Source organism: Coptis chinensis, chromosome 2 (assembly GCF_015680905.1).
Source record: "Coptis chinensis isolate HL-2020 chromosome 2, ASM1568090v1, whole genome shotgun sequence".
Taxonomy (NCBI): Eukaryota; Viridiplantae; Streptophyta; class Magnoliopsida; order Ranunculales; family Ranunculaceae; genus Coptis; species Coptis chinensis.
The window spans coordinates 79704021-79848199 of NC_141457.1; the positions used below are offsets into that span (position 1 = coordinate 79704021).

The window sequence follows — 144179 nt, forward strand, 5'->3', positions numbered from 1 at the left end:
TGAAGGGAATTATGTGAGACTGCTGATTGCTGTTTAGAATTAGGAAAACGTTTTGTAATAACTCCTTTATAAAAAGTGTTTTGTCTTAAGTTTATTGAAAAGTTGAGCTATTTTTTGGGCTTTATACTTGACATTTGCAAATTAATTGCCAAAATAATAATTAAGGTCGGAAGTTTGAGAGAGATACTTGATTTCAAAGTGAAACCGTTTATTTTGGTAATAAGAGTTTAATAAGAGCTTATAAATTCCATTGAGAATAAGCCTAAAAGAGGTTTCAAAATGCTCTAGACCGTACACGTGTCCCCCATCCAATGCAGATCCCTAGAAAATCCCGACCACCCTTTGTCTTGTCATTTTGTTTTATTATAATAGACTAGGTATCACCCGTGCCTACGGCACAATTTGTTATGAAGTGTTCATTATGTTATTTGTGGAATTAACGTTGGTGCACCCATAGTTTGTGATTTTGAACGGAATCACGGATGAATTCCAACAGTTATTTCAGTTTTCCAAATAACCGAAACGGAATCAAAACCAAACATCATACAATAACCGAAACAGAATCGAAACGAAACATCATACCACCAGTGGTATTTTGAGTAAATATATGGAATACCGACGAAATTATGGATAATCAACTATCTAACAAAACTGCAACGAAACTACAGTGGAATTGGAACACAAAAAAATTAAATAGTATTTGAATTTTTTTGTAGCAGCCATTAATGGCTTTTTCAGCTTCTTCTTCATCAATTTGTAACTCAATAACTTTAGAGAAGATGAAAGAAAATAGGATTTGCATAAGAAAATAAATAAATAAATGAGTAGAGGAGAATTGGTAAGAGAGTTGCAAAGATTGGGAGAGATGAATGAAGATGTGTTGACGAAGATGAGTGGAGGTGAAAACAGATGTGTTGACGAAGATGAGTGAAGGTGAAAACAGCCAGATGAATAACCAATTATTTCAAATGTGTTTACTCAAAATAAAAGACTACATGCCATAATAATAATATTGCAAACATGCAAAATAAAAAATAAAAAAACATTCTCAAATTGACCATGGATAAAAATAATTATGAAGATCCATCGTGTCTTAACTTTCTTTGGTAGCTGAGATAACAAAGCCTCTTTTCCAAGCAAATGCTTCAACGTAACAAAAACAGACTACGACATCGAGCACATGAGTTTGCTTCTTAACTCAGTTATCACGCAAAGCCTTTGGTAGATATATCTACTAAAGCTTTGACTCGTAACCCTAAAAATTTAACACCAAAATTAATAACATTACAAGATCATTCCACCATTATTAACGGGTTAATCCCCACTAAAACATGTTTTCTTTTACATAAAGGCTTGACTAAAATATTATGTTAAGTTGGTATTTCTTCAGCACCATTGCAGATCTGGCATGATGTCCATTTGCTCACATAGAACTGGAGCACATGTCTCAACTATCACACCCTCTCTTTGATAATTGAAATATTTTCACCAAAGAAAAGATCAAGATTAAGCATCAGTAACATATAATATGTGAAAGTGAGTTGGGACCACTTTCCAACATACTTGCCTTTGAATTTTCTAGTTGTTAATTAGGAAGTCTAATGAGGACTTGAAACACCAAGTCCATACAGTCCTTCACAACACTCCTTATAAGCGTCACTTGTACCTGGAGTCAATATACAAAACGGCATGCAAGTATATCAAAATAAGGAAAAATCAAATCAATGCATATCAACTTGGTGGGGGTGGGGGGGGATCACCTACCTTTCTTGGTTTTCACTAAAGCATCTAACATTGCATATACATGTCGGTTGGCATAAGTATAACCTCCAATGAATTTGAAGCAACAAAAAAGCTAAACTTAGTTATTATTTCTTCCAATATACTCACAAACCGAGTATATTTAACACCTTGATGACATGTGGTTTATAAAAGTAAGATGGAGCACACAGACTGCATCAACAGTTCTCAATATTGTACTCACAGTCGAGAACACCAAAAAAACAATAAATCTACGAAAACCATTAATTCCCATAATGGTCTTTACGAAATGTATGTAAGCAGAAAACACAAAACAATCTGCATCAGTTTATTAATTAGTTATCCAAGTTTAACGATGCAATCTAAAACCATTTCACAACCTGAAATAAGGCTTGCATAGTTTCATTCAAACTAAAATAGTTGAATTCGAAATGAAATGAAAATGAAAACTTACCAAACATGATCAGATTCATTAAACTTGTTCAATTATAGAAATCAGAAAATAGAAAACCTACCAAGTGAATTGGAACTATATAATTGTATCATTAATAAAAAGAAAAAGAAGGAGTTTATTAATTAGTTATCCAAGTTGAACGATGCAATCTAAAACCATTTCGCAACCTGAAATAAGGCTTGCATAGTTTCATTCAAACTAAAATAGCTGAATTCAAAATTAAATGAAAATGAAAACTTACCAAACATGATCGGATTCATTAAACTTGTTCAATTATAAAAATCAGAAAATAGAAAACCTACCAAGTGAATAGGAACTATATAATTGTATCATTAATAAAAAGAAAAAGAATGAAAAACTCTTCAAGTACCAAATTGAATTCTGAAATTGGAATTAAGATTTGCCCAATGAACAATGATTGAAAAAAGTTAGTTATAAGAAATTGACGAAGACAGGAAGACTTAGACAATGATGTTGGAAATTGCAGTTGTTTTATACCTTATAGAACCCTTCTAGAGTTATGGGGGATGGTTACAACAAGTGAGTTTGAGCAAGTTCGGAAACCACCGATCTTGGGAGAGAGAGAGTGGGGAGTTGGGGTTTTATACGTGAATTGTGGTTCTATTGAATAATTGAATTGAATAGGAAAGGAAAATGGAGAAACAAAAGAGGCTAGGGTGTAACGGCTATACTAATGGTAGTTTTGAATAATCCAATTAATTTTCTGGTGAAGAAAAAGAAAATTTTGGATTTAGTAATGGGACGGGGAGAGGGAGCCGAAGAGGGAGTTAAGTAACGATTGCCACTAATGGGAGTCTTGAAAAATCAAATAATTTTTCTGGTAAAGAAAAAGGAAACTTCAATGATTCCATTTGGAATACAAACCGCCACATGTTTGCTAGGCTTTCTAAAGAATTGAGTGCATGGTCTTTCTAAAGTACTCTACCGCTTCAAATTTCATTATTGTAAATTTAGTGGATGCTATATCGTTTTTATATTTAGATTTTGGTAACTCTTCATGTGATGTAATTTTAACTTTCAATATATTACCCTTTCATGCTAAATTGTATTTTTGTGTTACATATTTTTTTACCAACAACTTCAAGACAATCTTCTCATCAGCAAAATAAGATCAAGTATTAAGAAAAAGGACCTTGAAGATGAGGTCATTGCGAGGCAACTTTTCAAGAAAATAAACACAAACTCTCAACACAAACGATAAATATATAACCAAGCTAGTTGAATGCTCCTAGCCTTCTAATAGATCGTATAATTGTATTATGCTCTTGAAATTTAACAATTGTGTCGGGTATTAAAAGCAGTAATGCTACACCGACCCACTTATTTGACCTACTATTTGAACCTACCGATGTGTTAAAAGTCCTAATCATATCATTGATTTACATAGAGATATGTGTCCATGTGTATTACAATGCAAACTAATGTTATCCAAATATAGTGAGTCGCAATAGTAGGTCTAAAATTAAAGTAGGTCCGTGTAGTACCACTCTGTTAAAAGTCACAAAACAATGCAATCAACATAAACGTTAAATATTTTGTACGTTCCGCCCTGTAAATTTATATATATTAATTGATTCTCCACGAACTTGATTAGTTTTGGGTAGAACAAATTAGACATAATAGTAGGTGGGGGAATTATTGTTAATAAACTAATAAGCAAATTAATTTATGATAAAATATCAATAACATAGGAATACCATAGAAAATCAAAATTTAAGAAATGGGGTTGAAAAAGATGTACAAATCTACCCAAGCACCCAACGATCTTACTTGATACAAAAGAAACTCGCTACTGATGTGGTCAAGAAATAATAATATTATTACCAATAGAGATTGCAGCAAGGTTTCGCGAAAAGAATGAATGATAGTCACAACGGTGCTCAATAGGAAAAGGCATATATTTTTAACAACGACATAAACACAAATTTCAAACTGAAATGAAAACAAATTGAACTCAAAACCAATATTGTACTCATTGCCACATTGGAGAACATTAATCATTCATCTTCCGTGAATAACATTGTGTTAGACTTATGGGCTATGGCTAGCTTCTACCAGCATACTAACTACCTCGAGTTGTTTATCAAAGAAAAAAAAAAAAAAAAAAAAAAAAAAAAAAAAAAGCTATATTGTCTTGCACCTAGACACCTTCATCATCAACAAATTGAAACTACAAAATAAATCAATTCAAACATGCTAAAAAGTTGAAAGCAAATAAAGAAATCGTTGATGTTTAATTGCTACTATTAATGTTAAAATTGCACGACAAAAAAATATACACAAATATATTGTGTTAGACTTATGGGCTATGGCTAGCTTCTACCAGGATACTAACTACCTCGAGTTGTTTATCAAAGAAAAAAAAAAAAAAAAAAAAAAAAAAGAAAAGAAAAGAAAAAACGTACCTCAAGCGATATTGTCTTGCACCTAGACACCTTCATCATCAACAAATTGAAACTACAAAATAAATCAATTCAAACATGCTAAAAAGTTGAAAGCAAATAAAGAAATCGTTGATGTTTAATTGCTACTATTAATGTTAAAATTGCACGACAAAAAAATATACACAAATATTTGTGGGTTGCATGGTTAGCAACTCTGAGAACATCATGAAGCCATAGTTTCTTGAATCTCAAGATAGATTAAAATTGACGAAGAAACATGTACGTACTGCTCTTAAAGCAACAACAACATAGTTAATTAGTGTTATATATAATTCGTATCAAGACAAATATGTCTTAAACATTGGTAATACCATATATGCAACATGGAGTGAACAGAGTAACAACGTACGTAACAAACTAACAATGGAATTTACGTTATATTGTTGAAATTGTCCTTGGTTTTTAGAAATGCATTAAACCTGCCAATAGTATTCATTAGCTTCACAAAAATATGTAAAAGTACCAAAATCAAAGTTACACACCATAAAAAAAAAAAAAAAAAAAGGCTAACATGACTAAAACAAATTAGTTAGAATTAAATAGAAATAATTTAAAACTTAATCAGAAGCAATAAACGAAGAAAACACATAAAATGTTGATGAGAAAATAAAATGAAAAATAAAAAATAGAGAAGAAAAGCAATGGCAAAAACAAATAAAACTAAGAGCTAGTCAAAGAGAAATTGTCATTTTTATTGACTATTGAGTAGTGGTTACATTTTAGAGGTGCCTTTTAATGGTGCTAATTAATGTGAGAATACTAATTAACCTCATATCATAGCTTGGGTACCGTTTTAATTAAGAAGAACAACAATTGTGGAAAAATTAAGATAATTCCAAAGACTAAAATGTAACGTAGGTACATTGATGGGTAAATTGATGATTCATAATTATGAGAATGTTACAAATTGATTATGAGTATAATATTGTGTAAAAGGTCATTACAAAAGACTACGGGCGTTTCAAAATTTCAAAAATGGTGTAGAAAATTTCTTGGATGGTGTATTAATCCTTACTATTAATACAGCCGTTTTTTTTTTTGTAATTGATTAATTGAATTTTTTTTGGATGGTGTATTAATCCTTACTATTAATACAACCATTTTTTTTTTTTTTTTTTTGTAATTGATTAATTTCTTTTAATACAATCTTTAAAAACACTTAATAAGTTTAATATAGGTAAGGAATCGACTTAAATGTCATTGAGAATTAGCATCAAAGGGGTTTCAAAATGCTCTAGATCGTACATCTGCCCCAATCTAACTCAGAACCCACGCGATCCCGACTTCTTTTTATCTTGCCATTGTGTTTTATTATAATAGATATATACAGCCCGACTCCTTAAAGGACCTTAAATAAGTACCAAATCTAAAACACCCACAACTTCACCTACAAAATGATCTAAAACCTAATCTTTTGTGCATATGATCTACTAACCACAAAGAACATCTCTACAAAAATTCAACTCGTTTGATATCCTCTAACTTAGATAAAAATTGTTGTCCACTTTTGAAAAAATATCTAATAGTCCAGAAATATCTAGTTTTTGCTATCATCTTTTGCCAATGTTAAAAATTGTCAAACAAGTTGAATTTTTGTAGAGATGTTCTTTATGGTTAGTAGATCATATGCACAAAAAATTAGGTTTTAAATCATTTTGTAGGTAAAGTTATGAGCATTTTAGATTTGGTACTTATTTAAGGTCCTTTTAGGAGCCGGGCTGTGTGTGTATATATATATATATATATATATTAGTTTATTTTTTTTATGTTCTTTTGGATAAATTTTGATTTTTTTTAAGGAAATATGTTTTTTCATTCCATTTTTTAATTAATATATATTTTTTGGATAAATAATTATTTTATTTAAATAATATTTTTTCATTCATTTTTTTAAAATATATATTTGTAGGATAAATATTTCTTTTAGTGATTTTATTATTATTATTAATAGATAATGGAGAATTTGAGACGGCAGGTAGACAGATTTCCCTTATTAATCAATTATATAAGTTAGTTACCCTAATTGTCAAAAATAAAACACCACAATTGAAATTTAGGAGTTAGTTTGTTACCCTATTTGGATATTTTTTTTCTTTAACAAATGTTCAATCTAACTTTTAACTTTTGCATGCGACTTATAAACTACATTTCAATTTTGCTTATATAACCCAAAACACATGCAACAACAAAACAATGACCAAAAGATCTTGTGATTGACTCATCTCGTATTATAAAACTATTTCATACTCTTTTGTAAAAACATGTTTCATGGTAAAAACAATATTCTCAACATATATTATTCTCGTTCTCTTGTAATATGAGCTATAATGTTTTACCCTCTCATTTACGATTCACAAAATAAAATGGGCTATATGTAGAAATCCATTAGAATCATTTAGATGTGAATCGTTCTAAAAAGGAGTGTATAAGGTTGTTGTTAATGATTGTTGTTAATACTCGCCAAGGCGCTTCCACATAATCTCAGTTGAACCTATAATTGTGAGGCACATGATGTAATCTCACTTACTATTATAAAAAGAATTCATCCACGTCAAGCATTTTCGTCAAGGATTTTCTTTTTCCTAATTTAATATCATTGTTGTCATCATATTACCATTATTCAACCATAATCAAAGCAACTAGTAAATTGTAATATAAGAAAATGGTACAATTGTAGTTTAATTTGACTTCTTTAACACAAATGATGTCACACATTTATTGGTTTTCTAGAACTGGCATGTCTTGGTGAAAGTTGGTTTACAAGGGACCCAAAGTTTGAGAAAAAAATGCTCATAATCCCAAATAGGGAGGGGTTCTATCCCAGAGACATATTTTATAAAAACACGTAAACAAACTCAAAATCGTTAGGGCTTTTATAAGTTTTAGATTACACTAATTTTTAGTAGATATGATCTCATAATTATTCTAAACATTGTCACAAATAATCAAAATAATTAAAAATTTCTAAACTTGCCAATTATAGCATATATAAAAAATGGTGAAAATGAACGGTCAACAATTAGCCATAAATTTTAATTTGTTGACTACATTTGATGGGGTTACAAGTTTCGAATTTGAATAATTTTTTTTTTTGACAATATTTAAAGTAGTTGGAAAATCATATGTACACAAAATTAGCCAAATCTAAACCTTAAAAATGATGTAACAATCATGAGTTTGTTTACGTGTCTTTGTAAATAATATATGTCCCTGGAACCCCTATAATATAGGAAAAATACCCAAAAAAGTACGTATATAAACTATTCCTGAAAATTCAATTGAGGTAACCAATATTTTTTTTCGTTAATTAGGGTAACATACTTAGTGAATTGGTCAATAAGGGTAATCCGTCATTCTTCCGTCCAAAATCATCGTTTACCAAATTTAGATGAATCTATTTATCTAACATCATACTAATATTAAATCGAATTCTTTGCACACCCTTACCAAAAAATAAACAAATAATAAATAATAATCATTACACATAACATTCATAAATAAGTATTGATGAATTCGTTCATTTATTTGAACCTGATGTCACTTGACTCAATTTTAATTACTTATTTTAATCATACAATATACTGTATATGAATAAGTTTGTGTGAAATATTAACAAATAACATGAATGTAGAAAGAAAAAGAAAAAATCTTACGAAAACACTTTCATTTTCTAAAAAAAGAAGGGTTTGATTTTAAAATGTACGTAGAAATAAGACGCTCATCGAGCACGCATATAGGCTATTATATGTAATATTTTTGCCAACTACTAAATTGTTGAATTAATGAAAATAAATACATTATTGGGTAAAGCAATATTAAAATATTGCAAATGGGTTATTTGTGATTTTGTGAAGCTCATATATCAATTAGTAGAGTATACCATAATTAACATGGACATTTAAATTGGACCAACCTTTTTTCTACCATGAAATACCCTTGATAAAATATTAAAATCAATTATTCAATGCCTTTAAAAAAGACTACTTCGTCATTTCAAAATTTACTACCATCTATACCCTTAAGATTACATAGTAATTTAAGAACGTATGTGTAAATTCAGGTCGGAAATCAACTACACGAATAATTGCCACTATTCAATTGTTCGCGAATTACCCTTCATTAATTGCCAAACAATTACCTTTTATACCAAAATTAAATGCAAGAAACCAGCGGTCTCTTTTCTTCTTCTCTCTCCCAAATCTCTCATAATTTGCTCTCCATTATAAAAACTTAAACTAAAAGCCACAAAAAAAAAAAAAAAAAAAAAAAAAATACCTGATTGTCTCTCTACTGCCGATACTACCAATTATTATTAGAAATCAAGCGAACAAAAGGTAAGATATTTCCTCATGTAGTATCTAAAAGTGGTTTTCTCAAAAAACAAAAAAGCCCAACTTTTTCCTCTTGTAGAGTTGTTTCATTTGATGTTCTTTTCTGCTATATATTTGATTTTCTACTTTCAATTTTCTTAAATCGATTTTGAATGATTTTTGTTTTGAATTGGTTTGTGGTTTTGATGTTTCAAATTCGTAAAGGAGCTTACAAATCTGCTACATTGCCTTTTATTCCTGGTGCGTTATATGTGTTTCTAGAGCGTGATAATCATTATATGAATTGTGACTTCAAGTCTCTAAGTTTTAAAACTTGATAAACTTTACATGTGTCGCTTCTGAATTTGGTTTAGCATAACATAACAATCTGCTTTAGCATAACATAACAACATTTTCATATTTTCGGATGATAAGTATGGTAGTAGAATATGAATCAATTTGGTTTTGCATTTGGGTGAGGAGGGACGATAGAGCTTCCCTCCATACTCAAACGATATAGGAGAGGCAGAAATTGTCTGCATTTCTCGACTTTATTTTATTATATCTGTCTTGGTATAAGTGGTTGAAGTTGTATTTTTGAAATGAAAAAAGGCTAAACTATAGAGTGGATACTATGTGTCTGCTGCAAAAACAATAAAAAACAAATGAAAGTGTAGGGTGAGATTAAATTGTTGACAGGTCTTTCTCTTCCCTTAATCAGGCAGAGAAGCAGTTGAGACGATGACAACAGTTGATCCTGGATTAACTGAAAGGAGCGTTGGAGATGTTGTTGCTTATGGGGGAAATTCAATGGGTTCATACACTGAAGAACAGATCCTTCCTGCAAGTGCTGTGGTGTCTGTCCCATCTTCTATATATCCTATTGTTGGCTTGCTTCATGCTAAAGGGAATGACAGCTTGGTTCTTACTTCGCCGATGCTTCAAGGTTTGTTTATAATTTCAGTCATTTGGTACCTTAAACTTTATTTTAACTTCAATTGCAGGAGCTCATTGGAAAATCATGAAGTTTAATAGCACTAGGACATGTCCACCTAAGGTTTTAAGATCTCAAATGTTTTCGAAAGAGATAGATGTCAGATGGGGAACATAATGTATGAATTCTTTAATGTACACATTCCCAAAAGAACCATGTAATAAATATTTTATGTTTCTATTTTACCAATTGTTTCATTTTCCCTGTTTGGAAATTCTGTACTATAAATGAATAGTGAATTTTCTTCACAATTTTTACACAAAACATACTAATGAGTAATGTTTGATGTTTATCTCAAGGAAATGAATTGTTTCTGCTTGTAGTGCTCTCCTCCTAAATGTTTTCCCCAGATTGTTTAGTTAGTGGTCTTTTTGTTCTGAGATATGTGGTTTATGTTTATGAAGGTAGAAGCTGGACACACGGGCTTATTCATGCAGTAGCTGGAGGAGTCAACTTTCCATCTCCTTTTGCTCTCTCTCTCAGAAACAATAGAATTTTGTTGATCTTTGGGTTTATTATTTATTATTTTTTATTCTTGGTATCCGACAAACCCACAAGCAGTTCATATTTGTATGAGTGAAATGGAACGAAAGTTGCACGATTCTGAAGAATCTTTAGAGCAGTCACAAAACTAGGTGGCAGAGATTAGGATGCAATGTAATAATTCCCAGTAGACCTTACTCGCTTTTGGTGGGCAAGAACCAAGTCGGTCAGTCGTTACATTCATTTGATGATCATTACTTAGTACTAATACTTGCGATTAATAAAGAAGTTTTTAGTTTCTTATTTACTTTATTAATGCATAATGATGACAGGAAATAATAGCAAGGATGCAGATGTTTCAGAAATAATAGCCATATGGTTTTGCTATTTTTTTGGATCAACCATCTGCTGTTGCGGCCATGCAGGCATTGAATGTAATAATTACTCATGTTAACTTCACATGCTTATTATTATTAGTATAGGTGTCAACATTTTCTTAATATTGTTATAGTCACTGTAGGCAGGGGCTGGTTTTTTACCTTGAGTAGAAGTCGATTTTGTACATTAGTCTTGCGAAATCCAATTCCAAGTCAAAGAGATCGAGAACAGGTTGTTATTTACATTACTTATTTATTTTTCTATCTGTTTGTTTCAGTTGTTTAGAACTTTATAAACTGAAATCCATTCTTTTTTGAGTGTCAGATGATGGGGCGTCTGGTTCTTCTGATAAGAAGTTTAGAGGATCTGCTTCTTTTGGCCTGAGCTTTTTCTTTTCTTTTGCTGGCATTGATGAAGGCGCCCTGTGGCCATCAGTAGAGGGTTGAGGATAACAGACTCCGTCCGTTCTTCTTCTCTCATCTTCGAGCTTTGCAGGGTACTTTCCGCATTGTAACCAGGTGGGCGAACGTTGTTCACTAAGTTTGGCCAAAAGAACATGTTACAACCCACACCTTGTTACTGTCACTATTCACTAAATCTTAAAGCACTATTCCCCCTCTCTTCTCTGACGGCCGCTCTCTCCCTCTTCCTCCCTTTTCTCCTTTTCTTTTTTCCTCTTCTCTTCTCTCTTCCTCTTTCTCTTTATATCGGTTTCTTACTCCATCCAGGCCCTCCACCTGTCCCTCCATCTCGCGGTCTCCTTCTCTCCGCGTGTAGGGTTTCCATACTGCGATCATGTGACTTAGCACTGATCCAGTACGCCGCGGCTCGATACCTTTCGTCGACTCGGGCGCATCCTCCTTTTGATACTTCGGGCCCCCATGCTACCACTACAGATGCCCCCTCTCGAGTCCGCGACCATTTGGTGATCGGGGAGTCGAGAGTCCACAACGTCACGTTTCCATCCGCGGTCCCCAAAGATTCTTTTTCACCGCTGGACTCACGAGTCCCATCGCAATTATAACTTGTGCCCCCTCATTTCTTGTGCATCCACGCGTCACACCCTGACTGATCCCTTTTAGTGTCGCCTCGATTTCAGCCCCCTCCAATTACTCTTTTGCCCCTTCCTCTTATAAAAAGCCCGCTCGATTCTTTCTCTCCTCCATTCAGTCTTTCATTTTCTTCCCAGTTGCTCTCCCTCTCTCTCTACTCTTCCCCCTGGTTAACTACTCCGGTCACGCGCCGCTGTCCCTTCCCGTTTTCTTTTCTTTGGGGTTTTGTTCCCGCTCCCCCTTCCCCTCGGGTTGGTCCCTTTTCCTCTTTAATCCATTTATTGCTATATTGCGTGTTTCTCTCTTGAGTTTGAGACTGCTTCGATTTCTCTCTCTCCAACCTGTCTTGATCGTGTGACTTCTTCCCCGACCTCGATGTCGGCTTCCAGATCCGACACCTCATCCTCCTCCCCGTCCCATGGTGTCGCCTCCCCACCCGACCGGATCGGGCTCCTTCCACCTCACGGCTTTGCCTTTGCCCTTCTGCCGCCCCCACCCCGCAGCCACAGACCTAATCTCAAAGCTGTTAAGGCGGCTTACGGCATACCCGCTGACGTCATCTTAGAGCATGTCCCTGCTTTAACCTACTACCCCCACTTGGTTCCCTACAAGCCGGGCTGTCTAGTTGCCACGATAGGGCAGATTGTAGCCGGCCTCCGTTTGCCCCTCACCCGTCTTTACATCGAGGTGTGCAATCACTTCAATATCCCTCCTTGCCAAGGCATCGGCAATTTCTGGAGGATTATGTATGCTGCGAACTACTATAACCGGTCCGAAGTCCCCAAAATAACAATCCGCGACATGACTGCTCATTTTTACATAAAAAAGATCACCAAGGATGTCAGCATGGGATACCACTCTTTCAGCGTTCAACCTAGGAAGCAGCACTTTATACTCCGTGTCACCTCCTCGGACAAGTTATGGCACCATTACCCTCTTTACATCTCTGGAAACTTCCTCTCCGCGGATCTTCCTCCCGACTTGAACCTTAATCACCTGGCTTTTCTCCCCAGCGGTGAGTCTACCTCTCTACTAATCCCCTCGGTGTAGGTCTTTTGTTCCCCCTTCTGACTTGACCGTTTTCTTTTACAGGTTGGCGTCCGGACTCGAAGTCGCAGCCCTACGATAATTTTTCCACCACCACCTTCGAAGATTCGCGACTGGGGCGAGGCACAATCCAGCGTTTCTAGGATTGATCCCGCCACCACTCCTCCTTTCCGATCCTCAATCAAGCTTATTGGAAAATATTGTTTCCCTTTTTATCGCCCCCCACCGCCCAAAGAGAGAAAGCCTCGGGATACACCCCCTCCCAAGAAGAAGCGCCACCCCAAGAAAGCTTCCCCCCGCCATAGACCAGTCCGCTGTCCCCCACCTTCATCCTCCGCTTCTCCACCTCATTCCGTTGACCCTCATCCTTACCGGTCCCTGACCACTTGGGAAGACCAATACTCTTCTCCTCATTCGCTCTCCACAACTTCTCCCTATCCCGACATGGGCGCCCACAAGCGTAAGCTCTTCGACAGCGACTCAGATGATGAGGAGGTCTCCGTTGTTGTCCCTACAGCCGCGGCTCAATCCTCTCCTCCCCCGGCGTCTAAACGTCCGCGGATTTCTGCGTCCGAAGAGGACCCCGCCCATCAGTCCACCAACCCCCCTGCTGCTCCTTCTCCGTGCGAGCGGCCGAAGGAGGTGGCCCCCGCCCGAAAAGAGGGGCACTGAGCCCATTCCTACTTTCTGCCCCACCTTCAAGGTTCGAAATCGCACTCTCAACATCCGCGATTCGCCTTGACAACGCCGCCGTGGCCTCTTCTCTGTTCTACGGGTCTCATCTTCCTAGAGACATGGCATATGCTGACGGGGGAACGTTTGACTCTCACCGGACCTCCTTTTACACTGGTTGGGAGAAGGTACTCTCTCTTTCGTACTGGGTGTCTTTCCCTTCCTCCCTCTGAATACTCTAACTACAGCTATTTCTTTTCAGATGAGCTTGGACATCTCTTATATGATCCGAGGCCTTTTTGGTGCAAGGGCTAGGATCGACCAGTTGGATGGTGACGTTGCCCGCCTGGAGCAAAAGAGCGCGGCCACGGACTTAGAGAAGCTCAGGGCACAGGACGAAGCTGAAGACTGCTGAGGCCGCCCACCTCGCTTACATGGATAAGGTTAATGACCGCCGAGTAATCAGCGGAAAACCCTCCTAGCTCGGCATACCGCCGCTCTGGCCTCCCTCTCTGAGAAGCACCAGGCTGAAATGACAGCCCTCCATAAGCAGCACGACTCCGACATGGACGAGCTCTAGGATCACTTCCGTGCCCAGGCAGACAAGAGAGTGGCCAAGAAGATCAAGGAGGAGCATGAGCGGCTTATCAAAGAAGGACGGCTTCTTCCTGAAGCCCCGGCCGCTGCCCCCCCTTCTGAGGTTGCTGTACCACCTCCGGCATCTGCTCCCGTGGTCGATGAGGCCGCTGTCTTAGTGGCCGGGGTGATAGACGTTGCTGCGGATACCGTCATCGAGGAAGCCGCCGAGTCAGTGATCCATAAAAATGCTTAAGTGTGTTTTGCTTGAAATGGCCTGTTTTGTGCCCTGGCCAGGCTTCTTTTGTTGCAATTTGTAGTACTTCTGATACATTTCGTTTTATTTTTGCTCCCTCTGATTGTGGTATTTATCTTATATTTTGTCTTTGTGAATTCCAAGTGCTCTTGTCGGTACCCGATACCTGCGTGACTTTAGCAATAGTGAACCTCTATCATCGTCTTCACCTGTTTGGTCGGGAGCACTCGCTCCATCTGCCCCATGTTAAGGTCGGGGCCCCGCCCTTCCTCTCTACACATGTCGGACCCCTTGTCCGCGGCGAGAGGAAGCCTTTTCGCTTCCTCTTGCCGGCATCTCATATCTTGTCCGGGGCGACTCCTCTCGCCCCGGCTCGCGTGAGATCTCGCACCCATCGTGGACAACTCTTTTTGCCCCGACTGAGTTTTAGAACTCTCGTCCTCGGAAGGCTCCCCCCTTCCATTCCCTTTACTCTAAAGGCAGTAAAAATTCATGTGACATTACTCATCTCAAAAGTACTAAGGTTTTATATATCTACAACTAACTCATGCAGTTTACAGCCATTCCCATTACATTTACTCATGAAATTTTTTTAGCAGCCTTACATTCCACGGTTTTTCAACCGTTTTCCCTTCCAAGGTCCGCAACCTGTAGGTGCCCGATCCTCCCACCTCAACCACCACATAAGGCCCCTCCCATGTTGGACCCAGCTTTCCCTCGCTCACTTTCTTGGTGTTGGGGGTCACCCGCCGAAGTACCTTGTCTCCCACCTTAAAGCTCCTTAGCTTCACCTTCTTATTGTACTGTCGTTGGAGGCGGCGATGGTACTCTTCTAGTCTGATGTGCGCGGTGTCTCTTCTTTCTTCAGCTAGATTCATATCTCTGGCCAGGATGCCCCAGTTTGATCCATCCTCGACGGCTAAGGTTCTAGTGGTCGCTGCCACCAGTTCTGTTGGTATCACGGCCTCCACACTATATGCTAACGAAAAAGGGGTCTCCATTGTAGTGGTCCGCGGAGTTGTCTGATATGCCCATAGTACATGATTGAGCTCGTCGGCCCAGGACCCCTTCTTGCTCTCCAGTTTTCTCTTGAGATTGTTTAGTATGGTCTTGTTGGAGGATTCCGCCTGCCCATTGCCCTCGGGGTTGTACGGGGCCGAGAATCCCTGCTTCACATGATAGGCCTGCAGAAAGCTCTTAACTCTTGATCCCGTGAACTACGTTCCATTATCTGCAATGATAGCATACGGCAACCCGAAACGGCAAATAATATTCTCCCACAAGAACTTGATTACTTGGACCTCCTTTACCAATTGCAGAGGCACGGCCTCGATCCACTTTGTAAAGTAGTCCGTCGCGACCAACAGAAACCTCCTCTTACCTCTGGCCGTTGGCAGCGGCCCCACTATGTCGAGGGCCCACATTGCAAATGGCCATGGGCTAGATACACAAGCATCTGGCTCTCTGCTGGGGCCCATATCAGTTGAGAGAATCTTTGACATTTCTCACACTTTCTGGCGAATTCCACAGCGTCTCTTTTCATGTGCGGCCAAAAGTAACCTTGTGTTAACAACCTGTGTACCGTTGTCCGGCCCACTGAATGGCTCCCGCAGTCTCCTTCGTGCAGCTCACTGAGCACCTCTTGAGCCAGCTTCGGCCCCAAACATTTCAACAAAGGCCCGTTGAAGTTCCTTCAATATAATTCTCCTCGAATCAGTGTGTATCTCCGAGACGCCTATTCCAATCTCCGCCTTTCTCTAGGGTCGGTCACATCAACCCCTTCCAAGAACTGCTTGAAAGGTCCCATCCATCCATCATCTCCCTCCGCCGTGATCATTACCTCTAATCTTTCCTCGGTACTCGGTCTACTCAATTTCCTTATCTCAATTGTCCTTTTTTCAGACCCTGGAATGGCGGCGGCCACGTAGGCCAGAGCATCGGCGTGGCGGTTCTCCCCACGGTTTAGATGGATGAATCGGATTTGGTCGAACTTCGAGGCCCAAGCCCACAGGATTCCCAAATACCTTGCCATTCTAGGACATCTAGCCGCGAACCCTCCATTCGCCTGGCATACCACCAAATTGGAGTCGGAGTATACAGTGAGTTCCTTCACGCCCAGGTCTATTGCCATTCTCATGCCCGCGATCACAGCCTCATATTCCGCCTCGTTATTTGATGCTGCGAAGCCCAATTTCATCGTCTGCTCTAACCTATTATTCTCTAGAGTGACCAGTACCACGCCTATTCCGCTGCCTGCATCCATTGCCGATCCATCGGCAAACACCCTCCAACCGTTCCGTACATCCCATGGGTTCAGACAATCCAGTTCCTCCTCTCTCTCGGGCTCCAAAACCATCTCCTCCCCCTAGGTAGGATCCTCTGCAGGGAACTCCGCCAAGAATTCCGCCACTGCCTGAGCCTTCTCCGCCGTCCTAACTTGATACTGAATCTCATATGAACTAAGCATCACGGCCCATTTCAGCATTCTCCCTGATTTTTTAGCCCTCAGAGCCTGCTTGAGGGGCAAGTTGGTTACCACAATTACTACGTGGGCTTCGAAATAGGGCTTCAGCTTCAAGGCAGAGAACACCAAGGCCAGGGCTTACTTCTCTACTCGACTGTATCTAGTCTCCGCGTCTAATAAGGTCTTGCTCTGGAAGTACACTGGTCTTTCTACTTTATCCACTACCCGGACGAAGACCGAGCTGATCGCATAATCTGTGACACCTAGGTACAAAAATAATTTTTCTTCCACTTCGGGCCGCGACAACAACGGTGTTTCCTCTAGATACCTCTTAAGCCCCTGGAATGCATCTTCGCACTCCGCTGTCCATTTGAAATCCGTGGTGTTCCTCAACAGTCGATACAGCGGCCTACATTTTTCGGATGACTTTGAGATGAATCTATTGAGAGCCGCGACTCTACCTGCCAACCGCTGCACCTCCTTCACTGTCTGTGGTGACGGCATCTCCACTAGCGATCTTATCTGTTCGGGGTTTGCCTCTATTCCCCGCTGTGTCACAATGTACCCCAGAAATTTCCCTGTGGTGACTCCAAATGTGCATTTCTCTGGGTTGAGTTTCAAATTGTGGACCCGCAGTATCTGGAACGTCTCCTTCAACCCCTCCAGGTGCTCTAGTTCTGACATGCTTTTCTCCACTATATCATCGATGTATATCTCGATGCCCCTTCGGATCTTGCCCTCAAACATTTTCTCTCCCAACCGCTGGAACGTAGCCCCTGCATTCTTCAACCCAAATGGCATCCTCGTATAGCAGTATGTGCCTCCTTCCACCACGAATGAGGTCTTCTCCTGATCAGGTCCATACATCGCAACCTGGTTGTACCCCATGGACGCATCCATAAATGAGAATATGCTGAATCCCACCGTCCTGTCTACCAATTCGTCCACTCGCGGCATAGGATAACTGTCCTTCGGACACTCCAGGTTTACGTCCGTGAAGTCAACACACATTCGCACCTTCCCATTTTTCTTTGGAACCGCGACTATATTGGATAGCCACTCCGTGAATTCCACCTCTTATATGATCCCTCGCAGACTTTTAGCCGGCAACCTCTTCCCGGATTCCTTCCGCGTATTTAGTTCTCATTCCCTCATCTTCTATCTCACCGCTTCCCGGCCTCCCCTCATATATGTAGGCGATGACATGCGAATCCCGGATCCAAGCCTGTAACATCCTCTATCCCCCAGGCGAATACGTCCTTGTTCTCCACCAAACATTGCACCAACTTATCTTTCCATTCGCTCGTCAGCCTCGATCCAATCGACGTCAACTTCTCCTCTCCGCCCTCTCCCAGGTTTACTATTTCTGTTTCATCTAAAGTCTTTGGAACCATCGCGGCCTCTTCCACCCCTTCCACAGCCCCGCACTATAATTGTTATGCTGACCTCTTCCTAGGGTTCACCGGTCCACATCCCGGCTTGCGAGACATCCTCTTAATTGTGTTCTGGTGACTGTTCTTGGAGGCCACCTGATCTCCGCGGACCTCGTATGTTCCCGTAGGGGTAGGGAAGCGTATGACTTGATAATAGGTCGAGGGTACCGCTCTCATCTCATGTATCCATCTCCTCCCCAGGATCGCGTTGCATTGGGAATGGGAGTCGACCACCATAAATCTCGAGAACACCGTCACCGATCCCGTTGTTACCGACAGCAAAAGTTCACCCATAGGCTCCGTGACGCTCCCATTGAACCCATACAAACTGGTCCGCGGGGGTCTTAGTTGCCCCGGGTCTATCCCCATCTCCTCAAGAGCTCCCTTGAACAGCAAATCCACGGCGCTACCACAGTCAATCAGGACTCTTTTGACCACATAATTACCCATTGCTACCGTGATGACTAACGCATCTTCATGTGGAGTATCCACGGTTCGGAGATCTGCACTGGAGAATGCAATCCTCTCTTCCCCGCTCGTTAGCTCCGTGTCGTATCTCTGCCCTCGGTGGGACTCATTGACTTGTTGAATGCTCGCGGTCCTCCTGACCTTATCCCGGTGGGCATTGTGACTCAGTGCTTCCCCACTGAAGATAACGTTTATGGTTCCCAATATTCTTCCTGCGTTGGGCACCGGCTCCCTATTTTGCGGTTCCGCTACGAACTCCTTCATCACTCCCTTCTCAACTAATCTCTGAACCAACCATTTTAAGGCATAGCAATCATTTGTTCCATGATTGTGCACCTGGTGATATTCGCAGTATGGCTTGTTAGGCATTTCGGCAGGAAATGTTCGCGGCCCTTCATATCCCGGCACGTTTTTTATCAATGGCAGTATCTCGCTCAACGGTCTCGCCAAGGGCACTTGTTCCACCTCACGGTATGGCTTTTTCTCCCTCTACTCCCTGCGCGCCATTTCTCTTCCCTTCCCCGGCCGTGATGACTGACCACGGTACCTCTCCCCACCTCTATCTTCTCCCTCCGCCTTTTTCAAGGCCCCCTTCCTTTTTCTACCAATCAATCGCCTTGGCTCCCCTCTTTGAGTCCTTCTGCATAGTGGCCTCGTATCTGATATACTTTTCTACCCGCGGATATAGCTCGTGCAATGTTGCAATCTCAATCTTCGCCACAGACTGATGTACCGCCGTCCCTGGTCGCAGCCCCCTCTCGAACGCTATTACCGCCGTCCTCTCATCCAAATTTTCCACTTCAAGTGTTTCCGCCTTGAAGCGACATAGATACTCCCTGACTGATTCGGCGGACCTTTGTCTGACATTAAATAAGGCCGCGATGTCTACCACCCTCCTCTTCTGATGTATAAAGTGATCAACAAATGCTTGCTCCAACTCTTGGAAATTGGTTATGCTCCTTGACGGCAACCGATAGTACCAGTCGGAAGCCCCCCCTTTAAGACTGGCCGGGAACATCATACACCGCAGACCATCTTACCTTGCCTCTTGTCAGAGAAGCATCTGTTGCCGAAAGTGATGGATGTGATCTGCCGGGTCTCCCGTTCCGTCGTATCTCTTGAATCTTGGCTGATTGAAGCGTTTTGGCACCTCAGAAGTCCATATCGCATCTGCCAGCGGGTTGCGGTTCAGTCCCGCCACCACCTGACTGCCCATGCCCGTTTGAACTTTCGTTTGCAGAAGATTCGCCTCCCGGTCGTTGTTTATCATTTGTTGGACTTGCTCCATCGTTAATCCTGTCACCGGGTTGTCCACCAGAGTCGGTCCCTGTTCCTCCTCCTCTTCCGCCTTTTCGTTCTCCGATTCCTCCCCTGTCTCTTCCCCGGACTCCTCCTTACTCCTCTCTTCTCTTCTCAGCTCCTCATTTTCTTCCCTCAGCCTTTCAATCTCTTCCCGCATAAGCCGAGCTTCTTCTTCTCCCCTTCCCTCCCCTCGCTCTTCCCCTTCCTCCACCCCCGCTTCTGGCATTTGTTCTAGGACTCTTACCTTCCGAGGTCTACCCGCCACCTTCTTTGGTGCCATTTCCACGTTCCCCACAGACGGCGCCAAATGTTACAACCCACACCTTGTTACTATCACTATTCACTAAATCTTAAAGCACTATTCCCCCTCTCTTCTCTGACGGCCGCTCTCTTCCTCTTCCTCCCTTTTCTCCTTTTCTTTTTTTCTCTTCTCTTCTCTCTTCCTCTTTCTCTTTATATCGGTTTCTTACTCCATCCAGGCCCTCCACCTGTCCCTCCATCTCGCGATCTCCTTCTCTCCGCGTGTAGGGTTTCCGTACTGCGACCATGTGACTTAGCACTGATCCAGTACGCCGCGGCTCGATACCTTTCGTCGACTCGGGCGCATCCTCCTTTTGATACTTCGGGCCCCCATACTACCACTACAGAACACTTAATATCTGTAAACAAAAGGGGAATACTGCACCATCTTACCTTTGCAGGTGAAATCGGTGATGAGGACAATCATTGTTGCTCAGCTGATGAGGTATTTCATCAAGCTGAGCAAAATGATTTGATCAATAATGGGCAATGGTTATGTGCAACTTGATTGGAAATATTTTGAAATAATGATTTACCAATAGTTTGATATTGATTTTTTTCTTTGTTTGGATCTAGATTTTAATGTATTGTTGTGTGTCTCTTCATTTGCAGAAGATGACATGCCATGGAAGTGTGGAACTCATTGCTTTACACCTGCCTATGTTGTATTCCTTATTGGAGAATTCATTATGTGAAGATGAAAGCTTGTGTATATCAGCAGAAGGTGCTCTGTCTCATTTTGAAAATAGGCTCACATAACATTCATCGTTTTTCTGGACACGGATAAAAAAAATGGGTATATTGTGGTACACTACTTAGCTTTTGGTGATGTGTATGTATACCTTTATTCGTAGTGTACTCTTAATTTACTGTAAGATTCAGATCAGTGTTACCAGATTCACTACTTCCATTTTAAGGTGTTCCAGTTTGTACCTACCCTTTTAGGTTCTGTAGGTGATGAGTGTTGGCTTGAATATTTTATGGGTTCAGGATACAATGGACATCGATAACACTTCAAAACCAGTGTCTGGTTTGCAAGGAGTCCCATGGAAGGGTTTCTCTAGAGGAAGCTTTAGTCCCAGGAAGAAGGGGTCTTCGAAAAACAAGATGCCTGGAGATGGTGTAGCTGGGAAGAAAACAGACAAGTCGAAGCTTTGTTAAGAAGAGCAGCGCGTCCCCAAGCGGCGTGTATTAGATGAACAATTTGATGATGGTGTTAATGATGAGGAGATTCGCTATCTTAAGAAACTCAGGAGTCTTAAGGTTACTTCTGATTGTGACTTCAATTATGCAGATAGTGAGGATAAACATCAAAGGAAGGTTTTAAGAGATGGTAAGAAGTCAAGTCAGAAAGACTCTAAGAATAAGGATCTTGTGGAAGAAGAACTTATATCAGACGTTTTACAAAAGGATTCTATTTATTCATCAGTTGAGGCAAAAAACGAAATGTCTCTTACAAGACATCAACGAGCGCTTCAGTCGGGCAAAGATGCATCGACAAGTTTGATTGAATTCCCAAATGGGTTGCCTCCTGCTCCACCTACAAGTAACAATTTTTAACCTTTTTTTTGTCGTCCTTTGAATTTTCTTAGATGAACCTGTTGGTTTCTCATTAAGCTTCTCTATTTTATTTTATTTTTTGGTTATTGGGTGAGCAGAGCATAAAGAAAAGCTTACTGAAGTGGAGCAACAGCTGAAAAAGGCAGAGGCTGCTCAAAGACGTAGAGTGCAAGTAGTGAAGGCGGCTAAGGAGTCTGAGGCTTGTCTATTATTTATGTATAACATCTTCTATAATTTGTATTTCCCTATATTTCCTTAAGTGTAAACCTCTAGAATTCTAAGTGAACAAATGATTAACTGGGGGTTTTTTCGGATGAGGCTATTAGGAAAATACTGGGTCAAGATTCGAATAAGAAGAAGCGAGAAAATAAGCTAAAGAAGCGTCGAGATGAGTTAGCACAGGTACAGATGCCTACTGAAAATTTTAATCTTTGTGTTAAAAATTATTGTCGAGTATCTACAGCCCTTTGTTTATACCATCAATATTTTTCTGCTGACAGGAGAAGGCTGCCAATGCATGGACACTTCCACCAAATACTATTAGATGGGTCATTCGTCCTACTGGGACAGTCATTACATTCTCAGAAGATGTTGGCTTACCAAGTACTTATCTCGAAGCCTTGTAGGTGAAAATCCCTCTAGGCTTCATTCTCGTGGGATCAAAATTGAGACATGATATGCCTATCCCCATCTCTAGACTATATACACATTACATTCTTTTACAAAATTGACAAGGTATTTGGTTTGGACTTTCAATTACCCACCTCCTCGTGAAAAATGTACTGGTTCTTCCTGCACCAATCCATATGTATATCGAGATTCCAAGTCAGAGCTTCCATTGTGCAGTCTCAAGTGCTACAAAGCAATTCATGAAAGCCAACACCTTGACGTGAGGGATTAATTTATGCTATTTAAAACTTCATCAAGGAAAAGCAGTTAACTGGAGCCTCTACAAGTGATAGTATGTAGTAAGTCGGTCTTTACCAATATAGTAATTGTAGTGTTCAAGTCTCACAGGACGCACTGGATGGGCATGCTGGGCAGTGATGCAAAGGGTCTTATCGGTTTCGTGCATTCACTGATGTACCTGATTTGGGTGTCATTCCCGTATCTAAAGTTGCTCTATAAGATTTGGGTGTCATTCAAGGATGTACCTTGCATATGCATATTGCCATTTCAGCATGTATATTTAGAAGGTGGGGAAAAAAATCCTTTGTAATACTGGTCAAATTGTGAACATTAGGAAAACATTAATGATTAGTATTCACCTCATTTGTATTTTAATTATAGTCAATGACCCTTTAAGGTGTCTGTTGTAGTTAAGGAAGTCCACACTTTACAGATTGTTTATTTAGTAGAAGTTTTATTATTATTTTATGTCTATGGAACGGAGGGGGCAATTACTATCTTCTTTCGTCAAATTTAGAGGAAACAATTATTCTTCGTGCGCGTGGTCGTGCCTATGTTTACCATGTCGTCAGGACTTCAATTCAACTTAGAACTTATGATGGACAATTGCATTTTTTACTTTTTATGAACTTACACAATATTATCTAATTGTGTTCCACACTTTCAAGTTCCACCACGTAACATTTTTTCTAAGATTATATATCTCGCCACTCTGTGAACACATGATCATATTTGAATTTTTTTTGTATGTACAGGCAGATATATGGTATGACGGTATTTAACAGCTTCCATCTTTCATATTCTTTTAGCATGTCAGTTTCAGAAGCTAATGAATTGAGTATGCTAATATAATTTCATAAAACTGAAATGTAGACACCGATATTATATTCAAATACAAATACCTGTTAACATTATCTATTTGCCATCCATGTGCAGAGAGCACGTGTATTTTGCTAGTCCTATTAATTGGTTGAGTGTCACCAAATAACTGTAGTGGTCTTGATTCTTGAAGCTATTTATTAACCGACGTGAGGAGGTCTTTTGGGGATTAGGGAGCTAAAAACCAGCCACCAAAAAATGTCTCTCATACTTTATATTTTCCTTTTGTCCATCTCCTTCCTCTTCCTCCTCCAAATTCAGCAAAACAAATCCTAGATAACGAAATTCTTTTTGAAATCATCTCATGCCAATCCTTTTGTAGAGGCCATATTCTTGACATAGAAGGTTATAGGTGGTAAGTGGGTCGTAAGTAAGTTAAGATGGAGGAGACCTGATGCTGTTGATCAGGTCCGCGGAATGCCAACCGCTGGGAACCTGCTAGAAACTACCGCGACAGGTGGGAGGACAGATGACGCAGGATCAAGGAGGGATCAACGAAGGATAAGAGGCAGTTGAGAAGAGACAGAATTCCAACTGCTCGAAACGGCCTTGACAGGTGGAGTGACCGAGGACGCTGGATGGAGGAGAGATGAACGACGGACATGAGGCAGTTGAGAAGAGGGGGGGAGTGAAGGATAAAAAGAGGGAGAAGAAGAAGAGAAAGAAAAAAAAAAGGTTTGAGAAAGAGAAAACACATTTTATTAGTGAGAAGACATTGAATTAGAGAACACATTTTATTTGATAACACATTTGGCGCCGTCTGTGGGGACCGAGTGAAAATGGCCACCATAGCGAAAAGAGCGGTAGGGAGACCTAGAAAAGAAGCAGTTCGAGAGGCAGAAGAAGAAGAAGCGAGCGCAGAGATAGAAGGAGTGGAGGAAGCAGAGACATCTGAGGTGGCGGCGGATACCACCAGACTATTGCAAGAGGAGATAGTCAGGTTACGCAATGAGAATGACGGTCTGAGAAAAGAAAAGGAGGCCACCCAGGTGGAAACAGAGCGGAGGGAACTACAAGATAGTGGAATGGAGGGAGAGAATGAAGAATTTCCATCCATAGGGGAGGAACAAATAGCGGGAATCACGATAGAGGTGGTGCAGGCGATGATTGAGAAAGATAGGGAAGCGAACAAAGGGGTGGAGAAAGTGAACCAGAGCGCAGCGCAGAAAGAGGTGGCGAGTCTCAATAAGAAACCACTGGCAGATTTGGTATGGAATTCTGAAGTGCCAAAGAGGTTCAACCAACCTAGGTTTGAAAGATATGATGGGAAAGGAGACCTGACAAATCATCTACATCACTTCCGGCAACAGATGCCGTTATGGCAGGAAAGCAAGTATGATGGACTTCGATGCATGATGTTCCCGGCTAGCCTTAAGGGGGGCAGCATCGACCGTATTACAGATTAGCCGAGGAGCATCAACAGTTCGAAGAATTAGAGCGCGCTTTTGTCGATCATTTCATACATCAGAAGCGGAGAGTGGTAGATATCGCGGCCCTATTCAATGTCAAGCAAAGGTCAGTGGAATCGTTAAGGGAGTTTTTGTGTAGGTTTAAGGAAGAGATGCTGAGGGTGGAAAATTTGGAAGAACATACAGCAGTAATAGCATTCCAGCATGGTTTGAGACAGGGAACTAGAGTCCACGAGTCGGTGTCCAAGATTGAAATCACCACGTTACACGCTCTGTATCCGAAGGTGGAGAAGTACATACGATATGAGGACATAATGCAGAGGAACGCAAAGGAACAGAGGAGATCAGGGAAGGCGATACAGGCAGTGGACAAAGATGACCGAAAGGGTAAGAGCAGTAGAGAAGAAAGGGATAAGATATCATACAGTGGGCAGAATCGCGGACCAGAGAGGACTGGAGATTGTGGTAGGAGGGACGTTCGGGAAAGGAAGCCGTACCGCGGAATAGAGCAAACTCCCCTTAACAGACCTTTAGAGGAGATCTTTCCACTGATTAAGGGGCTCCCGTACTATGAAGGTCCGCGAAACACACCAGGAGAAATAGAGGGGAAGCCATTCTGCGCCTATCATCAGATCCAGAACCACGCAACCAATGAATGTTATGCCTTGAAGTGGTTGGTGGAGAGGATGATTGAAAAAGGAATGCTTAGAGAATTTTTCACTAAGGGGCGCCAAGCTGAAAGATTGCCGGCACCAACTAGAATCTTAAGAACTATCAACATTATTTTTAGCGGGGAAACACTTGGGAGAAATGTACACCGCGATAAGATCAGAAAGACAGCAAGTTTGTGACAGGTCAACGAAGTGGTGAGCATGCCGCGATTAGTTAGTGGAACCGCGAAGGGAGAGGAAACCATAACGTTCACTCCAAAGGACCTGGAATCAGTAATTTCACCACATGAGGATGCATTGGTAATCACCATTGCAATGGAAAATTATTTGGTAAAGAGGGTTTTGATAGATTGCGGAAGTTCGGTGGATCTGCTGTTTAAAGGAGCCGTGGAAGAAATGAATATCGATAGAGACCAGATCAAAGCGCCGCGAACCAATTTGTTTGGATTCAACGGCAGTATGACCGAACCCGTGGGCGAACTAGTATTACCAATGAATCTTGGTCCGGACGAAATCGTATTCACAAGGTTCATGGTGGTGGACACTAACTCCCAGTACAATGCAATCCTAGGGAGACGGTGGATTCATGAAATGAGGGCAATTTCATCGACCTATTATCAGGTAATCCGTTTCCCCACAAATGGAGGTACGTATGAAATAAAAGGAGATCAAGTAGCCGCGCAGAATATTCAACAGGTGACAGTAAGAAATATGGTCCGCGGCATGAAAGGAGAGATTGCAGAGCAGGACCCGGGGGCGGCATAGCAATTACAAGAGGCGGCTTTGACGGTAATATACGAGCCACCACTTGGACCGAAAACCTTAGATGAGATTGAGATAGTAAACCTGGGGGCAGGAGACGAGGAGAAATTTACTTCGGTGGGTTCGGAATTGCCAGATGAATGGAAGAGTAAGCTAGTACAGTTTTTGGCAGAGAATAAAGATATATTTGCTTGGGCAATAGAGGATATTACGGGGTTAGATCCTGAGTTTGCATGTCATCGCTTGCATATGAATGAAAATGCGAAGCCAGTAAGACAAAAGATGAGAAGCGTGAGGCCGGCGTATCGAGGGTATACTGCCAAGAGGTGACCGACCGGGCGGGGCCGGATAATTAGGGAGATTGAGTTCACGGAATGGTTGTCAAATGTAGTCGCAGTTCCAAAGAAGAATGGCAAGGTTAGGATGTGCGTGGATTTTACAGACGTGAACAAAGAATGTCCTAAAGATTGTTATCCAATGCCACGGGATGGATGAGCCGGTGGACCGAACGGCGGGTTCAAATTATTTTCTTTTATGGACGCCTTCCATGGGATATAATCAGTCGCGATGTACGGACGGATCGAGGAAAAAAGACAACCTTCGGTGGTGGAAGGTGGGACTTACCGCTATAATGAGAATGCCATTTGGATTAAAGAATGCTGGGGCCACATTTCAGAGGTTAGGAGAAAAAATGTTTGAGGGCAAGATTCGGAAAGGGATGGAAATATATATTGACGACATGGTGGAAAAGAGCATGTCAGAGCGAGAACACTTGGTGGGTCTCCAAGAGACTTTCCTCATACTGCAGAGGTACAAACTGAAGCTCAACCCTGAGAAATGCACCTTTGAAGTAACTTCGGGCAAATTCTTGGGATACATAGTAACCCATCGCGGAATAGAAGCTAACCCCGAACAGATAAGGTCACTGATAGAGATGTCGTCCCCTCAAAATGTAAAAGAAGTACAAAGGTTGGCTGGAAGAGTCGCGGCATTGAACATATTTATTTCAAAATCTTTGGATAAATGCCGACCGCTATATCGTTTGTTGAGAAAAACGCCGGATTTCCAATGGACAGAGGAATGTGAAGGGGCCTTTCAAGAATTAAAGAGTTACTTGGGAAAAGCACCTTTGCTATCGCGCCGAATCGGGGAAAAGTCACTTGTATCTTGGAGTGTCGAATACCGTGAGCTCAGTTCTAGTTCGGGTGGTGGAAAGAGTAGAAAAGCCAGTTTACTTCCAAAGTAAAACCATGTTAGACGCGGAAACCCGATACAGCAGAATTGAAAAGTACGCTTTGGCATTAATATTTTCAACACTGAAGCTGAAGCCTTACTTCGAGTCACATTCAGTGGTGGTAATAACTAATTTGCCATTAAAGCAAGCATTGAAGGCGCATAAATCGAGGCGTAAATCTTTGAAGGCGGTGATGCTGCTCGGTTGTTATGAGATCCAATATCAGATTCGAACTGCTAAAAAGGCACAAGCCATGGCCGACTTCCTGGCCGAATTTCCGGCCGAGGACCCAACATGGGGAGAAGAAATGGTCATGGAACCAGAAGGGGAATCGAGTCAAGATCCATTGGATCCTTGGGATCCGCGGAATGGGTGGAGAGTATTCACAGATGGATCCGCGACAGACACAGGGAATGGAATTGGAGTCGTCCTGGTGACGCCTGAGAACAATAGGCTAGAGTTGTCGATGAAATTGGGATTTGCGGCTTCAAACAATGAGTCTGAATATAAGGCGGTAATAGCAGGTTTGGATCTTGCAAAGGATTTGGGGGTGAGAGAATTGTCTATTTTTTCTGATTTAAACTTAGTAATTTGTCAGATGAATGGAGGATTTATGGCCCGTTGCCCAAGGATGGCGAGGTACTTGGAGGTCCTGCAACAGAGAGCAAGCAAGGTCGAGAAAATTAGCTTTGCACATCTAGGCCGTGGTGAAAATAGACACGCCGACGCTTTGGCCTATGTGGCGGCAGTGCTGCCGGGGACAGAGGGACGGACAATTGAGGTGAGAGTCCTAAGCAGACCCAGCACATCAGAAGAGAAAAGCATTTGGCTTACAACTGAGCATGAGCAGGGTTGGATGATGCCCATTAAAACCTTCCTGATGGGTGAGGAAATAGAAGACAAACAAGAGAGACGAAGGATGGAACAAACTAGTCGAAGATACACGTTGCTCGAAGGGGATTTGTATAAAAGAAATTTCAACGGACCGATGCTGAAATGCATAGGGCCGCAGCAGATACAAGAAATTCTGGTGGAGATACACGAAGGGGATTGCGGCAGTCACTCGGCAGGGTGCACGACAACCCACAGATTGATATCACAGGGGTACTTTTGGCCACATATGAAGAGAGACGCCACAGCGTATGCCAAGAAATGTGAGAAGTGCCAGAGATTTGCGCTACTAATACATGCTCCAGGGGAGCCGCTACATAACGTGTTCAGCCCGTGGCCATTCGCCATGTGGGGGTTGGACATTGTTGGGCCGCTGCCCACGGCAAGCGGCAAAAGACGATTTATGTTGGCAGCTACCGATTATTTTACCAAATGGGTAGAAGGAGTGGCGTTGCAGCAAGTGAAAGAAGACAATGTGAAGAAGTTTATATGGGAGAACATCATATGTAGGTTCGGTTTGCCACATACGATCATCGCGGATAATGGAACACAGTTTACAGGAAGAAAGGTCCGAGAGTTCCTTCAGGCATTTAAGGTGAAACAGGGGTTCTCAGCACCATATAATCCAGAAGGAAATGGGCAAGCAGAGTCTTCAAACAAAATCATAATGGATAATTTATCTTTTAAATCACCGTACCCGTGTCCAAACCGAACACTCGTACCCGTATCCATGCAATACAGCCCAAAAGCCTTAATCGCAATCGAGGAATCAGACTCTATTAAGATATTTACCCATTCGCGTTCCAAGACTACTTCCAAAGCTTCCAAAATTGGAAGCACTTCAACCAAATAATTGGTATTTACACCAATTTTTTTCCACATGACTAATCGGAAGTCTCCTCTGTCATCTCTAAAGGTTGCACCTATCCCAGCAGGACCAGGATTGCCTTTTGCCGCTCTGTCACAATTTGCTTTCATATAACCAGGGAGGGAGGCACCATTTGCATTCTTTGATCAACGGAGCATTATTGGACTTACAAGAAACATTCCAGTTTTTAATCACTACAAGGTCTCAAACAGAGTTCTTCATAGTACCTTTCGATAAAAAAATTAGATTGTTGCACTGAATTTATAATTTGCTTCTGACACCACCTGAAGTTGTTCTTCTTGTCCTAAAAAACAATTAGGTTCCTATGCTTCCATAGAGTAACCATGCCTCTAACTACTGCGGACAACCAAAGGTGCTTAACATAAGAACTACATCATATTGCTTTCCCAGATCCACTGCCTTTTGCATATTCCGAAAGTTGCAACTGAAGGAGAAATGCCTAGCCACCCATTTCCATAAGTTTTTTGCAAAAATACAATGCCAGAGAAGATGTTCCAGGTCCTCACCATGCGAGTGACAGACATAACACCTAGAAACAAGCTTAACCCTTTTTTTTTAGCTATGTCATCAGTTGCAGCACATTTCTGAACTAACTTCCAACCAACAGCCAAGGTCCTAGGGTGAATGAACTTGTTCCAAATAGCTTTGTACCAACCAACCTTTGGCATTTTCCGTCTTATCTCATCAAAAGCAAACAAAATTGAGAATTCTCCCTTGAGGTCTGGTTTCCAAATTCTATAATATGCTCTATGCAAGTTTAGAGTTGGTAGTTGGATCTTATGCATCCCCACCTGCATAAAAATATTATGAACTGATTGTGGAATAGACCACTGGCCATTTATGATGAGATCACCAACCTTTACTTTGAGACCTTTCAAAGCCCCAGGATGTGGGTGTAACTAATGTTGTAGTGAGTGGGTGCCCAACCATTTGTCCCGCCACAAACTGACCGATCTCCCATCACCAAGGATCCATTCGGTTCTCTCCAACACCTCACCCAAAGCCCATTTAATTCCACCACCAATAGTAGTGTTGACATGATACCTTATAAAATCACCAGCACGACTGAAGTACTTTTGCCGCATGATGTAAGCAAACTCATCTTTGCCTATGAGGACTTGCCAAGCAAGCTTCATTAAGAGTGACAAATTCACCTCTCTCAGCTTTTTAATTCCTAGCCCTCCCTCATCATAAGGTTTGCAGACTTTTTCCCAAATAACTGTGATTTTCTTACTTTCCATAGGATTTCCTGACCAGAGAAAGTTTCTCATTAAAGTTTCACATTATTTTATTATTCCCATGGGCCATTTGAAAACACTCATATTGTAGACCGGAATACTGCCAAGAACCGACTTGATCAACACTGTTCTACCTTGAAAGGACAACAATCTACCCCTCCAGCTGGCAAGTTTGTGTTTAATCTTATCGGTGATACAAGAAAGGTGTGCTTTGGTTGCCCGACCTTGAATTAATGGAACACCCAGGTATCTATCAGGTAATACTCCCACTTGAATCCCCAGAACATCTTTGATTCTTTGTAGCCTTGTAGCACTAATATGCCCCGAGAACATCTTGCTCTTGTTTTTGTTCATGTATTGACCCGAAGACTTCTGATAAGACTCCAACAGTTTGGCGATTGCTTTAATGCCATTCAGCTCCCCTTTGAGGAAAACAAAGATATCATCTACGAAAAGGATATGCGTTGGAGCAGGAAACCTTTTAACAGTGACAAGAGGTTTAGAAATGCCTAGAGTTCTCAATGAGTTTAGCCCTCTACTCAAAGTATCCTCAGCCACCCCACCCCTTCCAACATTCAAGAAGCCACAAGGACCGCCATTTATTAAAATATATATCTTTGCGCTTTTAATAATCGCAAAGATTCTACTGCACCACCAGTCACAAAGATTCTACTACACCACCAGTCATAAGGACCGCCATATGGTTGTTCGCTGAATAGAAGATATCTTTGTTGTTCTTATCTATTCCCTAAGACTAGTTCTAGCGAACTAATTTATTTACCAAGCCTGCATTTACAGACCTCATAAGGCATCAATTCCCTAATTGTGTTAAGCATTGACATGGGGGGTCTCTGTCTTATAGCTTCCAAATAACAGATTGGTACTTTCTGAATAGAAGTGGTTGTTCATCACCATTTACATGATCTGCTGCATCGTACGGTGAGCATTTGTGAACTAAAATCTTTAGGAAATTTTTAGATTACCGTTTTGAGCTTCTTGTAGTTGGGTGGGATCAATTGTTTTTGTTGGATATAGGATGGTGCAACCGTCACTACTACACAAAAGGCCATAGATAGCATTGGTAAAATGCTATTAAAAAACATTGATAGCATTTTCCCAAACGCTATTAATAGCCATGCTATGCTTTTGTTAATAACGGTTTTACAAAAATGCTATAAATACAATAACGTTTTGAGTCAAACGCAATAAAAACAGATAGTGTTTTGTGTGACCCGCAATAAAAAAACAATAGCATTTATAGTCAAATGCTATGAAGTTGGATAGCGTTTTGTTTGCTTGCAATAAATTAAGATAGCACTAAACAACAAATGCTATGCTTTTTTCAATATGGACAAGGCTCGTCAGATTTAATTTTCAATTTTGTAAATTCTAAAAACTATGATATGAGACCCAGATGGATTCGAACCATCAACCTCTCAACATGTGAGCACTCTTTCCATTTTGAACTTATAGATCCACTTCCACTAATAGCAAACACAATGAAACAAACATTTATTTTGATGAAATAAATAAAAACCATCCACAGTCATGCAAGTTCTAACTGACACAATATATAGCTACCAATCCACTATCACTTGTGAAAATACAACTACAACAAGAAATCAACAAGTACGCTGAGATATAATAATACATAAATGTGGACAAAAAGTATTGTACCAATAATGTTTCTAAAAATATGTGAAAGTAAGTCTATCTCTGTTTAGACTTAGGTATTGTCCTTTGCTACAATCATTTCTAGTTTATATGATCGACATCCGGAAGGCGATGCTAACTTAAAAGCACAATATGAAGACCGGTAAAAACAAAACAAAACACGCTATTGGAGCTAATTCAATGAGATTGATACTTACTGCCTCAATTAGCTTTGCGAGAATAACCTTTAAGATCGATGCACAAGTAAGAACTATGAACTTGCTGAGGAAAAGTAGAATGAAAAACATCTTATAAATCGTCTTTTTCCCTTTTGCCCATATGTAGACGTAGAAGAGAAAAAGAACACAACAAGAAAAAAAAAATATATGACTGGTATGGTTTAATGTAAAAACTTCCAAATAAGAAGAAAATCTACTTCCTGCTTCTAATAGGAAAGGCGGAAATTATGATTACAGTAAGCTTTCAATAACGAAAGAAAAACAATGACTGAAAGGTTACTTAGTAAGCATGCATATCATGTCATACACGAGTAGGAATTCATAACAAGCACACCTCATCATGACTAGAACTGGGTGAGCCGGTGAGGTGGTTCTCTTAGAGAAAAATCACCTCTCTTTGCCATTCGAGCAACATATATAAAATCTATCAGATCTATAATTAAGGTCTCATGACCTGCAAGTCACAAAAAATTGTGACAGAGAGGAAGCGATTATATAGCTGCAATAGTTACTATTAAAACTTGGTTAAGTGACAGTCCAACAATGAAACTATATCACACAGTTCACAGATATGGGAAATAACCGAAATATCATATATTTTTTTTACATGTACATGTGATGCACGTGTTCAGTAGGCTAAGTCAAACTCCTTGCACGTGTTGCGGAAGCATAGAAGAAAGCCTACAAACTGGTGATACATAATAGAGTGTTTGTACTTTTTTTTTTGTTTTCTTAAAATACTAGAGACATGCTAAAGCAATAAGATCCCTAACTAATGCTTAGGTATATATGTCACCTAATCGGATCTCCATTGATAGAAAGGCAAGTAACTTATCTGCTTGTAAGCTCCCATTACTGCCACTTTTGGCTATGTGAAACAACTATTAAAACCTGTGAAATGATGAAGCTCACTAGCTTTATGATTTCACTTAAACAGTAAAAAAAAAAAAGACTACTTAACATCATACAATTCCATATTCATAGCAAATCAACATATTCATCAATCACTAACATAAACCTTCTAAAAAACACAAAAACTCATGAAAATCTCCTTCTCGAATCATAGTATGAAGTATTCATTGCAATTACCCAAGTACAACTATAGCAATACCTACTCTTATCTCATTCAATGGACTTACCTTAGTCATACCTTGCTGAAAATAAGGCTCTACTTCTCAATAGATTGAATATGCTAATAAAAATAAGTTTAGACAACTAGAAGGATAAGTCCAGCAAAACGCTTGAATTACTTGATGAGATTCACATTCTTAAAAGATCTACCACATGGTCCTGTAATGCAAAGATTCAAATGGTTGGTCTTGGTGAAGTACCAAGAATATAGATTACTGTGTAAACAACGGGAATGCCCAATCAGGCCAACCATATCAAATAATCCTAATAACTTAACAAATATAGATGATGATAAACAAGCATATATTTGTACAACAACAGAAATAATCATCCCTAAAGTTGCACACATGATGACGCTAGTAAGCAATCTGACTTTTCAAAAAACAATATGAAATAGTCATCGAAGGGTAGTATCCATACCATTAAGAGTCGAAGACACTGAATCAACCTCTTTTACAACCAATCCTGCAAAAGAATGGTACAGGTACTACATCACAGTGCCTTCATAAATACAGGTAGTTTAAAAGTTTTTGGGACTTCTTAATGTATGGTAACTAATTAATCAGTTCATTAACAAACAATAGAAAAATTGCACTTACACAAACATGAGTTGAACTCAAATTCAAGAGGGCTAATCGCAGATCAATTGGAAAATTACTCACCAACCTTAATAAATTAACCCACTAGAGATAGGATTTTCAAACATGCTTCGCATATCAAACATAAAAAGATAACATTGTTTTTTGAAGTGAAATTGCACATCAAAGTAATGGAATCAGATATGGTGGCTATTTTTCACTGGTGTCGCCAAAATTCCACTAGTGTCTTGGTCCAGCCTCTCTGAGAATTGAACAAGTAAATAAACAAACTTTCCTTAGCTGGAGTCAACAAAATTTCACTTTAACACACATACTGGAAAGTGACTACGTACCGAGGCAAACAGGACAAGTGGTAATCCAGTAAACCCCAAAAGAGTACTAGCAGTCTCTGCCAATTCTGTATATTCCACAGATACTGCAAACAGTATTTGACAAACCTCAATCTAGACATATTATTTCAAACAAATGAGAAGAAACAATAATATTTTCTTCTAATTTGTCTTAAATAAAAAATCACAGCAAAATCGCAAGTCTTGTTTATCTCAATAGACAAAAACCTCCGTCCATTAAAATTGCAAAAAATCATTAGCTCTCTTTTCATCAACAAGTCTTATCAACACACGGTACCGATCCTCCATTCCATTATTTCTGCACATCTCAAACCAAATAAATAAAAGTTGTATATAATAAAAATAATAATATGTACACAAATTAAATTCAAACCTGATGAGGAGAATTTCGGAGACGCGTTTAAAGTATGAACCATGAAATGGAAGAAAATCATCAGAAGAAAACTAACTAGGAACAACAATAAAAAAAAAAGAAAAGAAAAAAGAATAAGACTAGATAATTTCTCTTCTTCTTGATTTTGATTTCTAACGTGATTCTTAGAAATATTCCGATAAAGATGGACAATTACTCTAGATTCTTGAATTTTAGCGTTAGGGATTGTAAAAGTGTTGGAAGTGAAGATGGTGAGAAGGTTGTGTGTATCAATTGAGTGGATTCGGAGACCGAACATTTTATAGATTGGTGGTGCTGTTTTTTTTATGGTGTTTTTTTTTTGGGGAAAAAGGGAAAATATTAAAACAAGAAATGGGGCTCAGCCCCTTGGTTTTAATCTGGATGAGTATAAACCCCTTCCTATCGGCCCATACCACATAATCTCCCTATTTATCGGCCAATATCACATAAACTCCCTGCTTTCCAATAATAGCGAAAATACAGTCCGATTTTTATTTCCTATTTTATTTTATTACCCATTTTACCCTTTTTACATATTTATCGTAATTTCAACCAAGAAGAACCAGAAAACACCGATTCATCTGCTTGGATAATACGATTTGACCTCTTTTGTTTCCCAATTGAGATAAACACCAATTCATCTATTTGGATAACATGATTTGACTTCCTTTGTTTCTCAATTGACGAAAGAAGGTTAGACGCTGAAGAGATTCACCTCTTTTCCATCTTCTTTACGATGAATCTCTGAGTTAAATTCTTGGATAACACGATTTGGCCATGAAAATTTAAAAGTTAAATTGCTGAAAATATTGTTTCGGTGGTGATATTGACTATGTAAAAATACATTTACATATGTTCATCAATTTGATTTTGTTGTTTTTTGCAAATGCAGACATGGATGGGACTGCTCTTTTTGCTATTATGTACGAGACGCAAATTATGAGTGTCCGTGTCGGGACTAACGGTATGATTTCTGATTTGAAGCGTACGATTTCTGATTTGAAGTGTACGATTTTTGAAAAGTGGCCAGACCTTACTCCATTGTCTATAGAACTGTCTTTTGTAAGGGATTCAAAGCGTATTGTGATAGATACTGACTCGGAGCTTCAATCCCTTGTTTGCTTTAATTTGGTTAAAAGTTTTGATACATTTTTTATAACAGCATCGTCAAGAGGATTTTTTGCTTTGTGTGACGCTGGTTCTAGTTCCAAAGTCTCTCTTCAGGCTTCTTCTTGTACTTCTAGTTCTTCTATGTCTTCTACTACATATGATGAAAAATATGTTAATGTCGCTTCTTTGCCTATTTTGACTGGTGTGGGACAGAGATTTCCTGGTGGTGCTGCCAATTTTCATGTTGAGCTTTTACGTCATTGTCTTGTTAATAATTACAGAGTTCTTATTAAGAAGAATGATCCTGATAGAGTCACGGCTGAGTGTTATTTGAAGACTGAAACCTGGTGTCTATGGAGAGTTCACGCATCCAAGAAGTATAAGATGCCAAAGTTCTTTGAAATAAAGACAATGGAAGCAAAACACACATGTGGAGCTGGATTCGCTAACGTTAACAATCCCCTAGTGAATAGTAAACTTGTAAAGAGTATTGTTTTATATGGTGAGAGACAAGCCTTTGATTAAGCCAGGTGAAATCATTGACCATTTTCTAAGGGTATATGGTGTGAATTTGAATTATTGCTTTGCGCATACCGGCATAGATCTTGCATTGAAGGAGATACATGGGGACTATGCTTTATCTTATCATCAGTTACATTGGTATGTTGGAAAACTGAAAGAATCCAATCCAAGGAGTCATGTTGTTTTGGAAAAGGAATCAACAACAGGAAAGTTCAAGAGATTATTTGTTACATTTGGTGCTTGTATTCACGGCTTTAACTTCAATCGTCCTATGCTTTGTTTGGATGGAACTTTCGTGAAAACAAAATACAAGGGGTGTGTCTTTTTATATAGTAGTTTGTAAAACTGAACAAACATAAACTATGAAAATTTACGTTCACATCAGATGTTTAGCCTATGCATTTTAATATTTACATAATAATTTAGCCTATGAAAATTTATTTTTATATATATGAGTTAAGTTTTCATAATAAGTACGGTACGCAAAACCAAATCAGTACTTGATGTTTATTTTTGTTCTAGGTATTTTTCTAGTAGCTATGGCGGTTGTACTTTCTGAAACTAATGATAATTGGGATTGGTTCTTGGAGCAACTTAGGTTGGTTGTCTCCAAAGATCGTAGGCTAACTTTTATATCTGACAGAAACCATGGTCTACTCGTGGGTGTCCCTCGCGTTTTTCCTGATTCCCATCATGGTTATTGTTTGTGGCACCTTAAAAATAATCTTAATCCAGCTATGCCCAGCAACTATTGCTTCCGCTTGCATACCCTGGATCTTTTTTTAGACCTTGCCTGGGATGCACCATGAGTTTGAGAAAGTGATGGCTGATTTTCGAGATGTTTGCGGCAATCAAGTGAAAACATTTTTGTCCACCATAGGTTATGAGCATTGGTGTAATGCTTATTTTCAAGGAAATAGATATGGCGATATGTGTTCTAATATTGCGGAAAGCTTCAACTCTTGGATCCTACTAGAACGGCACTTGCCTATCACTGCAATGGTGGACAAGATCCGTAGAAAAATTATGAAAATGATGTCTGATCGGCGGGAGTTAGCTAGGAGCTGGACTACTATCTTATGTCCATCTATGGAAACTTTATTGGCTGAGAGGATCGAGGTGGGGAGAAGTTGGGTGGTTCTCAAGTCAAGGGAGGGTATTTTTGAGGTGCATGCTACTCATACTCACTTGGTTGACTTGAATAGAAGTCACTGCTCTTGTAATTAGTGGAGAATCGAAGGATTCCCTTGTGCACACGCACTGTGCTCCATTTTGGCTGATGGATTGAATGTGTATACCTACTGTGATAAATTCTTCTATTCTCAGACATTCCATGATAGTTATTCAAGAGATATAGTACCTGTGGAGAACAGTAAAGTGCCTGCTAAGATACCAAGTGTGCTTGATTTACTACCTCCGGATCTGAAAAAGAAAGATGGGGAGACCAAATAAGAAACGGAAGCACAGCACGGGTGCTAGAAGAGGTAGGAAGAAGAACAAGGGCCCTTGCTATGGCCACCGCAACCCAAGAGTGGGCTCCACTCCTACAACATGCTCTGCTCCGGTTCAATGAATTTGCATTTTATCATCTATTCTTTGATGTTGCTCGTATATGAAAAATAAGATGTCGATGAACATGTTAGATTTTATAGTTTGATGTTGGATTTTATATATTACGTTTTTTAGTTGGAGAATGAAAAGATAGTTTTATATAGTAACTTTTGGGGATGAAATTAACCTGACACCTGACAAATTTTATGTAAATGTATTTTTACATAGTCATTATCTATGTAAATATATATTTTCATAATAACTTGTGGGATTGAAAAGTTCCAGACAGACCAAATATATGTAAATGTATTTTTACATAGTCATATATATGTAAAACTATATTTACATAGTCACTAAAGCTATGCAAACTTAAATTTACATAATACCTTTTGGGAATGAAATTGGTCTGACACGTGACAGAATATATATAATCTTTATTTACATAGTCATTATATATGTAAATCTATATTTACATAGACACTAAAGCTTTGCTTTGCAATTTAGTAGATGTTTGAGCTAGCTTTGCTATCCAATTTAGTAGATGTTTGAGATGAAATGGTGATCAGTTGGATTCATATATACTAAATCTGTCCACTCCAGGAGTTTAGGTTTGTCGTCTTCCCAATTTGCACAACCTTGGACGACAACAAAAGAGCAAAACTTGTGCATGCATGATAACTCTTGGCTTTAACATAAAATGGACATATAGGCCATGGACTTTTTTTTTTTTCTCGCTAACATAGGCCATGGACTTGTACAAAGGTAATAAATAATGAAATGAACAAGAGGGTAGCCGTCACGTGCTTGGCCCTTATATCTAAGGGAGGTTATGAACAAGAGCGAAGAGTGATTGAAGCTATACTACTCATTTTATCGAACCCAAGAGTGAGTGAAGCTATTCCTTTGGGGTCTGCTCGATGTCTATGCAAAACTCCTCCGGTATGCAAATGCCAAGCATATAACAGGAGAGAAATTACTGGTAATTAGATTTTCTTTGTTAGGTCAAAAACTGAAAAATGTTACATTTTAACAGTTGCCTGAGCTGGATGAGTTTCATATAAGAACAAGCTTCCTACCAAAAACATCATTAACCCAAAGGCTCACCTCTCACCTACAATCCAAAATCACCTAACCAGTAATTTATAGCAAGCATGGTTCCAGAAACTTACTTTGCTGTTGTTAATGCTTTGTGCAGATTGCTAAATGCATAACCTACTTTCCATTGTTATGTAACCAAGGATTTACAATGGGACTCTATTGTAATGCATTTAGCAATCTGCAGAAGCCTCGTCTGGGACCATGGTCCCTGTATTTTGCACATTAAAAGATCAAGAAGCACATATTACATTTAAAAGAGCATAACGACCTAAAGAGTTGAAAAACATATTAAACAGAATTGACAGTAAATATAAATGCAGAAAGAACCACATTATATATAAACGCAATCTGAAGCTAGTTGCAGAATATGCAGAACAATACTAAACAACTCCAATAGATTAACAGTAACAGTACATCATAATCGAACACTCTCGAGTTAGAATGGTTCCAATGTTTTAACACAAATAAACACAACGTAATCAACTAGAAATACGGAAAATCAGTTCTTCATTTCTTGCATTCTTCTTTTGGATCCCATTTTTCTTGTTGGCTTGATACGATCTCATATGTTAGGTTAACCCTCAATTGTTTTGCGGCTTCTAGCGTTATATTTTGGATAGCTTTTCCACATATTATAGCCTTCACAAAAAAAATGACAAAGAAACCACAATCTGAACTGAAAATGCAAAAAAAGAAGTTTAAGATAAGAGATAAGAGATAAGAGATTAAAAAGATAGTTAAGTTTGGGAAGTTAAGTTCTTACGATTCTCCTTGTTGTGGGCATGCTCCAACTTTGATATCTTTCATCAAATCCACATCTGTCAACCTTAGCTCCTGACGCCTACATCTAATGGCTTCCACCACCCTCTCTTGCTGCATTAAATTGAACAAAAAATTACCAAAACTATGTAAATATATATGCAAATCTATATTTACATAGTAACTGACCTATGTAAACTTAAATTTACATAGTAACTTAAAATAAAATTATCCATTGAACATTTGACGTAAAGCTAGACCAACATTTTTCTCAATCTTAGATTTTCTAAAATGAGTATCTACAGTTAAGGTACAAAATATGCCAGACAAGTAAAGTGTCTTTTCTGACATTTTTGTATTATTTTAGATAAATTTCAGTACTATAGAAAAATTGACATTGTGATTTGTGAGGGGTCGATTTCCCCCTTGTCGTGTTAAATCTGTAAACAGCTGCTTCTTCAGTCTGTGCCCTCCGGTGATTAGAGGCTCTTAAACTCGATCTTAATACTAGAAACTAGAAAGAGTCAACAACAACAACTTACGACATGCACCTAAGTCAAACATCATGCATGTATGCAGTGACTTTATATATGGAACCTTTGAAATTTCAGTTATCCGTGTCTAATTAGTGTCTAGATGCCAAGAACGTACAGAGCACTTTGTCTAAAACAAACGAGACCACTACTAAAATTTCTAACAAAATTCTTAGGCCAGATAATCTCAAAAATACTCATTTTATCAAACCCAAGAGTGAGTGAAGCTACTCCTTTGGGATCTGCCTGATGTCTATGCAAAACTCCTCCGATATGCAAATGCCAAGCATATAACAGGAGAGAAATTACTGGTAATTAGATTTTCTTTGTTAGGTCAAAAACTGAAAAATGTTACATTGTAACAGTCGCCTGAGATGGTTCCAGAAACTTACTTTGCTGTTGTTAATGCTTTGTGCAGATTGCTAAATGCATTACAATAGTCCCATTGTAAATATATATGCAAATCTATATTTACATAGTAACTGACCTATGTAAATATAGATTTACATAGTAACTTAAGATAAAATTTCACTTACCAATATTTCAGCATCTTCTAACATAATATATTTCTTCTTCTCGTAGTTCCTTGGCCTTAATAAGTCATAGTGCGTCCATTCCCAATTCAAAGTATCAACATGAGGTGATAACCATTTTTAAATTTTCTTAACTTAGGACTATTTATGATGAAAAATAGATGAGCGACCTTGTTGTCCAATTGTTTTAGGACATCTGACATAGACTTTCATGCCTTGTTTCTGGTTATCTCTTAAAGCCAGCTACAACAAATAAGAACAACATCTTCATGCCTTGTATGCATATTCAGTTGAATTTACATATTCAACTTCAGTAATTAAATTACATAGAAGATGCTTACCTATGCAAATGATGAGAAATGGAGACACTTTGGTGGAGAAGATCCAATTAGCTTTTCCACTACCTTGGAGAGTTGGAAGTGCACGTACCAATCAATGATCTACCATAAATAGTATGAAAAATTACTAAATTGCAAGTTTTTTCATTTCAAAATATTTGAGTAATCAAAAGATTTACCTTGTCACTGACGAAGAAGTTCAACATCAGGTGGTTCACGTGTTCCCCCTGTATTTTCAAGTGCATTTGAATGTCCATCCACGCAATTGTACTGCAATATGCATACACGATCGGAACAATTTGTGCAATTACATAGACGATAAGAAAAACTTACAAATATTTATGAAAAGTAAATTTTACTTCTGGTTTGCTTTTCTGAAAAAACTTTCCACCAACGGCAACTTCTCTTTATCAAGTAGACTCCACAGCTTGGTTGAATGTGGTTTTGACATAAACTTTCCTACGGGCGAAGGTGGTGGAGTCTTAAAATCATCTGCACCAATCACTGGTTCATCATCCAATTTAGCAACTTTAGTATTCCTTGTTTACTTCTTAATATTTCCGAACTTATATATTGTTGATGTTTTCTTCATCCGGTCCCTTTCCTTCACTTTCTTAAACATCGAGTTAGGTTTTCCCTCACCTTTTTCCTCCTCCTCTTCATCTGACTTTGTCTCGCTGCTTTCCTCTTCTCCATCCAACTCGGATTCTTCCTTTTCAACCAACTCTCCACATGTCTCTTTCTCAGACAACTCTTCCTTTTCAGCCAACTCTTTCTCGGACAACTCGGACTCTCTTTTGCCCTCCTCTTCAACCAAATCCATATCTATGTTCTCTACCCTTTCAACCATATCTACATCTCTATGTTCATGATTTTCAAACATATCTTCTAGACTCTCTTCACAAACTATTATCGTCAGTCTACCAAGTTCACCCCTTAAATCTTTACTAAGTTTCATCAACTTTTCATTCTCCCTCTTCAACTCAGCATTTTCCCTCCTCAAGCTTTCAGCTTCACTTTGGTGGTGTTCAAGGTATAATGCCCATTTCTCTTCCTTGGTCAGTTCCAATTTTACTTTGATGTGGCAATTGGGAACATTTTCTAGCTTGAAAGTTTTTGGTACTTCATCCGCTAGTCGTTCCATCGACCACTTTGCAATCAGTGGGAAGCAAGTCTCGCGAACTGGCTCACAAAGTTTCACATGCTCACACAAAAATTACTACACATAACATGTGAATTTGTATTAGCAACATTTTCATAGAATTTTTTTTCCAACATATGACATATGACATCTGCATTATTGGATATGTAAATTTCAATTTTCATATGCAAATATAGATTTTCATATATAAAATTCTATTTTCATATATATTTTCATACACCTAACATATGTAAATATATTTTCATATATAATTTCATATTTTCATATGTAAATATATATTTTCATATATATTTCTAAGGTCATCCCTAATTGCAACTAGTAATGTGGTCGGTCATCCTTAACTAACTCTCTAATTACCCGACTAACATGAATTCTGTCAATCAGATTTTCAGTCTAAACTCAAAAATAATTTTATGCTAAAAAGTAAAACTAAATCTCCACCAAAAACACTGATTGACTGATCAACTTTTGCTTTGTTTGAAAGGATGTACAATCTACAATCAATCAATGATAAGTTTATAACTGGCGCTGTACAAACCAGATTTTCAGGAATACATACCCAGTTAGGTGACAAAATTTTCAGATTTGGACTGTACAAAGTCCTTCTCGTAAGCACCATGTGCCAATTACAGCACTTCATGCAATGATAGTCTCTATGCTACAATATACACCATGCAGTCTAACGTAACTTGAGCAGTTCAAGGGCCTGCCCAATAGTAATATAGAGAGTGTACTAAAATCCAACACTGACCTCAGGACTGCTATTTCATTAAGAAGCCGAAATATAGGACTAGTCTATAGTGAGTACTAAGGGCCAGCAATGGGGCTGGATACGGGATTTCATCTACAAATTTGAAGGACCAATCCAGAAAACATCCCTCTAAGGTTGTGATATAGACTATGAAAATATGACTATGCATATGTGAAAACAAAATTACATATGAAAATACTAAAATGCAGACAATATAATTTTAGTATATTACCAACATATGACATCTGATATATGCATATGCAAATGTATATTCTCTTTTATCATGTGAGGTGATATATGCTATGAAAATATAACTACGCATATGTCAGAAAACAAACTAAACTTACCAAAAGCTGAATAATGCATCCTGAAATTTTGAACGGACTACTGCTATCCCACTTCTGAATTTTTTCAATCAGTTCTGAATGAACTGAGGCAGCCCATGACACACTCCACATAGCTTCCAAAGTCTCAACATGCTTTGGGAAAGACCAAGCTATTCCACTCGCACCACTACTTACAAATAATGTCATCACCCGAAAAATGACGAGTAGTCTCACCACATCTTTAATGTCCGTAGGGTCTGTTGAATCTACAATCTAGTTCAAGATTTCTTTTACAACCATTGTTGTTATCTTGTTAACTCCAGAGAAACGTCTCAATAGGAATGGTGATCCAGAAATAGCTTCGTCTATTCTCGTTCCTGACTGGAAAACAACAACTTTCCCCATCACCGGAAGCCCAAAGGTTACAGCCACATCAGATGGACATAAAGACACAAACTTACTTCCTATCTTACACTTATGCCTCTCCTTGCACCAACTCGCTAACAACTTTATAATGATGTGGCTTGGTTTCTCTAACATTCTACTATCGACCTTTCCATCGACAAAAAGCATAAAAAAATGACCAAAAGGAGTTTCTTTCATCTTGGTGATATAATATCCCTAATTCTTCCCTTCAAATCTTGTACAAGCTTTAGCATTAGCAATGCAGAAGAACGGAATACCTTGTTAGAACCAGTAAAGTTTACATCCTGGTGCAATACAAATTTCGAATATGTAAATACAAATTCAAATATGTAAATACAAATTTCAAAAGATGACCAAATACAAATTTCGAATATGCAAATGCAAATACAAATTCACTTGTCAAAATACGAATTCACATTTAGAATATGCTTAAACACAAATTTACATATGAAACTAATTTATTAATTCATACACACACAATTACATACATATATATATATATATATATATATGTAATTGTACTTTTATATATGAAAATGCATATTTATATTATAAATTAAGCATTTTCACCTTAGATTTCATTTATTACAAACAAAATTAAAAAAAAAATGATTTTTACCTTCGATTTCGTTTTTTTATCGATAGTTGCTTTCCTTTTTGTTTGTGACATGGAAACTTTCGATTTTTTTGTTTTGTTGGGTGTTTCTCTCTTATTTTTCGGTTGTTTTGTCATCTTAATTTGGTTTTGCAGGATATCTAGGGTTTACAAGAATAGGGGATGCAGCGAGAAGAAAGAGAGAAGATAAATTTGAGATCTAGGGTTTTATGTGTGGGGGGTATTTTAGAAAAATATGGGGTTTTTATGGGTTAGTACGTAATGAGGGGGTTTTTATGGTGGTTATGTATCAACCAGGGAGATTAAACCCAAAATCTGAATATTAAAATAGAAGCAAGTGGGCTTAAAATTTCAGTTTGAGGTGGGCTTAAAATTTTGGCGTTGAAGTCCAACAAAAGGATTGGTTGGCGTTCATAGCAGTAAGTAGAAAACGCAATGAATTTGGGGCAACTTTATTGCATTTTCTGACCAAACGCAATCGTTAGTCTTCCAGTTACACACAAACGATAACACTAGACGGATAAGCGCTATCCTCCAAAATTTAATAGCGTTTTATTACAAGTGTTATTAAATGAATGATATCAAAGACCATGAATACTAAGTAGTTGAGAATGCTCTCAGTGAAACACGTCAGCCCCCTTTTTACTCTAATAGAAACACGTCACCCTCTGCAGGAAAAAAAAAAAAAAAAAAAATCCACACCCTTTTCAATTGTTAGTAAAAAAAACTAAAAAACAGAAAGCACAAAAGGAAAACCTCTCTCTTGGAAACTGGTGCAGAAGAACACAATTATGCTTCAGCCTCAAAAGGAGCAAAGGTCTTAGCTTTTAACAAAGAAGCGAAGGGTGCCTCCAATGTATTAGGCAAAGACAAGGATAAGTACCTCCGGAATCCCTGTTCACCGAGGAAAAAGTTTGTAATTGTTGAACTCTCGGAAGAAACTTTAGTAGATACAATTGAAATAGCAAACTTTGAGCATCACTCATCCAACTTGAAGGCTTTTGAGCTATTAGGAAGTTTAGTTTACCCAACGATAGGTGGGTTTGTCTCGAAATTTCACAAATTGGGAATATAAAAAAGCGCAGAGATTTATACTCGGGATCCAAAATGGGTGAGATATTTGAAACTGAATTTCTTTGAGCCATTACGGGGCATAATTCTACTGTATTAATCGAGTTCGGTTGAAGTATATGGAGTGGATGCTGTTGAGAGAATCTTTGGAAGATTTGATTTCAGATCAAGATCATCCATTTACGTTTAAGGAACCAAAAGTTGAAGCAATGCCCAAAGTTAGTCACCGAGACAAGCTGGCGGAATTATTTTCGAGGACTTTGTGTTTAAAACTTATGATGATTCTTCACCTAAGAAGTCTCATGTGAAATCTGAAGTTTAGAAAAATAATGCCCCCGATGCGGTTCTAGAAACACGCCCCAGCAGAGATTGGGAGGCTGCCGGGATACCGTTCTCAAAATATTGATGCGAGAAAGTTCGATCTCGATTTGAACTTAGTTATTTTGGAGCGATATTTGGAGGACCTAAACTCCAGATATGGGAGCATTTTCAAAGAGCTTGACGATGAAATTGCTGCAAAAGATGAACTTCTGGAGAAAATCACATCTAATCTAAAGAGTTGTGTTCGCAGCAATGAGGTCAATGTATGTAACTTTCCTTTTTAAATCTTTTGGTGGAGTTCTTGATTCCAGTAACCATGAAACTCATAATTTTGTTTGTTCGCAGGCTAAAGATGTCGTTGATCTTATCGCTTGGAAATCTCTTATTTCCTTGCAAATTGATACTTTAGTCAGAGATAATGTTATTCTCAGGTGGGAGTTCTTCCTTGAGCTTTACTCACTCACTATCTTTAATACTAATGAGGTACCTTAAGATTCTCATTTCATCACAGTTTGGGTAAAACCATTCTGTGTCAAATGCATCCTAACCCTAGGTGTTATTCCCAATTCAAGTTGTCTAAGCCTTGGGTTCTGTTTCACTTCAAGGGGAGAGAGTGGAGGAGAGGTATTGACTTGAACGATAAAAATTAGAAAGTTTCTATAAGCTCACAAAATACATTAGAACACAAGAACTTCTCACTTCATAGGCAGTGCAACCGTGTTCGATGGGATTCCAGTCCAATAGTCGAGAACAAGTGCATTGAGATGATCCACATCCAAAATTCTCGAAGGTTGTCTTAAGTTCTCATACATAGATAAGCTCACCTTTTTAGCTATGAAATTGTTGTTTGCAGTCCAAGAAGATATAGTGTCTAGGTTGACATAGATTGTGTCATGGTGCTCAATTTGTATTTTATTATTTTTGAAGTGTTGAGATAGAGACGTTTAAAACTCTATTTTGGATGGTGCATGCAGGAAGAAATGAAAAAGTTACTTGGGATGGGATATTCATTTTGCCCATCAGAGGGAATGTTGGTTGACTACTATTTGAGGACGAAGATTATGGATGAACTGATTGATTATTACCTTATCGAGGAGGTCGACAATGTCTACACCATACATCCTCAGGATCTTGCAGGTTTCCGTTTTCTTATAAACACTTCTGTTTTTGTAGCGATCCTATATTTATGTTTGGGATAAGGAATATTCCAAGTTCAATAGTTCTAGAGAAATTAAGAAGACTACTGAAGATCTGGACGACTTTTTAAGCAAAGTACTGATTTCATTGTATTTTGATTTCGGGCATGGTTATTAAAGGGGTTGATTAATCTATTCATTGATGATGATCTCACATATAAGCACACATTCTTTTTATGGTTAGGAAAGGAGCCCGTGTTTCAAATGAGGAGATTTTAAGATTTGCAAAGTTGTTCAACGATGATAAAGCTTCAGATCCACAAGATAAATTTGAAGTCCATGTCAATTGTTTTTCTTTTCTCTCTCTCTCTCTCTCTCTCTCTCTCTCTCTCTCTCTCTCTCGAACAATGGGTATTTTTTATTGGTGGTAAATTGGGTTTTTGATTGAGTTTATTGTTTTTGGATTTAGCGTGGTTTTTTTGTAATGGCATATGGTTCAGTTTGGTGCAGGAAATCAATAACCAAAATATTGGTCTTGGGTCTTTGACACTTGAGGTTGAGGAAGAACCTGCTCCATTACCCCCAAGGTATGAATTAGAGTTGAATTAATAAATTTGTGATATTGGTAGGAAGTATGGACTCACCTTTTTATTATCTTTGGCTTGAGGACTGAAATCTATGTATGGCATGAGAAAATTGTGTGTTCCGTAGTCTTCCTTATGGAATGTTCGATAGTGTGGAAATTTTTCTTTAGGGTGGATATATAAGGGGTTTCCCATCTCTCATTGGTTCATGGCGCAATTTTGAGTCTAAGGGAAAGTTTTTCGCAGGGAATCGTTGCCAAAAAATATGTACTTCCGTAGAAAATTAAAAGACACTTTTAGAATCCATAGCTTACGTCATATCAAATATAATGTATTACTATTAAGTCATTAGTACTGCAATATTCATATATTGATAAATTACCATCGTAAAATGCAATGATGGGGATTAATACTTTTTTCGATCCTACTATTCTTGCGAGGGGGGATGGTGTCAAAAGCCGCCTTGATCACAGGAGAGTGGGTGTATAGGTGTTGTGTGATAAACAGACTCTGGTTTGAAGTGACGATTTTAGTAGAGTGGGCATAAGGGATGGTCCTTTTTCTTAAGATGGCGGAATACTAATATGGCTCAATTGTCCTGTTTGAGGAGTGCAAATAGTAGTTCGAGACCACATTAAGGTCCCAAATGGCATCATCTCAAGCTTCTCATCTCCTTTAAGGCTTTAAATTGAAGTGTTGGGCCGAACTGCAGTAACATTTCTTCCAAGGGTAAAGAAGGTTACGTTGTCTCAAATATCCTTAGGCAAAATTTTGTAAAAATAGTATGTGTGGATGACTACATCAAAGCTCATTTGCAACCGAAAATTGTGCCAAGCATGTTTGTTTAGTGATGGATGCAAATTGTGATTATAAATCTAATCATATAAAAGGTCAATAGGAAATCTTGGTTTTTATGCTGTTGTTAATTAGTGAGAACTTACTTCAGCATGATAGTATCTGATCCTTTTGGTGCTTTAGGTCCTGTATGTTGTCAGTTTGTCTTCTGCACGATGTTTCTTTCTCCAGTGCTAAATAGTTTCCTATTATACCTTAGGTTTCAAAAATGAGCGTGCTTTTAGGCAAAGTCGGCTTCTCTTGGGCTTGGGAAAGCAGTAGAGGCTCTAAACACCCTTGGTAGTAGCATGACAAATTTGAACCTCAGTAGTGGATTTGTCCCAAGGGCGGCAACAAAAGGAAACATAATATCAATATTGGCTTTTGAGGTTGCCAACACAATTGTTAAAGGTGCGACTCTTATGCAATCACTTTCAAAAGAGAACATAGAACATTTGAAAGAAGTGGGGCTTCCATTAGAAGGAGTTCAGTGCTTGGTATCAAAAGATATGGAAGATCTCCTAAGGATTGCTGCTGCTGACAAGAGGTGTGTATTAGAAAATTTTCATTTTATTTTATTTTCTTTTTGTGTGTGAGTCCAATTGCATAATTATCTATATTTTTCTTGTCCTTTTCTAAAAGCTTCAATTTCTTCTTTGCATTACATATAAGCAGGGAAGAGTTGAAAATATTTTCAAGTGAAGTTGTCCGTTTTGGGAACCGGTGCAAAGACCCTCAGTGGCACAACTTACATCGTTATTTTGAGAAGTAATATGAATGGATACTATCTTACTTCAACTTTTATTGTTTTTTACCAGTAAATGCATTTTTCATGCTTTTGTCATCAATGTCTTCTTATTTTTTAGGATGGGTATAGAAGTTGTCACCCAAAAGCAACTAAAAGGAAGAAGCAGAAGCAGTGATGCAGCAATTGATGACCATGGTCCAGTATACAGCTGTGAGTTTATAGATGAACATTGGGGAATCAAGTAAAATCTTAACTCTTCAGATTATTTCAGTTGAGATATAATTCTAAATCTCCTGTGTAATTTCTTAGTAATTATACCATCTCGCATAGACAATCCCGTTGAATTGATTTTTTTCCCCTTGAAAATTATGTTTGCGATATGGTTGAAACAATATATATTGGTGTTTGGTACTGATTAAGAACGTCTTTGTATTTCAAGATTGGCTTGGTATTGGATTAGTTGAACGGTGATAAAATAATCAATGGAACTAAATCAATAGAGAAAATAATCGTCGCCAATCGTGGTTTTCAATCTACAAACTCACAGTTTGTTCCTTCTTCTTCTCTTACCTTCAATCAATTTCTAACACTTATATCAATATCAATTTTGAGTGTTTAGTCAATCTATTAGGTCAAGTTTTTATTTAACCAGAGGAGTGAAGCTTTACCATAAAAAAGAAAATGTTTTTTTTTTTTTATTGGCAAAGAAAATGTTTATAGCTAATAGAAACCATTGATCACATCAGTACATAGAATTTCATACTCTATAAAGGTATCTCCCTTCTCCACCATAGGTCCCAGGAACTTCAAGTCCAAACCGGATTTAGTTTTAATATAAGCCACAAGATTGTCCTATTTTTCGTTAAGAGCTAATGCTTTTGGGTTTAATCTATTTGCTTCTCATTGTTGGTACATAACCAACCTATAAGCAATGCATACCCTTTCCAAAGTTGGAGACTACATGCTCTCAGAAGAACGAGGGTGACAAGGAGAAATAAATAACTATCGTTAATACATGTAGCGTCAATCTTTGGCACTAGCTGGTGGTGTTATTGCTCCAAATGTGTAAGCAAAAGTCCATCCATGCTCTTACTTAGTCCATTTCACTTTACTTTATTGGTAAGTTTAGGCCCTATTTTCATTGGTCATATTGTTTAAGAATTAAGAATGGTTCCTACTACTATACTATTATGTTATCAAAAAAAAAATACTACTATGTTTATCTAGAAATAAGAGTTTGCTGAGTTGCACTAGGGTAATTACAACCCTTGCAAGTGGCTTACGTATGGTTGAATCCCTTGCAAGTTTTTATATATTCTTTTACATGTCAAGAAGTGAAAACATGTTTCTAATTTAGAGTATTTTTGCATAGAGATTTAAGTGTCTGCTTTTTTACAAGGACGCAAAACAGGATTGGGGTCCATTAGATAGTCCCTCTGCTTATTAGATAGGCACCGTTTTAGTATTTGTTTTTGTTCATGTGATGTTTGATGCTCTTGGGGCAGAGCAGGTGCTATGATTTTGTTAAATTATCTACTCCTAATATTCACCGAGTTTGAGGTCTTATTAATCCCTTGCAAATTTTTATATATTCTTTTACATGTCAAGAAGTGAAAACATGTTTCTGATTTAGAGTGTTTTTGCATAGAGATTTAAGTGTCTGATTTTTTACAAGGACGCAAAATAAGATTGGGGTCCATTAGATAGTCCCTCTGCTTATTAGATATGCACCGTTTTAGTATTTGTTCTTGTTCATGTGATGTTTGATGCTCTTGGGGCAGAGCAGGTGCTATGATTTTGTTGAATTATCTACTCCTAATATTCACCGAGTTTGAGGTCTTATTAATATACATTTTTTCAAATAGGTGGATGGCATGAATGGAAAGATCATTGATTCATGCGTAAGTTAAGATTCTATTTATATTCTTCAAATTTGCACACAATTTGATAAAACTAAAAACTCTTTCTATGATCCACAAATAGATATAAATAGTTATTATGCTTTACACGATTTGTCGATCAAACCGCTTGACCAAGTGACTTATATTTTGTTGCATTTGTTCCCGATCCTCGATAGCTATGCTGCTAGCAATATAGGCACAGTTAATAAATTGATATATGTTACAACTTTGACTGCTACTTAGTACATATATTGTTTTCATCTAACAGTCTAAAATTATGCATTTATTGCGTATGTTTAGGAGTCATCTGTTTTAATTTTGGTGGTCGCTGGTTGTGACTTCGGTACTTTGGCATACTATTATCAAATATATTCACTGGACTATTACACCTCTCACATTGCCATTGGCGATGGAGGTATTGGAATTGGCATTGGAAGTAGTGTTGGTGTTGGGGCTGGTATTGCCGTTACTACTTGAAAATCTGTTTCCTTTTTGAAATTGATTTATAGAGTAATCTATACAGATACTGCTAGCACAATCTTAATAGTAAAACTGTGAGTTAGTGAGTGAGATCAAGTGTAATTTGTGCTCAACGCAATCTGTAATATGTTATGTGATTTTTTTTTTATTATTATTTTTTTTCCCGGTGAGATTTGAATGTATCATGTAACGTGGAGATGTATGTATGTTAGTTGCACTGTATAAGTCGTGTATGAGGGTTTCTAGGATGTTTGTATGTTTATAGTTTTCTTCTTATTCGAGGATTGGTTACTTGACTTAACTGGCATTGGTTGAGATGGTTAAGTAGCTGGTTCTATGAATCAGTATATCTTTTAGTAGTTGAATTTACGACTGAGGTATGAGGTTTTATATTTGGTTTGGGTGTATTCTTATTAAATTTTTAGGTTATAACAGGTTTATATTTATGAAATGTCGAATATACAAATGAGACTCTGTTGAAATTTTACTAGAAAAGTCATATATCTTAGGTATGTAATTGCATGAGATTTGGGGCGTTACAAAGTGGTATCATTATACTAATATTGCATATACATTCCTGTTGAATTGAAATATTCTTCAACTACCTATGTCGATTACTTTGTTCTCTTTTAGCTTTTGATGCCTTCCCCTCCTAAAAAAGAAATTCGTAAATCCATGTTGTTCCCTAGACTCTATAATAAACTTAATTTCTTATTGCATAATCGTGTGTGTTAAGATTTATACCAATTTGGTCAATATTTTTGTTTGGTTATGTCATAGAGGTAGACATTGATTACACTTGAGGTATTATACCTTTCTGTAATCCCTTTAAAATTTATACGCGCTTAACGGATTGTACCCTCATTTTAGGCCACTTAGGTGAATATGATTTCATTGCCAATTGCAGAACTTTGAAGTCACATCTCTTTCATTTGGGTCAACTGCGCCAAGGTAATATCCTTTTCACGCTATTAACGCTCCGGTGCCTTTCTTTTAACTTTGCACTTTGTTTATCTTAACCTTGCACTTTGTTTCTTCATCTTTGTTTTTAGACTGTAATAGTTTTACATTGTAGGTTTATTATCTGTTTTTGTTTATTTCATTTAGTTACATCCGATTGTGTAACTTCTTTAGTTATCATACATTGTACCAGGCATTTACTAAGAGGTTCAGTTGACATAAACAAAACAAACATGTTTACAACATTCAGAGCTTTGCATTCAAAGGCTTTCGGAGGTAGGAGAGGGCACATTCAGATTTCAGCATTCAGAAGCTAAAAAAAACCAAATTGGTCCCTAACTCTAAATTTCAGACACGCCCACAGATAAAATGAGAGGCACATTGCATTCAGAGGCTAAAAAACCAAACGGCCTCTAACTCTAATTTCCTGACACGCCCATAGAATAATATCATAACTACAATTACATTCAGATGACAAACATTTTTGTGTGGTGCATATGTGACTTATCTTAGCCCAACCCGGTCTCGAAAATAACTGCCTCAAGGACAAGCTCTTAAAGTTGCATCTACTTCGAAAGACTATAGAATTTAGCTGTCATGTATAACAGTTTCCTGAAGTAGTCCTAAGTATAAGGAATTGATGGAGCAAATGTCAATCTCCAAAGCAGGTAACCTGAATGATCAAATTGACTTGGGAATCTAAAGAAATTATATTTTTGTTGTGATAACTATTATTTGTCTTAATACTTCAATATTGCAAATGGTGCAATATGGTGTACAAACAAACATTCATTATCACCAATATCATGATATTCATCTAGATTTGAAATTGACATCGATTTGTCTTTCGCTACTGCTGATGCATCAGCCAGAAAAAATATACGCATTACACGTACTAGATCAAGGTTTGAGAGCTTACAATCTCTTAAAAAAAATATAAAAACATAAACTCTTCAAACAAAGTATGCAATGAATCATTAGCTATCAATATACATATATTATTTATTCAAGTGGACTTTAGGCTTTTGAGTCATTAGCTATCTATGTAGCAAGTCCGGCCATTGGCCGGGCCAAATGGCTAGTCTATTCACAGTTTTCTAGTAGTGTGTGGGCCTTGTGGTGTTGAAGGTTTGGCTTTGCTTAGTTGTATTCTTTCTCTTTTCGGTCATACCTCTTCTCGACCTTGTTTGTTGTTCTCGACATTGATGATCTACTAACTTCTCAAGCGCACGAAGTGCATGTTTGTCATACCTGTCAACTGCTTTGAAATCTACAGATGCACACACACTTTCTTCTATTTTGTTTTTGCTCGGCAAAAGTAGATCATCAATGTCAAGAACAACAAACAAGGTCGAGAAGAGGTACGACCGAAAAGAGAAATAATACAACTAAACAAAGCCAAACCTTCAACACCACAAGGCCCACGGTTGCACCATCCTATATCCAACAAACAGAAAATTAGTTTAAGGGAGTCTGCTAAGAATTTTTTGGACTCCTAAAAGACATAGGCATAATATTTTTAGTTTTTACACCCAAATTTGACCAAAACCAAAATTTTGACACATGTTTAACCACTTTTTGAAGCAATGGACAAAAATACCCTATTTAATTATTTGCAACTACTTCTACAATATGTGAAACAACGAGATTTCTTCTCTCATAATCTCTTAAAAAATTCATAAATTTTAAATGTATTTAAGTTATTTTGAAACTCAACATTTTAAAACATATATTTAAGTTATTTACTCCAGGCTTCTAGGCCTTTGGACAGTACTTTGTGGAGCAATACACCAGTACATTTTGTTGTTATGAGTGGCCTAGATTCAATACACCACTGGAATTATCAAGTAGCAATATATAAGAACCTTTTGCTGTTATGAGTGGCCTAGATTCAATACACCACTGTAATTATCAAGTAACAATATATAAGAATTGAACTACTACAATTGAAATGGCCTTGGCAGTTTTGCAAATTTAAAGAAAAAAAACATAGAATATTCGAATAATAAATGAAAGAATAGTACATTTTGATCAATAAAATGGATATACAAAAGTAAACACTGTTCATCTTTTTCATCATTATCAAATTCTCAAAAATTATAATCAAATAAAAAAAAAGAACAAATTTTTCTGTAACTAGGAGGAGAAGCGGGAATTGACATAAGCCAAACACGAGTTGCTCTTCTTGGGTCTCTTATTTACTTTGTGGAGCAATACACCGTATCTTTTGCTAAATTATATTCAAAATTCAAACCCAAAATCTACTTTTTTTGTTCTGGTAGTTATTTTATCTATAGATAGTTATCTTATTCAAATAGTTATCTTATCTACAGATAGTTATCTTGGAAGGGTGAAAAAAAGAATAAATTATATTAAAAAATAACCGGTGGCGGCCTAGTCTCGAGTCAAAAGCTTAGATTCTAAAGATTTTCTATAAAAAAAACACTTACGGCGGATAAAAACAATGCAGGGGTATTAAAACCCAAAAAAATTATGGGTAGGGCTTTTGAGTTGTCTTTTTTTAAAAAGAGACTCTGTAGCCTAATTTCTTGGTTGCAATAAATGCCAGCTGATCCTTCCTTTTTTATGCAGAAAGTTACAAAGTACAGATAATTTATTTTCGAAACAATGTGTTTAATCTCCCTGGTACTTAAATGGTTGCACAAAAAACCCTGGAAGCGAACAAATGCATAAAACCTCCCTATTATTTAAAGCATAACATCAAAGCCAAAACAGACCAAAATACCCCTGTGAAAATCGGGCTGACGTCATCAATCTTTACTTATAATTTCGGTTTAAGGACAAACCGGGCTGACATCATCCTATGTAAATTTGTATTTACATATGATAATATAAAATTACAGTCTTCTTAACCTATTTAAATTTAAATTTTCATATGAAATTTTTTTTCATAGGAAAATTTAAATTTATATTCTGTCTGGTATCGTCGGAAAATTTTCAATCCCAAAAATTACTATGTAAATTTAATTTTTCATAGCTCCAATGACTATAAATTTAGTTTTACATATATATGACTATGTAAAAATACATTTACATATATTCTGTCAGGTGTCGGGAAATTTTCAATCCCAAAAGTTACTATGTAAATTTAAGTTTTTATAGCTCCAATGACTATGCAAATATAGTTTTACATATATATATATATATATATATATATGACTATGTAAAAATACATTTACATATAGTCGGAAAATTTTCAATCCCAAAAAGGTAAAAAAGGAAATAAGATAAAATGGGAAATAAAAACAGACCAGATTTTATCTCTTTTTTGGAAAACAGGGATGTTATTTAACGAGACCTAAATAATAGGGAGGTTATGTGATATGGGTCAATGGGAGGGAGTTTATACTCAACCGAGTTAGAACCAAGTGGCTGAGCCTCATTTCTTGATTTATTTTCTTGTTGTAACCTGAATAAGGAGTGTTCAACTATGAACATTAATTGAAGATGAAGATTGTGGACACGATCAATTTGCATACCAATCAACAGATACGTGACTTCATGAATCCATGCATTACAGGTTGATGTAAAACTACACTCTGAGGAGGATACAGAGAAACGCTTCAATCAACTTTCAATTGAGGAACGTGCCAAATTTGACGAGGAGACACTTGTAAATGTGAATAACCTTAAAAGAAAACGCACGTGGACTCAGAGCTCTGATGGATTCCGCAACGAGTACATTGTGGTAAGAGTCATCTTCTCCATATAGGCCATATAATAATCTTTCTGATGCTTGATAGAGTTCTTAAATCTGTTCATGTCTAATAAACAAATATGTCATTACCACATTGAGTAGCAGTTACGGATTACATTGTTAGCTATCCTTTTCCATATTCCATATAATACTCTTTCTGATGCTTGATAGAGTTCTTAAATCTGCTCATGTCTAATAAACAAATATGTCATGCATTACCACATTGAGTAGCAGTTACGGATTAAATTGTTAGCTATCCTTCTATATATTCATTTTTTTTTTAAATAATCTCTATTAGTAAAATACACCATAATTAACCTGGCCTTTTAAAATAGACCAGCCTTTTTTCTACCACCTAATACCCCTGATTAAATAAAAAAAAAATATTATTCAATGTCTTAAAAAGGACTATTTAGGTCATTTATTTTTGATTTCTATTTATACCCTTCAATCACAACACACCGCATGCAGGAGGAGTTTTATGTAAATTCAGGGTAAAACCCAAATCCACGCCTATATTGATATATAATGCAGTGTTATCTTGCCATTAATACCCACTTAAATACCATTAATACCCACTTAAATACCATTAATACTGAGTTCTTCAACTTCCCCTCCTTTCTTCTGGTTAGGTTTCTTCCGCAATCGAGATAGTGCATTTGATAATACCAAATATTCATTTTTAAGTTGTCGATTTCAGTCGAAAGCACATACAATCTATTTCACCACTTCATTTTTTCTCCTCCATTGTGTTACACCCATATTGTTAGCATCTTCTTAAGAATATTCTGTGTGTGTCATCAGATCAGTGCCAACTGTTTTAGTAAGTAAAATTTGAAAACGCGGATGTTGATTCTTTTTCCTCTAATTTTGTATCGCAATCGAAAAATTCTATCACGATAGAGAAGCATAAAGTTGAGAAGGATCAGAATGCTCAGCTGAAAAATCAAGTTGCTCATCTTTTGCAATTGGATCAAGATCAGAAAATTCAGATACAACAACGAGACACGACAATTCAGTCTTTGCAGGTATTACTTAATTCTCATTTTTTCTGGCGTCTGCTAACTTAGTTGGTCAAATCATATGGAGTGGTTGCCATAAACCATGTTCTGAAACCCAGTGGTACCCTGACCCCTCAATTTTCAGTATATATATACGCACATATGTTTTGTATAGTCAGGTTGGGTGCTGATTCCTTTTTCTTATCTCTAGATCATTTCTTCTGGAAGTTCAGAGGCAATTACAAAGGCACAGCCGTTTCTCTCTGGTAAAATTATGCTAATATTAGTATATGAAAACTTTATGTTGTGGATAGGAAGATATAAATATTTTTATGCCTTTTTTCCTTCCATATTATATTTCCAATCTAACTACTGGGTTCTGGATACAGCAATGTGTGAACGGCTTTACATTTTGGAGGGTGGAGTTGGTGTGGGAAGGTGTGTAGCATAAAGTTGAGAAGGATCAGAATGCTCAGCTGAAAAATCAAGTTGCTCATCTTTTGCAATTGGATCAAGATCAGAAAATTCAGATACAACAACGAGACACGACAATTCAGTCTTTGCAGGTATTACTTAATTCTCATTTTTCCTGGCGTCTGCTAACTTTTCAATATATGATTATTCATTCTTGATTAACGTCGCTCGATTGACTATGTTTGTAAAGTGTGAGTGTGGTTATATTCACAATGTGTGTGTGTGTGTTTAAAATATATTATCTATTCCAGATTTGTTTTGAATTCAATTAGATTATATTATTATTAGTAAGGTGACACTGAATAGTTGCACTGTTGGATATTTAGAAATTAGTTGAGAAAATTTTCCAACCCAGATCTCTTGAAATTCGCTATATCTATTATTGTTATATGTTTTTTCTTCTTTATTTGGGTTGTTAGGTCTCCTAACTATACCTTTAACAATGCATTTCAATCTTTAAATGCAAAAGTTACATTTATAGATAAACAACCACCCACCCCCTGTCTTGGTGTTGTTTTGGTGTTTTATGATGCTTAGCTTGATAGTATATTAGTATGAGGCTGTAAAGATGTCTTAATTTTAGATTCACTCGAGTTAACTCTATATTTTAGTCATGATCTCTTTATCTCTCCTTTTACTTTGCATTGTAGTTGATTTCCAGCTTGAATTTACACATCGTCCTTAAGAGTACTATATCATCTTAAGAGTGTGGGCCTCTCCGGTTCTCGAAGGTGTGCTTAATGATCAATGTGTTTTCTATTCGACTGTAGACTATTGTATTTTTTCTTTTATTTGATTTTATTTGCTCTTTTTATTTGTTTTGTGTGTGCCGATTTCAGATAAAATACTTGATCATTCGGTTTTTCTAAATTATTTCCTAGATTTATTTTCTTATGCCTCTCGGAAAAGTCATGTGAGAGTTCATCTCTTATAAGCGGTCATGCAAGTAAGCCATGGACTTCGTTTTGGCTTAATGTTAGTGTAATCTGTACTCTAGGTGTTAAGAGTTTTTTGTGTAACCCGTTCAAGAATTTATCTATTTGCCCATTATGTGAGATCACTATTCGAGGATCTGCAACTATTCCGCTCATATTGATTCTATATAAGGTCTTCATGGGATGATAATGAGTCATAATGGGGCTTGGAGAAAGTTTGGTACACCTAAGCCTATCAATAATTCAGATTTTGTTGGTCCGCCTTTATTACAAGCAAATGGTGATAGAACAATGGTACCGAACAACCTTATTGATATTCAATGTTACTTCCCAGAACTTGAAGCTTCAATACTTATTCCAAGCATTCATCAATTATAAATTAATGGACTGGAAATTTCGAGGTCAAGTCCGTCGGGATTGCATTAGTACTTTGAAGTAGTCCTCGCCATTCGCGATATCCCACCTACATACACTACACTATATATAGTTAGCATCTATTGTTGCGTAGTCTTCTGTATATGTTGCTGAGGCTTCACTTGCAAACAAGGAGCTCAAAAAGAAATTGAGTAATATAGAAGGTATAATCCTTTACTCCATGATCTTTCTATTTTTTTTATTTTTATTTTATTTTTGGACAATTTAATCGTTTATTGTTGTTACCTTAATGTAAAGAGGAACTCATAGGTGTGTTGTAATCGCTTTTAAAAAATTTGATATGGTTGGAATTAACTTTTGAAATTCCAAGTACTTCGTGTTTCAGAAATCTTCTTTTTAACTGGAAAGATTAAAAATAAAAATAGAAGGGATTATTTACCAAAAACGGTTTTAGGTGTTGAATTTGTTGTTAAAAGTCTTGAAAGTGCACCCAATTTTCTGGGGGCTTTGAACTGAATTTCTGGTTATAAGGAAGTGGCTAATGGTGTTTAAGCAAAGGTGTATACTTTGCCTTCGTTTATTAAACTTCTAAGGATATGTTTTGTGTTGATAGAGAAAGATTATTACTTTCATCTTATTAATTGACATCCTATGAAGTTCCGCGGCAAAGTATGTCAGATGAAGGATTGTAACGTAGCATTTTCGTAGATGTGGCCTAAGAATGATAGTTTGTAATAGAACCATCTTCCATCATTCTCTTTGGCTTTTATGCATCCCGCCGCTTTTGATTGAGTTTGACTGTAATATGCATTTCCTTGACCAAGTTACAACGATCTTTGTAAGTGTGAACTGCCTTATTCTTTATTTATTATTTTATGAAATATAATCTCTTGCCTCCGTAAAGGACTTGCTTGAAAGGTTGAAAGTAAATCACGAAAAAAAACCCTCAATCATCAATCAAAATAAAAAAAACATGAATGAAGAGTACAATGTGATTGTTTTGGGGACAGTCTCAAAGAATGCATCCTCGGCCGTCTTCTCTCGTTGACGGCCTCAAGGTCCCCGCACATGGATAGGAATGACTATTACGGGCGGAGGGTTGACTTTGCTCAATCTCATTCAACTGTGGAAAAGATGTAGGGGAGATGACAAGCCTCCAAAGACATTTAGGCTCTAGCAGGGACTATAATGTGGACATGATACCAAAGTTCATGATGGTAAATGGTACCACAGCGCATTACACTCATCCATACAGATGTTATGAAATATTTGTCCTTTAAAGTCTGTCGATGGAAGTTTTGTCTTTAACAAATGAAAGGTTCCAAAGAATGCATATGGAGGCCCCGGAATCTCCTCTAATGGGTTTATTTGAGAAGCGTCGTGCTTTCGCAAGTTTTTCATTTACGCTCAAGATTTACAAACCACAAACACACGAGGGAATGGACCTTACAAGAGTAACTACAAGACAACTTATTGCGAAATACGGTCTCGATGACAACACAAATGGACTTTATTGGTCATCTTTGTGGCACTTCATGGAGATGATCATTACCTTGATGAACCTGCACTTGATACAATGATGAGAATGAAGCTTTATGCAGAATCGTAGCACGCCAAGGAGGATCACCGTATATATATCCTCTACATGGCTTAGCGAGCTTCCTCGGGCTTTTGCACGGCTCGGTCGCGGTGTATGGTGGAACGTACATGCTAAATAAACCTGAAGGCAAGGTAGAGTTTGATGATGAAGGAAAGGTACGGTCTTTGGTGACACTTCCGAAGGGGAAACTACCAGATGCAAGAAAGTTGTCTGTGATCCTTCTTACTTGCCCAATAAGGTTAGGAAGGTTGGGAGGGTTACCAGGGCAATCTGTATTATGAGCCATCCTATCCCGAATACAAATGATTCTCATTCGGTGCAAGTCATCCTCCCTCAGAAGCAATTAGGCCGCAGATCAGACATGCACCTCTTCTCACCGTTCAGATTCACAATGATGTTGCCGCTAAGAGAAAATTCATTGCCTTTGTTTCTACGGAAGCAGAGATCGATCATCCTGAAGTTGAACTGAAGCAAGGAATCGACCTTCTAGGGCCTGTTGATGAGATATTTTTTGATGTCTATGGTTTTCGATGTCTAATATGATTTGGTTAGCTTATTTGCCCATATTTTAGTTGCTGTAGCCCATAATACGTCCATTCTTCTCCATTTTACAGGCTGCCATGCGGAAAGTGAAGCTGCTTTGGAAATGAGGATTGTCCTGTTAAGATGAAATTGGTGGCTCCCCCACTGTATGCCCTTACAACACAGACTCTTGACAAGGTATGCACTACTATTGGCCTTGATTTTTTTATGTGAATGCCATATACTGTTTACCGGTTTCCTTTATGAGGTGTTTCATACTTTCATGTACGGTTGGACATATAAACAATGTATATTTTGATCAAATGAGAATTTTTTTCTTCACTCTCCTTTGACAGGAGGATGGCTTCATTTTTCTTTATAAAGAAAAGCAGCGCTCTATTCTCACTCGGCTGGCATTGGGTGCGGATTTGGCTATTGGAAAGCTAAAGCCTTCATCATTTGCAGTATTTTCAAGGAGTCCAGCCTCCACCACGGTCGAATGTAGCTGTCGGGGGGGGATTAAGAACTTAAATGTCGCGAAGGGCGACAGTTTGTATAACTTCATCGCTCTTTGGATCCCGCTTTTCAGGCTGGGACTATTGTTCTCGACGGTAATGTTGTTCCGATCCAAGTTTGAGTGCCTTATTTAATATGCCTAGCCACCAAGTAATATTGCAGCCGATCATCTTGCAGAGTTGAGGCTTTTGAGGAATCATGTTTTTTGGGTGGGGAGGTTCGTCAATCATTTTAGGCCTATGTAACAACTAACGGATGACCTAATCAGTTTTGTATTCTCCACTCGATGGCCTTTAGCCCTCATTGCATATTTCTGATTGATCCACCCTTTATTTTTTTGTTGCTAAATGATTTTTGAACTGCAGTTTTATTCTAGAAATTTGCATTGTTTTTAATAACCGATAATTTGGGTTTAAGCCAAATGCAGGCATACATCTCTAGGCAAAGTTTGGAAAGTCATTCGTATATATTTTGAGCTAAACAAGTAATTTGAGGTGATCACCATCGTCATAGAACCAATGTAGAAGTGCTCTTGAGCTAAAAGTATATGAGGTGTCGGTGAGTGGTGGATACTGGTAGGGTTCCAAATTTCCGATAGATTGGCTCCTCACTTGGCTTCATCTCTCGCAAATTTCAAGAAGCCAATGATTGTGTCCGGAAACGTTAAACAAAACTAATAAATTCCGGACTAAATTAAAATTCCAAATCAATTTTTTTTCAATGAACCGAGTTTTACGATCCTACCAAAAGAATAACTTGAGCCGACGCGTCACCGATGGTTCCTTCAAAGACTTATAGACGATTTCCTTCGTGCAAACCGGCAAAAACAGAAAACGCTTCCCCCCTCCTCTTTAAGTTTTAACTGGCTGTCGAACACTCTTGCATACCCTCCCATTCCAAAAGAAAAACTGTTACACCATAATCAAAGAAGTTCCATAACGGAAAATTTCCCTCCATCTTCACTTCCCCGTTTCTATATTCTCTTCATGAATCAGCAATTTAAGACAGTTTATTATTGTAAAGGGTGCGTTCTGAGAATTAGAATTAATCTGTCTACTCATATGTTGCTAATATACTAGAGGTCAAGATTGTTGGTAAAGATGATGTCACCCTAGATTTTGGAATCTAATAATTTGATGGTCTAGGAATCATGAAAAATATTTTCAATTCTGCCCGATGAATATTTAACAAAAAATCACACGAAATGCTTGCATGCACACTTACAGAGTAGCAGAGTTTAATGCACATTGTAGCAGATGATAAGGACCAAAGCTGAAGTAGGCAAACTAATCAGAGTTGTAAGATGCGCCTATGGACTAGGTAGATACCTAACATTGTATATTTGTACTTGCGCATAATACTAAGCCCAATTGGCATCCTAGCTTGACAAAACATACAACAAGATATGAGTGGTCTGGAGGTCTAAATACTATCCAGCTAGGCTTCCGCGCACCACAACACCATATACCTCCTCGTCACATACACGGTCGGGGTAAAGCGACCATGTATGGGCGCTGGATGGACGAGAGCTAACTTGACAGTGATTAGCTCTGGAAATTTCTGCCAACACTTTTCAGCTGACCTTCACAACGTGCCGCCGACATGCCCTCTCTAGATGATATACTATCCATACGAAGAAGAACTAATCGATTACGAAGAAGATGAAGATAAAGCACCCGATTCCATTGGAACTAAACCCACAAACGAATCTGCTAAGAAGTAAGTTTATTTATATGGATTTGTTTTGTTATATAACAAAGTGGTGGTTTTATTGATTTTTTGGATATTGTATTGGTGGTGCAGGGGCTACGTTGGAATTCATAGTTCGGGATTTCGAAACTTTCTTTTAAAGCCTGAGCTACGTTGATTCTGGATTTGAGCATCCTTCTGAAGGCAATTTTCTCTCTAAACTTTGTTTATATACACTAGAATTACTGTTTAATGTTTCGTGCTCGCTTCAATGAATTCATCTTATACATTACAAGGAGTCACCTTGGTTCAAGCAGCAAAGTTTACAGGTTCGATATCGATTGCAAATAGTTTCTGTAATATGTTTATTGCTTTCGTAATAATCTGTTCGCATCAGTTTTTTGGCTTCGGTAATGGCTTCATATACTTCTCGCTTCTCTTCTACCTGTTTTATAAGAGGAACACATTTTTCCCAATAAATATGCTTCAATAAAAAGAGGCTTCGATTATGCTACAATAAAAAGAGAAACACATTTTTCCCAATAAGTATGTATATGATCGCTACTCTTTGGCTTTGTTACCACTGACTTCTGAATGGTATATTTTGGTTATAAAATGTGCACAAAGCTGATACGAGCAGTTTCGTTTGTATATATCTAGGTATGCATGATTGACCATGTAAATTTCCTCTATGAAATACATATAAAGGGGTTTCTTATGGTAATGTTGGTATTGAAATGTTCAATACAGAAACTTCATTACGTAGGATTTCGTGGAAGAATCTCTCATATGTCCTCTTAGAAAAGTAAAGTGTCTTCCTGATATTGTTGAGTTGATTAGGCTGCCTGGTGAACATGGAAAAAAGTATAGTCAATTATAAGATCCCTTGCAAAAAGTCGCTTGGGATATTTTTCATTTGGAATCTGTTTTGCCTAAGCTCTGTGGCACCAAAAAATTGAGTTCCTTGGTTTCCATCAGTGCATAATAATCAGTAAGTCGTACTAATCTCAAGATACTTCCATGCTTACTAGAGGAACAATTATGATGCTGAAGGTAAGAAGATTACTAGCGCAAGACAATAGAGACTAAGCTTAATTTTCTTCTTTTTGTGGTTGGGTTGTACTTTTGAGTATTTTTCGATCAACTTCTATTTCTTCAGTTTTACAATGTTGGGTTTCCATTCACATGTGCAAGTAAGCTAGCAGATGGAAGCCGGTCTAATAAACAGAGCGGAAGCGAGAAGAAGAGTCACAAGGCAATGCTAAAGCTTGGTATGCAACCCATTCCAAGGTTAGGTCGTGTTACTATCAAGAAGAGCAAGAATGTAAGCCTCTTTCTTAACAATTATTGATTCGGTATGAGTAACAATTATTGATTCAATTCGAAGCATTTTTTTCCCTAAAGGTTTGAGGAGTTAGATCATGGCAAAATCAAGACAATAGTGTGTCTGAGGATGCGTCTCTGACTTCTGCAAGATCGAGGGAATGAGATGGACCAACTAGAAGGTGTGAATACTTGATTTCTGAAATGAATTTGCTTGATATGTCGTCGTCTTGGAAGCCTGTAATTAAGTTCCGAAGGATAACTACAAGAGTTTGGTAGATTCCATAAAGCTTTGAATATGCATTCAATAGTACCAACTCACCGAAGTCGCAGAAGGTTTGTTGGCTAATAGTACCAACTGACCCCTATATCACATGTATTCTTCGAACAATTTTTGCAAGCGGGCATCACTCCAAATCATCCAAAAATTTGTCTGCTGGTTTGAAAGGAGTTTCCGGAGCATCCTAGCAAATTGCAACTAGAAAGGGTAAGAGTTGTTTCTCTCTTTTTTGTTAGGGTGCTATATTAGCCTTCTTATTGAAATTGAGAATTGATTGTTTCATCTATCATGGAGTCAGATATTGACAAGGTTCCTCTAGATGCTCTCCATGATAATGACATAAGTTTATTTCATGGTTTAGAACCATGGGTCATACTATGTACTCAGATTCAAGAACATCTCATCTATCCGTTTGTGGAATTGAAAAAAAAAAATGAAGGTTCTATAGATCTTATGGTATATCACATTCTTACTAGATGTCTGGGAATCAAAATTAGTGCACTAGGGCAGTGTATTAGAATGGCAAAGTTTAAAGCTGGAAGTATTTTGTAAACAAGTAGAAACATTGGACTATATTTAATTACACTTTTAGGAAAAAAGAAAAACACAAACTTCTTGCTTGAGTCGATTAGTTACTTTATTACTTGATCCAAAAACTACTTATATTGGTTGATGTCCAAATAAGACAGGAAAATCTTAATAAAGACTGCTTCAACAAACCAACTCTTAGAGAGTATTTTTGCATGCAACACATTTTAAGCAAACTATCTAATGTTCTAGGTCACAACAGTTTGTTTTTTTCACTTGGTCAATTTTATGTGGCATTGATCAGCTATTTCTTGATTTAATGTCATTTCAGGAGCACACACTAGATTTATATTGGATCTAAATTCCAAGCAGTACTGTGATTACGTTATTGGTAAGTTGTTGAAATGTTCTTCTAATGTGCATGATGCTTATATAGAGTTAGACACAATGCCTGAAGGTTTTTGACTTGATAGTCTCTAATGACATTACAATTTTCTTTTACAGGCCCGTTTGCCACATCTGTGTTAGATGTCTACAATGTCTCAGATAATTGCTTATGGACAAATAGGACTTGGAAAGACATTTACGATGGAGGGCCCAAAAGAAGACTGTGGTGTAAATTGTGTAACTCTGGCTTGAGGCGTTGTTTCACACCATGAGAGATCGTCAGGGACTATAACACTATGAAGTTTATGTAAAGTCTATAATGAACAAATTCGAGACCTACTTGTGCCTGGATCTCAGTCTACAGTAACTTCAAATAGGTAATTAGAATGTTATTTTACATTTTTTTTTTACTGCTAATGGTAATACTTTGTAGTTTTTTTTTTTAATATTTTTGTTGAAAAGCGATAAATAGGTTATGCGCCTAAGTGATATTTCTATGTGTTTAGGTTTGAAATTAGGCAAGTGGCAAATGGAGTCTATCATGTTCTAGGATTGGTTGAATCCCATGTGAGCAACATGAATGATGTCTGGGAAGTGTTACAAACAGGTGACAACTTAAGGGCTGTTGGTGTTGCCAATGCAATTGAGCATAGTAGCCGGTCTCATTGGTTTGTCTTTTCCCTACACCTCTTAATCTTTGTAACTACTTGAACACAAATATTTTAGATATCACAACAACATAGTCTCCTTTTAAGATTACTATTGCTTGATATAAATGTAAGTTGCCTTAACAATGTAAAACAAGAACTTTTAGATACACAAAACAAATGTAAGAAAAAGCAAGAAAAAAGATTTATAGGCTCTATGCATTGATGGCTATGCCTGTTATTATGATTGTCCGATTCTTAAATCTGTTGTTGTTATAAATGAATGGCCAGAACCAACATTTAAATATGAATTCATACAAAATCTCTTAAACTTTACTGAGATTTTATATTTTAGTTTTGGTTTGAGTGGCCTTGACTTATGTAACACTCGGCTTTTAGATGTGAGAGGCGATATCATATGTAGTTGATGTTGTCAATGTTAATCTCAAAATTCAAACATTGTTTTTATGGTTTAAATGCCCAAGAATCCCCAAAGAAAGTACCTTAGATTGCCATTGTTCGAGGTTTAGATCAATTTCTTAAATGTCATGTTATGTGAATAATGATGGCCGGGTCAGTATATACTTAAGACTCTTATATTCATATTAAACCTCTTCCCTTTTTCCACGCCAAGGGAGGCAATTTTTTCTTCTTAGATAAGGTAGGCTGTTTTGGTTGCATTATGAAATATAAAGTTTGTCTAAGTTTTAGGGTCTACCTCTTGAGCTTGAACTTATTGGACTATAGGGTTTATAATAGGTTGGATTTTTCATAAAATAAGATGAATGTGGGGAGGATGATTCGCTTTTGGAGAGTTTCCTAATGTTAAAATCCAAGCGGTAGGGATTGGGCAATGTGACGTAGCTTTAGTGAAACATGTTTTAGATTATTGATGTTAATAGTTTTCCTGTAACTTCATGATGACATTTCGACTTAGATATTATGCATTAACTCTTTTTTTGTATGATTCCTGGTTTTTAGGTCTCATATTATTTCCGATAGCAATGAGTGGGGACTTTTGCAAATAGAACAATGTATCTTGGTATGTGCCTACGAACTAAAGGTAGAATTCTTTTCCCTCTCTTGACAACCCTGAAAGACTTCAATAGCTTATAATTTATGTGTTGTAGGTGATATTGGTTGGATTATGAATTTTTACCAATGGAGTCTAACACATTTTTTTTTATCATGACGAATCTGTTTAGCTTTGTAGGGCATTGGTATGTTGGATTTTCCACATTTTAGTAATTTGATTGTTTAAGGAGAAATGAGTTTTTAGACCTTACTTTCAATCATCTCACAACTTACAAATCAAAATTCAACCAAAGGTACAAGACGAGGGAAAATATTAAACAATTGCTCTTAGACTAGGAATTCAAACCGCTTTCAAGTAATTGGAGAAATTTAACAATCCAAGGCATATGCACTTTCCCACAGTTGGTCAATACTTTGTAAGTGCCTACTCAACTTTATAACTTTATAACTTTTTATTTTTTTATTTTTTTTTAAATTTTAATATTATTGATTTATTCGTGAAACTCTTATACCATAGGATAGATTGATTAGAACTCATTCCTTAAATCTATCGATATGCAGATGTCGACCAAGGTTTTAGTTACTATTTCTGGTGTAGGTATATTGAACAAATAAATCATTATGTTTGAAAGGTTGTTGAATGATTTTGTTGTTAACTTTTAACCCTCAATGGACATCAAGGTGGTGAGCGAGGCTTGAAATTAAGATTAATGTTTACAACTATTTTAATTTAGTGTTTTTAATTTCCTTAAACCTTGGGTAAATATTCCCTCCACAACTTACTTTGTACCAAAGTGATTTATGGATGTATGGTTTTTAATTTAGACATTCATTCAGGTCTCTATTGTCATCCTTACTATCAAGTTTATTGCATATGTTTGTAAAAATCACTTATGCAAATCATTTCAATTTCCAATTGGCTAAACTATATCCTTTGGTTTAGTGACATTGCTAACTATACAAGCAATATGTGTTGTTTTTTTTTTCTTATACTTTTATATCAATGTGTTAACCCCATGTATTTGAATTCTCAATTTACTTGACTTTTCATACTTATCTGGTTCTTTTTCATTTTTCAGGATGCATATAAGAATTATAAGAAGAGGATGAATGCATGGGAGTTGCCACATATGGAAATCCTATGTCTGTGTTCAGGAGCATGTCCTCTCTGTGTTTTTTTTAGTTGTTTTTTTTTTGTCTTATTGTAACTTTTGAGTAGGTTGAGTGTGTGGTTTTATCTTATATATGGTGATCACTATATGTTTCACAACGGATGTACTTTTCAATGGGAAAAGATATTCTACAGGTTCGCTTTGTCGAACAATTTTAACTAAGGTATGAATTTTAAATAGTATGGAATAGCAAAAGTGAAGACAGGAGAATTTGTTAGCAAGCTGACTGATTTTCTTCAATTTTTTTACAAGTGTTTTTGTAGCAGTAAATGGATTACATTTTTAGTTTGTATTAAAATATATAAATGGGCATTGCTTCTTTTACAGTTTTTACATTGTGAGGGTCAAAGGCTCCTTGCTTAGTATACAGTGTTTCCCCTTGCTTTGAACCCAGCACTTCTTTGAATCTCTCAGAGTGTAACCAACTATGATCTATTGCTTTTGTAGTTTCATGTACATGGTGATCATATTTTTTCCCTTTTAAACGTATTATTGCATGAACTCCACTCAAACTTGAGTTGGTCACTAGAAGTTATTGAAGTGATTGTAAATGTTCAGAAAAACAATATGGAAAAAAGCTCGAGTAATCATTTTTATTTTTATGAACTTGGATAGCAGGAATATACAGAATTGGGTTTCACAGTTCCGCCTTCTAAAAAAAATTCATAAAGGCATAAAATGTTCACTCTCTTCAATAAAATTTGTTTGTCAAGCATGTGCAGAGCACGTGCATTTTTGCTAGTATATATAAGCAATCCGTCTATATAATAACACATTCGTCAGAAATAGTAGGATGTTAACATCTTGATATACAGTAACTATATCATGACTGTAGCAATAAAAACGGTTCAGTAATCAGTACCTTCTTAATTTACATTTTTCCAGAGTTTTCCTTGCATCTACTAATTGTGATTTCAGATTACCATCCTGGTGGCTGCAAAAGGAGTATTTAAACTTCCTGTCATCAACAATAGTGCAGACTTGAAGGTGGCCTTGGAAAAGCGTGCTTCCATTACCTCCGGCAATACCATAGTAACATTAGAGGAAATTAAGTACGTTGGGCCTTTTTATGTCTTGCTACATCTATTAATTGTGTGTATTTAACCGTTACGCAGGCAGTTGAGGTGGCAGTACGTTAAGGTGTTGTGGACTCCTCAAGAAGAAAATGACACCCTTTCAGAGAAGGAACTGCATGAAGACTACCCACTCTTGAAGCACCTTTAGGCGGAAACTGGTTTATAAGAGAATCCAACCTGACCAATCCAATTTTCAGGTTTGGATGAGTAGTTTAAAATTTAAATACAAGGTTAAAGAAGAAAAAGTTGGGCAGTTACAGGTTTTGGACGTTTGACCCAAATAAAATTTTACATTGGTGGAAAGCAGGTAAGATTTGGTAATTTTGTAAATTTTCTTTTAGACCTTAAAAAATATGGGGCAGGATATTTACACCCCACTTTATGAGATTGGTACTCCTGTGGCAAAAGAGAAGAACAATTATGTGTCTTTTTACACTCTACATGCCCGATATTTTCACGACAGCAAGTTGCTGTGAGATCTCATATTCCACGGCAGCAAATTGCTGTGAGATCTCACATTCAACGGCAGTGGGTTGCTGTGAGTTTCCACATTCCATGGCAGTGAGTTACCACGAATGACTTTTTTCTTTTTTCACTACAAATTTTGAACACCACGGATACCATGATATTCTGAAACCCACGGCAAACGGATGCCGTGATTTCTCAAATTATAAACCACGGTAACTCGATGCCACGAGTATATTCACTTCCCTTGTTTAGAATTAGCTGTTCTCTCTCTTTGTTCATATTTTGGAATCCTTCAATTCAAAAAACTAGCATCTTTTTGTGTAGAGAACAACAAAACATTTCATGACTCATTAATGCTATAACTTGTAAGGGGTCTCCACTCGAGGAAAAGAGTGTTGAATTATGAGGGTTGCACAATGATGAATAATAACACAAGAGAATAGGAGTATCGATTCAATGATTTCAAGGCGCGGAGAATCGGCTATCTATTAAGCAAAATTGCTCCTCTAGTAGAAATCGCAAACACACAAATGGAGTCTATAGAAATATGCTCTCGGTATACAATGAAGCCCTAATCGATAGTTCGTCGAGTGTCGAATTGGGTATTATCCGACTCAATCAAAAAACACTCAAAAGAAAAACTGATGATGGCCACGACTACCTATAATATTGAGTTTTGGTTAGATTTAATTTTATGCTTCTTTGTATATATCTATGGGTTAACGAGAATTCCCCCTACTATATAAGCCAATTAGGGTCTCTTTCTAAAAAAAAAAAAAAAAAAAACAAACAAACAAACAAACAAATTGGATTGACCGTATTTTTTTTGTGTGTATTTGGGAAATACCCTAATTTCCCATCTAGTAGGGAGAAATCCTAATTGGCTCATCTGTTGGGGGAATATTTATTAACCCTATATTTATACAACGGATGGCCTACTCAAAAAGTGTTGTAACTGTTATGAGAGGTGTCAAAGTCCCTTAGACACATCCTTGAACAGTTGCTATGACGGTTTGAAGAGGTGTCAATTCCTTAGACACATCCTTGAAACAGTAAGCACCGCTTCAACAAAAAAACCATTTCAGTAGCACTGCATCTAATTTCACATGCAGCGCTTTCACATTTGAATAGGTGTCTTAACCGCCACATCAAAGTTGTTAACCGCCACTTACAAACTAAAGGAAATAAGAGATATGAAATGGCCAACCCAGTTTCTTTTCTGTCTCTTCTTATTAAGTGACGCCAATAACAAACCTTTAAATGTTGGCTTCTCTTACATGTATAAACATGTCCATTCTCTCAACCAAACCTTATATCAATAGTTAGTCAAAATATATATGGTAACCATATTTTAGAAAATTTCTAACAGTATCAACCTAGAAACTACAACTTAGAACCGAAGAGCTACAAACTCTCACCTCAGTTAGTCTCCCTCCCTTCTCTTTTCTTTATCTTCCTTTTTCTCTCTTCTCACTGTGCGGCCTCCCTTTTTTCTCTCCATCCTCTTCTTTTTATACCCCTTTTCCCCTCCATCTGAACCATCAACTTGGCTCATCATCCCTCGGTTCCCCTTTCTGCCGTACGCAAGCCACGTCCGCGGTCTAGGGTTCCGCAGTCATGATCCCCTACTCCTCGAATTCCCCTATCACGCTACATCCATTTCCTCATCCTGTTGACCTAGTCCACCTCTTACTATTGGGCCACTACAAATGCCCCTTCTCGACTCCGCGGTTCTGTTAATGGACCTGGGGTCGAGAACTCCCACCGCTTCTCTCCCTTGACAATTAATCATGTTCCTCATTGGTTTGCGTGTGATGTTGATGGCAATCATCACGCGCGTTTTTGGCCGCCCCTCGTACATCTAGCCTCCACGCGTCACCTTTTGTCTGGATCCACTACCCGACTCCTCAGTTTTTCCAACCTCTGGGAATTACCCTTTTACCCCTCCCCTATTTAAACTCTTCTCCCTCTCCTCTTTTCTTCATTTTAGTTTCCCCCTCCTCCCTTATTTTCCTAATGCTCTGCCCCCTTCCCCTTTTTCCGATCAATCTCTGACTTGCGTTCGCTTCCTCTGCTTTCCCGGTGACCTCCTTTCTTTTCCAACACTCTCTGCGGGCTCCTCACCTCTCTCTTTGCTCCCACCGGTAAGTTTCTCAGGCCTTACTTCTTTTTTTCATACTTGTTTTTTTTTTGTTTGGTTTGGTTTCGGTTAGTGTCCGTTTCATCTTCTTTTCCAATATCGGACTCCGAATCCGGTGGCTCTTCCTCTTCCCGGTCCGACCAAGTAGCCTCTCCATCTGCTCCTGCCCCTGCTGCGGTCCCCTCCACCTCAGGTCGTCAATCCCCTCTATTGCCCTCCCCCTCTAGGTGTCGTAGACCTAATTTGACCGCAATTAGGGCTGTCTATGGAATTCCGGCCGATATAGTGCTGGAACATGTGCCATCTATCACCCATTACCCCCATCTGGTTCCCCGACGTCCGGGGTACCTTGTAATCACTGTAGGCCAACTTGTCGCCGGTCTACGACTTCTTCTCATTCTTTTAGATGTCGAGGTGTGTAATCACTTCAACATTCCCCCCTGCCAAGGCATAGGAAATTTCTGGAGAATTATGTATGCCGCGAATAACTCGTACAATAAGACCGAAGAACCTAAGATCACGAGTCGCGACATTTTCTCCCAATATTATATCAAGAACAGTACCAAGGATGTCAGTGTAGGGTACCAGTCCTTGTGTATACCCCCTCAGAAGCAATCCTTTGTACTCCGGGTCACAACCTCTAACAAAGTTTGGCACCATTACCCGTTATACGTATCAGGACGGTTTCTGTCAGCGGACATTCCTTCTAACTTAACTCTTAACCATCTCACCTTCATAGCCCGTAGTGAGTATCTTAGCTCTCCCCTTTTCGCTTGATGTGCTTTCCCTGTTATCAACTAACCTGCGATCACTCTTGTTTGCAGGTTGGTGACCAGATTCCAAATCCCGCCTCTACGCCGACATCTCGAGTCCTATTTTCCAAAGACTCTACGAACTTGGTCCTGCTCTGGTTGCTCACCTGGGTATCCACCCTACTACCGCTACACCCCTGCTGCCAGTCCCCGCTCTACACACCATCGGCGGTTTATCTGCTCCATTTTATCGTCCTCCTCCTCCCAAGGAGCGGAAACACAGAGCGTCTCCTCCTCCAAAAAAAAAAACTTGCACCCATACCTCCTGACACCATCATCCACGCACCTCCTCACACTTCCCCGCTTCCCTCGAATCTCCTGATCCTCCAAACTCCTCGGCTCCGAAAGACGTCCCCTCCTACCGCTCTATCTCCAACTGGGATGATCAATACACTTCTCCCCACTCCTCTCACGACGACATGGACGTCCACAAACAAAAATTGTTCGATAGTGATTCTGATGAGGATGAGGTGATAGAGGTTCCCTCCACAGAGGTGCGGACTCCTGTCGTCCAACCTCCATCCAAGAGGCAGCGGACCTCAACATCTGAAGAACCTGCCCCCACCACTCAACAGCCCTCTGCCTTCGAAGTTGCCCCTGTCACTTCACCCCTTCGTCCTGATGTTTCTTCCCCCCGCACACGCCGGCCTGGCAAAGAACCAGTTCCGCCTACTGGCCCGGCCTCTGAGCTTGCCCCTATAGAGGACTTCTGTCCTATTTTCAAGGTGCGCAACCGTAGGGTGAATACTGCAGACTCCACTTTGAACAATGCGGTCGTAGCCTCCTCTCTCTTTTACAATGCTCACTTGCCCAAAGACATAGCGTATGCGGACGGGGGCTCGTTTGATCAACATCGTACTTCCCTGTACACCAACTGGGAAAAGGTACACCTCTCTCTTTTTTTCTTTTCTTTTTTTTTAATCTTCCTTTCTGATCCTAGGTGAGCCTGGATATCTCCTTCATGATCCGCGGCCTTTTCAGTGCTAAGAACAAGGTGGCGGCCCTAGAGCAAGAACTTATCGGCCATGCTGGACTAAGAGCTGCCTATGTTGGCCTCCAATTGGATCTAGAGGCTGCTAATTTGGATAAAGTCAAGGCACAGGACGAGCTCAAGTCCGCAGAATCCTCTCACGAGCGATACATGGATTCGGTCAACGAACGGCTGAGCCATCAAAGGGAAGTGCTCCTCCAACAACACCAGCTCAATTTGGATGCCCTCACTCAACAACACCAAGAAGCTGTGGATGCCCTCCATAAGAAGTGTAGGAACCATTATTTTATAATGCAAATTTCTACAAACCGCGAAAACCCACGGGCAACGGAATTAATGGGGTTCACGGTTTTGGATAGAAAACATACCTTTTATAATCGGCTAAGATGTAATCTCTGAGAATCCAAGCTTTATGAAACCGAATCAACAATCAACCCCTTGATCTTCTGTTGTATTCCTTTAGAATAGATTGGACGTTATGTGGGCAACGATCTACCAACCCCCTTCTTTCTCATAAAGCTAGATCCAATTTTGGATCTATCTTTCCTTGCCTCTCTTTTCAATACAGTGAATAGTGATTTTGGCCGAGAGAAAAAGGATTCTATTTATAGGCTACAACAGGGACCATGAGGAGAAATTAGGGTTGGGCCTCCTGACGGGCTTGGGCTTCCCATGTTCGCCCAGAATACACGACCCAAGTCCGTCAACAAATGGCTTATTCCACTAAAGGTCATTGTTGCACTACCGCCCTAATCCCAAATTACATGTCAGCGTTTATGGGCTCCATATTATATGCTCGTTGATCTCCCCGTGTTTAAGAAATCGAATGTCCGTTGATTAAGTCAAGTTACTGACAACTACATTAATCAACTTCTTATGTCCTTAAGTAGTACCACTCAACCTCATTCTCATGTCGGAATAAATCCACATGCAGGGTTTACATGACAATCTTTTTGAGCTCCTCAAGGGGACATCATCAACCCAACTTCCTGCGGGTCACGGATTCCTTCTATAATCAACAGCATACCTTACATACAATGTCATTACCCAATCCATCGAGTTTGTTTATTCACAAATGAATCTCACTCATTGATGATTTAAAGCAATGTACAATGCACGTAAGTGCCCGTTATTATATCCGGATTAAGAGGACAAGCATCCATAATAACAGAGGTGTTTGTTCTCTTATATAGTCAGTATAAAGAGAAACAACCTCACTTAGTCCTGTTCAATACACACAAAGTGTACTAGTGTAATCTTATGGTCAAGATAGACTAATACCAGATTATACTACAACCATACCAATGGTTTGTCCAAATCCATCTAGGTTGTGAACGATTACTTATACTTTATAAGGTACTGATGATATGATATTTTGTGTGTTCACATCATATCATCTACAACATAAAGTATTAGACACATGCATATATCTAATAACATATATAATATGCATAACATTTTCCCATATGATTCTCATTCAAAATATAAAGAATTAGAGTTAATACAAAAGTAATGCTTTTAGTATATAAACCTATCAAGAAGCATCAGGATGCTACCTCTAAATTACTGCAGCAACACCAAACCGACATGACTCTACTCCGCGACCGCTTCAAGCTCCTGGCCGACAAGAGGGTGGCCAAGAAAATTCAAGAGGAGCATGTGTGCCTCACTAAAGAAGGTCGTCTTCTCCCAGAAAGGCCTGCTGTTTCGGTGACTGAAGCCCCTGAGGGCGGAAGAGCAGATATGTCGGTCAACGAGGTAATTCCTGATCACCCCGTGATAGAGGAACCCGTCAACCAGATGGCGGCCACTTATGAGACAATGGAGGAAGCCACTGATAATGCCACCGCGGCACTTGATGAAGTCGTTGATGCTATGACCAGCACCTGAAATGTTCTAGCTCTCTTTTTTGTAATAAGATACTCTTAAAAACTCATGATCTGTTATTTGTCTCACTTCTGGATTTGTGAATATGTTGTTTAATATGATGCTTGATTTTGATCAATGTGCTTGTTGCCTCTTTAATTACTCGTTGGTTCTAGTTATTTGTTCAAATTGCATTGTACTTCCACTTATAGATTTCCATGTCTTTATCCCTCCTCTAAGGCCCTTTTCTACCGTACCACTCAAGTATGCTCCTGATCAGACTCTTACTCCTTCCTTAGCGCACTCCCTACATCTGCCCCCCTTTTGGAACTTGACCCTCCTCATCAGTGTACTCTGTCTTAGGCAGTCCTCTTCGCCCTGCGAATGGCTCATCTCCATCGCTGTCTTTCTCTCTAAGAGGTTGTGCAGCCTGGTGAAGACAAATTTCTTTGCCCCATGTCTCCCTTGTCTCTCTCATCCGTGGTGAACAACTCATATTGCTCTAGGCTCTATCCAGCACTAGTGTAAGTGAAAGGCTCATCCCCTCCGCTGCCTCTCCCTCTAATGGGCGTGTAAGCCTGGGGGGGTCCCTCTCCTCGCCTCATGTGTCTCTCGCGTCTCTAATCCACGAAGGGCTCATCCCACTCCGCAAGCTCAATCAGGCCATGAAGCTACTGGAATAACTCATCTTGATCCAAGCTCCCTCCAACTCTAGTGTCAGTGAAGGGCTCACATCCTCTGTGGCCTCTCCCTCTGATGGGCGTGTAAGCCTGAGGGGGGTCACTCTCCTTGCCCCATGTATCTCTCGCATTTCTGATCCGCAATGGGCTCATCCCACTCCACGGGCTCAGGCAGGCTCCATCCAGTTATAAGGCCAACGAAGGGCTCATCCCCTCCGCTGCTTCTCCCTCTGATGGGCGTGGAAGCCTGAAAGGGGTCACTCTCCTTGCCCCATGTGTTCTCTCACATCTCGGATCAGCGAAGGTCTCATCCCACTCCGCAAGCTCAATCAGGCCATGAAGCCTGCTGGAACAACTCATCTTATTCTAGGCTCCCTCCAACTCTGGTGTCAGCGAAGGGCTCATCCCCTCTGTTGTCTCTCCCTCTGATGGGCGTGGAAGCCTGAGAGGGGTCACTCTCCTTGCCCCATGTGTCTCTCGCATCTCTGACCCGCTATCCGCATTCTTATTTAAACTTCACACATAGCAAACAAATTTCCTTTAACAAAAGTGATGTGGTCTTATATATTTACAAACATCTTGAGTCCTTTGCTCTGAACTTTCACTACATTGCTTTGCAACTTCATTACATTCACTTGTAAAACTTTTTCAACATTCTTACATTCCACGGCTTTTCTATCAGTTTGCCCTTCATTGTTCGTAGCTTATAAGTACCATCCCCTCTTACTTCCACCACGGTGTATGGCCATTCCCAATTCGGACCCAGCTTCCCATCTTGTTCCCTCTTTGTACTTGGCGTTACTCGGCGGAGCACCATATCTTCTATCTTGAACTATCGCGGCTTGACCCACTTGTTGTACTGTATCTGTAATCGCCTGTGATACTCTTCTAATTGAATACGGGCTGAATCTCTTTTCTCTTCTACCAAATTCAAATCCCCCACCAAGATGCGCCAATTCAATCCCTCCTCTACGGCCTTGGTTCTCATAGTAGCTACCACCATCTCTGAGGGAATCACGGCCTCGATGTCGTATGCTAAGGCAAATGGGGTCTCCTTGGTGGTTGTTCGAGGTGTGGTTCGATAAGCCCAAAGAACATGGTTCAACTTGTCTGCCCACGCACCCTTCTTGTCTTCCAACTTCCTCTTTAGGTTGTTCATTATCGTTTTGTTGGAAGACTCCGCCTGTTCGTTGCCCTTGGGGTTGTAGGGGGCAGAGAACCCTTGTTTCACCTTGTATGCCTGCAGAAACTCAGTCACATTTGCTCCCATGAACTGTGTCCTATTGTCCGCAATGATGGCATATGGCAACCCAAACCGACATATGATGTTCTCCCATAGAAACTTAATCACCTGGGTCTCCTTCACCTGTTGCAGAGGTACGGCTTCTATCCATTTGGTGAAGTAGTCTGTGGCGGCCAACATATATCTCCTTTTGCCGCTAGCCATGGGCAGCGATCCTACGATATCCATCGCCCACATAGCAAAAGGCCACGGACTTGAGACATTATGTAGAGGTTCCGCAGGAGCGAATATCAACTGTGAAAATCTCTGGCACTTGTCACACTTCTTAGCGAATTCCACTGCATTCATTTTCATGTGGGGCCAGAAGTAACCCTGTGTCAATAGTCAGTGTGCCGTAGTTCTCCCGGCAGAATGGGTCCCATAGTCTCCTTCATGCAATTCTGCCAGCACCTCTAAGGCTAACCGCGGCCCTAGACATTTCAATAATGGCCCATTGAAGTTCTTTCGGTACAATTTACCTTCTAATAGAACATATCTTTGAGAAGCATGTTCCAACCTTCTTCTTTCTTTCTTATCAGGCACCTCCTTTCCCTCTAAGAAATGCTTAATGGGATCCATCCATCCCCCTTCTTCTTCTGCAATCTGACATACCTCTATCACCTCCTTTGTGCTTGGCTTCTCCAGTCTTCCTACCTGCATCGTTCTTTCCTCGGACCCAGGTATGGTTGTAGCCACGTATGCCAGGGCATCCGCATGCCTATTCTCACCATGTCCCAAGTGTACAAATCTGAGCTTCACAAACTTGCTAGACCTTTCGTGCACCACCTTTAAATATTTAGCCATTTGCGGACATTGAGCAACAAACCCACCATTAGCCTGGCACACCACTAAATTTGAGTCGGAATACACGGTCAGTTCCTTTACTCCCAAGTCCTCAGCCATTCTCAACCCCACTATCACTGCCTCATACTTTACTTCGTTACTTGATGCCGCGAACCCTAGTTTCATGGTCTGTTCTATTACGTTATTATCAGGCGTGACCAACACAACTTGTAACGCTCGTATTTTTAAATACGTATTTTTCTATTTATTAATTAATTTAATTATTTATTTTCAAAATTGGATCGGATTGGACTCGGGACATGTGGGCCTGATTTCTGGGCCCGAGTCGGTGTTGGGCTTGGGTTTCGGACCTAAGTATATAAACACATTGTTCTAGATAATAGGGTTCTGGGAGAATAAAAATATTAAAAATGGAGGCAGAGAGAGAATCTGGTTTGCTGGAGGGGTGGAGCGCGACGATTCGGACTAGGAGGATTCGTCGAGCTGTTCATACAGGTGAGTAGCTATTTTGCTATTTCACGGGATTTATCGTTTTCCGTGTATCGGGGTATACCGACTAAGGTTTCGGCCTATTGATACTGCTCATTATCCTATTGTATTGGACTTCGTGCCATTTGTATTATTAAACTTTGTTAAATTTCGGATTTTGTAATTAAACTGTCGAAACTTTGTTAAATTGGGTAAACTGTTCGAACTCTGGAGGTTTTTAATGGCGGCGCTGATAACTCGCCAGTAAACCTCTATGTGTGGTCTGTCATTGTTGTTTGTTGTATGGTTTGAAGATGCGTTTTCGCGTTTTGGGTTGATGGTGAGTTGGTGTTGTCGGGTTGGGAGATCGGTGGTTAAACTGCCGGGTTTTGAAATCGAGGGTTTACGGTCGAGTTGTATGAGAAGATTGTAGTGTTGGATGGACTGTGGGGGTGAAGGTAAAGGTGGTATTGACGCTGGTTTGGGGTGAGTTCGAAGCTTGACAGTCCATTAATGGCGGCGAGATCGCCCAGGCTAGGAGTAATATCGATTTTTTTATTTTTGTCTTGATGTTGTGACTTTCGTTTGATTTTTGATGGGATTATGTTTGGTGGTAGTGGGGATGGTTGGGGGCTGTCGATTGGAGCTTGGAACAAGCTTTAATGGTGGCCGAAATTTGTGTCCAGATCTAGTTTTGGGGAAGGTTAGATTTAAGGAATTGAGGTTTATGCCTTAATTAATGTTATAGGGTTTTTGTTTGTGAGTCCAACCGACTTGTTGAAATGGGAGTGGGTGGCCGGAAAATTTTGGTGGCTGGTGGAGGAGAGAATTGGTGGAGAAGATGAACAGTAATTTCGATTTGGGCTTTGGGCCTTGGGCCAAAACCTTTGGTTTTGTTTGGGGCCCTGATTCTAGTTTAAGTTGTTGGGCTCGGTTTTGACATTAGCTAGTGGGTTGGGCCATTTCCTATTTGTTTAGTTTGGGCCAGTTTAATTTAAAGTTTTTGAGGCCGGTTTCAGTTTAATTTTTGGACCGAACCACTTAACTGTTTTGGGCCAGTTTCTAATATTGTTCGGGGCCAGTCCATATAACTTAAAATAGATCCAATTGGGTCAGGTAGAATAAATAAGTTGGTTTTAGACTTTCGGGTTCTAAGGTTTGGGCTTGGCCAGTTGGGTCCGAACCATTACCTTAGTCATGAGCCCTTGAGCCATACACATTGACCTTAGCCATGAACCATGGTTATGACCATGAACATGTTGAACATAGAAACGACAATTTGACTTTGACAATGACAGTTTGACTTTGACCATGACAGTTTGACTTTGACCATGACATTTGACTTTGACGTTGACCATGACCTGTTCACTTTGACCTTTGACCTTTGACTATGAAATGTTGACTTTTTCAGTTTTTCACACTTTTGATTATATGGACAAATGTAGTAATAAAACATTGTCGGATATTGTATAACTTTGTTTGTCATTATCTAATTAAGATTTGACGTGAGTAGTGTATAGTGCAATATAATATTAGCACGTAACTAGAGGGGAATTCTGATAATAAGAATTTGATATATATATTTTTATGAGTATTAAATTATATACGGACTTAGATTTATAGACTTTAGTATTGGGCCTTGATTGTGGACTTTTGACTGTTTAATTGTGCTACGTTTTATGTTGTATATTATATGGACAAATGTAGTAATAAAATGCTGTTAAAGCTTGTATATATTTGGTTGTCATTATCTAATAAAGATTTGGCATTGATACTGTGTATTTTTGACACGTGATGAGATAGAAACTTTAAGAGATATAATATTCCTAAAACGCTATAAAAATATATGCGATACGTTTGAAGTAATTGTGATATCATATGATATATTGGGATGTATATATTAAATGCAATAGTTTTGGAGAAATAAATGTATCACCGCTCCATTATTATATATGTGAGATGCTACTATGAGGTAGTATAGTATTGACGAATATTTGTCCACGGGAGTGTGGTGTAGTGCAATAATATATTGGCACGTGAAAGAATGAAAACGGTTATGAGATATATTGAGATACTTGTAAATATTGTGGCTTAGTGCAATAAGGTAATTGACCTGCACGTGATATAGTGGAATTATTATGAGTCATAAATGTATGACACCGGAATAAATTACGTAACGAAAATCCTAGAACCTGACTACCACAACTCATGTGATTGGCCCTTCTGGCGTTTCAGTTAATCTGAATGGCCTTCGGGCGTAAGTAATGTGATTGACCCTCCCCGGTGTTTGATGAAAGTTTGAATGGCCCTCCCCGGGCGTAGCCAAATAGTGGCTTTGATTATTCCGTTCGCAAAAATAGAACGATGACGCGCGATATTTTATGCCGAATAGTGGCATTACTTACATAATTGCTTCCGTGTGAGGATTTACCTGGTGTGCGGCATCCCGCTCAGGGTGGTTACGCACGGAGTGGTTCATTATGTAAGGGGAGGCATGTGGATGTACATGTTCGGTGTTGGGTAGCGATTGTGGTAGCCAGGGAAACTAGGTAAGACATAGATACGACGTGATTTTAGGGACACGCAAATAAAACCTTAACTAATATAATTATGGTAATATGTTGGTAAATGATATATCTCTAGATAGATGATTGTATATGTTTGGCTGGTTAGTAGTTTAGTTAGAACCTAAAAGCCGTGGAGGAACTAAATGCCTTTTATTATCGCGTATGGTATGTTGTATTAGTTGTTGGAAGTTAAGGCGCCTCAGTGGAGGAACTACCTGCCTAGATTATTGTACTTAAGGATGTTGTATTAGTTGTTGAAAGTTACGGCGCCTCAGTGGAGGAACTAACTGCCGTATGGTTTGTGTATATATTGGTATAAGTATATGTTGTATTTTAGAGCTACTCACACCAGCATTTTTATAATGCTGACCCGATTTGCATGTTTGCTTATCGGGTATGTTCATTCAATGAACATAGTTGATAAGTTTTGACAGGTTTAGTGTTGAAGAAGGTTGGCTGCTGCTTACCGTTTGCGTTAGCATTGCATTTCAGGATGTATTTTGTTTTCCCTTAAGGTGATATAGATTTTCAGTCTAGACAATGTATTTGTACTTTCATTTGCAATTTTAAATAAGGAGTTATTGAAAAGAGATTGGTAACCTAATCTTATTTGTAAATTTTTGTAATGAAGAGGACATTTGTTTAATTGAAATTTTTATTGGTTTTTCATTATCCGCATATTTAAAACTGTTTATGGGTTTTTGGAAGTTGAGAGTGCGTCACACCTCGGAGATCGAAGAGTCGGGAACAAATAATGTTTTCCAGTGCGCGAAATTCGGGTGTGACACAACTCCTATGCATTTACGACGTCGATGGTAGATCCATCTGCGAATACTCTCCGCCCATTCCTCTTATCCTAAGGGTCTAGTTGGTAGGGCCCCCCATCCCTCTCCGGTTCCATGACCATCTCTTCTCCCCAAGTGGGATCTTCTACAGGAAACTCAACCAGAAACTCCACTACTGCCTATGCCTTCTCCGTGGTTCTTATCTGATATTGTATCTCGTACAAACTAAGCATCACTGCCCATTTCAACATTCTGCCTGATTTCTCTGTCCTTAATGCTTGTTTGAGAGGCAGGTTAGTCACCACCACCACCGAGTGTGACTCGAAGTAGGGTTTCAGCTTTAGAGCTGAGAAGATTAACGCTAGGGCATACCTCTCAATTCTACTATACAGCGTCTCTGCATCCAACAATGTTTTGCTTTGAAACTACATCGGCTTCTCTATTCTGTCGACTAGACAAACATGAACTAAACTAACTGCATACTCGGTAGCCCCCAAATACAAGTATAACTTCTCTCCTTGCTCTGGCTGAGATAGCAAGGGAGCCTTACCCAAATACCTCTTCAGCTCTTGAAACGGCTCCTCGCATTCTGATGTCCACAAGAAATCTGTGGTGCTTCTCAGTAACTGATACAGCGACCTACATTTGTCAGATGACTTGAAAATGAACCTATTCAAAGCCGCAACCCTACCTGCCAACCGCTGCACTTCCTTGACATTCTGCGGTGACGGCATCTCCACCAAAGCTCTTATCTGTTCAAGATTAGCCTCTATTCCCCGCTGAGTAATAATGTAGCCCAAGAACTTTCTCGTGGTCACTCCGAATGTGCATTTCTCCATATTCAGCTTCAAATTGTACTTTTGCAGTATCCCGAATGTCTCCCTTAATCCCTCTAAATGCTCCTCCTCAGACATACTTTTCTCCACCATGTCATCTATGTATATTTCAATCCCTTTCCGAATCTTACTTTCGAACATTTTCTCCCCCAACCGCTGGAAAGTGGCTCCAGCATTCTTCAATCCAAATGGCATCTTGGTATAGCAATACGTGCCGCCTTCTACGATAAATGTTGTCTTCTCCTGATCCGGTCCGTACATCACGACCTAATTATATCTCATAAATGCATCCATGAATGAAAATATCTTGAATCCTGCTGTCCTATCCACCAATTCATCCACCCGCGGCATGGGATAGCTATCTTTCGGACACTATACATCCACATCTGTAAACTCGACGCACATACGAACCTTGCCATTCTTTTTTGGTACCGCGACCACATTGGACAACCAATCTATGAATTCCACTTCTCGTATTATTCCAGCTCCTTTTAATTGCCCAACCTCTTCGTGAATGCCCTTCGCATACTTGGGTCTGATGCTCCGCATCCTTTGCCTCACTGGCTTGGCATCCTCTTTCATGTGTAGCCGATGACACGCGAACTTTGGATCTAACCCAGTAACATCCTCAATTACCCACGCAAACACGTCCTTGTTTTCTGACAAGAATTGTATTAACTTACTTTTCCACTCCTCTGACAAACTGGACCCTACCGCGATGAACCTCTCCTCATCCCCTTCCCCAATATTCACTACTTCAATCTCGTTGAGTGTCTTCAGATCCACCGTTGACTCCTCCTCCCCCTCCACAGAGGTGCACTGTAATTGTTATGCCTACATCTTCCTAGGGTTTGAGTTCTCTTCTTCTGGTCCGCGGATCAACCGTTTCACTATACCTCTGTGGTTGTTCTTGGCCATCACCTGATCTCCACAAACTTCATACATCCCCGTCGGGGTGGGAAACCGTATCACTTGATAGTAGGTTGACGGGACAGCCTTCATCTCATGAATCCACCGCCTCCCTAAGATCGCATTGTACTGAGGAGCGGAATCCACCACCATAAACCGTGCAAAGACTATCACTAGACCTGTGGTTGCAAGCAATAAGAGTTCTCCCATAGGCTCCATCATACTCCCATTGAACCTGTATAAATTAGCCCGCGGAAGCCGCAATTACCTATGATCAATCCCCATTTCTTCTAAATCTCCTTTAAACAATAAATCCACTGCACTACCACAATCGATCAACACCCTCTTCACCATGTAATTGCCCATTGCTACTGTGATGACCAACGCATCTTCATGGGGAGAATCCACTGCCCGTAGATCCGCACTGCTAAAGACGATCCTGTCTTTGTCATCCGATGTCCCCACTATTGGTCGCGGTCTATCTGTCTCGTCATTGATCTGCTGGATGCTCACGGTTCTCCTCACCCTATCTCTATGAGCATTATGACTTAGTACCTCTCCACTAAAAATCACATTAATAGTTCCTAGTATCCGGTCCTGGCGTAGCATGCGCTCCTCATTCTGTGTTCCCCTTACAAACTCCCTTATCCTCCCTTTTTCCACCAATCGTTGAACCAACCACTTTAGTGCATAACAGTCGTCGGTCTCATGATTTCGTATCTGATGATAGGCACAGAAAGGTTTCTCAGGTAGTTCTATTGGGGTGTTCCGCGACCCTTCATATCCCTGCAGGTTTTTAATCAACGACAATATTTTGCTCAGGGGTCTATTCAGCGGCGTCACTTCTATCTCGCGATATGGCTTTCTTTCTCTGTTTTCCCTTCGAATCCCCTCCCGACTTCTTTCTGCCCTTGGCGGGTATCCGCAATACCCACCGCTTTCCTTCTCGGCCACCGCTGCCCTTCGGTGTTCCCTGTCTTTCTCCAACGATATCACTGCTTTCCCTGACCTCTTAGACTCTTTTTGTATAGTGTCCTCATCCCTGATATATTTTTCCACTCGTGGATATAGCTCATGCAAGGTTGCAATCTTGTTCTTCACCACAGACTAATGTACTCATGTTCCTGGCCGCAACCCTCTTTCAAATGCGATCAATGCAGTTCTCTCATCCAGATTTTCGACCTTCAATGTCTCGGCCTTGAATCAACACAAATACTCCCTTACTAACTCCACAGATCTTTGTCGAACATTGAATAATGTCGCGATATCCACCACACGCTTTTTCTAGTGTATGAAGCAATCTATAAACGCCTGCTCCAATTATTGGAAACTACTTATGCTTCCCGCTGGCAACCGGTAGTACCAGTCCAACACCCCTCCTTTCAGGCTAGCCAGGAACATCATACACCGTAATTTATCATACCGCGCCTCTTGCCAGAGAGGCATCTGTTGTCGAAAATGATGGATGTGGTCCGCCGGGTCTCCTTTGCCATCGTATCTTTCAAACCTGGGTTGGTTGAAACACTTCGGCACCTCTGACGCCCAGATGTTGTCCGCTAATAGGTTACGATTCAGTCCGGCTACCACTTGGCTAGCCTCCCCCCGACCCTTTGCTTGCTGCCGATTCGCCTCTCTATCATTATCTATCATCTCCTGAACTTGTTCCATGGTCAAGCCAACCACCGAGTTTTCGACCAGGTTCGGTCCACCCTCCTCATTGTCAGACTCCTCACTTGCTTCTTCCCCCTCTTCTTCCTCCGTTCTTTCTTTCTCTCTCCTCAGTTCGTCGTTCCCTTCTCTCAGTCTCCCGATATCCTCTCGCATAAGCCGGGTCTCTTCTATTTGATGCTCCACTTCTTAATCTCCCCCCTCATCAATCACCGCCTCTGGTGTTGGCTCTTTCACCACTGCCCTCTTTGGTCTACCTACCCCTTTCTTCACTTTTGGTGCCATTTCTGCCTTCTACAATCTCTTCGATCCCCACAGACGGCGCCAAATGTATGAACCTAGAAACTACAAGTTGAAACCGAAGAGCTACAAACTCTCACCTCAGTTAGTCTCCCTCCCTTCTCTTTTCTTTCTCTACTTTTTTCTCTCTTCTCACTGTGCGGCCCCCCTTTATTCTCTCCATCCTCTTCTTTTTATACCCCTTTTCCCCTCCATCTGGACCATCCACCTAGCTCATCATCCCTCGGTTCCCCTTCCTATCGTATGCATGCCACGTCTGCGGTCTAGGGTTCCGCGGTCACAATCCCCTACTCCTCGAATTCCCCTATCACGCTACATCCATTTCCTCATCATGTTGACCTAGTCCACCTCTTACTATTGGGCCACTACACTTGGCACACAGGGTGCCATAAAGTTTACATTCCATCATAGAATATAACAGTACAAGATTTACACTCGCTAATATGGAAACACATAATCCTTAACAAATGTTACTTAATGCCTTAATATATGACAAAACCAGAGCCAGATGAATCTGACGAGGAGCTAGTGAGCGAGAAGGATCTAAAAGTAGATAAATCTACTTATGGAGACATACTAGTTGACTAAAACTCAACACATCACAAACATGTAAGATTATATTGAAAAGGGGTTTTTTTACTTAACCCTTTATTGTAGTGGCACGGTATTGGCATCCCACTTTATGGGATTGGCACTCTTTTGGCAAAAAGTAAAACAATAATGGTTATTTCTTATATGTCCTTTTACACCCCACATGCCCAATAGTTCTATGACACCTGGTTGCCGCGAAATCTCACATCCCATGGCAGCACGGCAGGCAGTTGTCGCGAGATCGCACAATCTACGGCATTGGGTTGCCGCGAGAACCCATATCCCACGGCAGGGGAGTTGCCGCGGAACATTTTTTTTGTGTTTTTTGTGTTTTTTTCACTTCAAATTTTGCGTATTGAACACACATGACATATGGATACATCACTTTCTTCTTTAAAGCTTATTTATACACTCCAAGAACAACACCAAAACCATGACAAAAAAAAATGTACAATCGAAGTATAATTTTGCAATCTCGCGGCAAATATATTTCATATGCTATAAGAAAAACTTGTGATCAAATTAATGAAGAAGAGTTTTGATAATTAACACAAGCAAACTCCATTTTAGTGAACACAACTATCTCACGGCAACTAACTTTTTTTACGGTGGCTATTAAAAAAAAATAAAATAAAATATGACCCACAACAACCACCTTCTGTGGGATATGGGATATTGCGACAACCCGATGTCGTAGATTGTGCGATCTCGCGGCAGCCTATTGCCGTGAGTGTTTTTTTATGTGATTAATGGAGGGGTGACAATTCCTTTGAATTGGTCAAAGGGGTGTTAATTCCAAAAAGTGAGGTGTCAATACCGCGACCTTTATTGTATAGTCGCATTTGTAAAACACCCTCTAAAGTAACAATTTTCACAAAAGACCTCTTATTATTCCGTCTCATTACCTAACAGACCATTTGTTTTTATGAAATACCAAACTTACCCTTATAAAGTAGCTTTTGAGTTTTGACTTCTCTCTTTCTTTTGTCTATTATTTATTATTGGGAAGCCATGAATAAACCAAATTGAAGATACACATCTCAACCGAATCTCCATAAAGTCAAAGACACATGAAAAACAACAAAACCTTTTGGGAACCTTAAGGAAAAAAACTCAAAACAAACGCCTGGAGCACCCAATCTAATTCCCAAACAAAAAAGGTTAACTAGTATTACCCCTCCCCCCTAGATGACTCAATTAGGATTTCTCCCCCATCAAATAGAAAAGTAGGGTCTCCCCCCCCAAATATACGGTCAACTTGGTTTGACTGTTAACTTTTAGATCAAATAACTGAAAATGACACAACTACCCCCACCTATGTAAAATTGAACATTTTCTTTTTTGAAAATAATGAGGGCAGTTGTGTTATTTTTAGTTGATTGACTTGAAAATTAACGGTCAATCCAAGTTGATCGTGTGTTTAGACCCTAATTTCCCATCTAGTAGGGAGGGGGGTAATACTAGTTAACCCAACAAAAAAAATCAAAAGATGGAACCATAAATTTTATATTATAATGAAGAGAATAAGATAGGGCTTTAATTACAACAAGGTTTTCGACCCGGCCATATGGTCGGACTCTTTTTGATATTTTTCGTGATGTAAAAGAAATGCTTGATTCTGATTTTAATAGTTAATTTTATATTTAAAAAAATATATATATAACACAAAATTATGATGCTTTAGTTAAACCTTCTAATATACAAACGGTTTATTTGCACATTTGGTAGCAACTCCTAGAACCACACATGAACACCACAGCTTTGTAGGCTATTGTGTGCATCACCCCACCATTGCTTTTTGGATATGATGAGTATAACAATCTTGTAATATATGTGGTTTAGAAAATCATGACTGATAACCAACTTGATTATAGCTCATGCCTTGCTGCTGAGAAACCATTACTAAGGCCCATCCAAATGAAGAACATGTTTTTTTCTACACAACTTGAAGTGGAGTAATTTGGTTTTTTTAAACGGTGCTAAAGTGTGTGAAGGCTGAAGCCTCCTACCATTGAAGATGATTACTACAACAAAGATCCTTTTAGAACTTCTATAAAGCAGCTAATTTATTTAATAGAAAAAGAGTCGATGTCATGGTACTAAAACCGGAATAAGTTTCAAACTTACAAAGTACTCCTGCATACTAACTCTGAGAGTGCGCGCCACTGACATTTTCTTTTTGCCAACCCTATATGAGGACCTGTAAATAATAACCAAACATCACACACCGAAAACCCCGCCATTCATAATTTCCTGGTACATTCATGTGAGTTTCAATTGATTCAACGACACATAACAGTAGTAGTGTGATTGGTTTCTAGCAGTTTTATACTTCTACAAAGAAGTTGCAGTGCTCATAGATCAGTTGCAGGTGCTCATAGAAGTTCCCCTAATCGATCAGGTCCTATATTTCCTGGAAAAGTATGATATACTTCCCATGAGATTTAGTCTTTTCTTTTGAGGTTTGCACTAATCTCCATCAGATGCTACCATCACTTTTCTGCAATGTACAAATTAAAGCAACGAGCAAGCAAAACATAAGTGCATAATCAGACTCCAAAATCAACTTTAATAGAGTATGTGGTATGTTTCCATGAACTAATCACAACAATTCACTTCGCATAATAATGATTTATCTATACAATATGTTTGACAATCCAGAATCCTAAATAATCTTTCATATCAAAGAGCAAAGTAGATGAATTAAAATAATCTCAAAGTGTATCTGAGAACTATTGTTCTTTCTTGCATTATTTTATATACTTGGGAGTCATGCAAAGAAGAGACAGTAAATACTTAAAACATGTACCTAAGGAAATAAAACTATATAGATTTTAATCTAGCTACATGTCAAAATACCTCAAGCAATTCTAACTATATTGTCAAAGTTCTCAAACTGTATGTGGACTTCATTAATAATTTCCTATATGCTGATCATATTAAGGAGTTTTAGCAAAACTTAATTAATTTGCTGCTCAGAGCAAGTTAGTTCAAATTCTTATCATTTTCCAGCTTCGCCAGATCAAGACAGAGTATTATCCCCACCATAATCTGAATGAGGTATTTGTCCATAGTATCCCCCCAGGCGTACGAATAGAAAGACCCACAGTAAATTACTGAACCCCCCCCCCCCCTTCGATGTTATAACTTAACGAAGTCACAGTTGATGGAAGTTGCAAGTTAATTTTTTGCTCATGTATCAAAAAAAAATTCTATGATCAATTGAAAATTATAAACATAAGCAACTTCGAATTGGATTAGTTTCTCCTCAAGAATACCATTGATGGAGGGATTTAGCGACTTGAATCCATTGTGCTTTTTTAATTGGTGTGACTCAGGTTCTTCATAATATAATATAGTAGAAAATCAATAATATATTATGGCCTAATGGCCTAATTAATGCTCCATCCACAAAGAAGAACTTGGTTTCTGTTACCGAGTCCCAGGTGCTTCCTATTATTGCTAGCTACTTGTTTATGTATTCTTCAGTACAAACTTGTTTCGACTCATTGTGTCTTGCCTAAATCACATACACTGCCATGTTTCTACACATTCTAAGGATTGTCATGATCATGTAATAGGTGCAACTACATGCATGACCAACATAAGTGTGCTTCACAACTGGACTCAAATTATTAACTTGGCTGGGTAACATAAGTGTATGCGCACTTAGGAGAGAAAAAAAATTAAAAATCCTTATTTGATGCTACGTACAAACCCATTACATTTGCAAACCTCACATGCGCTACGTCGCGGGTAATACAAAACCGCTTCTCTCTAATCCCTAATCATAATTCCTCTAACTTAAACAAAAGACTTTCCCAATTGTGGAGGTACATTTTAGGCATGACCTTACAATTTCGGAGAATAGGGTTTGTATAAGATGTTTGACTAAACTCAGGTCGGTCCTCTGAGTTTCCTACGTATCCAGTTCTCTGATGAACTGGAATCAAGTCAGACATAGTTCATTTTGAGTGATTGAGTTGGAGATAGAGAGAATGTGAGCCTACTTCGAGAATAGAGAAGACGCCTCCTTTTATAAGCATAGATCCCCCTTTTGTGTTGTCTTGATGATTACTTATACTCCTTTCGTTACGAAGTAATGATCTATCATTAATGATGTTGTTGACCAGCTTGCAGCGGTTACGTTTCCTAGGTCATTTGGACGACCTGACCTTAGGTCGTATACACGACCTACTTGTAGTCTGGAAATGTGGTCTGCCATGAGTGGTTGAGAGTGGAGGGTACTGACATAGCCCTCTTTCTTTATATCACTGTTTGTAGAATAGTGGTGTAAAGAAAGATAATAAAGGAGACCGCGTGTCTTACTTGGTTGAAAATAGAGATTGCTGTGAATTGAATTTTCTGTGTTTGTAGGCTGGATGTTGTTTGTTGCTTAGAGCTTTGTTAGGAGTTTATGTGGTAGTGCGCAGATTGTAGCTCGTAGTGCGTAGATCATAAATCGTATGTCGTAGCTCGTAGTGCGTAGTTCGTAGTGCGTAGATCGTAGATTGGATTTGACTGATAATTAGCCTTTGAGTGGTAATTACAGTTGAATCAAACTTAACCCTGGTGTTAGTGTTAAGTTGATTGTACGGCTTTTGGGGGCGCTATGGTTGATAGCTAGCCTTTTGGTGGCGTCACTATGGTTGATAGCTAGCCTTTTGGGGGCGTCACTATGGTTGTTTTTCATTGAGCATCCTTGATTGCGATCTGACATCGTGGTGTGTGGTTCGAACTTGATCCTTAGCTGGGTGTCAAGCTGATTGGTTGATAGCTAGCCTTTTGGGGATCTATTATTGTCGTAGATGCCATTTAAGTTGGCTGATAGTAAGCCTTTTGGGGGCGTTACTATGACTGTAAATGCCAATTTGGTTGGCTGATAGTAAGCCTTTTGGGGGCATTACTATGATTAATCGTTAGCTTTTAGCTGGCATGCTTATCACTAGCCCCCAGTTCGTAGTAGAAGTATCCCTTTGTGGGTGTTAATGTTGTTTAGCCCTAATGAAATAACTTGTCCCAGTTCGGAGATGGCTATGGCTAGCCCCCAACTTGATTGGCTTGCAATAAACTGCAAGGGAGTGAGCTTCCACTTTGCAATTCGAGCGACTCACCGGTTTGTAGTATATGCGAACTGTCAAGAAGGGAACTGCGTGCTTTGAAATGTTATATCTGATTCGGGAACACTTGGATGCTTCTCGGTTTTGAATTGTTGGTTCCTTGCTTCGACAAAGTATTGCTTCCCCTTGATTTGTTATTTCAATTGATGATGGATATGCTGACAAATTTTTGTATGTAGTATAACTCCATGGTAAGTGAGCTTTTTTAAATTGATTGACATCATCGACGTGAGCTTTGCGGTGTGGTCAGTCTGGGACAACCTAGAATATTGATGTTCATTCAAGCTCCAGTAAACTGATGACAACCTGTGTACAAGCTAAACTGACAGTAATTGTGTTCGAGTTGAACTGATAGTTGGAATTAATATTGGTTGCTTCTTCCAGGTTGTAGACCTACTCTGACCTGACTTGAGGATGACTTGATCTGAGGACGATCTGACCTGAGGAAAACCTGAGCTGAGGACAACCTGATTAGAGGATGAGCTGATTTGAGGATGAGCTATTTTGAGGATGAGCTGACTTGAGGATGGCCTGAGCTGAGGATGAGCTGACTTGAGGATGAGCTATTCTGAGGATGAGTTGATCTGAGGATGAGCTGACTTAAGGATGACCTGTCTTGAGGATGACCTATTCTAAGGATGAGCTTATCTGAGGATGAGCTGATCTTTACCTAACTAGAGTAAGTTTGGATGTGTTTTAGTATTTTGGCCATAACTTTGGCTACAGTTATCAGAATCACATGTGTGAGCCCAATTCAAAAAGATCTCGATGGCGTGCACGCTGTCACCCCGGAGCAAACTGTGGTGGCTATTTTCGAGGTCAAAATCCACTGTTTTCCCCTCCAAATTCACCTTTTTCTATTTTTGTCCGACCTGAGCTGATGATGTGCTGATCTGATGGATGACCTGGAGGAGGACGACCTGGCTGAGGATGACCCGACTTGATGATGAGCTGATCTGATGGATGACTTGGTAGAGGACGACCTGACTTGATGATGTGATGATCTGATGGATGACCTGGTAGAGGACGACCTGGCTGAGGATGAGCTTGCTGAGGATGACATGACTGATGATGACCTGGCTGATGGAAGGCTGATGGACGACCTGGTGCAGGTCTTTGCATGAGATATGGCTGAGGTTTTGATATAGCTCTGTGATGAGTTGTGCTGGTGTGCGTTTCTCCTCATTGATATTAGCATGCTCTGAAATTTCTGTTTGAGAGTGGTTGAACCAACACCTTAGTTGACCTGGTAAGGAGCGGCCTGTAAGCTAGATTCCTGGATCTGTATTGTCATCGATTTGCCATAAAGGAAGCGTGTAACATGGTGGTAGTTGCAGCCCTCGGGTTGGTATTGGATCGACTGCAAGTGATCTGTAAATATGAAGTATATCTTGCAACATAGAAGTGTGCATAGATTATTCGAATTGATCCAAAGATTAAAGATTACTATAAATGAAAGATAGTTGAATGTAGACTTATCTCTTAGAACGCTGACTTTTCACTTACTGCCATTGATAGTTGAATGGAAGAATGCTGACTGTTCTTCCATGGTGGTTTTACAAAGTTTCATGGGCTTGAGAAAATGGTGTGAATGCTTTTTCTCAAGAAGATGAACTGGCAGATGGCGCCACTGTGGAGGTACATTTTAGGCATGACCTTATAATTTCGGAGAATAGGGTTTGTATAAGATGTTTGACTGAACTTAGGTCGGTCCTCTGAGTTGCCTACGTATCCAATTCTCTGATGAACTGGAATTAAGTCAGACGTAGTTCATTTTTAGTGATTGAGTTGGAGATTGAGAGAATGTGCCCACTTCGAGAATAGAGAAGACGCCTCCTTTTATAGGCGTAGATCCCCCTTTTGTGCTGTCTTGATGATTACTTATACTCCTTTCGTTACGAAGTAATAATCTGTCATTAATGATGTTGTTGACCAGCTTGCAGCGGTTATGTTTCCTAGGTCGTTTGGACGACCTGACCTTAATTAGGTCGTATGCACGACTTGCTTGAAGTATGGACACGTGGTCTGCCACGAGTGGTTGAGAGTGGAGGGTACTGACACCAATTAAGTGGTTTAATTTCAACTTGAACATCGATCACCAAAATAACTTTAACAAATAATTTAAGAGAGAAAATAGCCCAAAGATTCCCTGCATACTTCATTACTTCCCCTCACAACTATAGTTGTAGTGCTATCTCCCTTTATTATTTCTTCACCGCCTTCAAGTCTTGATTTCTTGCCCAATTCCAAAACAAAAGCTAGCAAAGAAATGACTAAAATAGTACATGTACCCATCAGCAAACCCAACCCACCACCCCAAATTTAAATGGCACAACTAACACAACAACTACAAACTTGGCCATCTTTCCCAACTACAAAAGCTTAGCTATATGGTGTGTCACGCCACCTTATCATTCACAATTAAAACCACAAATAGTATTGGACTTCAAAACGTCGCTCCAAGAAACTCTCAAAATTACACAGCTCAATATCACTATACCGAAAGGTTCATCATCTCCAAGTCTTACTTCTAAGAAGTTGGTTTTTCATAAAATCTATTGTCGTGTCCATGTATTCTAAGGGTGCTGATGTTGGGGAATTTACACTATGTACTTCTAAATAGCGTTGTCAAAAATTTGATCCCATTCTTTACATGTATATTGTATATCTATTGTTTACCATTCTCTTTTACCCACCCACACCCTTTGTGGAGGACCTACTCATGGGTCTGCAGAAACCCTGTATATGGAATTGCTATATTCAACCCAGTTCATAAATAGTTTTTTTCATAGTCTCAATGCAACCTCAATGTAGGTTCACTGAAATGTTGGGATCAAGTTTTAGGCATCAAGCCAACCCAATCGAAATAAATTCCTAAAAAAGATAATACGGAGCTTTTTATTCTTTGAAATCAGGAAAAGTATTTTTCATTGAGCACATACCTAAAAACGAAAATTTTTGAATCATAACAATTTGGCGCAACTTGACTTCTAAGAAGTACTTTATGGAAAAAGTATGTCAGAAGTGAAGGAGAGGCTATTGTATAAAATTAAGCTGCTATAAAAAAAAAAAAAAAAAAAAAAAAAAAAAAAAAAAAAAAAAAAAAAAAATTGCACAAAAACAAGCAGAATTGGTGATACATGTGTTGGCTAATTTTCGATATATTCCTTGCTTCACATTACATTGAAATAAGTATTTTCGTCTAGAAATTAGCTTTTATAAATTCACACTGACAACCTGTAGAATTCTAGTCAAGAAAATTAGGATAGCAAAAACCACTGCACGTAGGAATAAATTAAAGCTTAACAATTTATATATAAACTAAAACAACAAACGACATAATAAGATACTGAAATTAATTAACAAACATTACTAAGTGAAAATAGACGGATGATCTTACCTTTGTTCCAAACTTCTCTGATTTTTGGTGGTTCGCTTTAATATTCAAACAACAAAAAAAATTATTTATTGATTCTCAATGCATCTCGCACCAGCCCCTTGAGGTATTGTTCATTGGAGTTTTCCTTTTTCGCCGGGAGAGAGATGGCCTTCACAAAGAACTGCGTTAAGAAATGTTTTATTTTTATGGTTTCTTAGTTTCATTGGCTTATCACTTAATCTTTCTATTACTGATCGGATCCCGAGCAGGTGGTAGACGAAATATCTGATTCATTGCTTTTCACACACCATATGTCCATATGAATTATATGCATTCGATCCAGTCAACATAGTTCCTGAGTCAGCTCGGTCCATTCAGCAGAGACATTTTTTGGATCCCGACCGCTCGCCTATGGGATAGATCTATCTTTTCTTATCCCGTTCACCTCTCAAATAATAGAATATCTTTGGCTTTAGGTTGCTTGCCACATCATCCTAGTTGTCTGGTCAGGCGGGAATAAGAAAATGAAACATCTTTTTTATTTCCACCCCGGGCACTCGCAATGAGGAGGTAGCTATACCCATCATGATGTCCTTGCCTCAGCAACATCCAGAAGCGGAGACTCTAGATTGGAGTTAATCCCCAACCCATCCCTTTATTTTTTTTTGCAAAGAGAAAAGGAATAATTGGGTTTTATGTATTTATTGAAATTTTCTATAAATTGCTTGTAAGGTGTATTTCGGTTGGATTGATTGAACATGGGTTTCAAAACCCATTAAAGTTCTGTTTGTGCATAAGGAGATAGAGTTATGGGAAGAAGATGATCCCTGCTATCTTCAAAGTTGGGCTTTAAATGTTCTTTGAAACCATTGATTTCAATTCTCAAATATCCAAGAAATATCCAAATTAAACTTAAGTTTCAAAATGTTCTTTGAATCTCCAAATATACTAGAAATACTAAATGAAAAATGTGTAAGTGAAAAATAGGAATGAAAGCTTAAGGACTACTTTTAGTAGGTTTTTCACAAACGCGACCATACCATATAATAGGGGGTTAGTACAAAAAACTCTTATTGAAAATTGTTTACCACAAAAAATAAAAAAAAAAAGTCCGGATTCATTGAGGTCACTGCACAAGCCAACTTGTGTGGGCGCACCCAATACCCTTAGATTTTATTTGTGATTGAGATTATATAATGGGGGTGATTAACACAATTTTCTTCATCTGTTACCAAAATTAACTATCAAATCTATTAATTTGGAAATTAAATCTAAACAAATCTACACAAATTCAAAAGAGAATGAGAACCGTGAAAACTCAATTTCCTTTAAAAAAAAATTAAAGATGCATCTTCTTCGCTGCCAAACTTCTTCTCGTTAGAATTTCTAAGTTTTGAATTTTTCGGATTAGATTATTAAGATGTCGATGTCATGCATATTCAAAATTGAATATTGTCTATTTCTAAATTCTTGGTAAACCAAAAAGTCAAACGAGAAGCGTTCATAGAGCAAGTGGTGGTATTATTGTAGTCGTTATTGCATGTGTTCTTGTTCTCATTCATATAAAACCATGTTTGCAAACAGATTGCTTGTTGTAGAGATTTCCAAGCCTAATGGGTTTTTTGGATCTTGGCGTTTAATAGTAGTGTCACTGGTTGATGTAGGGACGTTTATATCGAGTGCGTTAGACTGGCTGAATATAGGTGCTTGAATAAGAAACTGGTTTTGATCTTTAAAATGGTGAAACTTGGCTATTGTGGATGCGATGACATACGGAGCATTCATGGACCTTTGATTTACTCTTGGAGGGAATGAATTAACGCGATTAACACGTTCTCTTTTCTCTTTTGAATTTGTTTGGATTTGTCTTATTGTCTAGATTTACTAACCAAATTAAAAGATTCGGCTGTTATTTTTGGTAATGGAGAAAGAAAACTGTGCTAATCACGAATAGTGCTACACGAGACTTCTTTTTAGACCTACTATTTTGATTCACTATTTGAATATCGTTGGTTTGTATTGCAATATATATGGACATGTATCTCTATGTAAATCAATAATTAAGACTAATCTCAATCATAAAGTAAATCTAACAGTATTGAGTGTGCCAACACAAGTTGCCGGCCTTATGCGGATACCTTCTCTGAATCTGGACTCAAATAATAATAATATACCTCATAATCATAATACAAGTAAAAAAAAATATAAAGAAAACTACAAAAAGAAAATATGGAACTATGGATAGTATTTCACGCGTCCGAAATCTAGAGGCTCAAGTTTTCAATACCACATAATAAAAAAGATGGAATATACGAAGTCAATAAACAGGCCACCATCCAATCAAAAAAAGATAAACAGGCCACCTACATGACTACCAAAGTATTGGTGGCAAAAATAAGGTCATGAACTCAGAATGCGCCACTCGAATCTTTTTCAATTGAACTGCTGCTAGTCTTCTAGCCACATTGTAGATTAAATGACCAATTTACCCAAATCTTTATAAGAGAGCTGGATCAGGAGTGTGTATGGGTACTCAATTACCGAAACTGAACCGGAATCGAAACCGCAATTATGGCTCATAAAATATTAGACCCATTAAAAGTGGGTCTTTAAGAACCGAACTCACAAAGAACCGAAACCGTTAGAACTGAATAGTAAAAAACTGATGATATCCAAACCGAAACCGATTATTAAGATTTTGATATATAAAGTTTAGTATTATATTACACTAAATAAAGACAAACTCAAACATTATAACATATAATTTTTATTTGTTAGGTGTAAAAGTCTAATATTTAATAACACACATTTACTATTGTTATATATATATATATTAGAAAGTAGACCCGTGCAAACGCACCGGTTCTTTTAAAAATTTGCTCAATAATCATAACTATACATATATAAATTTTCTAACAAATTGTAATTCATGTTTTTGTCGCTAACCCATTTTAATTTCTTAACAAATTGGTTTAATTAAGTTTTAAAAATCCCGTTTTTTAATTGGGGAAATATCCCGTTTTAATTTAAAAGTGTGATTTCCGTTTTTAATATGATAATGATTTCCGTTTTAATTAGAAGTGTTAGATTTTTTTTTTTTTTTTTCTATAGGGGGAGGAATTTCCATTATAATAGTAGAAAGATTCTCGTTTTAATTAGAAGTGCTAAATTTTATCTTTTCAATAGAAGAGAAATTCTCATTTTAATAGGAGTTGATGAGGTGGAATTTTAAAAGAGATAGAAAAATACCCCTTGTGGAAGCTTTAATATTAAGACTAGCTTGTAGGCCCATGCATACGCACCGGCTCTTTTGAAAACATTTATATTTTTTTTTAGAAAATTGGGACTACCGTTTTAGTCGCTAACCCGTTTTAATTTTCTAACAAATTGTTTTAAATTAAGTTTTAAAAACCAATTTTTTTCAATTGGGAAAGAGATTATGTTTTAATATGAGAATAATTAGATACGCTAGATTTTTGCTTAATTTTCAATAGGGGAGGAATTCTTATTTTAATAGGAGAAGGATTCCCGCTTTAATTAAAAGTGTAAGAATTTGTTTTAATAGGAAAAGAATTATCGTTATAATAGAAGAGAAATTTCCGTTTTTCAAATATGAAAGAAATTCTCGTTTTAATAGGAGATGACGAGGAATTTTAATAGAGCTCGAAAATACCCCTTGTGAGAGCTTTAATATTAAGAAACTAGCTTGTAGGCCCGTACATATGCACTGGTACTTTCGAAAACATTTAGATTTTTTTTAGAAAAATAAGACCATTGTTTTAGTCGCTAACCCGTTTTAATTTTATAACAAATTGTTTTTAATTAAGTTTTAAAACCCCGTTTTTTTCGATTGAGAGAGAGATTCTATTTTAATAGGAGAAAGATTCCCTCTTTAATTAGAAGTGCTAATTTTTTTTAATAGGAGAATAATTCCCGTTATAATAAGAGAAGAATTCCCGTTGTAAAAAAAAAAATTTGTTTTTCAAATAGGAGAGAAATTTATATTTTAATAAGAGATGACATGGAATTTTAATAGAGCTCAAAAAATACCCTTGTGGGAGCTGTAATATTAAGACTAGTTTGTAGGCCTGTGCATACGCACCGGCTCTTTTGCAAATATTTAAATTTTTTTTAGAAAATTGAGACTACCGTTTTAATCGCTAACCAATTTTAATTTTCTAACAAATTGTTTTAAATTAAGTTTTAAAAACCCGTTTTTTCAATTGGGAGAAAAATCCTGGTTTAATAAGATAATAATTCTCGTTTTAATTAGATATGCTAGATTTTTCTTTTTCAATAGAGGAAGAATTCTCATTTTAATAGGAGAATGATTCCCGCTTTAATTAGAAGTGTTATAATTTGTTTTAATAGGAGAGGAATTTCTGTTATAATAAGTGAGGAATTTCCGTTTTTCAAATAGGAGAAAAATTTCCATTTTAATAAGAGATGACGTGGAATTTTAATAGAGCTCGAAAAATACCCTTGTGGGAGCTTTAATATTAAGACTAGCTTGTAGGCCCGTGCATACACACCGGCTATTTTGAAAACATTTAGATTTTTTTTAGAAAATTGAGGCTATCATTTTAGTCGCTAACACGTTTTAATTTTCTAACAAATTGTTTTAAATTAAGTTTTAAAAACTCATTTTTTCAATTGGGAGAGAGATTATATTTTAATAGGAGAATGATTCCCGTTTTAATTAGATATGCTAGATTTTTCCTTAATTTTCAATAGAGAGGAATTCCAATTTTAATAAGAGAATAATTCCTGCTTTAATTAGAAGTGCTAGAATTCATTTTAATAGGAGAATAATTCTCGTTATAATAAGATATGAATTTCCGTTGTAAAAAAAGATTTCCATTTTTTAAATAGGAGAGAAATTCTGGTTTTGATGACGTGAACTTTTAATAGAGCTTGAAAAATACCTTCGTGGGAGCTTTAACCCGTGCATACGCACCGACTCTTTTAAAAACTTGTTCAACAATCATAACTATATCTATAAGGGAAAATCTTGTTCATACGCACCGACTCTTTTAAAATAATTTGTTGAGAAATTAAAACGGGTTTTTAAGACTTGATTAAAATAATTTGTTAAGAAATTAAAACGGGTTAACGACGAAAACATTAATCACGATTTGTTAAATATATATATATATATATATATATTTCTCAACAAATTATTTTAATTAAGTTTTAAAAACCCGTTTTTTAATTGAGGGATGGATCCCGTTTTTAATTTAGAAGTGTGATTCCCATTTTTAATAGGAGAAGGATTCTCGTTTTAATTAGAAATGTTAGATTTTTTTTGTTTTGCAATAGGGGAGAAATTTTCATTATAATAGGAGAAGGATTCCCGTTTTAATTAAGTGTTAGATTTTTTTATTTTTTTTTTCAATAGGAAAAGAATTCTCGTTTTAATAAGAGTTGATGATGTGGAATTTTAAGAGAGCTAGAAAAATACCCCTTGTGGGAGCTTTAATATTAAGATATATATTAAAATTCCACAAGGGGTATTTTTCTTAATGCCCCTTGTGGAATTAAGAAAAATACCCCTTGTGGAATTTTAATATATATCTTAATATTAAAGCTCTCACACAAGGGGTATTTTTTAAGCTCTATTAAAATTCCACATTATCTCCTATTTCTCCCCTATTATAATGGAAATTCCTCTCCTATTAAAACAAATTCTATTACTTATAATTAAAGCGGAAATTATTCTCCTATTAAAATGGGAATTCCTCCCCTATTGAAAAGAGAAAATCTAGCATATCTAATTAAAACGGGAATTATTCTCCTATTAAAGCATGATCTCTCTCCCAATTAAAAAAAAAATGGGTTTTTAAAACTTAATTAAAACAATTTGTTAGAAAATTAAAATGGGTTAGCGACTAAAACGGTAGTCCCAATTTTCTAAAAAAAATCTAAATATTTTCAAAAGAGCCGGTGTGTATGCACGGGCCTACAAGCTAGTATATATATATATATATAACACAATAGTAAATGTGTGTTAGGCTCATAAAATATTAGACCCATTAAAAGTGGGTCTTTAAGAACCGAAACCGTTAGAACTGAATAGTAAAAAACCGATGATACCCAAACCGAAACCGATTATTAAGATTTTGATATATAAAGTTTAGTATTATATTACACTAAATAAAGACAAACTCAAACATTATAATATATAATTTTTGTTTGTTAGGTGTAAAAGTCTAATATTTAATAACACACATTTACTATTGTGTTATATATATATATATAACACAATAGTAAATGTGTGTTATTAAATATTTAAATGAATGTTTTATATTATTATATTAAACACGTGTAGTATAAATGTTAATAATAATGTTAACATCTACATGTATACTATGAATTAGCTTGTACATTGTATATATTAACTAATACGCATGTATGTGCTTGATATATTACACGTATATATATAGGATAATGAATTGAATACGTGCATGCTAACTAGCAATATGATTATTGTGGTACATGTATTTATTTATTCTATATATGATGCAGTACGTATAGTATAATGTATACATGTTCGTAAATATACACGTGTACATACAATTTATGAGATGTACTTAAAATTTTTATATAATTTTGAAAGCCTATTGAATTTAGGACTATTACTTCTTCTGAGAGGACAAAAATATCAGTGACAAGTGTTATTGTTGCACTAAACGCCAACTTTAATATCGATTACATAAGTAAGAAAATAATTTTAACAATAATAATGCATATAAGTCGAGAAAGAACCGAAACTCAAACTGAAACCGACTTAATTAATGTGTATGGATCCAGGTTTTCATATGAACTCGGTATGAACTAGGGGTGACTTCGGATCGGATCGGATTAACCACCTTCGGAATTTTTCCGAATATTTTTTGGAACCTAATATGCTAGCCAAATCCGATCCAATTTTTTTTCGGATTCAAAATATATTTCCAATTTCGGAACTTTTGGAAATTTCAGAATAACTCGGAAATTTCGGAATACTTGGTAAATAATTTTCAAAAGATCTTTTACTTTCAATTATTTTTTTGGAATATCATACTCCAATGTTCATTGTAGGTAGAAAACCATGTCCACAACACAAATGTACCAACAACAATAATACGCGACTTGTTTCTTGATAAAATCCATTTTATTCAAACAAGTGATCCAAGAAAAATGAGAAAAAGAACTCAGAATCGACCAACAAAGAAGCATTGCATTCTGTTGAGGTCTGGGTATTTGTAATGTTTCAATTTTTTTTCGTGTGTAGAAATTGAAGCGTGAAGTGTCTGCATGAATAATGGATTCTGGTATTTGACTCTAAATAGCTTTACATAACATTCTATTTATTGGAATTTGGCTTTTGGATTGGTCTGGAAGTTATTGTATGACTCAATGACATTTTTTTCCATATCATTGTTGTTATAGCAGACGGTGTAATGACAGTGGAGTGGTCCAATTCAAGTGGGGAAGTAGCGGCTAGGTTATGTTTTTATTTTATTTTTGGAAGTAAAAAACTAGAAAATGAATGAACGGTCGAGATCTGGTCGAGATCTAATCAAGTGGATAGTGAGAGAAGTACATATTTTCGGAATAAATTGGCAATAATATCGGAAATTTCGGATCAGATATCATATCGGATTGGTTTTTAGAGTTATATCCGAATCCGATCCAATTTTTTTTCGGAATTTTCGGAATTCAGAAAATCGGAAAATCTCCCCATGAAAACTACACCCAAAGCCAGACCAATTTCAGATCAGATTTCGGAAAAATCGGAAATTCGGCCAAAATAGACACCCGTAGTAGGAACCGTTAAAAATCTAAACCGGTAAGAACCAAACCCGAACCGACCCATGAACACGGCGCTGAGGCAGAAAATGGAAACAGTAATTAACACGTGGCAAAGATAGCAAGGGTCGGTCATGTGAACCCGATCCCGCCACAGCGACTTTACAAAGTAAGTATATAGTGGAGTATATAGGTTTCTCCTTTCTGTGCTCATTTTTGCTCTCCTCATATCTTCTCAAAACCTCCACTAGCACTTTCTTCAAGCTAAATGACGCAAAAGCGTAGGCCACCACAACATTCATCTAGTTGTGATCCAGATTGTTGTAATCCGGATTGTTATGATCCAGATTATTCGGGTCGTCGTACAGGTGGAAGAGTGGGTGGAAGGTACTTTTCATCTAATTCTTCTACTTCTTCACCGCCGATTAAGCCAAGTAACCCAAACTATACTGATAAGGATTCGTCTACTTCTAAGTCGAAGAGTTCCAACATTGATGACGACCTTTTACTTCTGGGCACGATCGGTGCTGCGGTTATTGTGATTGTTATTGGCTTCATTATTCTACCGTACGTGTGGGAGATAAGTGGTCAGAATGACCCACTTAAAACAAGTGTCGTCATGCTTCAGGTGGGATGAGTTTTATCTTTAGTTTTATTGAGTGATCAATAATTAATAAGTATATATGTTTAGCATGCAATTTAATTAGTTTATAAAATTTGAGAACTCTCAAGTGAGAATTTACTGTGAGACTGTTGTTGCATTTGAAACTGGTGGGATATGTATGATTTGTGTGTGTGTGGCTTCGTAACTGTTTTGTCTTAGGTTGGACTGCATGGCACGGCGCGGTCAGTGCAAAAAACTCTTGATCAAATTACTGAAGAGGCTGATACATCCAAACGCGAAGGTTTGAGTCCTATTCTGACAGGTAAAATATGATGCGTTTTTATTTCTCGTGTTGTACCTGTTCAGTAGTCGATCTCCTTTACCTAATTACCTTGAGCATTTTGTAATCTATAAATCTGGACATGAACTTTTAATTTACATACCAAAATCTGATAAGTACATGGAATTGAAAAAAGGAACACAGATTTCCACGGACGTTTTTACCCCTTCCATGGATTTTCAGAAATTAACAAAATCATCCACTCTACATATTATGTACAAAAATATAAGTTCTTTCTGGCTAATTCTTGCCTTCACTTATATATATTGATATTCCTTTATCTATGTATGGGTGATTTCGATTGTTCTTCCTTGCTAATTCTTGCCTTCACTTATCTTAGTGAGCTGTTGGATAGTTTTTATTTGCTTGGCGCGTTATTATTACGCCCTTGCAGGTTTTACAGAACTATATTATTTTGATTTCTAAGTTATGTTATTTTGATTTCCAAGTTATGACAAGTCTTATGTTTGTGAAATGTTGAAAATATAGAGGAGACTTTGCATAGATTTTACCATCACGTATTTTAGGTATAGTTTGAGTTTTGGGGCATTACAAATTTAGTCTAGTCCAATTATACTTTTCTTCCCAATGTCAACCTCTCAGCTACTTTTAATTGTTTTCCTTTTCTTTTCACTTTTTCGATTTTCAAAGTTTGTTCATCTTCTTGCTTGTGTCATACTCTATATATATTAAGACCATTGTCTAATATAATTCATGATCTCTTGTCCTGGAAACAAACTTACAGATCGATCAACATAAGCTTATGATACTGTATTAGTTTGTCAATATTTATTGCAATCCACAGCAATTATAAGACATTTCTGGATTTTGCATCCCATTCCTAACTGCACTTTTGTATTGTAAGTTTAAGCTGATGAGTGTCCCTAGAGTACGTATTCTGCAATAATAGTTAGGCGATGTTTATTTTGGTTGCAGAGACAGCATTAGCTTTGCTTCGAAAACAAGATTGTTGGATCTCTTGCTTTTCATCTGTAAGTACCGTAAATGTTTATCGGACTCCATACATGTAAAGTTGATTTACTTCAGATTGTAACTGTTGGTTCTGAACATGAGTTTCTGAGCCCATCGTACAGAGACGTAATCACTATCTGAAAAATAGGCATCCTGCCAGATAAGTTTTACCTGGTTACAAAAGAAATATTGTTGTTTGTTTCTAAGAATATATATTATTATGTAATAATCTAGTCCCTAGGCCTAGTTAGCGCCAAATTGATTTGCCAAGCCTGCATTCATAAACCTCATGAGACCCTGATTGGGTGTTATGGAGGCCCATGTCCTTAAGCTTCTTAGGAACGGAATAGTAATTGAAAACTAGGAATGGTTGTTCATCACCATTTACATGATCTGCTACAGCATTGCCGGATATGTATGTTTCTGTATGGTGGTGAGGCAGAAGATGTTTAGTTTCGTCTCTTTGGACAAGTGAAAAAAACTTGCAGTGACATGGCACAAGGACATTCTGGCGAAGTCTCTGTGTAGCAGTATGTGTGCTTATTATATTAATATACATTCGGCTTTAATACATTTTCAAAATTATTATCGAAAAAAAAAAAAATTGCATAAGAGTCAATTGGTACATGACTTCCTTCATGAATCCACACTTTACAGGTAGATGTAAAAAAAAGTTCCGAGGATGGAGAGAAACGCTTCCTTGAACTTGGAACTGAGGAACGTGCGAAATTTGAGGAGGAGACACTTGTAAAAGTGAATAATGTCAAAAAGAAACGCACAAGAATACAGAGCGTGGATGGATTCGGAAACGAGTACATTGTGGTAAGAGTCACCTTTTTCATGTAGGCCGTGTGCAAACTCACTTGATTGTAGCTGACACGAACTCTATAAAGTACGATTTTGATTGAGGGGTGCTTCACTGCTTCGTTTGGTTCAATTATCAACTCATCTAATTTTAGCTAATTTTATTATGACAGTAGTATGCTAGATAAACAGATCCTTTTATCGTGTAATGTTTCAAGTGTCTTACGTTAAGTTTATTTTCTGGCTGTGCGAATCTTCAGCCATAATTGTCTTTGTTGGGATAAGATGTCCCTATATCGGTTTTAATTCGCTTTTCACCAAAATATATCATAACATAGGAATTCTCTTAAACGGATTATCCATTTACGGACATGTTATATAGTGTCTTGACGCAGTTTATTTAGTGTTTTGAACAGCTTATTTAGTGTCTTGCCCACGATCATGTTAATAAACGTAAATGAAAATTGTTCAAGACACTATATAAGCTGTTCAAGACACCATATCCGTTAACGGATAATCCGTTTAAGAAAAGATCTGTTATGTATTTTCACTTATATTTTCATCTACATAATAGTTGTGTTAGAATCATATAATAACATTTCCGATGTGTAATTGATTGAGTTCTTAATCTTTTCATATCTAATAGATAAACAATATGTTATAATTATGGATATTTTAGTAGGATTTGATCTTGATATAGAGTTAGTGGTAACATTATGTAGCATTAAAAAGGATTCAGTTAGTTGCATCTTATTATTCTATTTTCCCAGAGTTCCCTCACATCTACTATATATAATTTCAGATCACCATCCTGGTATCTACTAAAGGAGTATATAAGCTTCCCGTCATCAATAACAGTGCAAAATTGAAAGTGGCCTTGCAAAAGCTTGCTTCCTTAACCTCTAAAGAAGCAATGGTAACATTAGAGAAAGCTTTTAAGAATGTTAAGCCTTTTTATGTCTTCCTAGTTTCTACATCTATAGTAAATGTGTTATTTAACTATATGCAGGCTGTGCAGGCAGTCGAGGTGTTGTGGACTCCGCAACAAGAAAATGACAACCTATCAAAGAAGGACTTGCTCAACTTTTATCCACTCCTCAAGCACCTTTAGTCATAATACAAAATATCAGGATATGACAAAATATCAATTCCTGATTTATGGATATGTATCGTGGATATATTTTCCTCTTTCGAGATATTTGACATTGTTTCATATGCAAATATCATTGATATATCGACAAATATCGACAAGATATTGTGGATATTTTTTGATATATTATAATATATAATTTATATTTATTTGAAATATAATGGTAAATATTAAATAAAATTACTACATACATAAAATATCACAAAATATCTATAAATATCGTAATATATCATAAAATATCGATAATATATATAATATTGCCAAAATATCATCAATATTTGCAGTTGTAAATATCTTTAAACATTTTGTACTATGCCTCTAAATATTTACTTATCCTTAACTAAAATCTCCATATATATCGCGATATTTTGTACTATGCCTTTAGGTATGGCTGGAATTTAGTTTTTAATTGAATCTAATTGACCAGTGCAATTTTTCGGGTTTGGAATATTAAAATAAAACATATATGAATCCAAAAGAAATAAAAGTTAATTGTACGGGTTTGGGGAAGTTTCCCTTAAATAGATCACAATTTAAACCCAACACTATCCAAATATGTATTATTGTGAATTTCATTCAGACCTTATATTACAAATTGAGAATTTGTGATTGTCCCTCATTGGAAGAAAACCCATTTCAATCCCCGGTTCAGTGAGTTCGTCTACCCTAAGGATATCTTCATAGGGACAAGATCTGAGACCGTTGGATGTGTAATCCAACGATCCATTCTCTCCCTTTTTTTTTGTTTTTGATTTTCGAACCCTCATCCCTATGAGATATTCTCGTGTAGCCTAGGCCCGGTTCAGTTGGTTATGTACAAGTATTTTATGCAGTGTTCTAAAAAACGCTAGGCAGTAGTCAGGTGGTGGGAGAGTGTTTAGTGCCTAGTCCATCTAGGCAGGCAGTGCCTAGACGGACTAAATGTTAGGCATTTTTTTTTTCCTAATATATATAGTAATATATACATATACTACAAAAAATGAAGAAAATCATTTACCATAACTCAAAAAATAAACACAAACAAAGATACTTATTACAAAAATGTGTAATAGTTAAGGAATATTGACTTCATATAAAAGCATACTCTTTATTACAGTGACATATAATTTACATTAGACTTGTCTTTTAAACTCATTCAAATCTTAAATCTACTCGGGCCTTTATTTTTCGACATTTAATTATTAAAAAAAAAAACTTGACTCGACCGCCTAGAGGCTGCCTAGCCCGCCTAATCAGTCCGTCTAGACCCACCTAATCGGTCCACCGATTTTTTAAACGACTAGGGCCTAAGCGAGTCGGTTGGGCACCGCCTAGCGCCTAAGCCGCCTACAGACTGCCTATGCGCCGCCTAAACCGATTTTTTGAACAGTGATTCTATGGCAGGCAAATTGTCCAACAACGATTGAAGGAATGTTTATATCCAGTTAGGCACGCCGTACCATTGCACCAAGTAGTTTTGGCTGATACGAGATACTTTGCCACGCAAACCAGAATAATAATAAACGTGAATCGGGTGTAGTAAAAACAAACCCGGTCTAGAAAAACAAAAAAAAAAAAACAAAATACTACTAAACTAGATGAGGTTCACTATTTAAGAACCAAGTGGTCGGTCCGAACTCGGCCACTTCACACCAAATTGGTCCACCACCCCAGATTATTATAAAATAATCCTTTCCTCATTTCTCATTCACAAAACATTTTCCATTTCATCATCACCATCCTCAAAACACAAAAACATTCTCATTTAATCTCATTTTACCAAAAGTTAATGGCAACTGCTTCATTTCTTGACACACCAAACCCACTTTTCATAAGAGAATCAAAATACAAGTCCTTGAAATGGAACCCATTGTTACAAACATTCCCAACAAGAATACCACCACCTTTTCAACTTATGAGCAGAAAAGAATCAAACTTTAGTGTCAAATGTGTGATGGGTAACAAGAAATGGGGATTTGAGCTGAAAGAAAAAGAAAAAGATGGGTTTAAGGTTGAAAAAGTTATGGAAATGATACTTAAAGCATTGCAAAAACCTGCAGTTGCAGCTATAATGTTGGGATTGTTACTTAGTTATGATCCACATTCAGCTTTAGCTGCTTCAGGTGGAAGAATGGGTGGAAATGCGTTTTCGAAACACTCGTCTTCTTCTAGGAGTTATTCAACCAGTATTCCTAGTCCTAGTTTTCCGTATTCGACAGTGGCGTATTCTTCGCCTCCTCCGTTGGGTTTTACTGGTGGCGGTGGGGGTATTTATGTCGGGCCGGCGGTTGGTGTTGGTGTTGGTGTTGGGGCAATATCAGAAGGGATTACTTTGGTTTTGGTGGGTTTTCTTGCATATACTTTGATGTCTGGGTTTCTTTCGGACAGGTCGGAAGATAGTGTTCTTACTGCTACACAGAAAACAAGTGTTGTCAAGCTACAGGTATGTTGAGTTTTACTTATTGGTTCACAAGAATTTTTTTGAGTACATTTATGTTTAGGAAGTAAATATGATTTTAGTTGTATAGAGTTTGAGATGAGAGTTTTGTTGAGATTGAGACTGAAGGGAATGGAATTTTTGGCTTTGGTGTTGTTTTCGATTAGGTTGGACTGTTGGGCATGGCAAGGTCATTCCAGAAGGATCTCGATCGAATTGCTGAAGTTGCAGATACATCCACTTCGGAAGGATTGAAATATGTTCTGACAGGTGAGGATGATCGATAATGCTTTGTATTCTCCTTTAGCATTCATTATAGTGTATAGATTCCAATCAGAAATTATAATTCGATACTACAATCTGAGTAATGTAGTTCCGATATCCACTTGTTAAGATATTCGTTATCTCCGACCGTGTAAGTAATGAATGGTGAATAGTTCATTCTTTGTGAACATTCGTATATAGGAAAACCATAGTGAACATGTGAATTTACATTTCAATGTTTGGTGATAATCATTATTGCTGTAGTTGGATTAAGGTAGCAAATGGCTGGCTTGGTTAATGATCATTACACTATCAATTTGGACGTGATCCCATATCCAGTACACGTGCACCACCAATTCCTATTTTTGTCTTAATAAGCATCATAATCGTCCTGTCTGTATTAGAGTGATTATGTTTCCAACAACACAATTTCGTTCCCCAACAGGTTTTCAATGCCATCTTCTTTTCATACCCTTTTCTGGTTCTCAATTTTCAATGGTTGTTTTAAAATATATGGGACAATTTGTTCATGTATCTTGCTGGTGTGTCCTTTGCTAAGACCATTTTCATTTTCACATTTTTGTGTATTTGGGAAGAAACAAAGTCTAGAGATAGAAGAGCATAGCAGTAGGCTGTTAATAAATCACTCCAACCTGCAGCAAGTGTTATAGAGAGGTATAAAGAGTTTTGACTCATCACACTGAGTAGATTGTTCAGAATATTTAGCAACCAGTGAACTAGTCTCTTTTTCTCTAATTCATTACGTATTAGATAGCTCTTTCTTATTTGATCGAACTTTTTAAAGGATAGTAATTATTGCCATAGATCACAATTATATCAGTGCAAGACTTTAACTAAAAAATGCTGTGATTTGTCAGTTATTTCCACCTTGATAAGTTTCTTAAGTTAAAGCATGATTCTACCATAGTGTCTTCCACAATACTCTTATGCTATGTTCTGTTTTTGCTGCAGAGACCACATTAGCTTTACTTCGACATCCAGATTGTTGCATTTCTGGCTATTCATCTGTAAGTACCATTTACCTTCTAATTTGCTTAGTGGTCTGCATATGCTAAGGTTTAGTTATATCTGCTGCACATTTTAATTGGACTGCAAGTTCCTCTTTCAAATTATTAACTCCACACCTGATTAGTCAAAACTCAGAAGTAACAATCACCATGAGATGAACATTGCGTTTTTTGTATGCCGTGTGGTCAACAAGTGATTTTAATGTTTTATTAACATTTTTCTACAATATAACTTGAATCATATTCTTTTATCATTAGAATGAGAAAATTTTATGTCCTACTCCTTCGTACTTTGTACCGAGCAAACAATTGAGGCTAATTCCCTGCCTCTCAGCAGTCATTTTCAAGTTATCAAGCTTCTTAGCTCTTCATTTTGTTGTCAGATCCTAAATTCCATCTGTTCTTCATCTGATACACAAGCTGTGTTGAGCTTTATAGTCAAAATCTGAACAATGATTAACAAGAGTGAGAATGAGGATTGATGCACGAGTTACACTGTCTTTTCAGTGAAAGTGTATGGCTCCTCTTAAGTCTTACTTGGTACTTTGGGTATATTATGAAACTGGTAGTCTCATAAAATAAGGACATTCTTGCCAAGTCTCTCGCATTCCCCAAATTTATGTTCATTCTGCTTTAGTCCTTTTGCACAGGTATTTAGTGTATATACAAATGCCTTTTTGTTTCCATCTGTTACAGGTAGATGTAAAACGAAGCATTGAGGAGGGAGAGAGACGTTTCAATCAACATTCAATTGAGGAACGTGGAAAATTTGACGAGGAGACGCTTGTGAATGTGAATAACATTAAAAGGAAAGGAACAAAAAGCCAGAGAGCCAATGGATTCAGCAATGAGTACATTGTGGTAAGGGTCATCTCTTCAATATAGGGATCTGTAGAAAAACACTTAAACTGCACATTTTGTCTTGATATGCACTTATAAAAATGAAAATATATTGAAAGTGGGTTTTAAGTGTACTGGTCAATTTAAGGCATTATTATTTAGTTCAGAAAGGTAAAACATAACACGACTTGGAGATCATGCAATAATTTGGTGGTGTAAATGTGTAGTGTTTCATGAGTTCCTAATTCTTATATCATTTTTATTTTCTGGCTGTGTTGGTGTCTAACCAATACTTACATCTGTTGAATATGTTGTTCCTCATATTGGTTCCTTTTGGCTATTGACCTGAATATGCTTCTTGACAAAAATCTTGTAAAAATGCATTCAGATATAAATAATGAATAATAATGTATTTACCTAATGTTGAATTTTTTTTGGATCTACACAATGGTTTTTGGGTTATTTACCCTATAACCTTTTAAATGCTTGATTAAGTTGTTCACTTGTTCGAGTTTAATCAACAAATGCGCCATTAAAATATTGAGTAGCAATCTTGAATTCAGTTTAGCAATTCTCCTACGTTTATATTACCATATTCTTGAGAAAATCCATTTAACATATGATTATAATCTTTATTTTATATGCAAATTACACTTTTGATATACGAAAAGAGGTAGGGAAACGGCTTAAGAAACAATTCCTGTAGTTGACACGTCCATACTATATGAGCGACCTCTGTTAATCATAATTTGCTAAGTGTTGGGCAAGTTTTCCCAACTACTAATGAACAAGAATGATAAGTATGGTATTAAAAAGGCTTGAGATACTGTCATTATAATTTTATTTTCATTATACTTTATTCCCTAAATATAGTATATGTTGTTTTTCAGATAACCATCCTGGTGGCTGCAGAGGGAGTACTGAAACTTCCTGCCATCAATAACAGTACAGACCTTAAGGAGGCCTTGCAAAAGCTAGGTTCCATCTCCTCCAGAAAGATTATGGTAACCATAGAGAAAAATTTCATGAATCCTTTCGACTTTTCGTGATTTCTGATAATTATTTAATGTGTAACCGACCTCTTTGCAGGCGGTTGAGGTGTTGTGGACTCCTCAGAACGAAGATGACACACTTTCAGAAAGGGAATTGCTTGAAGACTACCCGCTCTTAAGGCCCCTGTAGGATGGACATATAACTGTAACCTTGTATTCGTTTACTTGTTGTAAAAGATCTGGGCTAAGACAGGTCAGAGTTGAATTGGCCTATGTAAAGCAGAACACTACACATATATACAAACAAGACTAATTTCTATGCTGTACAGGTGAACTTATAAGCAGAAGTTCGTGTTTGAAAAGCATCGTTTAGTCTTGGTAGCATGACTATTTTTACATTCCATTTTGGAATAATTACCAACTGTGATTGAAGCCAGTTACTTGTGCCCTGGGTATGTTTTTTCCCTTTTTAAGATTAGACAGATAAGAACTTAATCTGTTTCAATTTAGTTGTGTTCTTGTATGATTGGATCAAAAGTCTAAGGACTGAAGTTATGTGGAGTTCGCAGTTTGGCCATTAGAAAATTTATTACGAGCACGCACTGATATACCGTGCATTAGTTGTGGGAATTTGGATAAGGCCGTAGTCTACGCAGGATGAGATATTTTCCTCCTAAATACGCACTAATAAAAGTCTTAAATAGGGGAGAAGCTGTAGCCTGTAGGCAAGCTAAACCTGGATACTCTTTATTTAGTTCCATGGGTTGCTAAATGCTAATAGAGGAGCATTACCTTTGATTAAACATTTCTAGTTGTTCGTAGTTTGCACAATTTTCTGTATACGGATTCTGTCAGGTACTCAGGTTCGAAGCATTGCAGTTAGTTCAATTGTATTTTTTCATCTCCAAGTTAACCTTAGTTGAAGTATTGTTCATCACCAGTTCGCCACTTCTCTCTATCTTTAGTCATTTGAGAAGCTTTAGGGACTATTTGTTTTTTTGGGTTAAGTTATAAAAGGGTCTTAAGATATAGTCTTATAAGAGGGTATTATAAGATGGCATTATAAAGTGGTTTGTTTTTCATTTTAAGTTCTTTTTATAACCATTTGTAAAAATAGAAAAAACAAATACACAACATCCTATAGATGGATATTTGAAAAATATAATCCTGTTTTACATCACATTAAATTTGAATAGATTAATTTGAAACAAGCGTATAATTTGATTTTCGGTTTCAAATCAATTTTGATAATTAAAATATCGATTTTAAAAAATTACCTTAATAGCAAGGTGGTGACGATAGTAGCAGTAGTTTTAATAGCACGATGGTGGTAGTGGAGGCAGTGACGGAGCCAGAAAATTTATCCAAGGGGGCTAGTATAAAGTGTTAGGAATATCTCATTTGAGATAGTGACCAAATGACCTCCACTACATATTTCTACCAAGTAGTCTTAATATCTCATGTTTCTTACTTTGCCTCTCTTTGATTCAATTTTGGGTTATGCTCACTCAAAAATTATTTTAATTTCTTTTCGAGCACGAAAACTTTTGTTTTACTTTGTAAAAGTACTCGGGAAAGCAAGCTTTAGTCCAATATTTCCTGGCGTCAACAAAAAATACAACATCGAATGCATAAATAGAGTCACCCGAGCAAACCAAACCTCCTCTTAATGCCTAGGTGGGCCTAAATAGTAGTTTTTTTTTTTTTTTTTTTTTTTTTTTAAAGTACTAGGTGGACCTAAACAAGTACTACTAATTTAGTTTTTGCCCCAAGTTTAAGGGGGGCCTACGCCCTATCTGGCTTCTATATGGCTCCGCCACTGAGTGGAGGTGATAATATTGGTCTTAATAACATAGTGGTGGTGGTGGTCTTAATAGTACGGTGGTGGTGATAGTAATGGTGACGATGATGGTCTTAATAGCTTGGTGGTGGTGGTGGTGGTGGTGGTTAGGGCAATAGAATTATTTAGAGAAGAAGATAGTGAAAAGTCAAACAATATATATCAAATATATCACCGATATATATTGATATATCAAAAAATACGATATATATATATATATATATATACACGGTTTGTCTAGAGTGCCACTCTTATAGTGACACTCTTATCTCACTCTTCATTTGAGTCGTCGGATCTCGCCCTCAAGATCTGAAGATCTAATTTACTGATAAAACCGATATTTCAAAATTTCGGTGTATTTCAAAATAAAATAAAAAAAACGAAAATAACAAAATAAACCGAAATTGGGTTCTCTCTCTCTACGGCTCTCTCGGTTTCTTCATTTGGCTTCTTCTTCTCTGACAGGTATCATTTGGCAATTCAACTATAGTGCACTTTTGGTTATGGTGTTTGCCTATTAGAACGTTTTAATTGACACTTGGATTGTCATTATACCATAAAAACTTGAATTTTGATTTAATTTAGGTTGCTATGATTATAGTTATGATTGATACCCTCGTTTAAAGACGGCGACAATTTCGGTGCTCTGTCAGAGTTTTGAACTCTGTCAGAGTTCGGTGAACTCTGTCGTATTCTTCATGCCGTATTCTATCAGAGTTCGGTGAACTAGCATATTCGGTGAACTCTGTCGTATTCTTCATGCCGTATTCTGTCAGAGTTTTGAACTCTGTCAGAGTTCGGTGAACTCTGTCGTATTCTTCATGCCGTGATTCGCGTCGAGTTTTGAACTCTGTCGAAGTTCGTGAACTCTGTCGAGTTTTGAACTCTTTCGAGTTCGATGAACTCGTCGTATTCTTCATGCCGTGATACATCCGAGTTTTGAACTCTTTTCGAGTTCGGTGAACTCTGTCGTATTCTTCATGTCGTGATTCATCCGAGTTTTGAACTCGTCATAGTTCGTGAACTCTATAAGAGTTTTGAACTCTTTTCGAGTTTTGAACTCCTGTCGAGTTCGATGAAGTAGCATATTCGGTGAACTCGTCCGTGATTCCGTCCGAGTTTTGAACTCTTTCGAGTTCGGTGAACTCGTCAGATTCTTCTTCATGTCGATTCTCGCCGAAGTTCGGTGAACTCTATCAGAGTTTTGAACTCTGTCAGAGTTCGGTGAAGTAGCATATTCGGTGAACTCTGTCAGAGTTTTGAACTCTGTCGTATTCTTCATGCCGTATTTTGTCAGAGTTTTGAACTCTGTCAGAGTTCGGTGAAGTAGCATATTCGGTGAACTCTGTCAGAGTTCGGTGAACTCTATCAGAGTTTTGAACTCTGTCAGAGTTCGGTGAACTAGCATATTCGGTGAACTCTGTCAGAGTTTTGAACTCTGTCAGAGTTCGGTGAACTAGCATATTCGGTGAACTCTGTCAGAGTTTTGAACTCTTTCAGAGTTCGGTGAAGTAGCATATTTGGTTAACTCTGTCAGAGTTTTGAACTCTATCAGAGTTTTGAACTCTGTCAGAGTTTTGATGTTTAAGTTATTTACACTGTTTATGTACATTGGGATTTTTGACTGTTTAAGTTATTTATATTTTTAATTTTTTTTTATTTATAGAAATGGAGACAGAGACATCAATCAATATCGAAGAAGATGTAGTTGGGTCTTCGTCTACTAAAGCCCCTGTTCAAGGCACGCAAACATTAGTCGCTCCTTATATATAGGAAGACTTTTACAAGTATTGACGAGGCAAAGACTTATTACAAAGAGTATGGTCAACAAGAGGGATTTGAGACTCGTGTTCGGACGACTTCAAAAAACAAAAATCGTGGATTTGGTTAGTGGTTGTTCTTGGTTTGCTCACGTGAAGGGGTTAACAAGAGATGAAGTCCGATCAAGAAATACATCAACTATCCAAATTGTGGTTGCCAAGCTAGAATTCAGATTAAGAAAAGAATGCATGAAGAGATATATGAGGTCGGTTGCTCATAATGACCATAGTCACGGTCCGGTGACCCCATCGAAGAGAATTTGCATGAAAACTAACAAACATATGCCCGGCGGCGGAAATGCTTGACCGAGATATTTAGTGATAACAGTTTATCTGTTGGGAAAGTGGCATCTGTTTTCCATGGAGAGGAAGTTGGGTTTACACAGAAAGATTGTTGGAACCATTATTATGGTTTGACCGTAAAGATGCCTAAAGAAGGTGATGCAAGCTGCCGCGTCTTTGCAATATTTTATCTTGAGAAAAGTCTTTGAGGATCCCCGGTTCTACTACACTATTGATTTAGATGAAAATGGGACTGCGGTGAACTTTTTCTGGGTTCATGGGAGGTCTCGATGCCAGTATGAATATTTCAGGGATGTTGTGTCTTTTGATACCACCTATCGTACCAATGCATATTCCATGACTTTTGCCCCTTTTACTGGAGTCAACCATCATTATCAGTCGATTCAGTTTGGTTGCACATTGTTGCTTGATGAGACAGAAGATACATTCATATGGCTATTTAAGGCCTGGCTTGTAGCTATGGGTGGTCGTGCACCAACTGCAATCATCATTGACCAGGATAAAGCGATGACAGCAGCCATTGCCAAAGTGTTTCCTAATACTCGTCATCGTTACTGTCTTTGGCATATTATGCAGAAATTCCAAGAGAATATGTCATTTACCAAAATTGAGACATTGGTAACTGAGTTGAAGAACACTATTTCTTTTTCGTATAGGATTGTTGATTTTGAGAGAAGATGGTGTACAATCATTGAGAAGTATGAGTTGTCTGAAAATCCTTGGTTGACAGAGATATATTCAATGCGGGAGAAATGGGTTCCTTGTTATCTCGATGGCACCTTTTTGCTTGTATGCACACGACCGGGTCGAAGTGAATCGATGAATGCTCATTATGACCGGTTTGTCAATTCGGCGACTACGCTTTATGCGGTTTGTACATGGTAATGAGAAGTTTTGGCTTTGCTTGCTAGGAAAGAAAGAGATTCGATTACCGCACCGAAAGCATAGTTCACGGATTGTGCCTAACGATGCTTTCCTCCTTATGCATGCCGCCGGTCTATCACGATCTCAATATTCAATAAATTTAAAGAGCAACTAGAAAAGGCAAAGATGGAGTACAAAATTGATGGGGAACAGTTGATGTGTATGGAACCGGAAGCTACATGGTGAAATGGAGAGACCCGCTGAAGAATTCTGTTTGGAGAGTGAGTTTCGATAGAGGAACCTTAGAGGGAGACTGCGAATGCAAGTACTTTCAGTTTATGGGTTTGCTTTGTGGTCATATCTTAAAGGTTTTATCTTACTGAGATTGAAGAGATTCCAAACCATTTTAGATTGACGCGGTGGATGCAAAAGGCTAACACTTATAGAGCGGAGTTTGATACTGGATTTGTGGTCGGGAATGTCTCAAATGAACCTTTGAGAGTGGCTCATTCTATCAAGGTTGCTTCTCAAGTGGCTTATGATGCGTCGCATACTTTTGAGGGTTATTCATATTTTATTGAAAAGATTGGTGAAATGGCTATTGAAATTTCAAAGTTTAATGAGACTTCCTACAAAGGAGACGCAGAAGTTGCAGAGCCTCGATTCGCGAGCCTTGATACCTTCGGTTAATACATCACAAGTTTTTTTTATTTGAATGTTTAATTTGATATAAATTTAGTGTTTAATTCGGTGTTTAATTTGATATAAATATTTATTTTAATTCGGTTTTTATTTCAGCTATTGATTTTGAATCCCAACATTTCTCAAACAAAAGGGAGGGGGAAGAAGAAAGCGGATAGATGGAAATCCCCCAAAGAGATAGCCCTAAACAATTCAGGAAGAAAGTGTCACAGATGTGGACAGATTGCTAACCATGACTTGAGAAATTGTCCGGAGAAAAATAATACGTAATCTGTCGATTGTAAGTATAGCTTTATTCAAAACTCTTTGATTCTAAATGTTCACTAGTTCTAATGATATTTTATCTGCGCGTCATGGACTTCATTGATGTCTGGACTTGTTAAGAGTGGTTTAGATATGGCAGCCTTGTTAGAGTTTTATCAAGTGTTGTTAAGTTGAACTGTGTCGAGGGTTGTGTTCTATTGCATCATTATGTCCATTGGATAGTATCTAATGTTGTCTGCTAGCTAGGCTCTAGATAGGAAACATCATAATGATAGACTGGTGCTTTTTTTGATAACTATTCTTTCTCCCTTTTTATTTTCAAAGTTCAATATTGCTGGTTTAGGTTACATTTGGGGAGTTTAATTAGACTGAGTTCTAATCTCATTGATGTTGTAGAAAAGAGAAGTATGGCTCAAGGAGAAATGGAGAATCTGGAGGCAAAGCTTTGCTTTAGGTAAAAATATCGCCTACTCATCTTTTTCGTTTCGCCCCTCGACTTTGCATCGGTCGATCTTGATCTTTTCATCATTCTCTCACGATTATGTTTCGATCGCTACAGTTCCACAAGATGCCACAAGATCATCGCTACCTTGACTATGCACCATTCAAGAAAGTCGTCAAAATTGAGTTATTAGCTACAACGGAGAAATTGTCGTGGAAAAGAGCGAGAGAAGAAGCGTAAGTGTTGAAAGAAGGTGGAGAAGTTGAAGAGAGCTGAAACTTGGAGTGAAAGGCTTGAACAAGCCAAAGCTAGGTCTTGCAGGCTATACTTGTTGCTAATTCATTCGATGTGCTTAAATGTTGTAATCTGAACAATAATATTTGGGATTGCATAAAAAGCATTTTGATGTGCTTATTATAAATGTTATTGTTGTTACACAAAGCGTGCCCACTTGCAATTTTGTTCCGTAAGTTGATATGATGTATTGATGCGATATACTATACCACCAAATTATAATGCCAACGTTTGTCAACAACAAATTTACCTCAACTCATATGATCATCAATCAACATCAACACAAACAAACCAAACTGATAAATTGCCAAAACATCAACATCAACGATATGGACTTAGTACGGCCATATCGTTTGGATTTGAACTTGGATAAAAAAAATGGCGTGTCTGTTTGGACTAAGTCCAAACGGTGTGGTCCCAAATGGTGTGGCCACACCGTTTGGTACTAAGGCCAAACGGTATGGCCATGCCGTTTGGGACTAAGTCCAAACAGACACACCATTTTTTTTCAAGTTCAAAGTCCAAACGATATGGCCACATCGTTTGGGACAAAGTCCAAACAGACACGCCATATTTTTTGCAAGTTCAAAGTCCAAACGGCATGGCCACACCGTTTGGCCTTAGTCTCAAAAGGTGTGGCCATGCCGTTTGGACTTTGAACTTGCAAAAAATGTGTCTGTTGAACTTTTGTCCTAAACGGCATGGCCATACCGTTTTGGCTTTAGTCCCAAACGTGTGCCGTTTGGGACTAAGGCCAAACGGGTGTGGCCATGCCGTTTGGGACAAAGTCCAAACAGACACACCATTTTTTATCCAAGTTCAAATCCAAAGGATATGGCCACACCGTTTGGACTTAGTTCCAAAGCGGCATGGCCACACCGTTTGAGACTAAGGCCAAACGGTGTGGCCATGCCGTTGGACTTTGAACTTGCAAAAAAATGGCGTGTCTGTTTGGACTTTGTCCCAAACGGCATGGCCACCTAATACCAAACGGTGTGGCCATGCCGTTTGGGACTAAGTCCAAACGGTGTGGCCATGCCATTTGGGACAAAGTCCAAACAGACACGCCATTTTTTTTTGCAAGTTCAAAGTCCAAACGGTGTGGCCATGCCGTTTGGGACTAAGTCCAAACAGACACGCCATGCCGTTTGGGACAAAGTTCAAACAGACACGCCATTTTTTTTGCAAGTTCAAATCCAAACGATATGGCCACACCGTTCAAGAGGCAAAAAAATAGATCTTTTGTGTTTTGGCAAAAACATTGCGTACTACATTAGATTTTTGTGTTTTGGTAAATAACATTGGGATTTTTGTTGATAACATTGGGATTTTTGTGTTCTGCATTAGAGATACTAATAGAGATAACATTGGGACATTAGAGATAACATTGGGACAATGTTCTGCATTAGATTATTAATAGAGATACTTCGTTGTGACAAATTAAAATGCGCAAATTATCGAAGAGCACAAGAAGAGCCATTGAATGGATATAAACTGAGATCTAAGCAAAGCACATACGCGCAGCCCTGGTAAGTAGTATAACTGTTTACTCCACTGACAGCAGACGTCCTATTAAAATCAATGCCTGCTAATAGCAAAAACATAACCAAAGGCAATGTGACATGAAATACATGAAACCCTAGGATCTTAGGTGAACATGAAAAGAATGACAAGTCCAAAGCAAGATCACTATCATTTCATATTTCAACAATGTGACACCATGTGAAATACATTGTCTGAATTACTGAACATAAAGTTAAGTTGCTACATATCAACAACTTGCACTTACAAAAGAGTCCTAACATAACATTTTTTGACTACAAAGAGATTTCCAATCTAACTTTCGACTTTAGTTGTATATCTAACTCTTTTGTTCTTTATCTCCTTCCTGCAAAACAAAAAAATTGAATAAACAGATCAGTCAAGCAAAGTTAAATCAAACGGCTTTATTAAGGTCTGACAGAAAAACTAACCTCTCCACTTGCTTCCTCATGTTCACCATCTTCCGCCACCACCATTTGCCTAATTACCCCCCAATAAAAACACATGAATCAAGGATAAATACTACCACATATGTCAAATCCAACACCAAATCTAGAAACCTCATTGATTGGAAAACTCTTGAACTTAAGTCATGATCAACTCTCAAAAGAACAAAGAAAGACAAATGCCAATAAACACTCCCTGCATCATCTCAACTAACACAAACTGAAAAGTAAAGGAAAACCCGCATCATCTCAAATGCCAATAAACACTCCCCGCATCATCTCAACTAACACAAACTGAAAAGTAAAGCAAAACCAGCATCATCTCAAATGCCAATAAACACTCCCCGCATCATCTCAACTAACACAAACAAACCATTTCCATTTCCAACACTCGTCCCAACACAAGATAAAAGGAGGTAAACTAACCAAACTAACCACTAAACCCTAAACTAACCAAACTCAACATACCTAAATCCTATGCTCCTTCACGATATCATCCGCCAATGAACTTGCACTGGGTCAAATTGTATGCCTCCATGAACTCGTTCTGTGCATCGTCACGGAATCGCATCCACCCAATTGCGGGCCTTGATTGAGCAAGCGAGAAATTTCATCGGCACGACGGGTCATGTCAAAATTAAAACACAAAACTACATTAGTATATACATTTACATTTATAAAATACCAAAACAAAACAAAACAAAAATTAACGTTGTAAGATATTAACTCACCAGATTATGATATGGAAGACTCTGTAGGGAGTAGTGACTAAGATGATCAGGATTTATCATTCGAATATGACTATTGTTTTTGTACCAACTCATGTATCTACTAACACACTCCCATGGATAAGACGGAATGGGTCCTCGTTGTTCAAGTTGAATCAAGTGATTCTGCCAATTACTCCAAAAGAGGGAAGACGCATATTAAATTTCACATCATACCCGCCGTCCCGGAAGTAGTTCGCCGTCGAGGTCTTTGGTTTTGGGGATCCGAGGGGTACAAACCGCATATGACCCAACCGACGCGACAACCCTCGCAGAACATTGTAATCGCTTCGACATTATCAAGAAAGCATATAAATCCCTCGAAAAATGCTATTTCATCCACCGCCGTGTAGCTCGGACTTCAACATAGAGATACCATTCAACCTGTCAAATAGCATATGATCGAGGAAATTAATCATTAATCACATACTAATAATATCAATTAATAAATAAAACTATTTACATACAAAAATGCTTACATCGGTACAAGTCATATTATCAATGGTGGCTCGGGTATACTTCAATGCAAATTGTTGTGCTAGCATAAAAGATCGAAAGTAATCGAGTACCTATTAGCACGGACATGCTCAAATGATAGTCCTCATTTGGGTATGGCCCTAACACTAAGGAAGTACTCATAAATCCATGCCTACATTAATATAGACACCGAAAGTTAATATTGTAATAGATAGATAAAATTGACATTGAAAAGAAAAACAAAAAACTAATACCTGTAGGGAGAGTGAAATAGCACGAAACACCCTTCACCTTGGCACTTTTGGCAATCCCAAGACCCACTGCACAAGTAAGCCGGTAAGGCCACCCCACGCCAGTAGTCTCTCGATCTCGGCAAATTTTGAAAGCGATCTCGATAACAAACAAACCGGGAGCTCCGTTCACGCGGTCGGTGAAGGCGGTACATCCAAAGAAAAATAACATATAAGCTTTCACAAAGAAATCGCACCTCTTTTTTGGGTTGACGCCTTCTTCACAACAACCCCATTTTCATCACGTAAATCTTCATCATTTACCTTCCCAAAGAAACCGCTTCATCAAGAAATCCATCCTAACTTTGGAAGTGAACTTATTGGATTTCATCTCCGTGATCTATCTTATCCATGGGTATGCCAAGATTTTTGTGGAGGAGTCTTTTTGTCTGTTCCAAGGTCAAATCGGTGTCCCCGATTACTACTTTGCCTCGATCGAACTCCTAAGAGTTGGGAAACATCGTCCAACGCGGATTGTCATCTCGGCCCCACGGCATATGAAACGTGTTGGTCTCTCGGATGCCACCTCTCCACAAACGCGAGAGACCAACACAGGGATCCTCGATGCTGATACACCTAAGACCGAGCACATAAGCCGGTCCTTTGAAGCTCCACGTGAAAAGTAGAACGGTCGAACACTCTCCTCCTGGATATCATATTGTACCAACTTGTTTAGGTGCCCATGGCACTTCAACACCCTCGCTCCGCCTAAAACAACAAAAACTTAGTATTAATGTATGCACAAGTTTCGTAATACAAAATTTAAATACTAATAGACACTATATGATAATATTACCTGCCCTTCCCAAACATCGCGAGCCACGTGCACCGCATAGTCATACAACAGATGTGACACACAAGGGCCACCTCCATAAACACCTCTCTTGAACTCCAAGTCATTGTTAGACTTTCTCACAATATTCACTGGAGGTGCAGTACATGGACTTCCTCGTCATCCTCCTCCTCCTCCTCCGCCCCTCCTCCGCCTCTTCCTCCTCCTCCTCGGTCTCCTCTTCACGCATCATCAACACCCTCTTCTTCACTATCGGCATGACTTAGAACTACACTCTTCCCACGATCTATATTTACGCCATCGCCATCTACATCTACATCTACATCTACATCTACATCACATCACTAACCGCCCCTCTTTCTTCTTTTTTGATTTCCTAACTCTACACCACTTACAACATTACTTGGGGATCATCCGCTTTCCGATCCCCTACAAACCGATGCCGGGTGGTTGTTCTCCTTCCTCTTTTTTCTCGGGCTCCTCATCGCGACCGAACTACTACTCCCCCACCTAACAACTTCTTAGCACCCGTGAAAAACACTTTTTTTTGCATTCTTCACATTCACATTCTTTGTTTGAGGCATTGCTACAAAATAAATAGGAGTTAAAAATAAGACATTCAACTAATTCAAATTGTTGCAATACCAACGTGAAAAAACAAAGAACGAAAATAAAGGCGGTGTGCATGCCAATCTATATCTAAGGTGTGCATGTATCTAGGCAAACTATACTCCTCAATTAAATCCCCCTCCACACACTAACAAAACCCAATCTAATTCAAGCATGCGAAATCGACTAGGAAAACATTGCGAGAACGACTCATGTAAAAACTTTAAAGCCGCCATGGAGATAATGAACATCGAAAAAGAAGCACATTTGTAAAACGAAAATAGTCGACGGCATATAAGAAAGAAGACAATATAAGAGCTGAAGCTCGATGGGGAAAATGAAAGGGCCATAATCTCACGAGTGGAGGAACGAAGAAAGACCAACATCAAAGGTAGGGCTGGTCATGAGACTCGGTGCTCGGCTCGTTTTGAGATCGGCTCGTGCTTGCTCATGAAAAAATATGAGTCAAATATGAGCTTAGTTTTAGGGTCGTTTCGAGTTCGAGTCGAGTAGCTCGCGAGCTACTCGCTATTTTATTAATTTTTTTTTCTATATATCATTATATATCATATGTGATCCAGAAAAAATACCCAGGCCCATAAACATATTAACCTACAATGTAAAACCCTAAAAAATAGCCGCATTATCTCAAAAAGTTAAAACACATTCCAAAGCACCAAAATTTAATGGCGGTTCTCAAAACCTTATAATTCAAACACCACCAACACCGCCTCAAAGCTAATCATTAATCAACTCATATCAAAACTAATGAACTTCAATTTCATCATTCTCATAGTTGTTTTATCCGGTAAATTTCACTTCTTTTCATATTCTTTTGTAATTAAACTTTGTTACCATCATCACTTACAACTTCATTATGGTTTTGTTATGTTTAGGGTTTCTTAGATTGTGATTCGAACTAGAAATTCTGAATTGTATGTTTAATATTTGATATTTAGTTTAGTTCCATGTGTTTTTCTTGGTTTTATTTTCTTAAAATCTTATAATTTCAATGTTAGTTTTAACTAGATATGCTCGAGCAAATGGCTTCAAATTCTGTTCCTCCTTCAACGGCTAGTAGCGTCATTGATGCCGAAAATGTTATTAACGTAAGTGGTGATGATGGAACTGATCATGTTGAATCTGCAAAGACTACAAACAAGAGGAAGACCTCGACAGCATGGGAAGATTTTTCAGAAGTAAATGAGGATGGACGAAAGAAGGCTAAGTGTAACCATTGTTTTAAAAAGCTTGTTGTTGTTACAGGATCCACCACTAGCCTTCTTAGGCACCAAAAGACATGCGTGATTCGGAAAACTAGCAAGTCAGGTAACCTCTTTTAGTTTGTACGCATGTGAGTTGAAGTTTTACAACATCTAAACTTAAAAGAATTTCTTAGGCCATAAGCTTTTATTAAGGGGTGGGACTTTTTCACAGCCTTTAAAGCTTTGTGGAATACTGCTGCTAGCAATCAAGGTATGTCATCAAGCATCAATAAACCAACTTTGAAAGCCTGCAAGGGCGAAGTTCAGCTTATTTCGTGGAAGGCTTACATGAACATGGCTAAGCCCACTAAGGCCACTATTGCTTTGAGAATGCATAAATGAAACCCAATGTGCCCCTTTATGCAAGAAGGAAGTCAAAACTATTTCACATATCCTTCTCTCGTTCATTCTCTAGCAGATTGTGGTATGCATCTCGATCATGCATCAAACCGCCTACTTGGACTTGAAGAGAATGGGTGGACCGTGGTACTTTCGGTTCCGTGCCTTAAAAAGCATGAAAGAGAGAGCTTTATCAAATATAAAGCTATTCTGATCCGGAAAATAATGAGGCATAGAAATGATGTTGTCTTTGATCGATCTAAACTAAACCCTTCGTGATCCTCGAGAACACTCAAATTATGTGGACGGATATTTAGAACTTTGGTGCAAGCAACGATATAAAACCTATTAAGAAATCTAATGGAGGTGTTGTAGGTTGGTGTCCTCTCGAATTCATTGGGTCAAAGTGCATTTTGATGCAGCTCTCGTGTTATCAATGGCAAGGGTAGTCTTTCTTTCTTTGTAGAGCGGAGGATGGCAGTTTGATAGCGGCTAGAGCTAAGCCTTTTTTAGTCAGATCTAGTGAGGAGCCTGAGTTGAAGGCTGCAGAATGGGTCTGTAACAAGCAGATCCTTTTCATTATTTATTGTTGCCTTTCAACAATTTGTTTTCATGTCTAACCTCTTTTAGTTTGTACGCATGTGAGTTGAAGTTTTACAACATCTAAACTTAAAAGAATTTCTTAGGTAACGTTTATTTGATTTTGTAGCATATCAATTTTAGTAACTAGACATGTGATTAGCGTATTATTATTATTGTAGGTTTTCTTTTTGGGTGTGCCATAGTTGATACTCATGGTGGCAGTGAGAAGTTAAAGTGTTGCGGACTTGCATCAAATGTAGAAGCAATTGAACCAAACAAGAGTGTTGCAGCCAATAAAGTTAGAAAATAGAGATATGGCAAAAGTGATTTTGTCATAATTTTGGCTATCTATTTTATAAGTGGTATGTAATAGCTTTTTGTAATGTTTTTGGATGTTGATGGTAGTTTGGATGCGCTTCCTACATTGTGAAAACTGAAATGTAATACGTTTTTTGGAATTTTTGTACTTAAATCATACAAAAATGGGGTTTATTCAACAATTTTGAGTATATATGCCACTGTTTCCAGATGCAAGCTCATGACCTACGAGTCTCAAGCTCAAGCAGTCGAGCTTCACTCGAGCTCGTTTTGTAAAACGAGTCGAGTCGAGTCGAGCTCGAGCTAATTATAATTCAAATTGAGTCGAGTTTGAGCACAAAGTGGAGCTCGACATTGAGTTTGACCTCGGCTCGAACTCGACTTGAAAACTCACGAGCCGAATCTGAGCATGCCAATACTCGGCTCGCTCGACTCGATGACCACCCCTAATCAAAGGGGAACAACTGTCGATACTCGATCTTAAGTCTCTAACTCAAAAACTAAATTGATTTATCAGTATACATTATTTTTATTTTTATTATTTTTGGGTAAAATTTTATCAAGAATTCAAGATACATGAGTATGTCTTGTTTTGCTATTGATGTTGTTCTAAAGGATGTGTAAGCTAATAAATCAAAGGAACACTTATATGAAGCTCAACAAAGATAGAGTTACTCATGACTTTTTTTATGAGGATGATCTACACATCGTGGTCTCGTGGAGATCGTCGTAGCAAAAACTTATTACTTACCTTGTTTTGACTCGAAGGTGTCGATTACTATTAACATGAATTCTATAAGAATTATCTGTACTTATATTATATATTTTTCTTGTAATAAAAGAACAGATTGGATGACATGGATTCTATAATAAAAGATACCATCTTGGCATCTTCCATATTCCAATCATTAACGACTTTCATAGAGTTCAACCACCAAGAATATAACTAGTTCGAACTTGGATAAGTGAGAGCAAAAGTAAGAGTCAATTGAAGCTCCATATCATTGTTTATTATATTTTTCTTAATAATCAGAAATTAGATGTTACTTGGGTTGTGACAAACCGCCCTCCGTCCACATTACATCCTTTCTTGTGAAGTGTGACTGAACACTACTAACAAAGTTCCCTGGGGAAAGTGCAACATGAAAGCCCTATAACTTAATGGAGACTATGGGCACCACAGAAAAGGGATTATGGGGATGGATGTGGATCTTACGGAACGTATCTATATATATCCGCTATACTTGCGAAAATATAAATTTTGTTATACTCGAAATCTTGTGAAACTTGTGTTAGATGGATGACCACTAGCTAGGTTCAGCTTTATTTTGGTTTTCATGCATTCTTAACTTCATTTTAAGAATAGGTGATATCAACAGAATGGGTGATAACAACAGGGAAAGTACAAAATGGGTGTCTAGAATTCAAAAGAATTGAATCAAACATAACATTATATATATATATAAGGATAGAAAGATAGAACAGTTACCTGAAACAGAGCTATATATTTATTTTGAATCAAGCAAGCAGTACTCCAGTCGATATGGCCTCAAATAAAAATCTAGTGATATCAACAGGAGAGACAATAAGTTCATAACTTCATTGTTTTATTTAATGATTTATTTATTTTGAACTTGGATAAACATAACATTGATGTCTCTGTCTCCATTTCTATAAATCAAAAAATTAAAAATATAAATAACTTAAACAAATAAAAATCCCAATGTACATAAACAAGTAAATATCTTAAACATCAAAACTCGGCGAGTTCACCGAATATGCTACTTCACGAACTCGACGAGAGTTCAAAACTCGATAGAGTTCACGAACTCTCGGCGAGTTCACCGAATATGCTACTTCACCGAACTCTGATAGAGTTCACCGAACTCTAACAGAGTTCACCGAATATGTGTTTGTCACCGAACTCTGACAGAGTTCAAAACTCTGAAAGAGTTCAAAACTCTGACAGAGTTCACTGAACTCTGACAGAGTTCAAAACTCTGATAGAATTCAAAACTCTGACAGAGTTCACCGAATATGCTAGTTCACCAAACTCTGACAGAGTTCACCGAATATGTTAGTTCACCGAACTCTGACAGAGTTCAAAACTCTGATAGAATTCAAAACTCTAACAGAGTTCACCGAATATGCTAGTTCACCGAACTCTGACAGAGTTCAAAACTCTGAAAGAGTTCAAAACTCTGATAGAGTTCACCGAACTCTGATAGAATTCAAAACTCTGACAGAGTTCACCGAATATGCTAGTTAACCAAACTCTGACAGAGTTCAAAACTCTGAAAGAGTTCACCGAACTCTGACAGAGTTCACCGAATATGCTAGTTCACCGAACTCTGACAGAGTTCAAAACTCTGATAGAGTTCACCGAACTCTGACAGAGTTCAAAACTCTGACAGAGTTCAAAACTCTGATAGAGTTCACCGAACTCTGACAGAGTTCAAAACTCTGTCAGAGTTCACCGAATATACTAGTTCACCGAACTCTAACAGAGTTCAAAACTCTGATAGAGTTCACCAAACTCTGACAGAGTTCACCGAATATGCTAGTTCACCGAACTCTGACAGAGTTCAAAACTCTGATAGAATTCAAAACTCTGACAGAGTTCACCGAATATGCTAGTTCACCGAACTCTGACAGAGTTCACCGAATATGCTAGTTCACCGAACTCTAACAGAGTTCAAAACTCTGACAGAGTTCACCGAACTCTGACAGAGTTCACCGAATATGCTAGTTCACCGAATATGCTACTTCACCGAACTCTTACAGAGTTCAAAACTCTGACAGAATACGGTATGAAGAATATTTTTTTCGGCAATTTAGGATTTTGATTGCATAGCAGAAAAGGTTTTCCCAGCATAGATATATGATGAACGAAAGTTATCATGCTTATGTTGGTTGTCGTTCTATTAACTTTGGTGGTTGCCCAAAGCAAGCGTATGTCTCTCTTGAACATAGTGGATCCAATGGTCCGACAATCTCGACTCTGAATTGTATATATGGTTCTACTTCTTTAGAACCCCGGTTTGCATACACGAACCTGTCTAGAAGAGGAATCAACTCCAAGGGTACCTCTACCATGTTGTATGCTTATCTTGCTTAGGCACCAATCAAATGTGCCACATTTGCTACCATATAAGCATATAGGTAGATTGGTCTGCAGTTTCTTTTCCTCATCGGCTGCTAATGTTCCTCAAAATCTTAGTTATTACTTACTACTACGGATTTTCACTATTGCGGTTTGATGGACAAATACTCGTCAAAATCATCTATCCGCTTTAGTATACTCAACAGAAAAAAAAAATGGTTACTCCAAATCCTCAAAATGACAAGTCCGAAGTCGTACCTAAGTTTACAAGGACTAAAATACTACAAGATACAACGCACTTTTTTCTGAACCAATTGATACAATGTACATCAAGTAACTAACCAATTTATAGGTCTATACGATTTCAGGCCAAAGTAGAGAATAAAATGTGTTAATGGAAGCATACCTTAATTGGAACTCGAGAGAGAGTGAAGTTTAGAGAGCTTAGGTGGTCGTTAATGGCGATGGAAATATGTAATTACTATAGTCGATCCCTCTTTTTTTTTTGCTAGATCTGTTTTTTTAGGTGGTCGTTAATGGCGATGGAATTGGGTTCTGATAAAGTCGATCCCTCTTTTTTTTTTTGTTAGATCGGTTTTTTTTTTCTTTTTTTGAGAAGATGGTGAGGAAAATACGTTTTTACCCTCATTGAGATCTTCAGATCTTGAGGGCGAGATCCGACGGCTCAAATGAAGAGTGAGATAAGAGTGGCACTCTAGACAAACCGATATATATATATATACAGTTTTGCTATAGTCAGGACTTCCCGGATAAAAAATCTTCCGGACTAAACAAATTCACGTGATTTTTTTTCTCTTTTCTTTCTCTCTACTTTTTTCTCTAACCCCACTCTTTCTCTCTCATCTCTCTCTCTCTCTACTTTATTGATTTTCTTTGACCCCACACAGTCTCTTTCTCTCTCTCATCTCTCTCCACTTTATCAAACAATTTCACGTACTTTTTTTCTCTCTCCTTTCTCTCCACTTTTTTCTCCAACCCCACCTTTTCTCTCTCCTCTTTCTTTATTTTATTGATTTTCTTTGACCCCACACACTCTCTTTCTCTCTCTCCACTTTATCAAACAATTTCACGTTACTTTTTTTTTCTCTCTCCTTTCTCCCAACTTTTTTCTTCAACCCCACTTTTTCTCTCTCCTTTCTCTCCACTTTATCAAATATATCACGTGACTTTTTTTCTCTCTCATTTCTCTCTACTTTTTTCTCCCTTCCGACCCTACACACTATTTCTCGTACTTTTATGAGTTTATCACTTCCGACCTTGTATCACTTCTCACCAGGCAGTAGGCACACTCTCTCACATATCTCTCAGTGAAATATTTTGCATACCGTTCTACTCACTGATACTTTTTTTGCATCATGCGAGGTATTTGAGTTCGACGCCATGGACTCGACCCTCCTGTAAAGTATTTGATTTTGAAGGACCTTTCAATGAAGCAAAATCCACAGGACATCTTTGAAATCAATTTTGTAAAATCTTATATTTCAAATCTTTTGATATATGGATCCCTCTTCAATGAAAATTAGCTCAAGCATTTAATAATAATTTATATAAGTACTTTCCACAAATTCTCCACCCAATTTGCTCTTATTTTATGTTGGCATTTTTATTCTTTGAATGTTGAAACCCACCTTCTTGTTTTGGATACTTTTGCTATTTGTTTATTCAGAATTCCTTTTATGAACTATGTCTTTCCGGGAATGCTAGAAAAGGACTTGTTACAAAAGGCACACAAGCAGATGGGGGTCAATGAATTCACCTTTGAATTCCTGAAAAATGTGTATTGGCAACTTCTTCGGACCTCGAACTTCCGATCCTCGGATATTTTATGTTTGGCGGTATGTGCCCGGACATTTGCGCACAAGAGCACTAGAAGGGATTTGGTTAAGTTGCTTTTGTATGTTTTGGTACGGATAATAGGATTCTCAAATGTGACTACGGTAATTTTGAGAACTATGAATGTACTTTGGGAGAAATGATCATTTATTCCATAAGTGCATTGGTGTGACTCAAGGCTTGAAAGTTACGTGGGAAAATGAAAATTGACATGAATGGTAATATAACAAAGGGGTGAAATGCATGCCATTCTTGAAGGCACATCCGAAAATTAACTGAAAAATCCCATATCGGTGATTCGGATATTAGATCCGTGTAATACAACAAAATTATAAGGCATCGATATAAGTTCCAAGTAACTTCGAGTTTAGTATTGAAGTTACGCTCAACATCCGATATATGACGAAAACACTCAAGCACATTTGTTTATTATGGTGTTTTCAAACCAATTTCTCCAACAATTCTCACCCACTTCTTGTCTAACTGGATGGCCTCTTCATTAGATTAGTATAGAACCCCGGCTCAAGATTATTACAATATTCACTTAATTTAGAAGAGTTTGTCCGCTTTTGCTTTACTTGTCTATGTTTTCGTTTTGCCTAAGGTATGGCTTCTTGTTTCATATTGATGGGTTTTATCTCAATGTACTTCAAAGGGCAGATTTTTAGGATTTGGGACTCAGATATTGTACCAACCGATTTGCGATATCCGGACAAACTCCTTATAACTTTATAAGTTATGTTGCTTGAGTTGTCTCTTCCGGGTTTTGCAAGGTTGCTAAGCTAGAAGCGTATTGTATGGATTTCAGACTGGAGGGGAAAAGGTGTGGGACTACAACTGTACTCTTGGTGTGGAACTTTTTATGACACCAATTTGTGCTATCAGAAACTTATGTCAGAAACAGTGGAACAATTCAAGGAAACAGTGAATAGTCCTTTGGTTGGAAACTTCGAATCAAATTCTTTAACAAACTTGTACCGAGAACTAGTTGAAGGTCATTAAAAGTTAGAAGTTTAAAAATTCATTAGCTTTAAAAAATAAAATAGAAACACCTAAATTCATATACTAAAGAACAATTATTGCTAATTCTAGTTACTTAACCCCATTTAATTTCTTGAAGAAAAAAAACTACTAACTCCATTTCACAAATGGATAAATACCACCAGTTCACTATATGGTCCACTCAAGGCAAAGCTCAACTTCTCAGAGGCTAACGAAGTTACCACCACCATCACCGGACTTTGAGTGCCAGTTAAACCTATAACATCCAATATTAAGCTCAGTACAAATAAAAATAAAAGAGTACGTATTAAATAAAAATAGTAAGCAATCGAAAATTACCAATCAAATTCGGACAGTTTCTTTTGTCATGTGATTGCCCAGTAAGTCCACATCCATTACAACGCCTTAGTTGACTTGCTTGAACCTGTGCCTTCTCTTTTCCCCCTTGTAATCTATGTTTTCCACTGCTTTTTGCTTTAACAGGATTTGGCTCATTCAAAGTCACATGTCGATGCATTTTTTCTATTGGAGAAATTCCAACTCCTTTAATAGCCAGCACTTCCTTAATCTTTTCATGTACCACTTTCAAATGTTTTTCATATACTTCACTTGCCTCTTCACAAGCTACAGCGTCATCAAGTACCCTTGAAGTAAGATGAGATAATTTTGTGAGCCTCAACAACATAAAGTCATTGTTACTATTTTCTTTCACCTCTTTCCCACTATTTGATATTATTTCTTCTAATTTTGTGTCTTTTCTCCATCTACTCAGTATATAAGCATCCGGCAAGTAAACAATTTGTCTAACTTTCAAGTAAGCCAAAAAAAAAAGTGTGGTGGTGATATTGAGGTGAGAGTGTGAAGGTGGGGTCGGAAGTTGGGAAGTGTGGAAAAAGAAATTAAAAGATAGAGAGAAGAGAGGCGTGAGAGAAAAAATTGAGGAGAATGAAAAAGGCACGTGAAATTGTTTGATAAAGTGGAGAGAGAGAAATAGGAGAGAGAAAGAGAGCGTGTGGGGTCAAAAAAAATCAATAAAATAAAGAGAGAGGAGAGAGAGAAAAGGTGGGGTTGGAGAAAAAAGTGGAGAGAAAGGAGAGAGAAAAAAAGTACGTGAAATTGTTTGATAAAGTGGAGAGAGAAAGAGAGTGTGTGGGGTCAAAGAAAATCAATAAAGTAGAGAGAGAGAGAAGAGAGAAAGAGTGGGGTTGGAGAAAAAAGTGGAAAGAAAGGAGAGAGAAAAAAAAATCATGTGAATTTGTTTAGTCCGGAAGATTTTTTATCCGGGAAGTCCTAACTAGAGCAAAACTATATATATAACTGATATTTTGGATTATTTTCATATTGGATATATAACTGAAAATATGTCAATATATCTAACTGATATTTTGGATTATTTTCATATTGGATACCTCAAAAATCAAAATATATCGGCAAAATATTGATATTTCGACTGATATTTTGGGCCTTGGTCGGATTGAATTTAATGATCTACACCATTTGATCCAAACTCTTTTGGACTTGTAATTTCTCCAACTATCCCTTTGTTATGTTATGTTAGTACTTATTATTAGTAAATCCTTGAGGATAATTATTTTGCTAAAAGGAATTATTTCTGTTTTCTTTCTATTGAAAGGAGTCTAATTTTTTGCTCTAGTCTAAGGTCATCTATTCTTCAGCATTTACAACTTTTTTCTTTCTAGTCTATGGTCATCTTTTGCTCTAGTCTAAGGTCATCTTTTCTTCAGCATGGGATTTGATCCTTGGAAATACACGCCGTGAGAACAAATATTCTCTCATCAATCAAATTGAGGGTGACACTCACACTACTAGGTTTGTTAGGTTTGACCAAAGAGAATAACTCGTCCTAATTATGGAATATAGGCCACAGAATCCACTGAGAGCAAATACATGGCTGTGGAAGAACTTCATTCCATCAAGAAAAGCCCAAACTAGAAAAAAAAGATAAACACAAAGGTTGAGGTGGGCAGTTAGCAACTCAGCACCCAGCAGTGATGACAAAAGCATATTTGCTTTTCTAAATAAAACGTTTACTTTCTATAGTTCGATTAGATTATAGACGATGGCAATTGCACTACCTTTTTACCCATTTTTATGTGTAATTCAACCTGGGATTTGCGGTCAATAAAGACTTGAAAAGGAATATGTTCCTACGTATGATTGTAATCACTTCTTTTCTTTCTTTACTTTAGTGCTCATGTTTTCACGTCTCGTTTGCTGTTGTGAACTTGTGATGATGATAAAGCAAGTTCCCGTATTATTGAAGTTTGAAGCAGAACCAAGAAAACCTTTAACAATCAGTTCAAGCTAAAAGTTAAGCAAATCTATCTCCCTCCAGTTATCAAACCATTCACCACTCACACATCATAATCAGAGTTGATTAATACCAAACATTTAGCTTTATAGCATGCTTGGTGGTTGGCTTTAATAATCCAATTTAGTACAACTTTAGTTCTTACTTTCCACTATTTGGTTCTTGATAATCAGAGTTTGTTTGTACATTTAAGCAGATTTATCTCCACTTTTGGAACTCCAGAGGAACCCTGCAGCATTGTCAAATCTAAGAAACTCCAACCTTTAAAGAGCAGTATAGACTACTTGGAAGTCCATAGACCTTTCCACTGGAAGGCGAAATTTTCCTACTTGGAAGTCGGAACCTAGAAAATTGCAACGCTTGAGCTTCATTTTTGCTTGAGCTTTTCGATGGCCTTTTGATGTCCATCCCTTTTGATGTCCTTCTTGCCTGATCGGCAATAACATTTGGTGTGCGACTTTTTTAATTGCCGAATTTGTGAAGAATGGTCAATAAGAGTTGTCAAGACTCAAGAGAACACCCTGTTGAAAGAAGTTAAATGTTCCAATGGGGAGAGACGCAAGAGTAGTCTTTCGTTCTTTGTGGGCAAACTGCGTCTTCTACAGTAGGCAGTTGGTTATTATCGGAAAAAAAAAAAGAACTAAAAACTTACAATTTAGTATGGGGAAGATCAACGAAGTGTGCACCAATTGTGGGTGAATTGGGGATGTAAGCACGGGGAGTGTGGATACCATTCCTGTGTCAAAGTTTCAATACGACCATCATTAAGGCACTCACGAAAGTCTAGGATATCTAACCATGCAGGTTGGCAAAGGTTCCAAGTTATCCACTACCTGGCCAGCTATGAATGCCATGCCCGATAATGATTTTCATATAATAAAAATAATCCATATAATGTGTGAAAACTGAGATGCCCTTTTTTTGGTCATTTATGGTATCTGAGGTAATAATGTACATGGATTTGAATTTATACAAGTGAGGACTTGAAGAGCGTAAAGGCCGTACAGTTAATGTCTCTATTCATAGTGACACAGATATCACAACCTCTCCTCACCACTGTTTCCTCAAATGTCCTTACAAAAAAAATAAAAGTTTCCTCAAATGCTCGTAGCCTAGTAGCATATTTGGATTAGTTGAGTAACTAAGCTTGTTGCGAGTGTGTGGACCTAATGAATTAGTCAAGAGAGCCTTACAGATTTAAACATCAACGGCATCAACAGGAAGGGATGTTGTCCTGTGAAGGGAGTGTGGAAGCAGTGTTCCACCATAGAAGCTCTTGGCAGTGAATATATCCTCTGAACTGAAGGAATCCATGACTGCCGCACAATGACGGTCCTCTTGAGTATCAACACTGGGGCAGCTATTCTGAACATGAAAAGGAGAAAAATAAGAGAAATGCTTCCCCGCAGCAAAGGTTTTGAAGAGAAGTTCATTGTTTTCTCCTGGTGTTGAGGTTGAGACTGGAGAACACATAAGTGGATTTTCCATTGCATGTCCAATGCGGTGAGATACTGGAGATAAGCTTAAATTTGTCGACTTCCCATGTAATTTTATATTCTTAAGTTCCCTCAGCTCCAATTGATACTTTGCTTTAAGCCATCTCAATTCATGTCTAATCTCTTTTTCATAATCATCTGTAAAGAGCCATGCTGACGAAGGAAGAGCGGGGGAAGAGATGTTATCTGGGGAATGCGGCGTGGAATTCCTCATATCGAGAATGGGCATATCAATAACATTCTTATCAATGGTATGATCATTCTTAAAGGACGTCGAGTGATCAAAATGTTCATGCTCTTCATCGCAATGGTGTACTCGAGATCCTAGTGAACTTATTTCTGAATTTCCATGATGATCCCATATATCTGTACGCTGTACATCATCTTGGCTCGAGGCAGTAAGTGCTCCATCTGGAGCACAGGATCCATCTACTTGGTATGTGATCTCTTCAAACCTACCATGCATAGCAGCACATCCATGATGTGAGCAATGAAGACTTTGCAGATTGTTTGCATTGGCATAATCTACAAGAGAACCATTTGACGTACGATTGGAGGCACAGTTGTGACAAAAACCTTTGTTTGCAAATTGAGGTGTTTCTTCTATGCCAGGACCCATCTTCCAGTCAGGCACCAAAGATGCGATCTCACCATCAATCATGTCCGCTATGTTAGTCACATCTTGGTCAGTGATATCCAATTCAGCAACCATTTCAGTTGCAACACTCAATGCTGTATCAGTTTCTATGTCGAAAGGAAAGTAGATGTTACGAATGCGACCTGCAGATAGAACCGCTGCACTTTAGTATTCATCCAACTGGCAACTCACAATGTTGCAATAAAGAAAAACAAGCGAATAACCAATGCAAACTAAGACTGAGAACCAAGGAAAGGAACAAAGTTTATAAACTTCATACCTTCTCTGTCCGCAATTCTGAGTCTTAAAAAGATGCTATCATCTTCTCTCTTCTTTCCCTTGATTGAGATATCCACATGTGAAGAATGCTCGTCCTCATGGTAAGTGAAGAGTTCGATACCATTGTGTTCAATCTCAGCCAGATATCCATTCTCAGGTTCAGCACTAAGATCAAAATCGTTAATGTACCCATTCATATAGGAATTATTACTATGAAGAAGTTGAAAGAGAGGCTGCTCAAGAAGAGGACCCATTTCATTGATTCCATTCAGATACTTGATTGGCCTAAAGTCACCATTACAATCATCAATTTGGAGGAAAGGGTCCATCAAAAGCTCCCTTGCTGATAGTCTATGAGACATTGTCACCAAGCATTTCTCTATAAACTTTCTCACTTCTAAATCCTTCACTCTATACAGAGAATCAGGTTTTTTACCCTTGAGAAAACATAACAATTTGTCAAATAGGAGAAACCACACAATAAAACTAGTTGAGAATGCAAGGTGGAAGAGTCCTTACAGAGGTCACTTTCTTGTAGATCTGAGCAGGATGATTACATTCACTGTAAGGATATTCAAAAGTGACCATTTCCAAGATGCACATTCCAAAAGAATAAATGTCAACTAGCTCATTATATTCCTCTTCATATACCTCTGGAGCCATAAACTCCGGTGTGCCTGAGACGACAAACCGAATGCTACATCAACTACCAAACTATTGCTCTCGCTCAATCAAATTGTTTAAATAGCACCCTTTGAAAAAAAAGCTCTTTAAGTTTATATTGATTAAACTTCTATTCAAATTAGACAAATGCTATGTTGTGTTTCAAAGGAGATCAAATTCGATACACTTACCTACACAATGAGCAGCATCGGATTTCCGGAGGATTGCTGCAAGGCCGAGATCACCAATCTTCACCTCTCCTTGGTTACCATTAACAAAGATGTTGTCACACTTGAGATCTCTATGAATAACAGGAGGGTCATGGCTGTGGAGATAAAGAAGGCCTTTCAAGATCTGTCTACACCAATGCTTCACGGCTCTAATGTTAACTCTCTTATGTTTCTGCCTATACCTACCAAAATGAATTAAAACTGGGAATTAAACATAAATCCAAATCAAAGACTTACAAGAATCTTAAACACCCACATCCTCAAATTATATCAACTTACTGTCTTAAGGTCCCAGAGGTGAACATCTCAGTAACAAAATTGATGTTTCTATTTGCTGTATCAACCCAAGAAGTATAAAACTTCATAATGTTCTTGTGCTTTAAGGTCTTGAGAAGATGGATTTCACAGTAAAGCCTTTCAAGCTCTTCAGGACTTTGTAGAAAATTATAAAGCTTGACTTGATTCCAGGCAACTTCAATCCCTTCAAACTCATCAAAGCCTCTGTAACTGCACAATTCAACATAAAAATGTATAATTTCTAACAAACATAAAATGGGTCGGCAGAAAAACAAAGGGGGCCTAAAGTTTCATACACTGTCTTTGAAGCACCTTTGCCAAGGATATCATTGTACTGCAAAACAATATATGGAACAGAAAATTTATGATAAATGAAGATGAAAAAGAATCAAACAAGTAAGTAAAGATTGTACAAGTACCCTTCCATATCTTCCAGTGGGATCAACTTCAACAAACTCATCACAGAAATCTGGTTCAAGAGGTTTAACACAGTTCATTTCCCTGCCTCTCTATTCTATTGGCTCTTGTTTCAAGTTCGAAAGAAACTGTTTCTCTCTTTTAAGTACTTTGACAGAAGATTAAAAGGTGACAGGTAATATAATGAATAAAACCAAACATAAAAAAAAAATGGAAAAGAAAAGTAATAAGGGCTTGGTGAGTCCTTCAAAGGACAAAATAAAGGCTACAACTCATGTGACAAACAAGGCAAATTTCTGTGATGGATAAGATTGCCACAGGACAAAACAAGAGAAGGGAAGTGATGATGATGCTTTTGGCTTTAAGTTCAACTATTCCTTTAGTCCTGCAAGAAAGAAGTGCCCAACTTACTGAAACCACCTAACGTGAATTTTCTAAGAAATTTCCTCGTGAATGAGATTTTCACGATGGATTAAAACAAAAATAACTATGCATTTTATTATGATCGATTATAATTAAAATTTCCTTTGGAAATGAAATGCTCATGATTGTTAAACAATGCATTGTCCACCAACTTATCAGTTAAGAAGTTGTAAAATAAATTAAGGACTCTACAGAGATTGAGATCATCTCTGTAACCGTGTTATCTCGTAGTTGATCCGAATCCGAAATGTATGTGTTTCGATACTTATATGTGTGTGTCGAGATACAAAATGTATGTGTGGTACAGAGATTGATCTCTGTATCCGGTTATAGAGGAACCGGTCTTATAAATTAAGTATGAGGTGCTGAGATGAAGTCAAAAAATTTGTTTTAGTTTCTACTAGCTTGTAGGCCCGCATACATATACCACTCTTTTTGAAAAATATTTAGATTTTTTTTTTTTTTAAATTAGGACTACCGTTTTAGTCGCTAACCCGTTTTAATTTTCTAACAAATTATTTTAATTAAGTTTTAAAAACCCATTTTTTTTCAATTAGGAGAGAGATCATGTTTTAATAGGAGAATAATTCCCATTTTAAATAGATATGCTAGATTTTTCCTTTTCAATAAGGGAGGAATTCTCATTTTAATAGGAGAATGATTTCCGCTTTAATTAGAAATTCTAGAATTTGTTTTAATATGAGAGGAATTCTCGTTATATATAATAGGAGAGAAATTTCCGTTTTAATAGGAGATGACGTAGAATTTTAATAGAGCTTGAAAAATACCCTTATGGGAGCTTTAATATTAAGATATAGATATAGATATAGATACAGATATAGATATTGATATTGATATTGATATCTACTATCTATATACTAAATTAGAGACCTCTAAAAGTGATTTTTCTCTAATATTAGAGATAGCCTTTTCTCTCTTCTAGGTGGCTTTCTACAATACTTTCTTTAGAGAGTTTTATTGTATTTCCACTTTTCACAAGAGATATGGAAAACCTGCCTAAAAAATAGGGTAATTTGATAAACCTGCCTAAAAAATAGGTGATTTTGTAATTTGATAATCAATCTCTTCATAGATTTCCAACTTTACCGTGAGTTTTATAATCCAACTACAATTTGAACTCTTGAGCTACCAAGTGTGTGTTTTGCTCCTCATCTTCAATGTTAAAAAATAACTTAAAAATGAGATCAATATTCAATATCTATAATCTATATGAATAAGTCTTCAATTATCTATATGAAGACTCAAACATTATGTTTCTCCAAAATTTGAGCGTATGTCTGATCAAATCCACCAAACTTTACATCTAGAAACGTGTTGTATCTCACTCTCTACTAACACACTCCTCCTTTTATCTCTCTAGGTCTAGACCTCTCTTCCTAATGAAAAGAACTCCCCTTTTTTCTCCTTCACTTTTTCTCTTTATACTCCTATCTCTTTTCATCCCAACCATCCATCTGTCCCTCTATCTCGCGGCCTTCTTTTCTCTATATGTAGGGTTACCGTACAGTAACTTCTAGATTTTGGACCCGGACATACGTCCGGGATCTATTGAATATTTTGTGTGCTAAAAAGGCTTTACAAAATGTCTCACACAAATTTTCGAATCAGAATATATTTTTATTAAAAATAAACCGAAATACGTTAATCACCAACGATTATGGTGCATAAGTACTTGAAAACTAATTAAGGGATGGATCAAATTGAGATAGCCTCTTCACTTTGTGGTTTAGGATATTAATCCGTAATTTTCAAATAGAATTATCTTAAACTCGATCTAGCTTGCATAATAGTTTTATTATATTAATGGCGATTTAGGGGCAAATTTTCGAATCAGAATATATTTTTATTAAAAATAAACTGAAATACGTTAATGAACAGCGATTATGGTGCATAAGTACTTGGAATCTAAGGGATCAAATTGAGATAGCCTATTCACTTTATGGTTTAGGATATTAATCCATAATTTTCAAATAGAATTATATTAAACTCGATCTAGCTTGTATAATAGTTTTCTTAGATTTATGGTGATTTAGCAACAAATTTTTGAATCAAAATATATTTTTATTGAAAATAAACCGAAATACGTTAATAAGCAACGATTATGATGCATAAGTACTTGGAAACTAAGGGATCAAATTGAGATAGCCTATTCACTTTGTGGTTTATAATATTAATCTGTAATTTTTAAATTGAATTATTTTAAATTCGATCTAGCTTGTATAATAGTTTTATTAGATTTATGGTGATTTAGCGGTAAATCATCATCGTTCGGCTTACGTATTAATGTATACAAATCACTAAAACAGATTGATTGTTTCCATATCCTCAAAGAATACACTATTTCCACTTGGAAAGATTTATCATATGAACGTGTCCTACGAACGGGTGTCGTAATTACTCGTAATTACTCATATGAGAAGGCTAAAAAAGTAGATATTTATGTTTTAGGTCGGTCATGATGCGCTTACATCCGACTTTCTGATTTCTAGTTAACCATTTTTTGATGTTATTTCAATGCATTTGCATCAAATTTCTGATTTCCCGTTAGTTAATTTCTTATTTTAGTTTAATGCAGTTGCATCCAGTTTTTGGTTTTCCGTTAATTATTTTTTGAAGTTAATTCAATGCAGTTGCATATAATTTTTGATTTTATGTTAATTGTTCTTTGAGGTTAGTTCAATGCATTTGCATCAAGTTTCTGATTTTCTGTTAATTATTTTTTGAGGTTAGTTCAATGCAGTTACATCAAATTTATAATTTCCTGTTAATTATTCATTTAGGTTAGTTCAATGTAGTTTCATCCATTTTTTAATGTTTCGTTAATTAGTCTTTGAGATTAGTTTATTGCATTTGGATCTAGTTTCCGATTTTCCGTTAATAACTCTTTAAGGTTAGTTCAATACATATGCATCTAGTTTATGATTATTTATGCTTTGAGGTTATTTCGATATAATTATATCAAGTTTCTGATTTCCCATTAACTATCCTTTGAGGTTATTTCAATGCATTTGCATTTAGTTTCCAATTTCCTACTAATTATTCTATGAGGTTAGTTCAATGCAGTTGCATTCGGTTTTTGATTTTATGTTAATTATTTTTTGAGTTAAGTTCAATGCATTTGCATCCAGTTTCCGGTTTCCGATTAATTATTATTTGAGGTTTGTTTGATGTATTTGCATACCGTTTTCGATTTTCCGTTAAATATTTTTCAAGGATTTGCATTCAATTTCTAATTTTCCATTAGTTACTCTCTGTAGTTAGTTTAATGCAATTTGCATAAAGTTTATGATTTTCCGTTAATTACTCCTTGAACTCAATTATGTATTTGAATCCAGTTTCCGATTTCTTTATAATTATCCAATGTGGTGTGTAATACCAACTTCTACTGATCCATCTGTAGTGTCTTTGCAAACATGACATAAAAAGTAAATTATGCTTAATTTACTATGTGGGATCATCGAAGATTATCCAGTTTTCGATTTCTCGTTAATTATTCTTTAAATTATGCATGACTCACTATGTGGAATCTTCAAAGATTATCTACGAACGGGTATTGTTATATTAATTATTCTAAAAAATATTTGCAAATATGCATAATTATTATATATTAATATTATATTGATCACTCAACCAAATTTCTTATAACGTGAAAACCTCACTCTCCATTAAAAAAAAATAACTCAATTTTGATAAAATCCTTCAACTTTATTTTTTTTGTTTAATAATAGAAGTTTGATTGAAGTTTTGTGAAATTGCCTAATAAGGCGAAGTTCATATATATTGAAGTTACTTGAATAGCAAGGAGTTCCTAATCATATGGAAAGAGATAAGATAAACATCATTTTAAATGCAAAACTATACTTATCGAGACATTCCCACAACATATAACCAACCTATGTTTTGAGGTTAGTTTAATGCATTTGCATATAGTTTCTAATTTTTTTGTTATTTATATTTGGAGGTTAGTTAAATGCAGTTGCATCCAATTTCCAATTCCCGTTATTTATTTTTTGAGACCAGTTCAATGCAATTGCATCCAATTTCTGATTTATCGTTAATTATTCTTTTCGGTTAGTTCAATACATTTGCATCCAATTCCCAATTTCCTATTAATTGTTCTTTGAGGTCAGTTTAATGCATTTGCATCCAGTTTATGATTTTTCGTTAATTATTCTGTGAGATTAGTTTAATGCATTTGCATATAGTTTTCAATTTCTCGTGTTTATTATTTGATAAAGTTACATTTGCATCTAGTTTCTGATTTCCCGTTAATTATTGTTTGAGGTTAGTTCAATGAGTTTGCATCCAGTTTCCGATTTCCCGTTAATTATTTCTTGAGG

At 37.7% G+C, this 144179-nt stretch overlaps 11 protein-coding genes, 2 long non-coding RNA genes and 3 pseudogenes across 15 annotated transcripts; 10 read left to right on the forward strand and 6 right to left on the reverse strand.

Annotated features, from left to right (window-relative positions):
- Positions 1-8890: 8890 nt before the first annotated feature.
- LOC147518109 (uncharacterized) lies at positions 8891-10774 on the forward strand. The gene is made up of 3 exons (XR_015214000.1): positions 8891-9014; positions 9712-9936; positions 10389-10774. It is a non-coding gene; the product is annotated as an uncharacterized LOC147518109 (long non-coding RNA).
- A 7574-nt stretch (positions 10775-18348) lies between these two features.
- LOC147518110 (uncharacterized) lies at positions 18349-19182 on the reverse strand. Its single transcript, XM_086593824.1, has one exon. The coding sequence runs from the start codon at positions 19180-19182 to the stop codon at positions 18349-18351; it is 834 nt and encodes a 277-aa protein (XP_086449950.1).
- Positions 19183-19414: 232 nt separating this feature from the next.
- On the reverse strand, positions 19415-19831 carry LOC147518111 (uncharacterized). The gene has a single exon (XM_086593825.1). It carries the CDS (start codon positions 19829-19831, stop codon positions 19415-19417), a length of 417 nt encoding a protein of 138 aa, XP_086449951.1.
- Positions 19832-21411: 1580 nt separating this feature from the next.
- Positions 21412-23296, forward strand: LOC147518112 (uncharacterized; annotated as a pseudogene). The gene is made up of 5 exons (XR_015213098.1): positions 21412-21961; positions 22074-22176; positions 22290-22377; positions 22476-22601; positions 22732-23296. The product of XR_015213098.1 is annotated as an uncharacterized LOC147518112 (transcript).
- A 2028-nt stretch (positions 23297-25324) lies between these two features.
- Positions 25325-26023, forward strand: LOC147518113 (uncharacterized). The gene has a single exon (XM_086593826.1). It carries the CDS (start codon positions 25325-25327, stop codon positions 26021-26023), a length of 699 nt encoding a protein of 232 aa, XP_086449952.1.
- Positions 26024-26044: 21 nt separating this feature from the next.
- On the forward strand, positions 26045-26935 carry LOC147518114 (uncharacterized). The gene is made up of 2 exons (XM_086593828.1): positions 26045-26489; positions 26700-26935. The coding sequence occupies exons 1-2, from the start codon at positions 26045-26047 to the stop codon at positions 26933-26935; spliced, it is 681 nt and encodes a 226-aa protein (XP_086449954.1).
- Positions 26936-27855: 920 nt separating this feature from the next.
- On the forward strand, positions 27856-29583 carry LOC147518115 (uncharacterized). Its single transcript, XM_086593829.1, has one exon. It carries the CDS (start codon positions 27856-27858, stop codon positions 29581-29583), a length of 1728 nt encoding a protein of 575 aa, XP_086449955.1.
- Positions 29584-44123: 14540 nt separating this feature from the next.
- LOC147518116 (uncharacterized) lies at positions 44124-58685 on the forward strand (annotated as a pseudogene).
- Positions 58686-60459: 1774 nt separating this feature from the next.
- On the forward strand, positions 60460-61710 carry LOC147518117 (guanosine nucleotide diphosphate dissociation inhibitor 2 pseudogene; annotated as a pseudogene).
- Positions 61711-64892: 3182 nt separating this feature from the next.
- Positions 64893-69395, forward strand: LOC147518118 (uncharacterized). Its single transcript, XR_015214001.1, has 7 exons — positions 64893-65137; positions 65218-65623; positions 66276-66335; positions 66449-66708; positions 66838-66999; positions 67960-68041; positions 69093-69395. It is a non-coding gene; the product is annotated as an uncharacterized LOC147518118 (long non-coding RNA).
- A 9450-nt stretch (positions 69396-78845) lies between these two features.
- On the reverse strand, positions 78846-79469 carry LOC147518119 (uncharacterized). The gene has a single exon (XM_086593830.1). The coding sequence runs from the start codon at positions 79467-79469 to the stop codon at positions 78846-78848; it is 624 nt and encodes a 207-aa protein (XP_086449956.1).
- Positions 79470-84332: 4863 nt separating this feature from the next.
- Positions 84333-85088, reverse strand: LOC147518120 (uncharacterized). The gene is made up of 2 exons (XM_086593832.1): positions 84882-85088; positions 84333-84779 (listed from the first exon to the last, which is right to left on the reverse strand). Exons 1-2 carry the CDS (start codon positions 85086-85088, stop codon positions 84333-84335), a joined length of 654 nt encoding a protein of 217 aa, XP_086449958.1.
- Positions 85089-85133: 45 nt separating this feature from the next.
- LOC147518121 (uncharacterized) lies at positions 85134-86693 on the reverse strand. Its single transcript, XM_086593833.1, has 2 exons — positions 86233-86693; positions 85134-85911 (listed from the first exon to the last, which is right to left on the reverse strand). Exons 1-2 carry the CDS (start codon positions 86691-86693, stop codon positions 85134-85136), a joined length of 1239 nt encoding a protein of 412 aa, XP_086449959.1.
- Positions 86694-103760: 17067 nt separating this feature from the next.
- LOC147518122 (FLUCTUATING-LIGHT-ACCLIMATION protein 1, chloroplastic-like) lies at positions 103761-107651 on the forward strand. 2 transcript variants are annotated; one of them, XM_086590069.1, is made up of 6 exons: positions 103761-104346; positions 104542-104644; positions 105599-105654; positions 106292-106456; positions 107241-107354; positions 107448-107651. In XM_086590069.1, the coding sequence occupies exons 1-6, from the start codon at positions 103987-103989 to the stop codon at positions 107547-107549; spliced, it is 900 nt and encodes a 299-aa protein (XP_086446195.1). In that variant the 5' UTR covers positions 103761-103986; the 3' UTR covers positions 107550-107651. The 2 variants fall into 2 exon arrangements, with proteins under 2 accessions (XP_086446195.1, XP_086446196.1); XM_086590070.1 differs by having other exon boundaries at positions 103903-104346; positions 107457-107651.
- A 1556-nt stretch (positions 107652-109207) lies between these two features.
- Positions 109208-113450, forward strand: LOC147518123 (FLUCTUATING-LIGHT-ACCLIMATION protein 1, chloroplastic-like). Its single transcript, XM_086590071.1, has 6 exons — positions 109208-110010; positions 110172-110274; positions 111241-111296; positions 111993-112157; positions 113027-113140; positions 113226-113450. The coding sequence occupies exons 1-6, from the start codon at positions 109357-109359 to the stop codon at positions 113316-113318; spliced, it is 1185 nt and encodes a 394-aa protein (XP_086446197.1). The 5' UTR covers positions 109208-109356; the 3' UTR covers positions 113319-113450.
- Positions 113451-136273: 22823 nt separating this feature from the next.
- On the reverse strand, positions 136274-139625 carry LOC147518124 (putative serine/threonine-protein kinase WNK9). The gene is made up of 7 exons (XM_086590072.1): positions 139398-139625; positions 139275-139312; positions 138961-139188; positions 138643-138863; positions 138308-138465; positions 137790-138225; positions 136274-137652 (listed from the first exon to the last, which is right to left on the reverse strand). Exons 1-7 carry the CDS (start codon positions 139473-139475, stop codon positions 136574-136576), a joined length of 2238 nt encoding a protein of 745 aa, XP_086446198.1. The 5' UTR covers positions 139476-139625; the 3' UTR covers positions 136274-136573.
- Positions 139626-144179: the final 4554 nt, after the last annotated feature.

What these genes read in the sequence shown, in the direction of transcription:
- LOC147518119 (XM_086593830.1), bottom strand. Translation starts at nt 79,469, where the DNA reads ATGAAACTAGGGTTCGCGGCATCAAGTAACGAAGTAAAGTATGAGGCA.
- LOC147518110 (XM_086593824.1), bottom strand. Translation starts at nt 19,182, where the DNA reads ATGCCTAACAAGCCATACTGCGAATATCACCAGGTGCACAATCATGGA.
- LOC147518114 (XM_086593828.1), top strand. Translation starts at nt 26,045, where the DNA reads ATGCCGCGATTAGTTAGTGGAACCGCGAAGGGAGAGGAAACCATAACG. An exon ending in CCGTTTCCCCACAAATGGAG is followed by an intron (nt 26,490 to 26,699) that starts GTACGTATGAAA and finishes ACCTGGGGGCAG; the next exon opens with GAGACGAGGAGAAATTTACT.
- LOC147518122 (XM_086590069.1), top strand. Translation starts at nt 103,987, where the DNA reads ATGACGCAAAAGCGTAGGCCACCACAACATTCATCTAGTTGTGATCCA. An exon ending in TTTGAGTCCTATTCTGACAG is followed by an intron (nt 104,645 to 105,598) that starts GTAAAATATGAT and finishes TTTTGGTTGCAG; the next exon opens with AGACAGCATTAGCTTTGCTT. An exon ending in TAACCTCTAAAGAAGCAATG is followed by an intron (nt 107,355 to 107,447) that starts GTAACATTAGAG and finishes AACTATATGCAG; the next exon opens with GCTGTGCAGGCAGTCGAGGT.
- LOC147518123 (XM_086590071.1), top strand. Translation starts at nt 109,357, where the DNA reads ATGGCAACTGCTTCATTTCTTGACACACCAAACCCACTTTTCATAAGA. An exon ending in CAAGTGTTGTCAAGCTACAG is followed by an intron (nt 110,011 to 110,171) that starts GTATGTTGAGTT and finishes GTTTTCGATTAG; the next exon opens with GTTGGACTGTTGGGCATGGC. An exon ending in TCAGCAATGAGTACATTGTG is followed by an intron (nt 112,158 to 113,026) that starts GTAAGGGTCATC and finishes GTTGTTTTTCAG; the next exon opens with ATAACCATCCTGGTGGCTGC.
- LOC147518124 (XM_086590072.1), bottom strand. Translation starts at nt 139,475, where the DNA reads ATGAACTGTGTTAAACCTCTTGAACCAGATTTCTGTGATGAGTTTGTT. An exon ending in ACCTCTGGGACCTTAAGACA is followed by an intron (nt 138,864 to 138,960) that starts GTAAGTTGATAT and finishes TCATTTTGGTAG; the next exon opens with GTATAGGCAGAAACATAAGA. An exon ending in TCTACAAGAAAGTGACCTCT is followed by an intron (nt 138,226 to 138,307) that starts GTAAGGACTCTT and finishes TGTTTTCTCAAG; the next exon opens with GGTAAAAAACCTGATTCTCT.
- LOC147518121 (XM_086593833.1), bottom strand. Translation starts at nt 86,693, where the DNA reads ATGCGAGAGGATATCGGGAGACTGAGAGAAGGGAACGACGAACTGAGG. An exon ending in AAAGGAGGGGTGTTGGACTG is followed by an intron (nt 85,912 to 86,232) that starts GTACTACCGGTT and finishes AAAATATATCAG; the next exon opens with GGATGAGGACACTATACAAA.
- LOC147518111 (XM_086593825.1), bottom strand. Translation starts at nt 19,831, where the DNA reads ATGTTCCCGGCCAGTCTTAAAGGGGGGGCTTCCGACTGGTACTATCGG.
- LOC147518115 (XM_086593829.1), top strand. Translation starts at nt 27,856, where the DNA reads ATGTTAGACGCGGAAACCCGATACAGCAGAATTGAAAAGTACGCTTTG.
- LOC147518113 (XM_086593826.1), top strand. Translation starts at nt 25,325, where the DNA reads ATGCTGAGGGTGGAAAATTTGGAAGAACATACAGCAGTAATAGCATTC.
- LOC147518120 (XM_086593832.1), bottom strand. Translation starts at nt 85,088, where the DNA reads ATGGAGCCTATGGGAGAACTCTTATTGCTTGCAACCACAGGTCTAGTG. An exon ending in ATGAAGTTTGTGGAGATCAG is followed by an intron (nt 84,780 to 84,881) that starts GTGATGGCCAAG and finishes TAACAATTACAG; the next exon opens with TGCACCTCTGTGGAGGGGGA.